At 38.9% G+C, this 144,179-nt stretch overlaps 1 protein-coding gene across 1 annotated transcript; it reads left to right on the top strand.

Annotated features, from left to right (window-relative positions):
* Positions 1–87,614: 87,614 nt before the first annotated feature.
* HTR2A (5-hydroxytryptamine receptor 2A) lies at positions 87,615–143,840 on the top strand. The gene is made up of 3 exons (XM_004433653.3): positions 87,615–88,026; positions 91,006–91,206; positions 143,041–143,840. Exons 1-3 carry the CDS (start codon positions 87,615–87,617, stop codon positions 143,838–143,840), a joined length of 1,413 nt encoding a protein of 470 aa, XP_004433710.1.
* Positions 143,841–144,179: the final 339 nt, after the last annotated feature.

The following is a 144,179-nucleotide window of genomic DNA, read 5'->3' as shown; positions in this document are numbered from 1 at the left end:
CTACAGTCATGCACTGCATAGTGACATTTCAGTCAACCGCAAGCCACATATACAACAGTGGTCCCATAGATTGTAATGGAGCTGAAAAATTCCTATCATCTAGTGATGTCATAGCCATTATAACACCATGGCAAGAGAAAACTGAAGAAAAATAAGAACCCCCAAGAAAATTCACAGTGAAGGGTTTAGCAGAAGCTTTATGCAGACCTCAACAAGCTCCTTAAAGTTTGAAAACATGGACCCCAATACTGAAAGGTTTTCATTAATAAAGAGGAATGTCCATCATGCATTTTCTGCTTACAAGCAAATCTATGATGAAAAAAACAAATCAAGCAAACCACCATGGACATATTTCTGAAAAGAGTGACACCTCCTCAAGAAGAGCCTCAGGCAGGTCCTTCGGGAGATATTCCAGAAGAAGATATTGTTATCATAGGAGAGGACAGCTCGATGGGTGTTATTGCCTCTGAAGACCTCCAGCGGGACAATATGTGGAAGTAGAAGACAGTGATATTATGATCCTGACCCAGTGTAGGCTTAGTGTGTATGTTTCTTAGTTTTTAATAAAAAAGTTTAAAAATTTTTTCTTTTTAAAAATAGAAAAAAGCTTATAGAATAAGGATATCAAGAAAAAATATTTTTATACAGGAACGCAAAATGTATTTGTATTTTAAGCCAATTGTCATTACACGAGAGTCAGAGTTAAAAAAAATTAAGTTTATAAAATAAAAAAGTTACAGCAAGCTAAGGTTAATTATTGAAAAAAAATTTTTTTTATAAATTTAGTGTAGGCTAAGTCAGCAGTGTTTATAAAGTTCACAATAGAGTTCAGTAATGTCCTAGGCCTTCACATTCACTCACTGACTCACCCAGAGCAACTTTTAGTTCTGCAAGCTCTATTCACAGTAAGTGCCCTATACAGGTGTGCCATTTTTTAATCTTTTATATTATATTTTTACTGTAGCTTTTCCATGTCTAGATACACAACTACTTGTGTTACAAATGCCTACAGTATTCAGTACAGTAACATGCTGTACAGGTTTGTAGCCTAGGAGCAATAGGCTATTCCACATAGCCTAGGGATGTAGTAGGCTATACCATCCAGGTTTGTCTAAGTATACACTATGATGTTCGCACAGTGATGAAATCACCTAATGAAGCATTTCTGACAACACATCCCCATCATTAAGCAACGCACAATTGTGTTGTCATTTTGTTAATTGTTTTGTGTCTTGTATTTCTTGTGTTCTTCTTTTCCTGTCTTGCTGTCTTCGTTTGTGCTTTGGTGAGTCTTTTTGTAGCGTCAAGCTTTGATTCCATTCTCATTTTCTTTTTTGAAACTTCTACAGGTATTTTCTTTGTGGTTACTGTAGAGCTTACATAAAACAATATTTTAAACTGATAACAACTTATCACATACAAAAATTCTACTCTTTTACTCTCCCTGCACACTTTATGTTATTGATGTCACAAACTACATCTTTTTATATCATATATTCATTAACATATGTTTTAGTTATTTTTTATACTTTTTTCTTGTAGCTTCTATACCAGAATTAAAAGTGATTTATGCACCACCATTACAGTATTACAGTATTCTGTATTTGTCTATATATTTACTTTTACTAGTGAGTTTTATACTTTCATAAGCTTTTGTGTTGCTGTCTAGCATCTTTCCATTTCAACTTGAAGGACTCTCTTTAACATTTCTTATAATGCATGTTTAGTGATGAATTCTCGCCAATTTTGTTTATCTGGGAAAGTATGTCTCCATTTTTGAAAGACAATTTTGCTCGATATAGTATTCTTGGTTTTTCTCTTTCAGTACTTTAAATATATCTTCCCACTAGCTTCCTGCCTGTAAGGTTTCTGCTAAGAAATCCATATATAGTCTTATGGGGACTCTTTTGTATGTGATAAGTCACTTTTCTCTTGCTGTTCTCAAAATTCTTTGTCTTTGTCTTTGACAATTTGATTGTGTCTTGGTTTTTACTTTTTTGGTTTCATCCTATTTGGGAGTCCAGGACTTCTTGAATTTGGATGTTCATTTCCTTCCCCAGATTTGGGCAGTTTTCAACCATATTTCTTTATATAAGCTCTCTGCCCCCTTCTCTATTCTCCTTTTGGGACTCATATAATGCATATATTGGTTTGCTCTATGGTATTCTCAAGTCCCTTGGGCTTTCCTTTTTTTCAGTTTTCTCTTTGTTCCTCTGATTGGATAATTTCAAATGATTTTTCTTGGAATTTACTGATCCTTTTTTTCTGCTTGATCATGTCTGACGTTGAACACCTCTAGTGAATTTTTAAATTCAGTTAATTTCTGCAGCTCCAAAATTTGTCTGGTTCTTTCTTGTATTTTGATCTTCTTGCTGATATTCTCATTTTGTTCATTATTTTCCTGAGCTCATTGAGCATCTTGATGATGTTCTCTTGAGCATCTATTTTGAGTCCCTTGAGTTACTTGTTAGGTAATTAACATACCTCCGTTTCTTGTGGGTTGGTTTCTGGAGGTTTATCTTCTTCCTTTGATTGGGCCATGTTTCCTTCTTTCTTTTTGTGCCTTATAATTTTGGGTTGGGATTCACACATTTGAAAAAGACAGCCACCTCTAGTCTTTATGGACTGGCTTCATACAGTGAAAGACCTTTCCCAATCAACCTAGCTAAAGATGTGGGGGCCTTTCAAACCTTTCTGTGGATGTGTCTTCTCTGGATTTATACATGTAAATTATACATTAGAGGGATTTTCCAGTTTCTTTTTTCAGGAGCTCATAATCTCTTCCTCCCTTTGGTGTCTGTCTGTGGAACTGCAGATTCTCTAGAGCTGCCACAAGCCACCTAGCTCTCATTTGTTTCTATGGCCCTCATGTTTCTAGAGTATGCCAGGTCCCATCAGTGCTCCTAGACAGATGAGACAGGAACTAGTCCCTCAGACAGTTACCTATAATGCTGAGATTTTAAACACGTGCTACAACTCTTTTCCTCAATAAAGAAAAACTAACATTTGGAGGTTTTCTCCCACTCATTCTACACTGGGTTGGGGGAGGGATTCTGGTGAGTGTTTGCCCAAACCACTGCCTTTGTTCCCAGCAGCCCTCCAACCTGGTACCCTTTCCTGTCAGCTCCCCTCAAAAGCCTGAACATTGGATGTATAGTCTCGTCTTCTCTTTCTCTCCCCCAGAGAGAAGCTAGGTACTGGGAGCTTTTTCCTGATCATACCATGCTGAGCTGGGGGGAGGTACTGTGGTGAGTGAGTGCCATAAATTTTCCTAATTTCTTTGATGTGGCCAAGTTCATGCCCACTTGGAGGGCAGGAGCCTCTTAACCGGTTTCTGGATTTCTCACAAAGGGAATTGGTCCAATCAGTGTCTCAGGGAAGTGGGGGCGAGGGCTCTGGAGCTTCCTACTCTACCGTCTTTCTAACATCACTCCTATATTATGTTCTCTTAATGGAGATGTTAATGTGACCCTACATCCTCCTCAAACTGTAATTTCTTCACCTGTGAAAGGAAAACCTATACCATATGATTGTCATGTCCTATAAAACCCCATAAACCTACAAATTTTGAGATCAATGATAAGAAATCAAGGAGCAGAGGCAAAAAGGAGGTTACAATGAAGAAAGTGGATATGCTATTGCAAAATACATTGCCAAATATATGTGTGAGATTTGTAGGTATGACAGACTCAGAAAATATCTTATAAGTGTCTTCATTCACCAGAATTAAACGTTCCTCCCCTTTTAAAGTGAATTTTCAACTTTTGTATATAAGTTAAAGTGTCTATTTTGTACTTCAGAAAGTTAAATAAAAATTGACATTAATGGTTAAATAAAATAATTCTGATTTGAAACGTAGTAATTATATGATTAGTTATAAAAATGGTGAGAGCAACAGCTACAATGTTGATTAGCAAGATCAACGCAACAATGGTATATATCTAAATTGAAAATATTCACTCACAGATGCAGATTTGTAAAATTATTATCTTTGGTCCAATTTCTACCATGCTCACCATTCCAGCAGCTTCTCAGACAGGAGAGCGTGTGACTCAAGATTTCTTTGCTGGAAGATCAGAAATATGAAACTTCAAGCAGCTACACACACTTCCTTCCTCTTTTGTCTCTCCTACTATGCTCCCAGTTTGACCTCTTTATAAATAGCTTAAATAAAGTCCAGCAGTAGACAAGTGTTTGTGGACAAATAATGCTCAGAGAACAAATTATTTTCCCTACCCTCCAACTGTTCCTAAAATGAGAAGTCACAGAAGTAATTTATCAGAAAAAAAATACATATCAAGCCAATAAAAAGTTTTTTCATGCTATTCTTTCCATTTCTTCCTGTAAAAATTAAAAAAAAATTGATATTTCATAACATTTGGCAGAATATGAAACGTCCTACATATCAAATGCCTACAAATTTTAACAAATATAGAAATAATAACTTATCTGGCTAAGACTTGAAGGACAAGGAAGAGTCTGCGGTTAAAGGTGCTGAGGGCAAAGCATCTCAGACAGAAGGAGCAAGTAGGGCACATGTCTGGAGGCAGGATGAGCTTGATGAGCTTTAGGGAAGGAAAGCAGAGAGAGTGGCTGAAGGGGCATCACATGCGAGGAGAGAATGGGAAAAGATGAGATTCCAGACCCAGAGAGGGGCCAGGTCAGGCAGGACATGTAGGTGCTGGCAAGGGGTTTGATTTTTACTCGAAGGGAAGTAGAGAGCCATTTGAGAATTTTAGCCAGGAGAGTGGCATGATCTGGTTGGCATGTCACAGCAATCACCCCAGCTGCTATTTGGAGAATAGGTTGTGGGTGCTGGAGATGAGGTGGGAGTGGAAGCTGGTAGACTGTCGTGGGCATCCAGACAGGAGGTGGTGATGGCTGAGAACAGGGTGGTAGCAGTGGAAGACAGGAGGGAGGGCAGATTCAGGATCGGTTTTGAAGGGGCTGCTGATAGGGACTTGTTAATGGAGTAGATGACGAGATGAGGGAAAGAGAGGAAGTAAGAATGAATCCTAGGCCTTATGGCTTTGGTGGCAGAATACATATGCTAATAGACTGTGGATGTCTGGAACAATGGGCCAAAACATCCAAGATTAGCTTTCATAAAGATCAACTTAAAATTCTGCACTTAAATTCTTTTAAAAAAAACCTACTGCACAAGTTTGAGAAGATTTGGTTTAACACAACTGTGTGGGAAAGAGGTTTTGGAGTCTCCACTGAGTCCATACTTAATAGAACCCCAAACAGCAAGTAACAGAAAATGCGATTGCTCCTGTGTCTGTGCGTATTTTTAAATACGTATGTGTAACACACAGGATTATAACTCAATAATGTATTACGGGCATTTAAATGTTATCACAAAGCCTTAATAACAATCATTTTATTAGCTGCATAATATTCTATTGATCAAATACATCAAAACTTAGATAGTCTCCTATGGAATACATAGGTTATTCACAGTTGTCCTATGATCTATAAATTATCACAGCAACTATCACCATGCATATAGCTTTTTTAATATTTGGGCTCATTTCTTCTGAGAAAATCCTAGAGATAGAATTTTGAAGTGAGAACCAATTAACATTCAGCCAGTATGCACTAGTATAGCCATACTGGTTTATAACATATTTAAATACGTCCATATAAATTAGTCAATAGCCACTGCTCAGCACCTCGAGTACCCCCACTTCCCCAACATCAGCCCCTCCCTTGGAACCACCCTGACATCTCCGAATCCCAAAACAAAAGGGTTAACACTTGGCTGCATAAAGGGCTCCAGCACTGGCCAGTGACCAATAGGGACTCTGGTCACACACACTACCAGTTAAATATTTTGAAACCCGAGTCAGAGGCATTTATATAAGTTATAAAATTTATGTACATTAGCTCAGTTTTAACAAGTTAAATTTAATTTGTATCAATGAACTGGTATAATGCTATAACATTCAAGGAGGAATGACTTTATTTCATCTAATTCATCCTCTTCTGATCATTCTAGCCTCTTCATGAGGCTAAAAATGCCTCATGAAGTTGCCCCAGGGACCCCCAGCCCCCTCCCTATCTGTTCTCCACACTCCATGCAGGTGCCCTTTCTTCTTCCCTGAGATGTTACAAAATGGCAGAATCTCTTTCTCCTTTCCCACTCCACTCCTCACCTCCACTTCAGTAAATCTTGATCCCTACAGATAGCCCTTCTTTCCTCTCTCCTGAGTAGGAACAGAGGGTCTATAAATATTTTTTTATTTGTTGATGGTGCACAGTCTATATTTTTTACTTCCTAAAGATATTAGGGCTTTGGAAGATCATAAAAATAGTACTTTCAGGGCTGCTAAGGGATCAGACAATTCTGAACTCAATGAATAAGCTATTTCTCTCTCTGAAATAAATACCTGAGGGTACTTGATCTTGACAAAAGAAATAATGATTCTCCTTATTTAGTGAAAAATGCCTGTAGGCAATTTATGCTAAACATGTTTTTCTAAAAATGTTGAGCTAAATTAATCTATCAGACAGGGTATTGCATAGGATGATATTCATTACTCAGGTGGCTATCACAATATATACTGTAAATTAGTACACATCCAAGTTGGTTTTGAAGTTCTTCCCACATCTCATCACCCTTCCTTTCAGCTGTACTAGTTTTGAGAGTCACTTCTAAAGCAACGTGAGTGTAACACATAATTCAATTAAATCAGTAAGAGAACTGGTGGCCCTAGTTTGGAATGATTGGGGATTTAATCCTCAGAGAAGTTATGTAGAGGAAATTTGAGATGCTATGAGAAAGCTATGATAGGAAGAATTGCCATGCTGAAATCCACTAAAACAAAGTGGCAAAAATTATCTTAAGATACTCTTAACTTAGAGCAGATGAGATAGAATTTTTAAAATGAAATTAACATCATCAAGAAACAAATATGGTCATCTCATCTTAAACGCTTCAAATATTGTTGAAAAAGAGAAAAATCCATCCATCAGCGAGTACATACTTATCACTTACTATATGTAAGCTACCCCGGTAGGTAATCTATGTGGTAAATAGAATATGCAGTCAATAGGGACTAATCTAGTTGGTGAACAGAGACAGAGTTGACGAGTTATGCTAAGTACTAGATAGAAAAATAGCTTGGAAAAGTGAGTTTTCATGTTTGTTGTCATGAAGTAAGTGGGGCATGTGCTGGACCTTAAAGGGTAGAGAACATCTAAGGAAGTGGGAAGCAGAAGAGCGTGCAATTGAGTTCTAGATAATGTCATGAATAAAGAAACTGAAATAGAAATCTTTCAGGAATAATGAGTGGTTCCCCCTTGCTACTCTTAGCAGGAGTGGCCAGAGATTTGATTAGCTCAATAGAAGATTTTGAATGTCCAGGTTGGGAGTTTAGACATTTCCCTCAAAGGCAATAGGAAGTCAACAAACAGAAGAGTTGCTGAAAGATGTACCTGAACAAGATTAAACCACAGTTCATATATGGGAGGTCTAAAAGAAAGTTAGCTGGGTGACACTGTAATAGTCCAAGTAAGTAATGGCATGGCTGTAACAATGCTTCTCAGCTCCCTACAGATCAAAAACATCCAGGTTATCTTTCTACGTTTGTCATCAGGCATGTGGGAAAGATTGTAAGAGAACAAAAGAAAGGCGAATAGATTTCCTTGTTAGACTGTCTCTAACTTATTCAGCCCTACCTGCTCATCAATACAGGTGATGCTCTTGGTACCTGAGGTTTTAGGGACAATCACATGCAGAATCACATGACCATTATAAAAGCCCTCTAAAATTTGATCTTTTTTCAATTGTAAATAATTACAGATTTTTTTTTAATATGGACGAATAAGTGTTAGGAGAAGCAATCTGCCATGGGCCCTGAGCGCCCCCACACATCCTTGCTGAGTAAGCTAAACTGCAAGGCTTGATTGTCCCCTGAGCAATTTCTATAGCTAGTCACACAGGCAATTAAGTTGGTTAAGGCGACCACAGTGTGAGTACTCTGAGTACCAGCTTCCCTGGAGACTGGCTTGTTTGCTGCTTGCTACAAAAAGTGTTCCCCTCATGTCACAGCTGACTGAGTACATAGCTCTTGTCTGGACACATCATGATGCTCTTAGGAACAGGACTTAGGAACTAGGAAACCAGCAGTACCATATTGACATCCCTGCTGTTTCATGTACAATAAGTAGTAAACTGTCTCGCTTTGATCCATTATGTCTTGTCTATTTTTTCACTTACAGAGTTATAGTATTGCTATCTTCTATGGGGTTGAGGTTCCTCTCAAACAGCAAGCTGAGTTGTCAAGATAATGACATTCTGGAAAAGGAAAGGCAAGAGCTCCATGGGCCAGGTTCAGGGATATAAGAAAACTCTCAGGGGCCAGTAGCAAATGCCCCCATCCAAGTGATGGGCCAAGGGGTGAGGGGAACAAATGATCCCCCACTATCCTATCTGCTAACAAACAGGAGATTGGGTCAATGAACAGAGGCTGAGAGGTAAGAGGTAGGATCGAAACAAGCTGCCCAGCCAGTGCCGTGGTGTTCTTGCTGTCCTGTGGAATAGTGGATGAGGAAAGCACCCAGGGCCTCTGTCAGGGAGAACAGTACAGCCACACCCTGTTTTGATATCCGCAACTAGAACCAACCCTACAGGGCACCATGTCCCTATACAGACTACCAAGATGTGGACCCACAGTGAGAAGGAGAGGAGGGAATTCTAGGACCACTTTGGTCAACAGACCGAGGATCTGTTAGAGATGTGGTTAGTGCATTTGTGCGATGAGGGAATGGGAGAGGTTACTCTCTTAGAAGGTGAATGGCAGCACCTAGGCCACCTCACTCTTGACCCCATGCTTCCAGACTATGCAGACAATTCAGTTGAGACAGAATCATGCTCCAAAATAAGGCTTCCTACTTTGTATTTCTGCTTCAATGACTGTGTTATGGCCCTCCCAGAGAGACTTCCCAAGACCGATGAAACTGAAAGGGCCTCTAAAACCCGATTCCTCCATAGAGATCAATGTTTCTCTGCTGAAGGATGTAAGAAGCTGGGTAGCTTCCTTAGAACAAACTATTCCTTCAGTACCTCTGCTGCTTGACCCTGCACCCCTGTATCCTGATTTGACAGCTTTTAAAGAGAAGGGGGACTAGGGGTGTGTCCAAGTCTCTCTGTCCCCAAGGAGACCATAAGTCTTATACTTCAGGGAGGGTACATAGGTCAAAGCCCCTGCCCATTCCTGGCAAATAGACCACATTGATTCTCTGTTGCTATCTCACTGCTACCACTAGTGTCTAAAGACTGTTGACAATTATTGCAGCTACAGCTACACCATAGTAGCATTGGAAACTAAGCTATACCATGTTTTGGGATATCTAGGCCATTTACAATAAGAGAGTGGCATCCTATTCGTGGCAAAAGACACCCAACAGTGGGCAAATGGGCACGACATTAGATAGACATTTCATACCCTTATCATTCTGAGCCTGCTGGCATAATCACAAGGCAGAATGGGCATTTAAATACTTCACTGCAAAACATTGCTGGACATATTGTCGGTATTGCTGACTAACATCTTAATCAGACAGTGAGAGCATTAAATGCAGCTGTTCCCGACACGGGAGCATGCGCTTTGGCATGATTGCTTGGGGAAACTCCAACCTGTTGCTTGAACTACACCTGGTCCAATTATTAAGTATGACAGGGCATAGACCATGAGCAAATTGAGCAGCTGGTAGAATTTGTAAACTCTAGAGCATCCCTACAGTGGCCCACTGGGGAAGTGATGGGGGCATCTTGGATCATTACAAGTTCTACCATTGTGCCCCAGCCCCTTAATGCCTGACCCATAGGGCTGTAAAGGGAAGAAATGGCTACTAGATTAGGACAAACTATGTAGCTATGCAGGGAGAAAAAGAACTCTGGCACCTAAGGAAGGAAGACCCTAGATCCTGAGAAGTGGAGGGGGGCTGGGGGCAGAACAATTATTGCTCTCTTTGTCCCCTAGATCTAGCACCACAGGTTGGCTAAATGATCATGTGGTCTGCCTGAGTCAAGCAGGCCATGGAAAACTGTCTCATTCAGATCATTGTCTACTTTTGCACTTATGTAGTTGTGGAAGGTTTACTCCTTGCTCTCCATTAGAAGCTTGGGGTTCTTCCCTGACAATAAGTAAGTCATTGAACAGAACTTATTATAATAAGCCAGTGAAGAATGCTAAAGAAAACATGAGGCTAATTAGAGAAAATATGAACTACATACTTGACAAGCGTAAAGGAATGATAGAAAATGAGTGAGGGAAAGGAAATATAATCCCAGTCTCTAAAAATGAATATATACATACGTACTTGAAGCAGAAAAAGAAAGTGGCAATGGAAATCCTGGTTGACTAATAAGTTTTAGAAAAAGTGATAGAAAAATCTATACTTAATTACAAATGATTTTTTATAAATGAATCATAACAAATGATAGTAATGAAACAGGTGGTTTAAAAAAACAAGGTTTTGGTGAATGTTTTGACGTATTCTCATGAAAAATTGGCTCATATATGAAGATACCATGTGGATTCATGCCATTTAAGTTTTCTGGAAGGGTTTTTAAGTACTGGATCAAAAAAAATTCAACTTACAAGAGAGCAAAATGAGTGGGAAAACAATAGGTCCATATATTCTATACATTAAAAAATCCAACAGTTTGGAGTAGTGGTGTATTGGCATGCATTTAACAACCAGTTTTATAGAAAACTGATTTATAGTGTTTGCCTATTTCCATGGTGTAAATACAACCACTATGTAGATTTCAAGCTACCGACATGAAGTCACTGATCAAAGTTGGAAAAAGATGTGCACAGTTGGCTCTTGTCAACTGGTAAAAGCCAGCTCTGGCACACCACTGAATTAGTGGGCAGTGGACAATATATCATATGAGTTTTGGTGATAAAAATGGCCCTATTAAGCATTTATTTCCCATGGAAACCTTGTAGCTTAGTGGTAAAGTTAGGTTTTGGTGTCAGATATATCTGCAATAAAGAACCCTTCACCATTTACTATTGTGTAGTCACGGGCAAGTTATTTCAATGGTCTTGGATTTACTGTCTAAAGACAGTAAATGCACAATGGGAATAACAAGAGAATCCACCCTGTATTTTTCTTTTAAGAATAACCTAATGCGTGTAATTACTCGACTCAGTACCTAACACAGAGTATGAAGAAAAAATCTCACGTTTTAGTTAACAATAGAATATGCTCAAACTCCTTAATATAATGCACACAGTCCTTTACAATCTAACTGGAAAACCACAACCCCCGTCTCTTTCCCCCTCATGTCGAGTGACCAACTATAGTTCCCTGAACAGGCTAAGCAGGTCCAGACTTCTTTACTTTGGTTTGTGTTTTTTCCTCTGCCACTCCACTCCCTAGGAAATATCTACTCCTCCTTTAACTTCCTGCTAAAATCTTTGACTCCTCTGTGAAGCTTTCCTTGGCCATTTCCTCAACCTTCCCTCCTGCAAAATTAGTCACTCCTTTCTCTGTGCGTCCTCATCCCTTCGAGCATACTTTTATTATAGTATCTATTATATTGTTTCTTAATTATTTGTTTACGTCTCTGTCTACCCAACAATACCTTGAGTATCATACTTATTTGTTTACATAATTGTCTACTACTTGGAGAGTAGGTTAGCATCCTAGTCTTTATACCCTAAGCCCCCAATACAGTGCTTAGTCCAGTGCCTCATATATTTTTGATGATTTAATGAATGCGCCCAAACAATAACTATGAAGGGCTGGAATAAGGGAAGATTTATCAATCAGGACTCTCTCTACTTAAAGTGACAAACCCAAATTGAGTTTTTCTTAAGCAAAAATAGTATTTCTTAGAGTAATAAACTTAGATAGTTCTCTGTATCCATTTGGGGTCTAATTAGAAGACAAAAACCACACCCTTAATTTGAACAAGGAAAATAATACAAAGAATTGCTAACTAGGTAAGAGGTAGTTAATTATTAAAAGATGTGAAAGAGAACTTTAAGGTATAATGGGATAGCAACTTCAGAAAGTGGCTGCCACTGTAGAGCTGAGAGAAAAGTGAATAAGGGACCTGGAAACTTAAAGGAGAGGTTTTCCTTCTGCAATCTTCTGAATGAAGATTCAGATGTTTGAGGAGAAACTGGATGCTGCAGAAACTTTCTGCTACTAACAGAGGTGAAGAAGAAACAAGCTCCAGGCTACTTGCCCGAACCAGGGGAGCAGGTTGCTGCTGAGGCGAAGGTTGCCAGGACCCACTGATTCTCATTCTGCATGCCATCACAAGAACAACAAAGAAAGGAAACAGGAACAAGAAAAGCTTCTTCTTTTCTTCTCCCATCTTGCTATCTCCCTCCAGCACCACCTATTGGCAGAACCGAACATCAAGACAGTTGGTAAAGGAGAAAACTAGGCTGCAAATTCCAGATCCATTATCACACAGTAAAACAAGGGTGCTTTTAGAAATGAGAATAAATAACTGGCACTTACTGAAGTAAGTGCTGTAAAAACCAGACAGCTGAGACTACAAGTGCTACAAAAAGAGACTCACTGTCAGCATCTTGCTTCTCCAACTCTTATCTTGCTTTTCTCTAAGCATCACCCTCATACCACCCTTCAACCATGGATGGGCTCTTTCCTGAGTCAGAGATCACAAACATTGTCACCATCCAGGACCACACTTTTCAAATCAAGACCGAAGTGGAGGTTGCGAGTTGGGCGGAAGTCTTCTCCTCCAGCTCCATTATAAATAATCTCCAAAGGAGTTTTGAGTCATGGGCCTCTCTTCTTCAATAAGTCTGTGACCAAGAAGATGTACAACTCTCGTGCCTTATATGACACATGCTCGTCTCTGTAGGGAGGAAATAAGGAGCTATAATTGTAGCCACCACCAGAAGCACATGGGTGAAATGGAAAAGAAGGAAGATCTCCCCCAAAAGAAGGGACAGAAGAAGACAAAACAAATATGCACTACAAATACTTCAAAAGCACCATTCTATGGCTCACTTTTCTCTCCTTCAGGACATTATCTAAGACCCTGTGAACAAAGCACAGCGGTGGAAGTCTGTAAATCTAAAACTCAAGAAGACAATTCTGCTCCTACACTACCCACTGGTTCTCTGTGCTTGATCCCTGCTTCCATCTCAGCAATGGACTGAAATGGATGACCGAGGGATGGTGGTGGACACAACGATGGATCACAACGTGGTGGGCTGTGACGCTGGTCAAGTTTCACTGCCGCAGCTTCTCCAATGCAGAGGGAAAAAGAATTTGAAAGGCAAGTTAAAGTCTCATGTATGAGAAAAGATTGGCTTTAAATTAAAAACCTCCTTTACAGGGAGCCAGTAATGATAATGACCAAGGGGTTTTTACTCAAGGAGAGCAATATATACTACTATGGTACTTTGTTTAATGCTCAATTTATTAAAGTCGTATATCTGATAAAAACCTTGAAAATCAATTTTATTGAGCACTTAGACATTGATTATAAATTTGATTAATTAAATTCCCTTACATAATTTAAACTATAATTACAAATTTAGTATGGTTGATTTCCTTGAATATCTTAAGCACCTAAAACTGCAGACAAGTCATACATAAGTCCAATGACTATAAAACTTATACCTTTACATTAATGCTGGTTATCAAAAGGCTAAACAAGGTGTTTAACTTTGCTTCTTATTCTTACCCTTATTTTGACACATTGATAGTGCTCCTATTTTTAGACACTCAGAGTTTTGTTAACCTTGCGAGACACAAAGGAAAAAGATCAGCAACACAGAAGTCAAGGTTGCAGTTTCTGAGTTCTTAGCTAGGTAACCCCGGGTTGGACCTTGGGTGTGACTGTAATGGCCACAGTGATTCAAACAAGTGACACTGAGCATAGGTTGAGTCCTTTTATATAATAAATGTTTTAAGTTTCAATTTTTTGAAACTTGGTGCCTTTTCTGAAAATGATGTATTCTTAAACTTTTGGATGTCCTGATCCCTAATCTATTGTCCTGTCACTATGATATATGAACCTAGTCTATTGACATTATCTAAAAAGTATATATTTTTATTAGATTTTTCATTTTACTTTCGGGAACCATTTAGGGTTTAATCTCTGAATAGCTCACCTCTTGAGCTATTAGGCTCAGAGATTAGAGATTAGGCTAATTTATATTACTGGAAATAAAACTTTTGAAATCTCCGTCTTCTTGATCAATAGGTCTGATTAACTTTTGCACCTAGTTTACTAGGTTATTTTATGTGACCACTAATGCTGATCATTACTTCCTGTTCTTGATAGAGTTCCTATTTTATATTGGATTTCTTTCCTGCTTACACAATAGAAGTATGTATATTTATATAGATATCAAATAGAATAAGCAAAATACCACATACAATAACACTCCGCACTGTAAAAATCATAAACATTTTTAAAATATCCAAGAACATATAAGTTTCTTTTATATAGTAGCTACTCTTTGCACACTTAATATTAACTTTTACTTGGAGTGTCATGAATTCATGGCTTTTTACAGATGTAAATTTCTAAGTATTGTATTGTTATTATCATTATTTGATGCTCATAGGAAGTCCCCTTAAGCAGATCTATTCCCTCTTTTTTACTGCCCTTTACATCTTTGAGAGCATTCATGCTTTCTAACATCAACAGGATATTCCAGACACATCCTGATTTCTCTCCTGCCTTAAAGCAGGAAATCAAATACCTCTAATGAGACCTGGTCCTTTTTACGTAGAGAATAAAATTGGAGACCAAACAAAACCTGGACACTGGGGTGTACTATAGAAAGGATGATAGGCAAAAGATATTAAATGCTGTTGGACTTTTTGGAGTGTCTGAGCTAGAAAAATTTATGCATATTTAAAATTATGACTTCAAGCTAATTTTTCCAATTTACTATATCAAGTTGTTGTTCCCTTTTTCCTCATGCTAGTTCATCAACCACTAGAATTTTCTCCTACACTGACAGTAAGATCTCAACAGTAAAAGGAAAAGAGAGTAATAGTTTAGGATTCCACATTGCTTATACATCCAAAGAATATTTACATATAGCAAACTAAAACTAGAGTTAGAAGAGTTTTTAAAAAAGCAAAAATACATCCCAGAAGTGAAGGGAATTAGGAAATAGAGTATGATACATGATTTTGGAAAGGAGAATTACTGTAATCTTGGGAAATCCATGTCTGTGGTCCTAGATAGAGAATTGCCACTCTTGTTCTTTCTTCTTTGGAAAAGCATAGGGCATTAGTGGTTGGAGGACTGACTGAAGAGAAAAACAAATATTTCATGAAACAACTCAGCCAATTTCATACACGTCCATGGATAATGATGCCAAATAAATGAGTCTTACTTAAAGGAATTGTCTACGTACTCATATCTCACAAAAATATTTATTACAAAATCATCTGTTTATTGAAACCAATTCCATGAATGACTCAATTATGTACTACTTTTATTATTTATTCTTGAACATAATTAAATTTGATTTAGGGAAGATGGTGTGGCAGCTTTGTTTTTTAATCTCCTTAAATCCCACCATACAAAGCAGACAGGCAACTAAAAAAGGAAACACATATGATGGTCTCCAACAATTTAGGTGACAAAGTATTTTCATGCACCCCATACTATGGGTAGGTGTGGACAAACTTTCAACAGCTAGAAGACATGAACAGCATCTGTGCCAGAGGAAGCATAAGGAAGCAACTAGGTATCCAACAGTCCAAAGAATCCTAAAATTGCCAACAGGAGGAAATTTCAGAGGGCCAATGTGAGAACAGCAGCTGAAACTGGGTGAATTTTGCCTACTCTAGTAGTGAGTGAGTACTGGGACTCTTGCAGTAAGTTTGAAGAGACTGGAGCCGTCTGTTCCCCACGAACTCTCAAAATCAACTGCTAAAGCTCCCTTCTAGGACGAAGCCCGACACTGAGGATAAAGTGCTAGGAATAAAATCCAAATTGAAAAGTACAAGGACAATAGAGAAAAATGAAAGAGGAAGTTCACATAAAAGTTGGGCATAAGAACAGAGCCAGGAGATCTCAGAAAGCAAACCATCAAATTTTTAAGCACTGTACAAAACAGTAGAAGAGTTAACTTTAGAGTGTAAAGTTAGAAAAGTTAATTCCTCCTTCTAGAAGTTTAAGAAAACTAATTTCATATAAAAATAAGCAACAGAAAAGGAGCGAGGTCAATCTCATAACAAGGTGCGTTAATATAATAAATATATTAATACAAGAAAAAGGAAAAAAACAACCTGATCTGTAGAACTGAGGTCAACATGATTATACATCAGGAAGCAGCTTCTGAGGACTTCCCAAGTGAGCTGGAGGGTATGTCGATTACATGGAAGACAGTGAATTAGTAGACTTTTAAAACTGTACATTTAGAAATAATAAAATGTTAAATCTGTAGAGTGCTTTGCACTTCGCATAATTTTAAAATTTGGTCCAGTATTTGGAGTTAGTCAGAAAAACATTAGGGATAGTCTCCTCATTCCATAACTGGGAAAACTGAGGCTCATAGAATAAAAGCAGGCAATAGAGGCATCCTCAAAAAATATGTGAAAACTATAATCTGATATTTCAAAATGAACTAAATACATTAGAAAAATAATAAGAGACATGAAAGATCAACATAAATCAGAATTAGAAAAACTCAGAATGAGGTGATCAAATTTAGGAGAGAATTAGAAATATAAGAGTAATTTCAGAAAAGAACACTAAACTAGAAGTAATAGAAAGTAAAACGAAGTAGCCATTAGACACATAGAAAGTAAAAGGGAGAGAATTAAAAACCATAAGGATAAGAAGTTAAAGTAACAATGACATCTCACCACACACCTATCAGAATGACAAAAATCCCAGAGACTAACATCACCAAATGCTGGTGAGGATGTGGACCAACAAGAACTCTCCTTTATTACTGGTGGAAATGCAAAATGGTACAGACACTTTGGAACTCAGTTTCTTATAAAACTAAACATACTTTTATCATACAATCCAGCAGTCGCACCTCTTAGTATTTACCCAAATGAGTTAAAATTTATGTGCACACAAAAACCTGCATACAGATGTTTACAGCAGCTTTATCCATAATTGCCAAAACTTAGAATCAACCTAGATGTCAATAGGTGAGTAGATAAATAAACTGTGGTACATCCAGACAATGGATTATTATTCAGCACTAAAAAGAAATGTGCTATCAAGCCATGAAAAGACATGAAGGAAACTTAAACACATATCACTAACTGGAAGAGCCCATCTGAAAAGGTTACATACTGTATGATTCCAACTATATAACATTCTGGAAAGGCAAAACCATGGAGACAATAAAAAGATCAGTGGTTCCCAGGGGTCAGCAGGAGGCGGGGATTGACTCAGCAGAGCACAGCATTTTTAGGGCAGTGAAACTATTCTGTGTAATATTACCATGGTGGGCACATGTCATTACACATTTGTCAAAACCTATAGAATGTGTAACACTGGAGTGAACTCTAATGTAAACTATGAACTTGGGGTCATAATGATGTGTCAATGTAGGTTCATAGATTGTAACAAATGTACAACTCTGGTGTGGTTTGTTGATGGTGGGAGAGGTTGTGTGTGGGAGGGGGCAGGGGTTATCTGGAAACTCTGCACTTTCTGAGCAGTTTTTCTGTGAACCTATAACTGTTTTAAAAAATAAAATCTATTAAAAAATGTATGAAGAAATAGATGGAAAGGATTTGAAAGAAAGTGACAGTGAAAGTAAGCAGAGAAAACCCAACATACATAAATATGAGTGTTGAAAGTGGAAAATCAAGTTGAGGAAACAGCATACAAAAAATATGTGATTTGATAAAACTTTTTCTTTAATTTAAAAAAGTTGAAACTACATATTGAAACAAATAGTGTATCTGAAAAAATAAAAATTACCAACGCCAAGAAAAATTCTAGTAAAATTAATGGAATTTAAGAAAAAGAACTTTGTATATCCAAGCAAAAAGACTACATTACTTATAAAAGAAAGCAGATTTTTATCAGACTTTTCAACAGCAATGCTTTATGCCAAAAGAAAATAAAGTAACATATTTAAGATTTCAAGGAAAGCAAATGCAAGTCAAGGATTTTATATCCACTCAAACTGACTTGCAAATATAATGAACATAAACTAATAACAGACAAGAACTCAGATAATATTTTTCCCATGATTTTCCTGAGGAATCTACTAGAGAATAAGTTTCAGATAATCAAAGCAACTAGGGAAACACTGCCTAGTTGAAAAGATGAGTGATGAGCATTAAATATAAATTTACTTGTAGAACCAGGACTAAATGATGGTTAAAAGTATGATAATATTATATTTCATGGCTATATTCTGACAATGAAGATATCATGCAACTATTTTTTTTAATGAGGAAGAATGAGAACATATGCATAAAGATATGTTAACTATTTTTATATTGGTCATGGTAATGTGAATGTGTAATTCTGATCCTGTTGTGTAAGTAATGTGGAATGAAGTAAATGAGTAATTATGTGACATTCTGATTCAATCATCCCATGTCCTTGAGAATCAAAATTCCTGATATGGAAAGAAAGAAGATTCAGATGTAAGATAGAAGCTATTAAATAGAAACTCTGTAGTCATGAATTTGATTTGGAAGATCATTTCTCAGTATAAAAATTTTTTCTATCTTTTTACTGAGATCGTATTTTTCTTCCTAACTCTGTCCATTGAAAAGGCCTAAAAGCAAGGAAAGGCCTAGAAATGACCAATCCAGTAGCAGTGAGCACCTCTAGCACCTATATAATAATCTTGAAAAACCATTTTCCACTAAAAGATACCAGAGACGCTTGGGAAAGGGCTAATTACAAGTTAGAACCTGTAATTACAGAAAATGTACAAAATGAGGCAGAACATGTTATCCTACCGGAGAGCAAAGAAACTACCAAAGACTACTAGGGGCATACGCAAAGGACTCAGGAGCCAGCCTAAGGAGGCCTCCACAGTCAAAGAGGGGCAATTTGAGTTTTAATAAGAATTATAACCACAATGGATTGAAACACAAATATATTTAAACCCGTAAGTTCATAATGGTATTTGTAAAAGGGGTAGCCTAATTGGTCAGCTTTGTAAGATGATAGTGAACCAACTCATTACTTTGAAAATTGTTAAGTACTGAGAAAGAATAAAGCACATTTATCCTGTCTTTCCAATTCCAGCTATACCTAAGAATAACCAGATGGTAGAAGAGGGTAAATTTCTTTTTATAGAAGGTTTCAACTGTTAGATGGAGAAAGAAGGGCAGAATTGGAATATCACCACTCTGCAATCGTAATGAATGCTGGATCTGAGCAGTGTGCAGCAATGGCTGCTAACATCAACAGTAAAGAACACACACCACCCATGAAACAGTCTTCGTATCTAACTAAGCTTCTATATCCAGACACCAATATATAGGAGACAAAAAGGACAGAGAAACAAGCTAAATCACATGTTGGGGATGCGGTTAGCATAATCCAGACTGGGGGTAACTCTACAGATCAAAGACCTGGGTTTAACAAATAAATTTGCAAAGGAAAAGGGCAGGATGGAAGGAAAACCTGTACGTTAAAGAGACCATAGAGGGACTAGACTACACTGTACTATACTGCACTGTACTATATTATACTATACTATATAGGCACTATTTATAAAGGAAGGAAGAAAGGGAGAGAGGGTGAGAGGGAGGGAACCAGAGTGTTCAAGGTTGCACATTTTGGTGATAAAACAAAAGAGAAAAGAAAAAGGTGAATACTTTAAAAGTCAGGATAGTGGTTACTTTTAGAAGATATGGAAGGGGTTGTGAATGGAATGCAGAATTACAAATATAAAGTTGTAAGGGGCTTTCTAAGGTGACTGACAAAGTTCTAGTTCTTCACTCGAGTGACTCTCAAAGGTGTTTGCCTTATAATAATTCACTCAGTCATACATTTGTTTTGTGCAACTCTTTATTTTATTATAAAGATTTTTTAAAAAATAAAGTGAAATATATTTTCAATACTTCACAGTTCAAGCCTGTCTTTTGTTTATTAATCTGAATTTATAAGCATGCTTTTTAAATAAGAACTCCCCTTTCTGGAGTCACTACTTCATTAGAAAAGTAACTATATTTACAGTCTTATCCATGCTTAGAACAGAATAATGCATAGAGCAAGGACTCAGGAGTGGTTACAAAACAAAGTAAAATGTGCCCCCAGTAGAGTAAGATATCCAGAAGTTTGAGAGCAAACAGGACATCCATGGAAAGATCAATAAATCACACCGATTTTGATTTTAGACAGAACTAAAGAGAATATGATCTTTTTCTCCACAGAACTGGATATAGTCATAGGACAGACATCAGGGATGGAGAGGCCATTCCAGCAATGAAGACACAACGGTCATTAGAGCCCAAGAACGAATCTTCCAAAGCAAATGCACAGTGTAATTTTTACTTCTGAAATGAAGAGTAGCTTACACTAGGCACAGAGATCTATTAGACTAGCTTTGATTACAAGGAAGCAAATCTCTGTAGATCAGAGACTTCCTTCCCAAGGAGGCAGATACCTAAGAATTGAGCATGAGTAGGTTTACAATTATTTCAAGAGGCCTGTGAACCTTCATGTTAGTAAGCAATGCTTATAGTCTGAAAGAATGTGTCGTCCACATAAAATGTTTTATGACTCTTCAAATATAAGTAGTTACTTTTATATTTTTAAAAAAATCAAATTAGTTTAAAAACATTATCAAACTCAGTTTTTCTCTCATATTTAGAAGATTTTTGTGTATGTTTTGATTCAATAAGTAGATTTTCCCCAACCTGTTATTTTGAACATTTTCAAAGCCACAGAGCACATGAATAGCATGAAGAATACCCATACGCCCTTCATCTTGATTCACCAATTTTTAACATTAGCAATATATTCTTATTCTCTCACTGGCTGTCATGTGCTCACCTGTGAGGCTTTTTTATTTTCCTGATCTATCTATAAGTAAATTGCACACTTCACCTCTTTATCTCTAAATACTTTAGCATCATCTCCTAAGATTAAAATTAAGGACATTCTCCTACACAATCACGATAGAGTCTCATACCTATTGAAACTAATGGAGGAGGAGGATGATGAGGACGAGGAAGGAAGGGGGTGGGTTGGAGGAAGACGAGGGGGAGGTGGAAGAGAGAGACATTATATTTAAATTTCACCATTTCCTAAAAATATCTTTTCAAGTTTGGGGGTTTTTTCTGACCCAGGAACTAAACAAGTTTCAAGGAATGAATTTGGTTGGTTTTTTCCTTTAGTCTCTTTTAATATAGAATTGTCCCTTCACCTTTTTTTTTTTATGGCATTGATTTTTTGCCAGAAGCCAGGCCAATGGTCTTGCAGAATATCCCACATAATGAATCTGCATGATTGATGCTTCATTAACAGATTCAGCTAATATATTTTTTTGCAAAAATGTTACAGAGGTGATATTGTGTACTTCTTAATTCATTGAATCAGAACCCACAGAATAGTCATTGTCCCTCTACCAGGGATGCTAATTTTGATCACTTGGTTAAGATGATTGCAGGCAGATGTCTCCACTGCAAAGGTTCATTTTTCCCTTTGTAAATAGTAAGTTATCTAATTCTCAAAATATTAGCAAACCTAATTCAACAGCACATTAAAAGAATCATTCACCATGAGATCAAGTAGGATTTATTCCAGGGATGCAAGAATGGTTCAATATACACAAATAAAAACAGGCACATAGCCCACTGGAAATGAATAGAGAGCCCAGACATAAACCCATACATATATGGTCAATTAATTTTTGACAAGGGTGCCGAGAACACACAATGGAGGAAAGGACAGTCTCTTTGATAAATGGTGTTCGGAAAACTAGATAGCCACAGGCAAAAGACTAAAACTGGACTCCTATCTTACAGGACTCACAAAAATTAACTCAAAATGGATCAGAGGCTTAATGTAAGCCTGAAACCATAAAACTTCTAGAAAACATAGGAGAAAAGATCCTTGACATTGGCCTTGGCAATGATTTCTTGGATAAGACAACAAAAGCATGGCAACAAAACTAAAATAAACAAGCATATTACATTAAACTAAAGAGCTTCTGTACATTAAAGTAAACAATAAATTGAAAAGGAAACCTACAGAATAGGAGAAAATATTCACAAACCATATATCTGATAAGGGGTTATTGTCCAAAATATATAGATAACTCATACAACTCAATAGGAAAGAAAGCAAATAATCCAATTAAAAAATGGGCAAAGGACATGAATAGACATTTTTCCAAAGAAGACATACAAATGTCCAATAGGCATATGAAAAGATGCTCAACATCAGTAATCATCAGGGAAATACAAATCAAAACCACAATGAGGTATCACCTCACACCTGCTAGGATGTCTATTATCAAAGACAAGAGATAACAAATGCCAGTGATGATGTGGAGAAAAGGGAACCCTTATACACTGTTGGAAGAAATGCAAAATGGTACAGCCATTATGGAAAACAGTATTGCAGTTCCTCAAAAAATGAAAAATTGAACTACCAGATGATCCAGTAATCCCACAGCTTGGTATATATCCAAAGGAATTGAAATCAGTATCTCAAAGAGATATTTGCACTCCCATATTCATAGCAGCATTATTCACAGTAGCCAAGACATGGAAACAACCTAAGCACCCATTAAGAGATGAATGGATAAAGAAGATGTAGAATGTGTATGTTCAATGGAATACTATTCAGCCATAAGAAAGAAGGAAATCCTGTCATTTGCAACAACATGGATAGAACCTTGGGGACAATTTGCTAAGTGAAATACGTCAGACAAAGAAAGACAAATACTGTCTGATCTCACTTACATGTGGAATCTAAAAAACTCATAAAAACAGAGTAGAATGGTGATTATGAGGGACTAGGGGTTTGGGGGATTGGGGAGATGTTGTTTAAGGGTACAAACTTGCAACCAACAGATAAATTTTGGAGATCTAATACACATCACAGTGAATATAGTCAACAACACTCTATTATAAACTTCAAAGTCGCTAAGAGACTAGATCTTAATTGTTCTCACCACACAAAAAAAATGATACTTATGTGATGTGATAGAAGCGAATGTGAAGTTCCTGTTCCCAACAACATTTTCCCGTTAGTTTTAACATCTATTGATGTTATTCTGCTGGATGTGCCACGATAGTGATTTTCTAACTTCATTATTCTTTCTGCATTTATTAGCTAATATAACTAACTTTTTCTGATTATGTTTTTATCAATAGATAAAAAAATTACTGTCATGTAAGAGGGCAAATCTTCAACAAAGTTAGAACCTATCTAGGCAGACACTAGACATTCGGCTAGAGATTGTGTGAATGTTACACTTCCCCCACAGAGCTTGCTGCATCCCCACACAGGACAATTAGTTCTCCTCTTAGAAGCTCTGTTGATTGACAGCACTGCTGTCTGAGTTATTTGTGTAGATTTCATTATTTAATAAGGATAAATAATTTTTTTAAAAAACTAGAACCTCATTATTCCTGACACCTAGTATTAAGATTCTAGAAAGCTGTAGGAAATAACTCAAAGCAGGCTTTATCCAGACCATGAAAACACTAAGCAAACAATCCCTACTTCCATACATGCTGAGAGCAACAGAATTTTAATATTTTCTGCTTAATTTATCTTTATTTTCTTTAATTTATGATGTGTTTAATTTAAAGACTACATGGGGTCATGTTGTTCAACTTTTGTGCAAGGCATGTTACTCTATAATTTATGATTCCCTGGGCTCTTCTTGAAAATCAGCCAGAAACTGCTACAGGCGCAGAACTCAGCAGTTTGAAAACTGCATTAAAGAAGAGAGACTAATTTCATTAAGTGAGAATATAGTACATAGATCCTTCAATAGGCTCGGATGTAAGGGCCTGACCTGCTCCTATTCTGTGCCAAACCAAGAATTTGGCTGAGAAGTTACAGTCCTGCCCTCTCTAATGTTAACAGAAGCACCAGTTGAAACAGGAGTTCCATTTCTCAGAGATGTCTCCACAAAGATGCATAACAAGATTTCTTTGTTCTTAAGATTTCAAGATTTTCTGAATTATCAAATCTGCCTGTATAATTAACGAGAGCCTCTCTTTTCTCATCTGGGGTCATTTTCTCCAAAGGAGATTGATGTTAAGTATTCAAAATACAGCAGAAATCTGAAATTATAGTCAATAGGCCATACCATTCTTCTGGATTATGCTGTAATCACTTATTTTCATTGTTGTTTTAATAAAATTTGAAGGACAGATAAATACTTCCTTATAGGAAACACAAGTTTATAGGAATTATGAAAAGAAGGTAAATGAAAATCAATAATCCGTGGATGAAATTTAGGGATTTTGAAATTCAGAAATGGAAACTGAAGAAAGGCCAACTTCTAAAACAGACAATGCTTTTTACTTTTTTCAGAAAAATCAAAATAAACACTCTATCCCAGTAATACACTATATATTTTAAAGCACATTACAGTATATTTCAAACAGAATTCTTCTACATAAAAATCTAACTGTTGACTATGTTACAACATACATAGAAGTTTGCCTTGCTAAAAGCGAAAAGCATTTGTTCTTTAAATCTGTTGCTTAAGAAGCTGTAAATATGTGTGATTCATTCAAGACTGTCTACTTAATACTCAGCTTGAATTACCAGAGTTCTTACCTAGGGCTGCATATCAGAAGCACCTGGGAACATTTAAAACAAAACAAAAACATGTACTGTAACACACCCCGAGAAACTCAGATTTACTGGAGCTGATATGTTCATATTTTAAAAGCTCCCCCAAGCGATTCTGATTTGTATGCCATTTGGAACCACTCAGTGGAACGAATAATCCTACAAGGGCTCAAGCATAACTAGTTATACAATATTGAGAAAGGTACTTAAAAAATCTCTGAATATTCCTTCATTTGTATGTAACCAGGCCACACAGGGTGAAAATATAATCAAAAGTCATTGTATTTCACTTTTTGATATTTTTCATAATTGTTTTAATTCCAAAAATCTATGCACATATTTAAAATTTCATTTTTCTCCAAAAAGCTATTACTAAAGTCATAGTGAGTCTAAAAATGAATAATGTCCTAAGATGAGAAAGTAGGGTTTGGACCCAATGTCAATGCTCCAAAGTTGATGCTGCCCCTGGCCATGTTCTATCAGCTGGACAATCCTGCCTACTATGCCTCAGTACCAGTCCAGAGAGTCAGGCCATGACTCTCTTTAGGGATGCCTGCTTTGCAGAAGAGTAACCAGACTTCCATCTGGAATATAAAACTGAAAATTACAGCAACTCTCCTGACAGATCTCCTCTTAGAATCAAGACAATACATCTCTGCCAGTTCTCCTTGGTTCTTGGGGTCTTAGAAAACTGTTTATTTGTGTTTCCATGGGGAAAAAAATAGCATCATTGGGATAACACTTAGGCCTGAGAGGCAACCATCCAGGTAGACCCTCCCACAATTTGTTTCCACACTTGCATATTGGCTGAGTTTCTTTGGTCATGATGTATCTTCTAATTGGTTTGGTGACCTGGGGACAAATGTGAAAGAGAATGCTTCTGTTTAACCAGGACTAATATCTGCAATATTTTCTATGGTAAATAAATACTGCACTGATATGTCCATATGAGTTAGTTAGAAATGTCAGCCTTGTACTATTAAAGCATTATTCCTGCTTGTCATCCTCTTGGCTGACACCTATAGGGATAGAGCCACTTTCACGTATGCTTATACATCCAGCTCAGATAACGAGTCAATTAACTATCTCACCCTCACCTTGTCAAAAATCAACATTGAGAAAAGACATAGGTATCAAATATCAGCCATGAACCAAGTAGCTCTAAAGAACAAAAGCAAAGTAATGATTGGCAGGAAGAATGTAAGACCACAACTTAGCCTATAATTTGAGAAGTAAACCCTTAGTACTTTAACACCTAGAAGGGTATGTTGCAACAAGGTGGGAGCATCACAGTGTTTAACTGAATCAGGATAAAATAACTCGTAACCTTTGAGAGTTCTCATCATCCTTGCTAGATTTGCACAGTGAGATGACAAGAGAAAATTTTTTATATTTCCTATTATCGTTTCACATCCCTACTAAATATCCTTCACTCAGTAAGTGTTGCACTTATTATCTAAAATGAGTTTAGCAAACTATGGTCTGCAGACCAGACATCTGTTTTCTAAAGTCTTATTAGAACACAGTCATATCTATTCGTTTATATATTGTCTTTGGCTGTTTTTGTGCTAAAACAGCAGAATTGAGTACTTGCAACAAAAATCATATAACCCACAAGCCTAAAATATTTACTATCTGGACTTTTCAGAGAAAAATTGCCAACCTTTCATCTAAATTCTAGAGAAAAGTTTCTGGCTCTGGGTAAGATGGAGTAAACATACTCCATACTGTCTTTCCCATTTGATTCGGTTATAAAACCTGGACAGAATGCATGGGGAAACCATTGGAGGATGCTGAAAAGTAGCAGCAGGTAGATTGGGGATAAAGAACACAATTCAAAGTACCAACGAACCAGTGGTAAGTTTGCCATTCTCCTCTCCTCCAGTCAGAAGTCCCACCATTTGTCCCCATAAGTGGGTACAGCTGCAGAAGTCCATGGCAGACCAGGATAAATAACACCTCATATTTCTGGCCAAAAGACTGAAAAGAAAATTCCCCAGAAAGCTGGAAAGTACTTAAGAGATTGTAGTGGTAGAAAGCTTGTGAAAGTAACCTCATAAAGTTGTTTATTAATTCCTGGGCTCACACCTGAGCTGTGCATGTGTGGTTAAGATATTAATCAGGATATAAAATATTTTTGAGAACTGAACTAAAAGACAGACCACCACCCAGACTGGCCACTGGCTGATGCACACATGGAGCAGATCCGAACAACACTGCAAAGGCTCTGAAAACTGAGCTGACATTAGAACCAAAGCACACTGAAGGCAGTTTTGAATTTGCAGCCTGAACCTAATTAGGCTGCTAAAACAAAAATATCAATATTCACCATAGGATATAACGAGACCCAGAATTGCACAACTTAATATCCAAAATGGGTCAGATTTCAAATGAAAATGAAAATACATCCTATCAACTCATATGGAATGCAGCAAAAGCAGTCCTAAGAGGGAAATTCATAGCAGTACAGGTCCACCTTAACAAACAGGAAAAATCTCAAATAAGTAATCTTAAACTACACCTAACAGAATTAGAATAGAACAAACAAGGCCCAAAGTCAACAGAAGGAGGGAAGTAAAAATTAGAGCAGAAATAAATGAAATAGAAACAACAACAAAAACAGAAAAACAATAGAAAGGATCAATGAAACTAACAGCTGGTTCTTTGAGAAGATAAACAAAAGTGGCAAACTCTTAGCTAGACTAAGAAAAAAAGAGAGAAGTCTCAAATACATAAAATTAGAAATGAACGAGGAGAAATTACAACAGATACCACAGAAATACAAAGGATTATAAGAGAATACTATGAAGTCTACATGCCAACAAATTGGACAATCTAGAAGAAATGGATAAATTTTTAGACTCATATGACCTCCCAAAACTGAATCAAGAAGGGAGAATCTGAATAGATGAATCACAAGTGAAGAGATTGAAACAGAAATCAAAAACCTCCAAAAAATAAAAGTTCAGGACCAGATGGCTTCTCTGGAGAATTCTACCAAACATTCAAGGAAGATTTAGTACCTATCCTCCTCAAATTATTCCGAAAAATTGAAGAAGATGGAATACTTCCGAACACATTTTACGAGGCCAACATCACCCTGATCCCAAAGCCAGACGAAGACATCACAAAGAAGGAAAACTACAGGCCAATATCGCTGATGAACATAGATGCAAAAACTCAACAAAATATTGGCAAACTGAATACAACAATACATCAAAGGATCATACACCATGATCAAGTGGGATTTATACAAGGGACATGGGGATGGTTCAACATGCACAAGTCAATCAATGTGATACACCACATTAACTAAATGAGGAATAAAAACCACATGATCATCTCAGTTGACACAGAGAAAGCATTTGACAAGATCCAACATCCATTTATGATAAAAACTCTCAATGAAATGGGTATAGAAAGAAAGTACCTTAACATAATAAAAGCCATATATAACAAACCCATAGCCAACATCAAACTCAATGGTGAAAAACTGAAAGCCATCCCTCTGAGAACAGGAACAAGACAAGGGTGCCCACTCTCACCACTCTTACTCGACATAGTACTGGAGGTTTTGGCCAGAGAAACTAGGCAAGAAATAAAAGGAATCCAAATTGGTAAAGAAGAAGTAAAACTCTTGCTATTTGCAGACGACAAGATTTTATCTATAGAAAAACCTAAAGAGTCCATCAGAAAACTATTAGAAATAATCAACAACTATGGAAAAATTGCAGGGTACAAAATCAACTTACAAAATATCAGTTGCATTTCTTTACTCTAATAATGAAATAACAGAAAGAGAACTCTATAATACAATCCCATTTACAACTCAACAAAAAAAATAAAATATCTCAGAAAAAATTTAACCAGGGAGGTGAAAGATCTATACAATGAAAACTATAAGACATTGAAAGAAATTGATGATGACATAAAGAAATGGAAGGATAGTCCATGCACATGGATTGGAAAAATAAACATAATTAAAATGTCCATATTACCTAAAGCAATCTACAGATTTAATGCAATCGCATTCAGAATCCCAATGACCTTCTTCATGAAAATAGAGCAAAGAATCCTAAAATTTATATGGAACATCAAAAGACTTCGAATAGCTAAAGCAATCCTGAGAAAAAAGAACAAACCTGGAGGCATCACAATCCCTGATTTAAAAATATACTACAAAGCTATAGTGATCAAAATAGCATGGTACTGGTACAAAAACAGATACACACATCAATGGAATAGAATTGAAATCCCAGAAATAAAACCACACGTCTATGGACAACTAATCTTCAACAAAGGAGCCTAGAACATGCAATGGAGAAAGGAAAGTCTCTTCAATAAACGGCGTTGGGAAAACTGGACAGCCACATGCCAAAGAATGAAAGTAGACCATTATCTTATGCCATACACAGAAATTAACTCACAATGGATTAAAGACTTGAAGGTAAGACCTGAAACTATAAAACTCCTAGAAGAAAATATAGACAGTACACTGTTTGACATCAGTCTTAGGGGCACCTTTTTGAATACCATGTCTACTCAGGCAAGGGAAATAAAAGAAAAAATAAGCAAATGAGTCTTCATCAGACTGAAGAGATTCTGCAAGGCAAATGAAACCAGGATCAAAATGAAAAGACAAGCCACCAGCTAGGAGAAAATATTTGTAAATCATATATCCAACAAGGGGTTAATCTCCAAAATATGTAAAGAGCTCATACAACTCAACAACAACAAAAAAACAACTCAATCACAAAATGGGCAGAGGATATGAACGAAATTTTTCCAAATAAGATATACAGATGGCCAACAGGCACATGAAAAGATGTTCAACATCACTAATTGTTAGGGAAATGCAAATCAAAACTACAATGAGATATCACCTTATACCTGTCAGAATGGCTATAATTACCAAAACAAAAAATAACAAGTGTTGGAGAGGATGTGAAGAAAAAGGAACTCTCACACACTGCTGGTGGGAATGAAAACTGGTGCAGCCACTATGGAAAACAGTGTGGAGATTTCTCAAGAAATTAAAAATAGCAATGCCATATGACCCAGCTATCCCACTATGGGGTATTTATCCAAAGAACTTGAAATCAACAATTCAAAGAGACTTATGCACCCCTATGTTCATTGCAGCATTATTCACAATAGCCACGACATGGAAGCAACCCAAGTGCCCATAGACTGATGAACGGATAAAGAAGATGTGGTATATATATACAATGGAATACTACTCAGCCATAAAAAAGACAAAATCATCCCATTTGCAACAACATGGATGGACCTTGAGGGTATCATGTTAAGAAAAATAAGCCAGACAGAGAAAGATAAACACCACATGATTTCACACATATTTGGAAGATAACCAAACACATGGATGAAGAGAACAGAATAGTGGTTACCAGAGGGGAAGGGGTTTGGGGGGGTGGGCAAAAGGAGTAAAGGGGCACATATATATGGTGACTGATAAATAATAATGTACAGCTGAAATTTCACAATGTTATAAACTATTATGACCTCAATAAAATAAAATAAAAAAGATTACTAGGTACTACTTTTTTCTTAAATCAGTTAATAATATTTTCTTTTAAATTTTTTATAATGTTTTAATTGTTCTGTGTTAAGGGGTCATTTAAAAATGACAGCGTATTTTTTGGGATTTTCTTACTGGCCTCGTATTGCAGTTCCTGGATATACCTAATCCGTTGTATACATTGTTCTTTTCTGGGAGAAGGCTCCTTTTTTGTGGTGGTGGGTTTAGGAGGCTGTTTTTAATTTCCAAACTATTAAACAGTTGAAAAAAATTTTTATGTGTGACAAGTTGAAAAAAAAAATAGATCAGATTTAATCCAAAATTATTGGGCATACAAGAACCAGGAAATTCTCCATTCCCATGTCACATGGGAAAGACAAGCCACAGACATCAAAACTGAGATAAAATGGATATAAGAACTATCTGACAAAGACTTCTAAGTGGCTATTATAAAAATGCTCCAGCAAGCAATTGTAAACACTCTTGAAACAAATGGAAAAACAGAAAGATTCAGCAAATAAATAAAAGGATAAGGAGCAAAATAGAAATTTTAGAACGTAAAAATATAATGAAAAATTCAAGGCAAAGGAGCGACAGTTGAAACTCTCCTACCAGAAGCACAAGGATTTTTTTTTTTTTACACAACCCATACAGACATGCATTCACCAAAATAGTATAATTAAAAATTTTGGGTCTCAAACTGTACAAATATTTTCTACAAATCTATTGTTACCCTTTTGATCTACCTCTAAGACTAGTTTACTAACCACAAAAACTTGATTATCTTTACTTTACGGTCACATATTGGTTTTGTTTGTTTGCTTGCTTACTTTAAACAAAACTGGTATCATCAAGTTCAATTTCCCATCAAATGCAACAAAGTTTTCTAGCAAACACTTGTCAAATATTTGTCACATTTACTGGGACGTTTTGTGCCAGTTAGCAAGGAATATATCAGACAACTGGGTTGTGTCAAGAGGTCACAAAAGCTAATCAGAAAGGGCTCCTATAGAGAAGAATGAATGCAATTGACTGAAACATAATGAGTATTTTAAAATCCATGAATTTATAATGATAATTTTAAAAGAGATTAAAGGAAAGACCAAAAAAAAAAAAAACTCATTGAACATCTTTGGAAGTAACAAGGTTACCTTGTTACTCCTTATTCTGGAATTTGGCAATTGGAAATTAAAAGGAAAGAATTAAACAGTCCTCTTGCCTTCCCTACATGGACTATATTTCAGTAGTTGATGATGGAAACTTTTTTTAAAAAGTATTCCAGTTAAACCACATGAGAAGGATAACAAATTTAGAAAATCAACACTTTACAGTCCCTAAGTGAAATAATTGATTCAGGTAACAAACATTAATAAGATGAAAATACTAGATAATGGGTTGATGGGGAGGTTTAAAATGGAGGGATCAGGCATTCAGCAATTGAATCTTAGTATCTCAAGGATTAGAACAAGCAGACATTATTGCCTTCTGATGTGATGTAATAGGAAGCACATAGCATCCATCCTATGAAGTATTCTTGCCAAAAATGTTGAGCTCGAATCAAATCAAGTATCTAAAGCCAATGTTAATTTACAGGAAACACAGGAGATAAAAAATAAATTAAGTGACACAAGTAAGCAAACTATTCTAAAATTAGGACATTCTGCAAGTTTCTGTTGACAAGTCAATGAAGAAGTGCTGCAACAAGTCAAAATGTCATGAAAAAGAAATACAGAGATGAGCCAATATAGATGACAAGAGTGTTAGGAAACATAATTATAGAATCCATTGTATAGCTCTTGTTTGGATTCTGGCTTGAAAGAAAATAAAAGACATCTTTGCATCTTTGAAACAATGGTATTGGGTGATACTAAGAAAGTACCTATCATTTTACTAGGTATAATAATGGCATTGTGGTTACATTAAAAATGTCCTTTTTTTTTCAGAAGCATACACAGAAGAATGAAGGTACAAAATGACCTGATGTCTGATATTTGTCTTCTAACACTTCAGAAAGGAAAAAATAAAGAAAAAGGTATAGATAAAGCAAATATGGGAAAAAACTCTGATAACTCTTAAATCTTGATGTTGAGCATATAGAAATACTAGTCTATTTTGTGTATGTTTAAAGTTTTTATATATTAAAAACATTTTTAATAAGAGTTGCCACTGATGATATCATAAAGGTATTTCAAAGTCTATCAGCTAAGTTCCAAAAGCATCTTTGAAAAAGAAAGTAACAGAAGATTTCGGTGTATTTGCATCCTCATTCAAATATGTGGTTGTTTTCCCAAGGTGAATATTTTGAAGGAGCAAAACTCTTTTGAGTTATAAATTCTAATGAATTGCTTTAAAATGCAGCCACTTTTATTTGTAGTCTTACATGTCTTACTGTTTACTATAAGGTAAAATCATATCTCTTAAAAAAATCAAACTCCAGCTCTTCCATTGATAACGAAAAAGAATGTCAGGTAGAAGAGAAAGGGTTACTGGATCTCATAACCGTCCTTCTCATCCAGAGATTTACCTTCATACCAGAGATTTACCTTCTTATTGATTACAGCTGTCTCATGGGGGAACACTACTCCATTTTAATATTCTGGCATAGGTCAGAACATAAGACCCTTCCTTATATCCTGAAGCAAAATTGAAGTAGGACTGAAACATTTACACAAGATTTTAGTTAAAATTTGGGATAATGAGAAAATAAGCACTAAGAGTGACATATAACTAAATCAGGGCTATTTTGAGCAGCCCTTGAACCAGCAGCATCAGTATCATTTGGGAGTCTATTACAAATGCAAATTCATAGGCCCCACCCCAGACTTACTGAGTCAGAACATCTGGGGATAGGGCCCAGGAATCCATGCTCTAAAGAGCTTTCAGATGATTCTTTCGTGGGCAAAAGTTTAAGAACCACTGAACTTGATAACCTCCAGAGATTCTGATTCAATTGGTTTATGATAATCATTCTCAAACTTGGCAGCACATTAGAATCATCTGGGGAGCTCTTAAAAGTCCTAACACGCAAGCCTTACAACAAACCAATTAAATCAGAAACTCTGGGAGTAGATGCCAAGAATCAGTAGCTTTTAAAACTTCCCAGAGGATTCCAATGTGTAGCCAAACTTAAGAACCATTGGTCTAGAATATGACATGACCTAGCCATCAGCATTTAAGAGCTCCCTGGATGATGCTAATGCACAGCCTGAGTTGAGAACCAATGAATGACATGGCTTACATGCAAGATATATCAAATTCATCTTCAATGAGAGGTCTTCTAAGCTGTATCACTGTTTGCCTCCACACAACATGGATCATTTTTTTCCCTGCTTACCAGAAATGCCCACAAGCATGCCTTGATGCTGCAAAATCCAAGAGAACAAGAATGAAATTCCCTCTTCTACCCTTTAGTGTATGCCTTCCAATTTCTCATGATTAGCCTCTTCCACAAATGGATGATATCAGGAATGTCACCCTCATCATGAGAGACACCACTTCCTACCCATAGAGAAGTGATGTTATCCCAAAGACCTCTATAATAATCATAGCAATATCTAAAACACAGTAACTTCAACATTTGAACATGGGATACAAACTTAGAATATTAAGAAAAATATTTCATGTTATCTATATACATCAAAAATAATGCAGAGAGGAGTCAAGATGGCGACGTAAGCAGACTCTGAACTCACTTCCTCCCTTGGACACAGCCAATTTACAACTACTTGTGGAAAAATTACCCCTGAGACAGAACTGAAAACTGGGTAAGAGGAACTCCTGCAACAAAGGACAAACCTAATTGAGGTGGAAGAGGCAGAAACTCCCTTCTGGAGAGAAAAAATGCCGCCTTCCCAAGCCGCAGCGCCTCACGGCTGCCAGGGAGCAGCTCACAGGTACGAAGCCCTCTCTGGAGGCACTGGGCCATGAGCCAGGGAGCGCCCCCGCTGTGGGCATTTTGTGGACCCAGCACAATTCAGACAAGCGGCATAATATCTGCCTTTGCCTGCTACTAAAACATTGGGGAGTACCCCCAGAAAAGCTGGGTCACAAAGACATTAAAACCGGCTCTTAAAGGGCCCACGCGCAAACTCATCCGTCTCAGAAAGCAACCTAAAATCACCAGAAAGAAAGGTGCACAGTGCTTTGGTGAAAAGAGACTCACCTGATAGGCCCTGAGTGCATCTCAGTGAGAGGTGAGACCTCTCCAGGGACTGGGACATTGGCGGCGGCCATTGTTGTGGCCTGGTGTGGGCGTGCTGACACAGACGCCATTGGAGTTCTCCCTGGGGCCTGCTAGCCCAGGGTCTGCCCCACCCACTAGAGCACCGATTTAATCCAGCTCAGCCAGGGCAGGCAGCCCACCCTAGAGACTGGCCCCACCCAACAACAAGCCCTCAGGCAACTTGTGGGCCTCCATAGATTGGTGACTGGATTCTCTGCAGCCTGGCAACTGTGCCCACTTCAGAGGGGCAGAGCATGCACAAGGAGCAGGTGCAGAGTGTGGGGCAGTGGTGGAGTGTGTGGGGCTCCCGCCGCGGAGAGACTGGGTCCGCTTTGGGAGGTCGGGGCACGCACAAGGGGCAGGACTTTGTTGACTCTGTGTGTGGACCTGTGGGTGGCAGGGCTTGTCAGCTGCAGAAGACTTGTGCTTCTCAAAGACCCACATAGGGAGTTTGCCCCACCTTCCAAAGCCTGAAACAATTGGGTGCTCCTGTGCCTGAGGCCAGCCCCACCCAGCTGCAATCCTCAGACAGCTGACAAGAGACCTAAAGGCTGGAGGCTTATAGCAATTGTAAGCCCCTGAGCCTAACAACCTGCCACGCTGGGGGCCTACTCACTTAAAAGAAATACTGCAACACAAATGTGGTATTAGAACTTGCAACCAACAGTGTTGGGGCTCCCCACACCTGGTAAAGAGACTGAAAGGCCCACAACAACTACAAGCAGCTGAGCATTATAACAGCTGGCCAGGAGCATAACTCGGCCTCCCTGGGCACCTACAGGAAGAGCAAACAGGCCACAACAGAAGGACACACATAGCCCACATAGGGGTCACCCCTGGAACATTGATAACTGAGGGAAACAGACTGCAGGCCTCCTAAGGCATGACTTATATAAGGTCACCTATCCAAGAGCAGGAGACGTAGCTGACCTACCTAATATGTAGACACAAGCACAGGAAAAGAGGCAAAATGAGGAGGCAAAGGAATACATTCCAATAAGGGAACAGGACAAAACCCCAGAAAAGGAACTAAGTGAAACAGAAATGAGCAACCTACCTGACAGAGAGTTCAAACAAAGAGTGTTAAGGATGCTCACTGATCTGGGGAGAAGAATAGATGAACTCAGTGAGAATGTCAACAAAGAAATGGAAGACATTAAAAAGAACCAATCAGAAATGAAGAATACAATACTGGAAATGAAAAATTCACTAGAAGGACTCAAAAGCAGAGTAGAGGATACAGAAGAACGGATCTGCGAGCTGGAAAAAAGACTAGAAGAAATTACCCAAACTGAACAGGTAAAAGAGAAAAGAATGAAAAAGAGTGAGGACAGTCTAAGGGACCTCTGGGACAACATCAAGCGCACTAACATCCGTGTTATAGGTGTCCCAGAAGGAGAAGAGCGAGACAAAGGGGCAGAGAATCTATTTCAAGAAATAATAGATGAAAACTTCCCTAACCTAAGGAAGGAAACAGACATCCAGGTACAGGAAGCACAGAGGGCCCCAAACAAGATAAACCCAAAGAGGCCCACACGAAGACACATCATAATCAAAATGTCCAGAATTAAAGAGAGAATCCTAAAAGCCGCAAGAGAAAGTCAAGTTACATACAAAGGAAACCTCATAAGGCCATCAGCTGACTTCTCAGCAGAAACCTTACAGGCTAGAAGAGAATGGCACGATATATTTAAAGTGCTAAAAGGAAAAAACTTACAGCCAAGAATACTCTACCCAGCAAGGTTATCATTCAAAATGGAAGGAGAGATCAAAAATTTCCCAGAGAAGCAAAAGTTAAAGGAGTTGGTCGCCAAGAAACCAGTCCTACAAGAAATGGTAAAGGGACTGATTTAAGGGGAAAAGAGAAGACCACAAATAGGAAAAGTTATCTATTTCCATGATAAGAAGGTAATGAATACAAATGCACAAAAAAGAGGTTAGATATGATATCAAAAACATAAAAAGAGGGAGGAGGGGAGTTGAAGAGTAGAGCTTTCAGACAGAGGTCAAACTAAAGAGACCATCAATTCTGTATAGAAGAAGAAAGGAACAGAGAAGGACTACTAAAACACTGAGAAAAAAGTTAAAAAATGGCAGTAAGTGCATACTTATCAATAGCTACTTTAAACGTCAATGGACTAAATGCTCCAATTAAAAGACATAGAGTGGCTGATTGGATGGAACAACAATACCCATATATATGCTGCATACAAGAGACACACTTCAGACCTAAAGACACTCACAAACTGAAAGTGAAGGTATGGAAAAAGATACTCCACGCAAATGGCAATGAAAAGAAAGCTGAGTAGCAGTACTCATATCAGACAAAATAGATTTTAAAACAAAAACTGTAAAAAGAGACAAAGAAGGGCATTACATAAAGATCAAGGGAACAATCCAACAAGAGGATATAACACTTGGAAATATCTACGCACCCAATGTAGGTGCACCTAAATATATAAAGCAATTATTAACAGACATAAAAACAGAAATAGACAGTAACACAATAATAGTAGGGGACTTGAACACTCCACTTACACCAACGGATAGATCATCCAAACAGAAGATCAATAAGGAAACATTGGCCTTAAATGACACACTAGAACAGATGGACCTAGTAGATATATACAGAGCATTCCATCCAAAAACCGAAGAATACACGTTCTTTTCAAATGCACATGGAACATTCTCCAGGATTGATCACACGTTAGGCCACAAAACAAGTCTCCATAAATTTAAGAAGATTGAAATAATACCAAGCATCTTTTCTGACCACAACGGTATGAAACTAGAAATCAACTATAGGAAGAAAATCAGAAAAGCCACAAATACGTGGAGAGTAAACAAAATGCTACTGAACAATGACTGGGTCAATGAAGAAATCAAAGAAGAAATCAAAAAATATCTGGAGACAAATGAAAATTAAAATACAACATGCCAGAATTTATGGGATACAGCAAAAGCGGTTCTAAGGGGGAAGTATATAGCAATACAGGCCTATCTCAACAAACAAGAAAAATCTCAAATAAACAATCTAACAATGCACCTAAAGGAACTGGAAAAAGAAGAACAAACAAAGCCCAAAATCAGTAGAAGAAGGGAAATAATAAAAATCAGAGCAGAAATAAATGAAATAGAGACTAAAAAAAATAGAAAAAATTAAGAAAACCAAGAGCTGGTTCTTTGAAAAGATAAACAAAATTGACAAACCTTTAGCTAGACTCACCAAGAAAAAAAGAGAGAAGGCACAAATTAAGTAAAATCAGAACTGAAAGAGGAGAAATTACAACAGACACCTCAGAAATACAAAAGATTATAAGAGAATACTATGAAAAGCTATATGCCAACCAATTCAACAATCTGGAAGAAATGGATAAATTCTTAGAATCATCCAACCTTCCAGAACTGGATCAAGAAGAAGTAGAGAATTTGAATAGACCAATCACCAGTAAGGAGATCAAAACAGTAATCAAAAACCTCCCCAAAAATAAAAGTCCAGGACCAGACAGCTTCCCTGGTGAATTCTACCAAACATTCAAAGAAAACTTAATACCTATCCTTCTCAAACTCTTCCAAAAAATTGAGGAGTGGGGGAAGCTCCCTAACTCATTCTATGAAGCCGACATTACCCTGATACCAAAACCAGACAAGGACCACACAAAGAAAGAAAATTACAGGCCAATATCACTGAGGAACATCGATGCAAAGATCGTCAACAAAATACTAGCAAATCGCATACAACAATACATTAAAAAGATTATACACCATGATCAAGTGGGATTTATTCCAGGTATGCAGGGATGCTTCAACATTCGCAAATCAATCAATGTAATACACCACATTAATAAAATGAAGAATAAAAATCACATGATCATCTCAATAGATGCAGAGACAGCATTTGACAAGATACAGCATCCATTTATGATAAAAACTCTGAATAAAATGGGGATAGAAAGAAAGTACCTCAACATACTAAAGGCCATACATGACAAACCCACAGCTAATATTATCCTCAATGGTGAAAAACTGAAACCTATCCCTCTAAGAACAGGAACCAGACAAGGATGCCCACTGTCACCAATCCTATTTAACATAGTACTGGAAGTCCTAGCCAGAGCAATCAGGCAAGAAAAAGAAATAAAAGGGATCAAAATGGGAAAGGAAGAAGTGAAACTGTCACTATTTGCAGATGACATGATTTTATATATAGAAAACCCTAAAGAATCCACCAGAAAACCTTTAGAAGTAATAAACGAATACGGTAAAGTTGCAGGTTACAGAATCAACATATAAAAATCAGTTGCATTTCTATACACTAACAATGAAGTAGCAGAAAAAGAAATTAAGACTACAATCCCATTTACAATTGCAACAAAAAGAATAAAATACCTAGGAATAAACTTAACCAAAGAGGTGAAAGAGCTGTACACCAAAAACTATAAAACATTGCTGAAAGAAATTGAAGAAGATTTTCCGTGCTCTTGGATTGGAAGAATTAACATAGTTAAGATGTCCATACTTCCTAAAGCCATCTATAGATTCAATGCAATCCCTATCAAAGTACCAACAATATTTTTCACAGAAATAGAACAAAGAATCCTAAAATTTATATGGAACAACAAAAGACCCCGAATAGCTAAAGCAATCCTGAGAAAAAGGAACAAAGCTGGAGGTATCACACTCCCTGATTTCAAAATATACTACAAAGCTATAGTAACCAAAACAGCATGGTACTGGCACAAAAACACACAGATCAATGGAATAGACTCGAAAGCCCAGAAATAAACCCACACATCTATGGACAGCTAATCTTTGACAAAGGCGTCAAGAACATACAGTGGAGAAAAGAAAGTCTCTTCAACAAGTGGTGTTGGGAAAACTGGATAGCTACATGCAAAAAAAATGAAAGTAGACCCTTACCTTATACCATACACAAAAATTAACTCCAAATGGATTAAAGACTTGAATGTAAGACCTGAAACTATGAAACTTCTAGAAGAAAACATAGCCAGTATGCTCTTCGACATCGGTCTTAGCAACGTATTTTCAAGCACCATGTCTGACCGGGCAAGAGAAACAATAGAAAAAATAAACAAATGGGACTACATCAAACTAAAAACCTTCTGCACAGCAAAGGATACCATCAACAAAACAAAAAGACAACCTAACAATTGGGAGAAGATATTTGCAAACCATACATCTGATAAGGGGTTAATCTCCAAAATATATAAAGAACTCATGCATCTCAACAACAAAAAAACTAACAACCCAATTAAAAAATGGGCAAAAGACCTGAACAGACATTTCTCCAAAGAAGATATACAGATAGCCAACAGACACAAGAAAAGATGTTCAAAATCATTAACTATTAGGGAAATGCAAATCAAAACTATAATGAGATATCACCTCACGCCCATCAGAATGGCTATAAACAACAAGACAGGAAACAACATGTGTTGGAGAGGATGTGGAGAGAAGGGAACTCTCATACACTGCTGGTGGGAGTGCAAACTGGTGCAGCCACTATGGAAAACAGTATGGAGATTCCTCAAAAAAATCAAGGATAGAACTACCATACAATCCAGCTATTCCACTGCTGGGTATTTATCCAAAGAACTTGAAAACACCAATGAGTAAAGATACATGCACCCCTGTGTTCATTGCAGCATTATTCACAATAGCCAAGACTTGGAAGCAACCTAAGTGCCCATCAAGGGACGAATTGATAAAGAAGATGTGGTTTATATACACAGTGGAATACTACTCAGCCATAAGAAACGATGAAATCCAGCCATTTGTGACAACATGGATGGACATTGAGGGTATCATGCAAAGTGAAATAAGTCAGAGGGAGAAGGTCAAATACTGTATGATTTCCTTCATTAAGTAGTAGATAATAACAACAATAAACAAACACATAGAGACAGAGATTGGATTGGTGGTTACCAGAGGGCAAGGGGGTAGGGAGGAGGGCAAAAGGGATAATTCGGCACATGTGTGTGGTGATGGGTTGTAATTAGTATTTGGGTGGTGAACATGATGTAATCTATGCAGAAATAGAAGTATAATGATGTATACCTGAAATTTAGACAATGTTATAAACCAATGTTACTGCAATAAACAAAAAATTTAAAAAAAATAACACAAGTAAGTATTTGAATGTCCAGGAATAGAGAAATAATTAAAGATACACATATATTATATACATCTGTAAACTACTCTGGTTAATAATTTAACTGATTATAGCCCCTATGGTTATTAAAGACTTTAGATATTGATTTCCAAGTTTTCTGAGGGCTTTAGGTTCTAAAAAACAAATCCCTCTGACTGAAGCCGTCCTCAACTACCACCACATTATGAGCTTTTGTTCAGTAGACAGACCTGCATTTGAACACAGATTCACCACTTACTAGCTCTGTGACCTTGAACATGTTATTTAGTCTATTTGAACTTTGATTTCCTCATTTATAAAAGGTAATTATAATAATACCTACCTGACCTGAAGGTTTTTTGTGAGAATTAATGTATGTGTTATACCGACAAATTTCTTAGCATATGGGTTGTGCTCAACAGAGGATAGCTGTTATTTCCAGAACACCCTGTGTCATTTCATGTCTCCATGATTTTGCCATACCATTTCCTCTGCCTGGAATGCCTTTCCCTTTTGTCAACCTGGCTCATTCATTCACCTGGTACTTATATACCTACTATGTGCTGGACCTTTATTAGGCACTGAGGATAAAATAATAAGCAAAACAGTCCACCCCTCATGTGAAGACAACTCAAATTGATAAATGTTATAAAGGAAGAGTATAGAACGAAATGAAATTGTATACATGGGGGCCTCTAGTCTAGGATATCATCATCAGAGCAGTAGATTGTAGGGGTTAAAACCACGGACTATGGAGTTACTCCCAATTCTGCCATTCACTAGTTGTGTGACCTTGGGTAAGTCATTTCAGCCTCTGTGCTTCTGTTTCCTTAGTACCTACCACATAGTGTTGTTGGGACAATTAAATGCTGTGCAATCAACATAATACCTGGCATATAGCAATTATTTAATAATGCCTTAATCTAGTGAAAGCCATCTTGACTTAAGAATTACCTTTTCTATGAAACTTTTCCTATTACTAGTGTAAAGCACATAGTAAAAACACAATAAATGTTGGTTGAATGAATAAAATGCACCCGTGCTGCAAATAAGTAAGATGGTTGCATCAAGTTATAGTAAATTCTACTTCAGTTTATCATGGCAGCATTTATTTTGCCATCAAGCTTAACATCTTCATTTTAACCCCCATATAATAACTGCTGATATTTTTTCTTTTTTTTTTTTTTTTTTGGTGAGGAAGATCAGCCCTGAGCTAACATCCATGCCAAGCCTCCTTTTTTTGCTGAGGAAGACTGGCCCTGAGCTAACATCTATTGCCAATCCTCTTCCTTTTTCTCCCCTTTTTCTCCCCAAAGCCCCAGCAGATAGTTGTATGTCATAGTTGCACATGCTTCTAGTTGCCGTATGTGGGACGTGGCCTCAGCATGGCCGGACAAGTGGTGTGTCGGTGTGCGCCTGGGATCCGAACCCGGGCCATCAGTAGCCGAGCCCGCGCACTTAACTGCTAAGCCGCGGGGCAGGACCCAACTGCTGATATTTTCTAATGGCATTCTCTCTATAAGAGCTTCAAGTGGAAGCTGTGTTTTAATAGAAAATGGATTATCTTTTTCAGGGATAGCCTTTCTAAGTACATCTATCTTGCTAATTCGTTTTGCACCTGTCCATAATAACTAATATTATCTTTTAACATGTAAAACTATATTTATCAATGTTTACTTAATTTGATTTTCTATATATGGGTATTATTATAATTTCCATTTTACAGAGGAAGAAATTATAGCTCAGAGACTAAGTCTTCCGTCCATGTTTGTGGCTACTACTAAATGGCACAGCCACAACTCCCTCAAACATAGGTTTCCATGCTCTGTGGTCTTTCACCTTCTTCCATTGCAGCTAGAAACCAAAAGACCCTTGTCATATTCAAACCCATCAGTTTTTTAGGAAATTATTACCAATATCCCCTAAAAACTCCAAAGCCAACTCTGAGTCTGTGTCTATATGTAAACAGATGCAAATATTCTGCTGCAGCCAAGCCCCACAAAATTAGATTATTTCTTACAAATCAGCCGTGATAGCACTCTCTTCCTAACAATTATAACAATAAATCATACTTAACATTTATATTGACTATGTGCCAGGCACCATGCAGAGCACTTTACAGGCATTACCCCGTTTAATTCTCTCAACATCTCTGCGAGGTAGCCGCTACAATTACCCTATTTCACAGATGAGTAATTTGAAGCCTAGAAAAGTTAATCTAAGTGATAGGGCTCAGTTTCCACCCTACATCTATATAATTTCAAAGCTCTAATTTTTAGTCATTTTTCTTTTCAGTATTTTCAGCCTATGTTCTTGGTTATGGATATAATAGCATCTTCCAGTTCCCCATTCCTGTCTTCCCTATTGCTTGTAATTGTAGTTCCCTGCTTTGATGTTATTGTTCTTGCTTATCATTAAGTTCCCTGCAGAATTCAGAAACTCCCTTGTGAATTTGCAGGGAGGCAATTGTGTGTCACTCAACCTCAACAGGCGCAGAGATTCCTAAGAAATAGAGAATTTTTTAAGGAAAGAGAGCGGAGGTATATGGCAGATATGTCTTGGCTAATTCAAGACTCCTACCCTTTTTCACCTGCTGGAACAGGATTTCTTAAACACCAAACTACTGCTCTGGGGCTAGTTAGCAAGCGGACATAGGAACCACTGGCAAGCCTATACGCTATCAAAAACCTTCTCAGGAAGGACATCGCCGAGGATAATTAAGGAAGATCTGAGTTGTGTGTGTGTCACTGAATTGTTATTGGAGTGTTAAGTCTTGGAGGCAGCACAAATCCTTGGAGATCAGGTAAAATTTTTAGAGTAGGACAGTAGAAGCTATATGTGCTCCCAAATTCACAAAAGCTATTTCTCAGGCAAGATGCCAACAACATTTGTAAGAGTACATGGTATTAATGTCGAGTCCTCTTTCAAGCAACATGAAAGAGAGGTACCATGTAGAAAGATTAAACTGGATCCCTATCTTACACCACTCACAAAAATTAGCTTGAAATGGATTAGACTTAAACATAAGACTTGAAACCATAAAACTCCTAGAAGAAAATATAGAGAAAAAGCTCCTTGACATTGGTGTTGAAATGACTTTTTGGATGATATCAAAAATCACAAGGAACAAAAGCAAAAATCAACAAGTGAGCCTACATCAAACTAAAAAGCTTTTGGATAGCAAAAAAAAAAAAAAATGCAAAATGCAAAGGCAACCTACAGAATGGGAGAAAATACTTGCAAACCATATACCTGATAAGGAGTTGATATCCAAAATATAAAAAAGTCATGCAACTCAATAAGAACAAAAAAAAAAAAACATGGTTTCAAAATGGGTAGAGGAACTGAATAGACATTTCCCCAAAGATGACATCCAAATAGCCAACAGGTATATGAAAAGATGATCAACATCATCAACCATCAATGGAAATGCAAATCAAAACCAAAATGAGATATCACCTCACACCTCTTAGAATAGCTATCATCAAAGAGATAAAACATAACAAATGTTGGCAAGAATGTGGGAAGAAGGGAACCCTTGTGCCCTATTGGTAGAAATGTAAATTGGTTCAGCCAATATGGAAAACAGTATAGAGGTTCCTCGGAAAATTAAAACTAGAACTATCATATGATCCAGCAATCCCACTTCTGGGTATAAATTAAAAGAAATGAAAAAAGGATATCAAAATGATATCTGCACTCCCATGTTTACTGCAGCTTTACAATAGCCAAGATACGGAAACAACCTGATTGTCCATCAACGGACTAAACGGCTAAAGAAGATGGGGATTTGCAACAATATGGATGAAACTGGAGGACATTATGTTAAGTGAAAAAAGTCAGACAGAGACAAATACTGTATTGATCTCACTTATATGTGGAATCTAAAAAAGCCTAACTTGTAGAAACAGAGTAGATTGGTAGTTACCGGGGGCTGGGGAATGGGAGAATTGTGGAGAAGTTGGTCAAAGCGTACAAACTTGCAGTTATAAGATGGATAAATTCTGGAGATCTAACGCACACTATTGTGATTATAGTCAATAATACTATATTATGTACTTCAAATTGGTAAGAGACTAGATCTGTTCTCACCACAAAAAAGAAATGATAATTATATGACATGATGGAGGCGTTAGCTAACACTGTGATGGTAATCAATCATATTGCAATACGTAAATGTACCAAATCAACACATTATACACCTTAAACTTACACAATGTTATATGTCAATTATCTCTCAATAAAAAAAAAGAGAGGTACTCCATATATGGGTTCAAAATCCAAAGAACTCTGCAGGAGACCACAAGCAGCACACCGTGTAGAGTTGAGCACAGCTGAGGCACTCAGAGAAGGTGCTATCCCTAGGGAAGCTCGTGTGGAAAAACTCAGATTTCAGAGATTAAATTCTTGCTATTAGTGAACAAATGTGAGGAAAAAGGTGGGGCAGGATTGGCTCCCTCAGGGAATAAGAAGCATAAGCACAGCCTTGAACTAGAGATGAGAAATGGCCTAGCCTCTTAAGGGTCAAGTCCTTTGCATGTAAGGCCCCTGCTTGGGGTCAGAGAGGATTCTAAGCCCCCTAGTCTGCTGCCACTGTGACAGGGTTGATAGCAAACAGCAAAGCTGTGACCAACAAAGTAGGTACCATCTTCCAGCTCCTTTCAGATGCAACTCATGTGGGGCAAATTCTAGATCAATCCTGGGACTGTCCGGGACATTGGGAGGTGGCAATGCCCACTTATTTCTTTCAGTTGTGATGAGAAGGAACACATTGGGACAGATAGCCACCACAAAGAAATATATTCAGTGAATTAGCCATCAGTCTTCCTTGTAGGAGATCCTGGAAGAAGATACTGAAGTGGGGAGGGGACCTACCCAACGCTCCTTTTCCTTCACAGAGTGGCAGGGTCAGCCATTCCAGGTTGGTTGGGGTCGGAGTTGGAAGAAAAAAACAAGCCAAAATATAATGATGTACACCTGAAAATTATACAATGTTATAAACCACTGTGAACTCAATAAAATAATAAAAATTAGAAGAGAAGGTGGGACGGGGAGGAAAAAAAAGCAGCCCAGATGGGGACTCTGCCCACTCACTGCTGTGATTCGGTTTGACTTAAAAATACTTACAAATTGGGGCTAGCCGAGCGGCACAGTCGTTAAGTTCACACTCTCCGCTGCAGCGGCCCGGGGTTTGCAGGTTCAGATCCCAGGCGCTGACTGACACACCACTTGTCAAGCCATGCTGTGGTGGCATCCCATTTAAGTAGAGGAAGATGGGCACGGACATTAGCCCAGGGCCGATCTTCCTCAGCAAAAAGAAGAGGATTGGCAACAGATGTTAGCTCAGGGCTAGTCTTCCTCGCAAAAAAAAAAAAAAAACACCTCACAAATCCGCAGTCTCTCAAGTTCCCCAAGGCTTTGGCTTACCCATAGGGTCACTCACCTGCCTGGGCTATGGCAGGAGAGCTGTACCCAGAGGTGAGAGCACAAACCTTCCCAGCATTTTAACATCCAGTCTGAAGAGAGTCACCTAAGAGAGCTCCTCAGATTAGCCATGCTCAGCCCTGAAGGAGGAGGGTCGATGTGGGTGGCAGGGCATTCAAGACGAAGCTGAACTATGAATCTCAGTCAAAAGGGAAATTAAAAAAAAAAAACAGTGACTATCACGTAGGCCCCTCTTTAAATGAATACGTCTCCCTTCTCCCCTTTTCTGTTGTATGTTGAACAGCAAGAGTTATTCTGCTTTGGAGCTCAGAGGTATGCAAACTAAGGCGAACAGCTTCACTCCTCTGGATAATACAGGGGGACTTTAGAGAGATGGGGGGCACATATATAGATGAGAAAAAAAAAAAAAAAGATTCGTTCAACGGGGAATTTTTATTAATTTTTGCTGCATGGTGTATGATGTAGTTTCTCCTCCAATCTCCTCCCTGAAAAAATACCTTCAGAAAAACTACCCAAGTCTGGGGTACTGGGGTTATTTTGGGGGGAAGAGAATGATGTGAGGAAGTGCTAAGTCTGGCTGTAAGGTAGGAAGCAGTGAAGGTAGAACACATGGAGCCAGCCACATCCAAGCTGTGTGAGTTCCTCCCCTGGACCAATAATGAAATATCAGGCAGGTCACAGAGGGAGAGCTCACATCAGACACCACTGTAAGATCAGGCATGTGCACAGAGCTGGCAAGGGGGCAATGGCAAAGAGACCTACTGAAAATCTGCTTGCATTGAAAAGCAAGGGGTCTAAGAATGCACGCATCCTGAGAGAAGTTAGAAGCCATTCCAGTTATCTTCTTATTGCTGCATCACAAACTATGCCCAAAACTCAGTGGCTTAAAAACCACTGTTTGATTTTATCTCACGATGTTGTAGATCAGGGTGTTTGGACAAGGCTTGGTCAGGCAATTCTTCTGCACCAGAGTGTCTATAGTATCATCTTGGATCACTCAGCTGTAATCAGCTAGTGGCTGGACTGAATAAAAGATCCAAAATGTCTGCATTCACATACCTGGGGCCTTCAGGTGAGGGAGGCTAGAAGGCTGGGCTCACCTGGGTTCCTCAACTTGTCCATGTAGGCTCAGAGACTCTCCAGGGTCCCTCCAGCAGGACGGTTTTACTGTGTACATGTGTCCCAGGGCTCCAAAAGTGAGCATTCCAAAAGGCAATAAGCAGGAACTGCCATCGCCTTAGTAGCCAGGCCCAGAACTGGCATAGTGTTGCTTCTCCACAATCTATTGGTAAAGCCATCGCAGGCCAGCCCAGATTCAAGAGAAGTAGACCCATCAACCAATGGAGCCATGTTTACTCTGCCACCAAAGCAAACAAGTTTAATCCAAGGACAGTTAGGCGCTTTCCAAGGAGAAGGATGACTCGGAATATGTATAGTGCATACCACTCAGACTGCCCTACCACCCAGCCATACACACTGACTTTTATGGAGAGGAGCTGCAGTGCAGAATGGGCATAAAAGAATGTCATCAGAGCGTCTATAGAAAACTGAGGAGATGGACAGCTCTGCTTCAAGGTAAAACATAACCCAAGTTAGGGTAGACGGTCTTGTCAATGTCAGATGTGGAAGATGCTGGGAGCCACCTGGGTCCTGAGGCTCCCCTCTATATCACAGCCTCAGAGAAGCTCCCTACCACAGCCTGGGGAGAGGCAGGGGACAGTCACCTGACACGGCCACCACATTCCCTCACACATGTAGGAGTCTGCCAATCCCAGGGCCTCAAAGAGAAGGGGCTGTAGCCCCATGATTTTGTAGGTGGAGAATAGGTCAGAGAACACATTACTGGTTCCTACCCTTGAGATTCCCTTTTTCCTCCTGGGGAAACACAGTTGCCATCGCTTAGATCCCAGTGACCTGGTGATCTTCTCTAGCTGAGAAGACAGAGGGAAAGTTGGCCCTTATGTAGACTTTACACATTGCATGAAGAGAAATAAACAATTCCTAGTGAATAATGAATTTCTTCCATTTTTTGGCATTATTGCCAGTCCATCTATTCAAGTACTGCAGTAAAATGTTGTTAGGGACGTAGAGTTTCTTGTTCCAGTCAGCGGATTTTCCTTTATTTTCATGATAATGTACACGTGGTGGGCTCCCAAGACAAATGTGGGCACACTTACTAAGCAGACATGACTTGTTTCTGTAGTCCTACAAACTCAATTACTTTACATACATCTCAGCAGCGTGACCAAAGTTTGAGCACATGCTGGCAGCCAGCATGACAACATGGTTTGTTAGAGATGGGCAGAAATAGTATGAAGGAAGAAGCTCAAGAATAAAATGTAGTCAACATACTTCTCCACTAATTTCCTTTCCCAAAATATCCACCCCCATTCCACACAGAAATGGAAATCCTATTTGACAAGCAAAAAGTTTTTCTTTTTTGATTAGCATTCTTATCATCCAATAACCTTGGCACTCCTTTAAATATGTAATTTTGTTAATTGTGTGATGTAATATGAAGTATTGTTAGGACTATTTCAGATGCAATCTGTAGAAACTCTAATCAAACTACCTTAAGCAAACAGAGAAAATTATTGGTTCGGACAACTGGAAGTTTTAAGAGAGGATACACTTCCAGCACAGATAGATCTAGAGGCTTAAATGTTGTCATTCACACTCTCTTTCTGTCTCTCCACCTCCAGGCTTTACTTATTTCTGCTTTTCTTTGTATATTTACCTCATTCTTTCCTACCTGAAGCTCACAGATTATTCTCCAAAAGTAAAAGACATTCTGTCTCCTAGAATCTATATTTAAAGTCTCACAAGAGTCCAATTTGACCTTCTTGGATCCTTTGTCCACTCCTAGAGCAAACACTGTGGTGAGGGAGATGGGGTCCCACAATCAGCCTGGCTGGGTCCTGTGCTCACCCTAGAGGTCAGCAGGCAGTAAAAGCAGGTCCATCAGCACCCGGGGACTTAAAAGAAAAAAGCAGTTCCACTACTGAAAGAGAGATGTTGGGCAGAGGAAAGCAACATATGTCCGTCTCACACGATCGATTCTGTTTGGTTAAACTGGAAAGCGTGTGTTGAAAGAAATTATTCTAAATTGTTCTTTTCACCATCTAACAGTTTAAAATGCAAGTATTTTATTCTATTCTATGCCATTCTAATCTCCCTTTATTCTGTTGTATTTTATTCCATTCTATCCTATTTTTATCCCCCTCTTATTCCTCTTTAAATTGAATGCAGTTACAGTTCTCTCTTAGCACTTCCAGCCCCCTTGTTATGGAATCTTTCCCGCCAGCATAAAAACATACTCCAACATTTTCCATCAGAAACAAGCCCCCCTAAACCCCACATCCTCCTCCAGATCCTGCACAATTTCTCTCCTCTTTATGGCAAAACTCAAAAACTGTCTCTATTTACCCTTTTTTCTTTCTTCTTTTTCATCTCTCATTCTGTTCTGAATCTATCCCAACCACACCTTCATCCCACTCCCATCCCCAAAACCCCTCTTGTCAACAAGGTCATGAAATGATAATCTCTTTTGTTATTCTCACAATCAATTATCAATCTTCTCTTTGTTCATTGCTCAGCAACATTTGACACCCTCTGGCCATCTTGGAAGACTTTCTTCTCTTGGATTTCACAATACTTTTTTGAGTTTCCTCCTACCTCAGTGTCTGCTCCCCATCTCAGTTTCCTTTGTCATCTAGCCTTCCTTCTCTTCTTGACTTCTACACTCTGGAGCACCTGAGAGCTCAGTCCTCAGTCATCTTCTCTTCCTCATCTTCATTTACTCCTTAGGCAATTTTTTCCAACCCCATGGCTTTGAAGAACATGTAAACGCTGAAGATTTTCAAATTTATACTCCAGTCCTAATCTCAATTCCAGGCCCATATATCCAGCTGCTTACTTAATATCTCCATTTGAGTGTCTAAGGATCACCTCAAATTTAACAAATTTACTATTTGCCCTCCACTCCAAAATGTTTCTCCTGTAATCATTCACATCTCAGTAAATGGCAACGCCATCCTAATTGCTGGGGTCAAAAACTTCCGAGTTGTCCTTGACTCCTTTCTTTCTCCCACACCCCACACTTAGGCCAACAGCAAGTCCAGTTGGGTCTACCTTCATAATATATCCCCAATCCAATGATATCTTATCACTTTCACCAATATCAGCTAGTTCAAGCCTAGATTATTGTAACAACCTTCTTGTGGACTTCCTTCTACTACTCCTTCTTCCTACAGTCATATTCTACCCAACTGCCAAAGCACTTTTGTGTTCTCAAGTCTCAAGCTTCTTACCATGACCAGCATGGCCCTCCATAATCTGATAGTTTCCTATTTCCCCAACTTCGTTACCCACCACTCTCTCCTTCGCTCCCTCCTCCCTAGCTATACTGGATGTTTTGTTGTTCCTCAAATATCCCAAATCAATCTCACGTCAAGGGTCTTCACACTTGCTTCTCGCTCTGCCTGGAAAGATCTTGTCCCAGATCTCATCAGAGCTGGATTCTCCTTGTTATTCAGATCTTAGCTCTAATATAACCTCTCAGAAAGATCTTTCCTAACAACTCTATCTAAAATACTCCCACCTCTTGCCCTTTATTCTCTTACACTGCATCATTCTTCTTGGCATTCACCATCACCTGGCTGAATATTATATATTGTTTTATATATTGTGATCTATATTCCCAAATAGAATGGAAGCTCTGTAAGGGAGAAACATAATCTCACTCTACTCGCTTCTGTATGCCCAGCCTCTAACCACTGTGTGGAAAATGGTAGGCCTGTAATAAATAGTTAGTGAATGAAAAAAATTCCAGAGGCTGTTTAAGAGAAACTGGGGGAAAATTGAGGAACTGTCAGAGTAACTGGAACCGGAAAGAAGTTACAGAAAACATCCCTCAGTTCAATTAGGGAGTTTTTATTAGAGACGTAACATCTCTAACCTAATTACGTTTGCAGGAATCTAACTGATTTTTAAATACTGTTAAAATGGCACAGCAAACACTGTAGAGAATGTCAAACTTTTGACAGGAGAATGACAGTTGAAATTTGTCAGGAATATGTAATGAATATCTTCTGACTGAATAGGCTATGATTAACAGACTGCATCTTAGAACTAGTATGTTTAAGCAATATATATGGAATTTGCTAGTTTCCAGTTATCTTTGTAAATTCATATTACATGGTATTTCTTTCTCATTTATTAGTAAAGATTATTAGTTAATATTCATGATTTATTTATAATTTAAATTTTATCTCTAATAATCTAAAACATCTATTTTCTCATATCCCTTCATATTTAATTTGTTCATTTATACAGTTTTCAGAAAGCCCAAGTATTGCTAAACTAAGTAACTGGCATCTTTTCCCACAAATGGAATACAATTGAGAAATAAGGTAATAATTCTTAAAAACCTTATGAGTCTACACAGTAACCATCTCCCAGAACATCAGCCTATTCAAATTCCCTTTCCGAAGTCTCTGCTTCCACCATCCCAACTGAGTAGGTAATAAGCCATGGTGCTGCTGCTCTCCCTATAGATAAATAGAACAGAAGTGGACAACTGATCCCAATGGGCCATTCAATGGGTCTTTGCTTTAATTCTGAGATGGTCGTCAAAAATTATAGCAAGAGAACTACTACTTCCAGAAATAAAAAAGAGATGTACTTTTCCTTATTCCTTTCACTAAACACGACTAAACACTCTAGATGTTGTATATAAAATGAACATAAGACAATTCCAAAAGGTGGAAGGAAGGTAAAAGATCAGCTAGGGTCCTCAGGACCCAAGGAACACAACAGTGGTGAGTTCTCTGGGTTTTCTTTTGGTCTCATATATCCCAGACCGGGTGCTGGAAAAGACAGCAACTTGGAAACACCAACAAGATTAGACAAGAAAAGTCTCAACAAAAGCCTCTCTCTAGCTAAATGATCAGGAAAGAAGCAGCCTAGGAAGACATGATTTTTAGATAACAAGCACTCTACTCCAACCAAACACCACAAAATAAACTGTGGCCCCATCCAAAGACTGAGTAGACTGTCTAGACCTCTACCCTTGCCAGGCTGTACTGAGGCACCCAAAGGCCCCACTAAGGTAGTATTAGAGAAGGCTGAGTATGTTGCCAGGACACTTATCTCTGCTGGGTGATAATAAGCCACCCCACCTCAGTGTAAGCAGAAACCACATGGGGATCATGGACTTCTATCCCCACTTGGCAGGAAAAAGGTACCTTTCTTTCTCCCAATGGCGTGGTATTAGGGGAGACCTAGTGGAGAGTCAGGATGCCCACCAATGCCTGTAACAAGGCCACCTCTCTCCATGGTGTCAGTGGAGGCCAGGTGAGGAGCAGTAATGACACACTGCTACTCCTCACATTCGAGGAGAAATCAGTGGAGGCCTAGAGGAGAGTCAGAAATCCTATCTTCACCCAGCAGAAATAAGGTGCTACCCCCTCTTAGATGTCAGTGATGGCTGAGTGTGGAACATGGACTTCTATGCCCACATGGCAGTAACAAAGAGGCATTCCCCTCTTCCCTGCAAGAGCAGCATCAAAGGAAGGTAACTAAAACAGAAGGTTTAAGTAAGATCCAGAATCTCATAACAAAATACTCAAATGTCAGATTTCAATTAAAAAATCATAAGAAACAGGAAGATTTAAAATTGAATGAAAAGAGACAATAGATATTGACACTCAGATAGCAGATATGTTAAAATTTTCTGACAATGATTTTAAAGCAGCCATCATAAAAATGTTCCAAGAGTGGAGATGGCAACAGGTGACCCGGCTCACACAATTGTGAGTAGATGTGGTGGGAGCAGAAAAAACAGCCCCTGCCAACACCCTAGTGGGACCAGAGGCATCAGGAACCACAGCAGAACCAGTGACCCAACCCCCAGTGGTTGCACCCCAGACACCAGCTCCACCAGAATCAGGGGCTACATAAAAGTCCCCTGGTCTCTGGCAGTGACAGCAACACCCATGAACCCACCACCCCTGGCAGCAGTGCAACCAGCACCCCCAGACAACCTGGGAGCAGCAGCATCTGAGCTTGTGGAGAGCCCATGGAGAGCCAGTGGAGGCAGACAAGACACAGGTGACCTTGGAAGCAACAGAAGTGCTCACAGCCTGGTGACCCCAGTGGCAACACTTGAGACTGCAACAAGGCACCAACAACCTCAGAGGCACAAGAAGGACACTGATGATACCTCTAGCAGAGGTAGCAGACAGTGGAAAGTACAGGCTCTCCAATACAACCAGAAGCAGCCCAGAACCAAAGTAACCAAAGCCATACTCAAATAAGAAAAGGTGGTTACTACCACATATGTGCCAGCAGAGGATCAATTCATCAAAAAACATGAAGCACTACACCAACACTGCAAAAGAGAAAAATAACAACTCTCCATAAACTAAACTTGAAGTCATAAAAGATTACAATCTTACTGACAGAGAATTCAAAGTAGCTGTCACCAAGAAATTCAATGAGTTACAAGAAAACTCAGAATGACAGTTCAATGAGCTCAGGAATAAAAATTAGTGAATAGAACGAGTAATTCACCAAAGAGACTGAAACTCTAAAAAAAAAAAAACAAACAAATTATGGAGATTAAGAACACGAGATGAAAAATAATGTAGAAAACATTAAAAATAGAACAGACCATACAGAGGAGAGAATTTGTGAGTTTGGAGATAGAAACCTAGAAATGATTCATGTGCAAGAGGAGAGAGAATTAAGATTTTTTAAAAATGAAGAAATTCTTCAAGAAATATCTGACAATTAGGAAAAGCAACATATAGATTAGAGGTATACCAGAAGGAGAAGAGAGGAAGAAAGGAACAGAGAACTTATTCAAAGAAATCATAGCAGGGGGCTGGCCCAGTGGCAAAGCAGTTAAGTGCATGCACTCCACTTCAGCGGCCTGGGGCTTGCAGGTTCGGATGCCAGGCATGCACTGATGCACGGCTTGTGAAGCCATGCTGTGGCAGCGTCCCATATAAAGTAGAGGAAGATGAGCATGGATGTTAGCTCATGGCCAATCTTCCTCAGCAAAAAAAGAGGAGGAGTGACATTGGATGTTAGCTCAGGGCTGATCTTCCTGAGAGAGCGAGCGAGAGAGAGACATGCAAGTGCATGAAGCTAATAGAACTCCTAATTACCTCAATGCAAGAAGACTTTCTACAAGGCATATAATATTAAAACTGTCAAAAGTTAATGACAAAGAAAAAATGTTAAGGGAAGCAAGACAGAAGAAAATAACCTACAAAGGAACCCCACCAGGCTTTCAGTGGATTTCTCAGCAGAAACCCTACAGGCTAGGAGAGAGTGGAATGATATATTCAAAATTCTGAAAGACAAAAATTATCAGCCAAGAATACTCTATCCAGTGAAATAAGCCTTCAGTCATGACATAAAAATAAAAGCTTTCCCAGACAAACAAAAGCTGAGAAAGTTCATCACCACTAGACCTGCCTTACAATAAATGTTGAAAGGATCTCTCCTACCTGAAACAAAAAGGCAAAGGTTTACAAAGCTTTGAGCAAAGAGATAGACAGACAATTAGAAATTGCAGCTCCAAGTCAGAACAGGTTAGTAAACACTTAACTATAACATAAAGGAGAAAGGGAAAGAAAGCATCAAAAATAACTATAACCACTTCAATTTGGTCAAACTCACAACACAAAAAAGAATAATTTGTGAGAACAATAACATAGAAGAGGAAGAGGAAAAGGATGGAAGCTGCATAGGATAATGGAGATAAAAGGCTATCAAAAAGAGGACTATCAATGAGATTTTTTATACAAATATCACGGTATCTACAAAACAAAAAATCACAGCAGAGTGACAAATCATAAATAAATAAAAAACTGAGAAAACCACCAAACTGAAATGGCAGACAGAAATACAAGGAAAAAGAAATAAAGGAAATACAGAGCATCCAGAAAAAAAAAGATAAAAAGGCACTATTAAGCCCACATATCATAATTACTCTGAATGTAAATGGGTTGAGTTCACCAATCAAAAGACACAGAGTGGCTCGATGGATTAAAAAAGCAAGACTCAACAGTATGCTGCCTCCAGGAAACATATCTCAGCTCTAAAGACAAACATAGGCTCAGAGTGGTAAGCAAAAGAAAGCAGGTATAGTCATACTTAGATCAGATAAAACAGACTTCAAGACAAAAAATGATAAGAGACCAAGATGGGCATTATATAATAATAAAAGGGACATTTCACCAAGAAGACATAACACTTAATATACATGCACCTAACATAGGACCACCAAAGTACATAAAGCAACTATTAATAGACCTAAGGGAGAAATTGACAGAAACACAGTAATAGTAGGGGACCTTAACAACCCACTTACATCAATGGATAGATCATCCAGACAGAAAGTCAATAAAGAAACAGTGGCCTTAAATGAAACATTAGATCAAAAAAACAAAAATACCATATGATCCAGCAATCCCACTACTGGGTATTTATCCAAAGAACATGAAATCAACAATTCAAAGAGATTTATACATCCCTATGTTCATCACAGCATTATTCACAATAGCCAAGACATGGAAGCAACCCAAGTGCCCATCAATGGATGAATGGATAAAGATGTGGTGTATATATATATATATACACCACATCTTTATGTATATACTATATACAGTATATAATAGAATACTACTCAGCCATAAAAAGGACAAAATCATGCCATTTGCAACAACATAGATGAATCTTGAGGGAATTATGCTAAGCAAAATAAGCCAGATAGAGAAAGACTGATTTCACTCATGTGTGGAAGATAAACAAACACATGGATAAGGAGAACATATTAGTGATTACCAGAAGGGAAGGGGGTGGGGAGTAGGGAGAGGGTGAAAGGAAAAGTGACACATAGGTATGGTGACAATAAAAACTAGACTATTTGTGGTGAACACAATGCAGTCTATACAGAAACTGATATATAATAATGAAACTTACAAAATGTTATAAGCCAGTATGACCTCAATAAAATAATTTTTAAAAAATGAAACATTAGATCAGATGGACTTCATATATATAGAACATTCCATCCAAAAATAGCAGAATACACATTCTTCTGTGCACATGGAACATTCTCAAAGATACACCATAAGTTGGGAAATAAAGCAAGCCTCAAAAAATTTAAGAAGATTGATATCATATCAAGCATCTTACTGATCACAATGGTATGAAACAAGAAATCAACTACAAGAAAAAAGCTGGGAACAACACAAATATGTGGAGACTAAACAACAAGCTACTAAACAATCATTGAATCAATGAAGAAATCAAAGGAGAAATCAAAAAAATACCTGGATACAAATGATATTGACAACACAACAAAACTTATAGGATGCAGCAAAAGCAGTACTAAGAGGGAAGTTTATAGCAATACAGGCCTACCTTAAAGAACAAGAAAAATCTCAAACAAGCAATCTTACACTATCCCTAAAAGAACTAGAAAAAGAAGAACAAAGCCCAAAGACAGTAGAAGGAGGGAAATAATAAAAATCAGAACAGAAATAAATGAAATAGAGACTAAAAAACAATAGAAATGATCAATGAAACTAAGAGCTGGTTCTTTGAGAAGATAAATAAAATTGACAAATCATTAGCCAGACTCACTAAGAAAAAAAGAGAGAAGACTCAAAATCAGAAACGAAAGAGGAGAAATTACAACAGACACCACAGAAATACAAAGGATTATAAGAGAATACTATGAAAAGGTATATGCCAACAAATTGGATAACCTAAAAGAAATGGGTAAATTCTTAGATTCATACGATCTCCCAAGACTGAATCATGAAGAAATAGAGAATCTGAATAGACCAATTGCAAGGAAAGAGATTGAAACTGTAATCAAAAACCTCCCAAAAAACAAGAGTCCAGGACCAGACAGCTTCTCTGGTGAATTCTACCAAACACTCAAAGAAGATTTAATATCTATCCTTCTCAAAAATAATTGAAGAGGACAGGATGCTTCCTAACACATTCTATGAGGCCAAAATTACCCTGATACCAAAACCAGACAAGAACACAAAAAAGGAAAATTATAGGCCAATATTGCTGATGAACATACATGCAAAATTCCTCAACAAAATATTAGCAAATTGAATGCAACAATAAACGATCATGCACTATGACCAAGTGGGATTTATTCCAAGGATGAATGGATAGATCAACATCCACAAATCAATGTGATACACCACAGTAACAAAATGAAGAATAAAAATCACATGATCATCTCAATAAATGAAGAAAGAGCATTTGACAAGATCTAACATCCATTTATGATAAAAACTCTCAATAAAAAGGATATAGAAAGTACCTCAACATAATAAAGGCCATATATTACAAACCCACAGCTAACATCATATTCAATGGTGAAAAACTGAAAGCTATTCTTCTGAGAACAGGAACAAGACAAGGATGCCCACTGTCACCACTCTTATTCAACATAGTACTGGAAGTTTTAGCCAGAGCAATTAGCCAAGAAAAAGAAATAAAAGAGATCCAAATTGGAAAGAAAGAAGTAAAACTGTCACTATTTGCAGATAACATGATTCTCTCTATAGAAAACCCTAAAGAATCCACCAGAAAACTATTAGCAATAATCAATGAATACAGTAAATTTTCAGGGTACAAAATCAATGTACAAAAATCAGTTGCATTTCTATACACTAATAACAAACAAGCAGAAAGAAATCAAGAATACAATCCCATTTACAATCACAACAAAAAGAATACAATACTTAGGAATAAATTTAACCAAGGAGGTGAAAAACCTATACACTGAAAACTATAAAGCATTATTAAAAGAAATTGAAGATATAAAGAAATGGAAAGACATTCCATGCACATGAATTGGAAGAATAAACATAGTTAAAATGTACATATTACCTAAAGCAATCTACAGATTCAATGCAATCCCGATCAGAATCCCAATGACATTCTTCACAGAAATAGAACAAAGAATTCTGAAATTTATATGGAACAGCAAAAGACCCCAAATAGCCAAAACAATCCTGAGAAAAAAGACAAAGCTGGAAGTATCACACTCCCTGATTTCAAAATATACTACAAAGTGATAGTAATCAAAACAGCATGGTACTAGCACAAAAACAGACGCACAGATCAATGGAACAGAACTGAAAGACCAGAAATAAAACAACATATCTATGGACAGCTAATCTTCAACAAAGGAGCCAAGAATATAAAACGGAGAAAGGAAAGTATCTTCAACAAATGGTGCTGGGAACACTGGGCAACCATATGCAAAAGAATGAAAGTAGACCATTATCTCACACCACACACAAAAATTGACTCAAAATGGATCATACTTGAATGTGAGACCTGAAACCATAAAACTCATAGAAGAAAATACAGGCAGTACAATCTTTGACATCAGTCTTAGCAGCATCTTTTTGAATACCATGTCTGTTCAGGTGAGGGAAACAATAGAAAAAATTAACAAATGGGACTACATCAGATTAAAAAGCTTCTGCAAAGCAAAGGAAAACAGGAACAAAATGAAAAGACAACCCACCAACTGAGAGAAAATATTTGCAAATCATATATCCAACAAGGGATTAATTTCCAAAATATATAAAGAATTCATACATCTCAACAAAAAAATGAACAACCCCATCAAAAAATGAGCAGAGGCTATGAACAGACATTTTTCCAAAGAAGATATATAGGTGGCCAACAGGCACATGAAAAGATGTTCAACATCACTAATTAGGGAAATGCAAATCAAAACTACATCGAGATATCACCTCACACCTGTCAGATGGCTATAAGTAATAAGACAAGAAATAACAAGGGTTGAAGAGGATATGGAGAAAGGTAACCCTAATACACTACTGATGGGAATGCAAACTGGTGCAGCCACTGTGGAAAACAGTATGGAGTTTCTCAAAAAATTAAAAATAGAAATACCATATAATCCAGCTATTCCACTACTGGGTATTTATCCAAAGAGCATGAAATCAATAATTCAAAAAGATACATGCACCTGTATGTTCATCGCAGCATTATTCACAGTAGGCAAGACTTGGAAACAACCTAAGTGCTCATCAACAGAGGAATGGATTGGGCCGGCCCCGTGGCTTAGCGGTTAAGTGCGCGCGCTCCGCTGGTGGCGGCCCGGGTTCGGACTCCAGGCGCGCACCGACGCACCACTTCTCCAGCCATACTGAGGCCGCTTCCCACATACAGCAACTAGAAGGATGTGCAGCTATGACATACAACTATCTACTGGGGCTTTGGGGGGAAAAATAAATAAATAAAATCTTTAAAAAATAAAAAAAAAAGAAGAAGAAGATATGTAAAAAAAAAAAACAGAGGAATGGATAAAGAAGATGTGGTATATGTATGTATGTGTGTGTGTGTATATATATACACAAAGGAATACCACTCAGCCACAAAAAAAAAGACAAAATTGTGTCATTTGGGACAACATGGATGGAACTTGAGGATATTATGCTAAGCGAAATAAGTCAGACAGAAAAAGACAAACACCTTATGATTTCAGTCATATATGGAAGATAAACACAGGGATAAAAAGAACAGATTAATGGTTACCAGAAGGGAAGAGGGTGGGGGGAGGGCAAAAGGGGTAAAGGAGCACGTATGTATGGTGATAGATAAAAACTAGGCTATTGGTGGGAACACAATGCAGTCTATTCAGAAACTGATGTATAACAACATACACTTGAAATTTACTCAATTTTATAAACCAATATGACCTTAATAAAATCCTTTTTTGAAAAACATTCTCCAAGGGCCCGGCCTGGTGGCATAGTGTTTAAGTTCCCACACTCCTCTTCAATGGCTCAAGGTTCGCAGGTTCAGATCCTGGGCGTGGACCTATACACCGCTTCTCAAGCCATGCTATGGCAGGCGTCCCACATATAAAGTAGAGGATGATGGGCATGATGTTAGCCCAGGGCCAGCCTTCCTCAGCAAAAAGAGGAGGATTGGCATGGATGTTAGCTCAGAGCTGCTCTTCCTCACAAAAAAAAAGATTTAAGAAGCTGAGTGGGCTACTAACAGGATAAACACAAAGATATCTACACCAAGACACATCAGAGCCTAAGTTCTAAAAAAGCAGGCAGACAGAAAAACTACCTTATCTGGAGGGAAAAAGCAATTCAAATGACGATTATTTCTTATCAGAAATCACGGATGCCAGAAGGAAGTAACAACGTTTTTTGAGTGCTAAAATAAAGCAAGCATCAACCTACAATTTTATGTCCAATGAAAATATTCTTCAGATCTGAAGGGAAACAAGACATTCTCAGAAAAGGGAAAACTAAGAATTTGTTGCCAAAAGACCTACATTAAAAAAATAGCTAAAGGACATTCTCTAAACAAATGGAAATGATAAAAGAAGGCACTCTAGAACATCAGGAAGGATGAAAGAGCATGGGAAGCAAAAATATGGGTAAATACAATGGATTTTTCCTTCTCTTGAGTTGCTTAAATTATGTGTGATAGTGGAAGCAAAAATCATAACACTGTATGATGTAGTTCTAGATATATGTAGAGGAAATATTTATATTATAAATTGGGAGAATGAAGAGACATAAAGGGAAATAATGTTTCCACACTTCACTGGAACTGGTAAAGCGATGGCATCAGTAGACTGCAATAAATTATGTGTATGTAATGTAATGCCTACAGTAACTTCTAAAAGCTCTTCTAAGAGAAACACTCGAAAACACCATAGACAAATCAAAAGGAAATTATAAAAATGTTCAAGTAACCCTCAGGAAGACAGAAAAAAGAAAAACAGAAAACAAAATAAAATGGCAGACTTAGCCATACACATCAATAAATACATTAAATGTACATTGTCTAAATATTAGATTAAAATGCAGATATTGACAGAGTAAATTTGAAAACATGACCCAACTATACACCATCTGCAAGAAATTCACTTCAAATACAATGATATAGGCAGGTTAAAAGTAAAAAGATGGAAAAAGATATGTCAAGCAGGCATAAATCAAAGGAAAGCAGCAGTGGTTCCATTTTTATCATATAAAATAGACTTCAGAGCAAAGAAAGAAAATTTCCAGATAGAGGGAGGAACACTAAATAATGATAAAAGTGTAATCAACCAAGAAGATATAGTAATCCTACATGTGTTTGCACCAAACAGATATGCAAAATATGTAAAACAGAACAGACAGAACTGAAAGAAGATATAAATCCACAAGTGTGGGTGGAGACTTCAACACTCCTTTCTTAACAATTGATAGAAAAATTAGAGAGACAAATCAACAAAGATATAGAAGAATTCACCACCACCACCAATGAAAAGATCTAATAGACCTTTATAGAACACACCACCAAACAGAACACACACTATTTTCAAGCACCCATGGAAAGTATACGGAGACAGAGCATATCCTGGCCCATAAAACAAACCTCAACAAATTTTTAAAAATTGAAATCATACAGAATATGTTCTCTGACCACAGTGGAATCAAACTAGAAATAACAGAAAAATAACATGGAAATCTCCAGACACTTAGAAACTAAACCGCATACTTCTAAATAATTCGAGTCAACGAAGAAGTTTCATGGGATATAAAAAAGATACATTCAACTGAATTAAAATGAAAATACAATATATCAAAAGTCGTGAAATGGAGTGAAAGCAGTGCTGAGAGGGAAATTTATAGCTTTAAAGGCTTATGTTAGAAATGAGGAAAAGTCTCAAGTCAATAATCAAAGCTTCCACATCAAAGACCTAGAAAAAGAGAAAATAAACCCCAAGAAAGTAACAAGGAATGAAATAAAGTGCATAAATCAAGGAAAACGAGCAGAAAATATGATACCATAAAATCCCTGAAATAAAGAGCTGGTTCTTTGAAAAGATCAAAAAAATTGACAAACCTCTAGCAAGACTGAAAAAAGAGAGACAAGACAAATTACCAACATCAGGAATAAAATCCAGGATTATCACTAAAACCTTGTAGACATCAAAAGAATAAGTGACTATAAACAATCTACACATATAAATTTAACAATTTAGAGGAAATGGACCAATCCTTGAAAAACACAAAATACCATAACTCACCCAATATGAAATAGATATTAGTGGTAGGGCTGTAGAAATTAAGTTGAACTCTCAATTTTAAAACTCCCGAAAAAAGAAATTTTTAGCCCCAGGAGTTTTCACTGTAAAACTCTACCAAACATTTAAAGAATTAACATCAATATTATATAATCTCTTCCAGAAAATAGAAGAGGAGAAAAACACTTACCAATTTATTTTATAAAACTAGTATTACCCTGACGTAAAAACAGTACCAAAAATAACTACATATCAATATCCCTCATGAATATTGACACAAACATTCTTAAGCAAACATTAGCAAATAGAATTCAGCCATAAAAGAAGAATCACACAAGATGACCAAGTGGAGATTATTCCAGGCATGAAAAGCTGATTTAAAACTAGAAAAATCAATGTAATGCACCTTATTAACAGGATAAAGAAGGAAAATCATGAGATCATTCAATTGATGCAGAAAAGGCACTTCGCAAGCTTCAACATTCATTCATGCTAAAAACTCTCAAAAAAATGCGAATAGAGGGAACTTCCTCAACTAATAAAGAGTATCTATAAAACACCCACAGCCACCATTATACTTCATGGTGAAAGATGGGAATAATGCAAAGATGTTCACTTCCATCATTCTAATTCAACATAGTGCTAGAAGTTCTACCCAGTGCAATAAGGCAAAAGTGGAAATAAGTGGCATACAGATTGGAAAGGAAGAAATAAAACTGTTCCTGTTTGCAAATGACATGATTGTCTATGCAGAAACTCCCGATCTCCAAAAAACACTCTTAGACATAAGAAGTGAATTTAGCAAGGTCACAGGACATAAAGTAAAGACACAAAAATTAATTGTATTTCTATAAACTAGCAATGAATACAAGAACACCACAATTTAAAATGAAATGTCATTTACAATCACTCAAAGAAAACACAAAATACTTAGTTATGAATCTAACAAAACATACACAAGACTTGTATGCTGAAAACTACAAAACACTGATGAAAGAAATAAAAAATCTAAATAACAGGAGAGATATACCATGTTCATAGATTGGAAGAATCTACATATTAAAGATGTCAATTCTCTCCAAATTGATGCAAATTGAAGTGTGTAATGCAATTCCTAGCAAAACTCCAGCAAGAATTTTACAGATACAGGGAAAATTAGAAAATTTATATGGAAAGGCAAAGGATCTAGAAGAGCTATAAATTTTTTGAGAAAGAATAAAGTGAGAGGAATCAGTTTATTCAATTTCAAGAATTATTGTATATCTACAGTAATCATGACTGTGATATTGGCAGAGGGACAGGCACACAGCTAATGGAATAAAGAACTCAGAAGTAGTCACACACAAATATGCCCTACTAAGCCTTTGCAACATATGCACAGCATACTAGAGCAATTGGCCATCTACACACAAAAAATGAACCTCTACGTAAGTCCCAAACCTTATACAAAAATTACTCAAAATGAATCACAGACAAATGTAAAACTATAAAACTTTTAGGAAAAAAACGTAGAAAATCTTTAGAGTTTAGGGCTAGGTAAAGAGTTTTTAAACTTGACACCAAAATCACAATCCATGGAAGGAAAGCTCTATAAATTGGATTTCATCAAAATTAAAAATTTTGCTTTGTGAAAGATCCTATTAAGAGGATGAAAAGATAGCCTATAGAGTGGGAGAAAATATTTGCAACCACATATCTGACAAAGTACCAGTATCTAGAACACATAAAGAACTCTCAGAACTCAAATGTAAAAAACAAAAACAAACAATTCAATCTGAAAATGGACAAAAGATATGAACAGACATTTCACTGAAGAGGATATACAGGTGGTAAATAAGCACTAGAAAAGATGTTCAATATCACAAAAATTAGGGAGATAAAAGTTAAAACCACAATGGTATGTCACTACACACTCATCATAAGAGCTAAATAAAAAGTAGCAACAGCACCAAATGCTGGCAAGGTTAGGGAGAAACCAAACCGCTCACACATTTCTACAGTCATGCATTACTTAATGATGGGGATACATTCTGAGAAATGCGTTGTTAGGCGACTGCATCGTTGTGCGAACATCGTGGAGTATACTCACACAAACCTACACACCTAGGCTATATGATACTAATCTTACAGGACCACCATTGTGTATGTGGTCCATTGTTAACAGAAATGCCGTTATGCAGTGCATAACTGTAGTGTGAATGTAAAGTGTCATAGCTACTGTGGACAATAGTTTGGCAGTTTTTTAAAAAGCTGCCTTACAACCCAGCAATTGTGTTATTGGACATTTACCCCCAGAGAAATGAAAACTTAGTTTCACACAAATACCTGTACCCGAATATTTATAACAGCTTTATTTGTAATAGCAAAGACATGGAAACAACCTACATGTTCTTCAACAGGTAAATTGGTAAACAAACTGCGATACACCCATATCACAGAGCACTACCCTGCAATAAAAAGGAACAAAGTGTTGATGCACACAAAATCCTGGATGTATCTCCAGAGAATTATATTGAGTGGAAAAAGCCAATTCCAGAAGGTTACATTCTGCATGATTCTATTTGCACACCATTCTTGAAATGACCAAATTATAATGCAGAACAGACTAGTGGTGGCCAGGGGATAAGGAGAGTAGAGATAGGAAGAAGTGGGTGTGGCTATAAAAGTGCAACACAAGGGATATTTGTGGTGATGGAAATATTCTGTATCTTGACATATCAACATCTATATCCTGATTATAATATTGTGCTATTGTTTTGCAAGATGTTACCATTGGAGGAAACTGAGTAAAGGGTACATAGGATCTCTGTATTATTTCTTACAACTGCATATGAATCTACAATTATCTCAAAATAAAAGTTTAATTTAAATTTTAAAAAAACAAGTCTTTGTTGGAAGCTTGAGCTGAGATGATTTAAGGTGGAGGCTGGGAGGCAATGGTGGACCAGGTAAAGCAAAGAAAGCCGTCTGCAGCGAGTCATGGGAGAATGCAGCAGGTAAGCAAATATGGCAGGTAAGCAAATATGGCAAGTAAGCAAATGGAACAGGCAAGCAAATGAAACAAGTAAGCAAATGGGGCAGGTAAGCAAAAGGAGCCATCTGAAGGGAGGGCTGCTTTGATTCCTCCTGACAGTTGAGTTTTTGGTTCACACCTTTGGAAGGCATAGTAGCACTACCACCTTTGGGATCTGTGAGATACATGCCCCTGTGTCCTTCCAGTTAAAGTTCCTTTGGGTTTAAGCTAGTATAGACGGGTCTATTTCTTGCTGCCAAACAATTCCTAAACAAGACAGCCATGTTCACAATTTCCTCAACTCTCAGACAAAAATGGAATGTAAAAAAACTTACAGGGTACATCACAGGTAGATTACCTTTTGTTTTGGGTCTACTGGGCACTAATTTTTTAAGGCTAGTATAGTATGAGGTATTAAGTTTATGGAAATATTCACGCCATTACCAGTATTGATTATAATTGTAAACAGGCACCTGCAATATTGATTAACCCTATATAACTATGTAATGGCATTGAGATGTCCCATTTCTCTGAGAAAATATCTTGAATTGTTTTTATAGTAGTTGAATCAAGATGTTTTAATCCTACCTCACTTTTTCTCCTTAAATTAGTTAACATTCAATAATTAGAAAAACAAAAGGAGAATGTTTAAGGGAGACACGATTGTTTAGAGGACATCTATTTTTCAAGCTGGAAAGCATGACTGTTAATCTATATTACTGGGCTGTGTGGATGGTGGGGAAAACCTAATTCTCCTGCTCTAATCTTGTGCTCATCCTTATGGTCTTAATCGGGCCCACAATTAAATGCAAAAAGGTAATTCTGATCCATTCCTATAAAGCAGAGGAATGGTTGAATTAAAAACAAAAAATCCTCTCAGAAGCATTTGTCTCCATTTCTTTAAAATAGCAATTACCCTCCTCGTTCATAAAATTCAAATTTACAAAAATTAGCCACAGCTGTTTCAGAAAACATTTGTTACAGTGAGGAGCTCACCTACCTATTTATCCGTTTATTCATCTATTCAACAGTTATGGTACTCACACTGCGTTATACATGGAGCTAGATCTATAAATATAGACCCAGTCCTTAAGACCCTCACAGACAATGGGGGACCACACCAACAGTGGGTCTGTGAACAGCATGATATCTCACAATTCTCAACGAATCTGATATTCTCAATGATTGCATATTCTGGAATCTGCAAAGGAAATCAGCAAAAATTAGTCCACTCAAAGTAAAACTAGTGAGGTTGTATTTATAATTGTATATGTAAATCTAATCACATTATGAAATTGAACATGGTGACTCAGAGGACCTATCTCAGCTTGTTGTGTGGCAGCTAAAGGTAAGCTGGAGCCTTTAGGAAAGTGTCAGGAACTAGTTCTAAGAAAAATGAAAGCTCAAACCAAAAAGCAACACAATATTTTAGAACTTAGAGACTTACTATGACACTAAAAAGTGCTTTTGAATAGGCACATACAAAGTAAAATGCATTATGCCTGCACAGCTATGAATATAAGGATGGAACTTTGTTATGTCTCTGACAATCAGAGTGGTCTAGACCCCTGAAAATTTACTTTCAGGCAGATGGCATATTATGTAACTCAGCAAATTACAAAACCATTATCCCTGACATTTTCTGTGAATGGGACAAGCTTCCAACTTGCTTCTGCTTATGTGGAAATAGGGTTAAAATGGATAGACATTTTAATAACATGAGTGATCCTGCCCAATAGTATCATACAAATCACCTTCTTTCCTTATTAAAGTGTTTTGTCATGAAAGCAATTATTAACAACTGTCATAATAACGATGCTAGTTGTTCCATTTATTGTCTATCACTTGCCAGGTACTATACTTGGTACTCTCCAGATGCCATCACATTTAATCCTCCCAATAATCCTATAAGGTATTACCACCCCATTTTATAGAAGAGGAAATTGAAGCTCAGAATGATTTGATTAACCTAAGGTCACAAACCAGTCTACCATACTGCCACTAACAAAAGTGAAACACCTCGTGTATGCTTAGAAAAATGAAGAAAGGTGGTAGTTGCTTCTGGGAACTGAGCTGAGAGGTGGTGAGTAAACAAGCAGAACTTTTATTTTTATTTTATATATCTACTGCTTTTTTTTTTACAAGAAGAATGGATTACTTTTATAATAAAAAGTATTGAATTCCTTGACCTGGTAAAACACCTGCTGTATGAAAACATCAAATCCTTTGAGTGCTGAACACACAGCAGGCACTGAGTAAATACCAGATAGAACTGAATTGGGTTAAAATATTTTATTCTTTTAAAAAATGAAAGATAAAAACAAAATAATTACCTAAATTAAGTAGAAATAATGTGTTTGTATCATTTTATAAAGTACCATTGGATTATATATGATACACACATACCCTTATATAAGACATAGAAAAGATACCTAAGGCATATTTAACACTGTTCTATCATAAAAAATATCAGTGATTCTCAACTTCTCCTGCACAAGCGTATTTCTGCAGAGTTCGTATTAATGAAGAAAACTCGCCCCCACTCCAGATGACCTGAATCTAAATCTCTAAGGTAGAACTCAGGCATATACATCTTGAAAAAATTTCCAGATATTTGTTGAACGGACCAGTGACTGAGAATCTCTACTAAAATTGTTCTTTAAAAAAGGAACTCAACAATTCTCTTCCTAGGCATATGCCCAACAGAAAAGAATACTTTTATTTACCAAAAGACAGGTACTAGACTAATAACAGCACAATTCATAACAGCCCCAAACTAGAAACTAGCCAAAAGCCTAGTGACAATACAATGAATGAATTGTGATCTATTCACCCAATGGAATGCTGTAAAGCAATCAACAGCTTTATGCAACAACAAGGATGAATCTCATTAACAAAATGTTGAACAAGATAGCTAGACACAGAAGAGTACATACTGTGTAATTCCATTGACATAAAATTTAAGTACTGAAAAAACTCATTTTTGCTGTTAGAAGTCTACCAGTGGTTATCCCTGGAGTAGGAGAGTGACTGAAAGGAAGAATAAAGACCATTTCTTGTATGCTGGTATTTTTCTGTTTCTCACTCTGAGTGCTGGTCTCATGGGTATGTTTAGTTTAGGAAAATTAATCAAGTTGTACACTTACAATCTGTGCACTTTGCTGCAATATATTATGCAGCATTATAATAAAGGTAAATCTAAAATGCCCATAACAAAACAAATAGCAATTGTTTGGCAGTTTAAAATTTTAAAACCAAGACATAAAATTTAAAATATATACTCAAAGAAAATGTGATGTAATAGAAAGAGAAAGAATAATGGAGATGGGGTCAAGATCCCAGCACAAGCACTATGAGATTTAAGTCAGGCTCATCTCTTGACTTCTGAGGGGCATCTGTGTCACAGACTCTCTCTTCATCTCTTGCAGAGTTGTTGCCAGGATTATATAACATATGTACATAAAGCATAATATTTGGCACATGGTTCAATAAGCATTCATTCTCCTCCCTTCCTTCTTTGATTTTACAACAAGATATGAATATAAGTTTCATACAAAAGCAACTGCTATTATTCTTAAATGTAGTAAGTGTGCATAATCAGTAGAATAATTCAGTATCAACGTGGGCAATCATACTACAAAAGAATGTTTACATCAGTTCAGAATTAGATAATTCCAGAGGACTTCTGGATATTTCCAATTTCCATCCTTTTGTGGGGTGGGGAAGCAAATGGTAGGTGATGACTAAGCTACCAGGGAGACATCTTCTCCAGCAACTGTATCCATGGGGTGTATGATGTCTGAAAGAACACTGGCTGTGACACACTGTTTTTAACAACCAGGAGCTGTGATCCTGACTCAGTGGGATGTCACTAAAATAAGTATCATTGAAAGAAGAAGTGATGATCAAATTTCAGCAGCCAAATTCAAATGCAGCATAAAAAACTATATCTGGGTTTTGAAGGATTTCGAGCTGAATGGCAGTCATCCCTTGCATGTTTCCATTTAAAAGGCAGATTAGCATCAGATGCGGTGAGAGCTGGCATATTCTTAGTCATAGCACATTGACAACACCTACTGTGCAGTATGGAGCCTCTGGCTTCACCACCCAGTTCTCATCTGGGCTCCAGAGCAGATGAGATTTGGAAAAGACTGATGAGCAAAGATTGAAAACTAAGACAAATAAGCAAAACTTAAAATTAACTAGCGTTATTTAACCAGCATTATTCACACAAAGGGAAAAGTAGGGGACAATTCGACAACAATCATTGTGTTTGAATCAAAAGATCAAGGATTTAGGAGAAAAATAACAGAAGTACATTGTCAACAAAATCAAACGCAGTGATCCAACTTACTGCACGTTTTTAGCGCCCTGCCTATTGGATCCCTTATTGCTTTCCCAGGCAAAAGTGATGCCTCCCCCACTGGCTTTATTTTGTTTTTAGAACAGCACATACAGTCAGCATATAATCACTAACTTCTGACTACACTAATGAAAAATACGCCTGAAATGGAAGGAAAAAGTACAATGAAAGAGAAAGGAGCGGTTGGGTAAATGAAATTGTTTCGTATTTCACAATCTTCCTTTATGTTCCTTGGGCACTAGGGTTAATTGCAAATGGCCCTAAAAGTCATGGATCATGACCACCCCCAAAACAGATACTAGCAAAATTGGGGGGCAGTTATAGAGCCATGAAAGACTGATCTATTTTGTGACAGACTTCTGAATATCAAAAAGGATGGCTGAAGATAACAGTAAAATATCATAACTTTGCTCTTTACTTTTTTTTTTTTTTTTAGGAATATTGGCCCTGAGCTAACATTTGTTGCCAATCTTTCTCCTTTTTTCCTTTTTTCTCCCCAAAGCCCCAGTAGATAGTTGTATGTCATAGTTTTACATCCTTCTAGTTGCTCTACGTGGGACATTGCCTCAGCATGGTCTGATGAGCCTTGCACAGGTCCGCGCCCAGGATCCGAATCGGCGAACCCAGGACCACCAAAGCAGAGCACACGAACCTAACCGCTATGCCACTGGGCCGGCCCCTGCTCTTTACTTTTAAATCTTTAAAAATTTAATTTTCTGGCATCTCCCAAAAAGTGAATTGATGGCTTACAAAAATGGGATTAGGTCTATGGCTAAGAAATAGTTTAAAAGGTCTGTTTACATGCCAAACTTTCACCTGCTATCTACTGGAGATGAGAAATGGGAGTGTGATTTATTCTTAGATCGAGTATAATGGAAAAAATAGAAATAGAGAATTATAAGGTGATAGAGAATTAGTTCTTCTAAAAGGGAGGTCGGCATATTTTTTTTCTTTGAAGGGCCAGATAAATATATTAGAATATGTCTGCCAAATGATTTCTGTCACAACTACTCAACTCTGCCATTGTAGCATGAAAGAAGCCGTGGACAATATATAACTGAATGAGCATGGCGGTGTTCTAAAAAATAGGCAGTGAGCAGTATTTAGCCTGAAGGCCACAGTTTGACACTCCTGCTCTAGAGATTATCACTAAGACCACCCTCCTATTGAGTGGAATACACTGAACAATCTTTTCACTGAATCTGGACTTGAGAAGACATCAGCCATCAATGCTGCGCCAAAAGCTTGAGCACTCATACCTCAGAAGAGACGGAGTTCTTCTTCAAGTCTCCTTACACTTAGAAAAGCCAGAAGACCTTCACTTCTTGATGTGTAAACACATGTTTCACCAGTTTTCACAAGCTTAGAAAGCATACCATCAAAACCTTAACATAAATGAAAGATAAAGCCTTGACACAAAACAGAATTGGTAGGGGAAGAAAATCCAGCCTGTGACTGACTCAAACATGATTCATCCCAATGCAACAAAAAGACGTCCAACTCTAAAATACGCAGTTAAGACAATTTTGCCCTTTTGTCCTTTCAATGGAACCATAAAAAACTGTAATAGTTAGAAACAAATGCAGGTTCTATCTTCAATAGAACTAGTAGCCCGTTGCAACCTTGGACTATCATATATGAGAAAGGGCTGCCAAATGCAGGGGAGGTCAAGTGGTGTGGAAAAATGCCAAGAGAGGATGCCTGTGGCTACAGATCTCAGACAAAGCTGGCAGCATCCATTTTTGCAAAAGATAGGAAACTATGAGAGGGAAGACCAACAATCCCTTTTTTGTAACAAACAGAATGGAGTAGGCACGTTGATGGCAGGAGCTTTCCTAATCCCACTAGGCATAGAGAAAGCAGGGCTGAATGAGAAATCACGAAGCAGCCTCTCGGTGAGGCAGGGTGACTATGGGAGGAAATTTGCATCAATTGCTGTCCTGCAGTTTCAATGTTGGCTGGCTAAGGAGAAGTCAAGTTCAAAATCACTCACATACACACATACACACAAAATGTATGATCAGGAACTTGACGAAACCAGATGTAAATCCCACTAGACCTATGGAGAAATTCTCTAAGAAAAAGGAAAGACTAGAACAGAAATAAAAAGAAAAACTAGCAGACCAAGAATATTTCCACCTCTCAAATCTCCATGGAGAAGATTAAAATTTTGACCAAATACATGATATGAATGCAAAGGTCTTAATAAAGTAATCTCCTATATAAACAAGAGCTGAGGCAGTGATTTGCATTCTCAAGCAATCTCAAGTAACATGAGCCGGGACATAGAAGGAAATACAGCAAGAGCTGGCTCATGAAAACAAAGAGTAGTCACAGAAACGTAGACCACACTGGAAACAGCAAAAAGAACAAACACCGCTAAAACACACAGTAAGAGACAAGAAAGACAGGATTGAGAAAAGCAAATATAATGAAATTACAAATAGACAAGCATTAGAAACAAGATGGTAGCCACGAAGAGAAATTAAGGCAATATGACATTCATAATAGGTATCCCTGAGGAAGACAAAATAATAAAGAAAAATTTAAAAGTATTCTTCCCAAGAGCTTTTGGAGAGAGTGTGGCCCTGCCAACATCTTTGTTTTGGACTTCCAGAACTGTGAGAGAAAAAACTTGTTCTTTTAAGCTATATATGCACACACAAACAAAAAAATTAAAGATACAATTCAAGAAAATTTTAGAGACATTAAAGAAGAATTTAACCTACATGCTAAAAGAGCACACTATCTTCCAGGAAAAACTAACACAGACCAACCAACAGTAACACATTTCCCAGTAACCTTACTAGACATCAAAAGCTTAAAACAAATGAATTAAAAAAAAAAAAAAAGGGTCCTTTGAGCATCAAAACAAAGCTTAAGACACTTAAAAGGGGAAAAACCTCACTGAACTCATTCTTCACAGCCATATTCAACCCCAGAAGATGTAAGACAGTATGTGCAGTGTCCTCTTATTCACAACAGCCAAGACATGGAAGCAACCTAAATGTCCATTGATGGACAAACAGATAAAGAAGATGTGATATATTCGTACAGCGGAATATTATTCAGCCTTAAAAGAGAAGGAAATCTTGCCATTTGTGACAACATGAATGGACCTGGAGGACATAATGCTAAATTAAATAAGCCCGATACAGAAGAACAAATATGAGACAATACCACTTATATGAGGAATCTAAAATAGTCAATCATAGAAGCAGAGAGTAGAATGGTATTTCCCAGGAGGTGGGGGGCAGGGGAAAGAGGGAGGTAATAGTCAAAGGGTACAAAGTTTCAGTTATGCAAGATAAGTCCTAGAAATCTACTGTACAGCATAGTGCCTATGGTTAACAATATTGTATTGTACACTTAAATAATTGCTTAAAGGGTAAATATTATGTTAAATGTTCTTAACACAAAAAAGTGATAAGGACGGTAGGAGGAAACTTTTGAAGGTGACAGATATGTTTATGACAGATTGTGGTGAGGGTTTTACAGATATGTACTTATCTCCATGCTCATCAAGCTGTATACGTTAAGTATGTACAGCTTTTGATATGTCAATCATACCTGAGTAAAGTAGTTAAAAAGTATATGTACAGTGTTCTCAAAGAAAATGTGACAAGAATTTTAGGCTAAATGTTGTTCAAGTATGAAGATAGAGAAATGCTTTTGAACTTTTAAGCACTTGGGGAATATAGTTCCGTGAGTCATTTTTGAAGAAACCACTAGAGACCAATCCTAATCAACCAGGAGATAACTAGACAACTATGGCAAAATAGATGCTGGCAGGCATTCATCCCAGAACTGTGGGACTAAGCCTACAACAGACATGGGGTTTATGATTACAAAATAGGATTTAACGTTATAAGCCCCAGAAATGTTTAGAAATGATATAATTAACATAATTGGATGGAAAAGTAGGAAAGAAGGTAAGAAGTAATGTGAGCATGCTGATTTTCCTTTCCTTTATGGACATTATTTAAAACTGATAAATCAGGTATTAAAGGTGTATACTTAAAACTCAGAAGGGCTGGAAAGACCTTGATCGCAGGTACAGCTCTGCACAAGTCCTGGGTGTTAAATTTTCACGGTGCATTAGTAGGTGAAGTATTTTCTCCAAGCACAGTATAGCCTTTGATTTTTCTATATGGCAAATGATCTAGAGAAAGGCACTTGATCTTTGTGGAGAAATTATCTGGAACCAAGTTACTAAAACGCAGGTAAAATGAACATTGATGGAAATGGTAAATGCAGAAAATCTCAAACCATGGGATGAAGATTTCAAGTGGAAATCAGGGTTTTTATTAGTTACTAAGATTGTGGATTCTCCAAATATTGCTACATTTTTAGGCCTTGAAAGTTTATACATAAAAGAAAATTTTATAAATATATCAATATTTCATGAGTAGTTTCATAAATATCTTCATTAGAAAAAATAAGAATTTCATTTTATAGTGAGATGCAAGTTTTATTAGAATAACCATCTGGTGGTTCATAAGATGTAAAGGTGCTAGAGCTGCCAATTTAAAGAACCCTGTGTTAGGTGTGGGGAAAATAGTAATAAGTTGTTGGTGGGAATATAAATTAGCATATTATTTTAGATAGATATTTGGTGATATATTTGAAACTTAGCACTTTCAATCCTAATATGCTATTTAACCTGTTTATCAAGAGACTGGTTAAATGAATTGTGGTATATTCATCAGCAGAATCCTATTGCCTATCTATTTTTTTGAATTCATATATAATTATAACTTTAAAAAATATATATTTAAAATATATATCATCTATATATCACATGTATGCATACATATATGCAAACACTTGCATATGCAAAGAACATATCTGGGAGGACATAAAATATGGAAAGTATTATTGGAAGGGAGATCCTTTTCTACATGGTTTGATTTTTTTACAATATGCATTTATTACTTTATAGGTAAAATTTTTTAAAACCAATTTTAAGACATAGTATCAACTTTGATTTATTTTTATTTGTTTTTGTGGATTCACAGAATCAAGCAATATCAAAATTGGAAAGGACCTAAAAAGACATCAAAGCTAATTCATTCTACAAATGAGTCTCCCCTCTAAAAATTCTTGAAATGCAGTTGTTCAATCTTTCCTTCAACCCCTCTAGTCTGAGAATTCACAAACTCTGGGGCCTAAGTCTTTGTGGTTCTGGTAGGAAGTTCCCTAGAACTAAGTCACTCTGACACAGTCGGAGGAATGAATTCAGGGGCAATGGCCACCACACAAGTATGAATGAACAACTATATCGACTACTGCAGAACACCAAGGAGCAAGGGTACTTCCACGGCAGAAGAAAACTTTTTCTTGGAAGGGGAAGGAAGACACTTCAATACAGACACTGTGTAGCAGCAAGTAGCAAGGGCAGTATTGGACAGACCAACTTCAATTCTCTCTCCACATGAGATTTGACTGACCTCTTTGGTCTAAGACTCCAGAGTCCTTTGTAAATTTGAAGGGATGTGAGGATAGTTATGGGCTTCAAAAGGGAGATATTGGACCTCCTGGTTTGAGGGCAAATAGGAGCTCAACTGATTATTGTTACAAATAAAATATGTGACCATCTTTTTTACTTCAAAATTGTGGATGTCTTAATGGTTATATTAGTATACAACATACAACCTTACCTTGGGCAACAGGGTTGAGCATAATCTGAGGTGCAATATAGAAGAGGAAGAGTAATTTTATCTCTAAGTATAGTATGGCCTTAGGAGAAATTAAATTGAAGTAATATTCTTATCCATTTCAGTAGTTTCTTGGGCCCCACCGGAGGTATTTATAAAAGGCCCTTAGGCGCTTAACGGCCTGAATCATCAGTATCAGTTGGACAGAAGGAATAATAATTTGAATTTTAAAAATGGCCTCATAAAGGTGAAAACTTGACTTTTCTGATATACTGGTATATTCCTGAGGAAGTCAACACTTCATATTCATACGACTGATCTGTAGCTATTGAACTCACTGGAATACATAGAAACCACGTATATAGTCTACCCATTTTATCCTGTAAAAATCCAAGACTTCCTTTCTCCCACACAACCACTCACCACAAAGAAGGGAGAGCTCCTATATGGGTCAAGAGAAAGATCACAACAAGGCTGTAGCGCTAAAAGCTACAGCCTTCATTGAAAGGAGCAAAAAAGTTAAAAATCTATCCTCTGAGAAGTAAGCTGTCATTATTTGCTTTTCAGATGTGTGTATTTCCTCTCACAGGCTGCTTTTCTCATAGTGCTAGTTTGGTAAAATTGGCCCAAAGTGTTTCTTTCCCTTGGAAAGTACGAGACCATCAGTCTCCCCATCCCCCACTGCCACCACACAGAGAAGATGCCCAAGAGGCTGTTAGGCATGCATGTCTCTGACCAGACAAACAGAACCCCCACAACCCATATAGACCAGACTGGTTCACTACATGTCCTAGTTAGGAAGAAGTAAGTTTGCCTAGTGTATTCCTTCAGCACATACCAGACACCTAATAGGGTAGCCGTGCCCACAGTTGGTGCCAGAACAAAATTTGGGATCCTGACCAAATATCTTTGGGATTCAACCAACAGGCAACTGCAAAATTTAAGGATAATTCTTTGGGACTAGCAAAAATATTTTGCCTCAAATAGTTCTGTGCTTTTCTTATAAGAAAGAGGTTATCATCTTGCTCTATAATGAGAATCTAAGTGAGAATATATTCATTTCTCCCAAACCTAGGTCATGCCTGGTAGTAAATTAGGCATTTCAGGAAATACACTAACGTTTTTAGGTCACTGACTGATTGGAGTGCTATTTACCTCCAACGTAAGAATGGAGCAAATGGCCTACTCGTGATCTGAAATAAATGCGATGCCTCTTGAAGCACCAAAGTATGACTCAAGCACCAGAGTAAATCTGACTGAATAAAAACACTTATAGCAAAAAATAGATAAGCCAAATACTACCTCCACTAATAGAGTGGATAGTAATCATTTTACTAGTCTGGGCAGAAATATAGTCCCCATGAAAGCAGTCAGTCATGTTGCCCTGATCTCTCCCCACAGGGATGGGCAAGTGGCAGGACCTAGACTGGCCAATTTGAGTAATCCATTCCCCTAGCTACCACAATTGGTTCAGAGATGGGCATGTGACCCACGTAGGTCCAACCAGGGTCTTCCCTACATGTGATAAAGGAATATCAAAGTTAAATCTTGTTTCACAAGCTGCTATTATGTAAAATCAAAACTGCCAACGGCCATCTTTCCTAGCTACATGAAGGAAGCCATCTGAAGTAGAAGAGAATCAGGTCAACCAAGAGGAAAACAGATTCCAGAAATAAAAATCTCCAGAGATATAGCCAGCATCATTTTAGCCACTAGATCCAGCCATGCCTGAAGTAACTGTTCCATTCCTGGGCTTGTCGATTACATGAAAATTTCCTTTGATGTTTCTTTGACTTGGAATTCTGCCATTAGCCAATAATAATCCTGAATAATACAACTGCTATTCCTAAAAAGAACAAGCTATTTTTTAAAATCTCACCTTGAAGCCAGTGTATCCCAGTCATGGTTAGAATATAAGATCATCCCTGGCTCTCTTTCTATGGCCTTTAATTATTTTTAATGTTTTCAAAATATTTAACATTTAGTTATTTAACTTTAACTTTTAATTTCCCACACAATGAAATACTCTTTGAGCATATGATTCTTAAAAGCTTCATGGTATTTCATTTGGTCTCTCTCCTCCTTGAAATATTTTCTTCTCCTGGCTTCCAGGACACCAGAATCTCTGCTTTACTCCTTCTTCACCACCTCCACTCCAGTCTCCTTTGCTAGTTCTTACTCATTTCCCTCACCTCTAAATCTTGATGTTTCTCCAGATTCAGTCCTTTAACTGCTTCTTTCTCTCCTTAGATACTTGGGAAATCTCATCCTATCTCATGGCGTTCCATACTGTCTATATACGACAATTTCCTAATTTGTATCTGCAGCCTAAACCTCTCCACTCTACTCGAGACCCCTACACTCAACTGTCTTATAGACATAGTTATTTGTTTGTCATAAGACACCTCACGTTTAACATGTCCAAAACTGAGCTGGTATTCACCCAAAACTTACTCCCCCTGAAGCTTTTCCCACTTCAGTTAAGGGCAACTCCATCCTTCCAGTTGCTCAAATCTAAAACCTCAAAGTCATTCTGTCACCTCTTTTTCTCACACGCCATATTCTGTCCCTATCCATCAGCAAGTTCTGTTGGCTTTACCTTCAAAATGTACACAGCATCTGACCATTTCTCACAAACCTGTTACCACTACCCTAGTCCCAGCCACTATCATCTCTCACCCGAAACTAGTGTCCTGCTTCCACTCTACCCCCTACCCACCCCTCATCCCATTCTGTTCTCAATAAAGCAGCCAGAGAGATCAATTTAAATGCACAGCAGAGCATGACATATTATGCCCAAATTAATGGCTTCCCATGTCACTAAGAATAAATGACAAATCCTCTCTATGGCCTATGTAAGGCTAGCCACAGTCTTGACTCCCCCCGACTCACCTCCTTGCTGTTCCACAAACACCTCACTCAGGCCCCTACCTCAAGGCCTTTGTGCAGAGAGAAACTTACTATCTTCTCTATCTAGAACAGTCCTCTCCCACCCTCTATATATCTGCATGGATCATTCCCTCTCCTACTTCAAGTCATTGATCAACTGAAGCTGTCACTGACCACTTAATATTATGAATCCTCTCCAATCCCTATCCCCTTCCCATGCTTCATTTTTCTCCATAACTCTTATCACTTATATCTACTATATAACTAATTTATATCTCCCCCCTCACCACCACATGTTGCTCTTGTACATTTTAACATTTTCAGTGAAACTGCTCTTACCCAGGTCACCAATAAATCCATGTTGCCAAATCCAACGGACTCTTCCGTGCCTTCATGTTAATAGACATCCTACTATTAGACATCTCAGTTGGCCTCTTTCTTGAAACGCTTTTCTCTGTTGGGTTCTATGACATCAGACTCTCCTGGTTGTCTTACCACTTCTCAAAGAGATTTTTTTGCTGAATCCTCTACTTCTTTCAAACCTTTAGAATTTAGAGTATAAATGTCGGCATGCTTGGACCGGGTCTTCTGTTCTTCTCTATTACACTCTTTGCTTTTTAAAGTACTATGATGTGGTAGTAATGGCCCCCAAAGATGCCCATGCCTTAATTCTCCAAACGTGTAAACATGTTACCTTAAATGGAAAGCACAACTTTGCAGATGTGATTAAGGTTAAGGGTCTTGAGATGGAGAGATTAGCCAGGATTTTCCAAGGGGGCCCAATCTAATCACATGAAGTCTTAAAAGTGGAAAATCTTTCTCAGCTGCAGAGAACTAGAGAGATGACAGCATGAGAAGGACTCAACTTCTAGTTTCTGACTTTGAAGATGGAGGAGGGAGCCACAAGCCAAGGAATGCAAATAGCTTCTAGAAGGTAGAAAATAAAGTTAGGTCTAAGCTCCCCTAGACCCTGCAACAAGAATGCAGCCCTGCCAACACCTTGATCTTAGCCCAGTAAGACCCATGTTAGACTTCTAGCAAACTGTGAGATAATAAATTTGTGTTGTTTTAAACCACTAAGTTTATGGTAACTTGTTATGGCAGGAATAGAAAACTAATGCATACAACTTTAAATACAACCTATGTAGGCTGATGGCTCCAAAATGTATACCTCCTGCCCTAACTGCTTCTCTATCTCCTGATTCACATATTCAGCTGCCTTCATACAACTCCTCTTAGATGTCTGTGTTAGAGCCTGCTAATTATCTCCCAATTTCCATTCTTCCTTTCTTACTTAGCAATAGAATCCCTGATCTATAGCTGGACACACAGGCAGCTGGAATAAAGACTACATTTTGTAGACTCTTCTCTCCCTTTGCAGCTAAAGTGACGATGTTTCAACATTCTGGCCAATGGGAATAAGTAGAAGTGTCATGTGTGACACTGCAGGAAGGGGGAAACTTCATCTCTGGCTGAGAATCTAGACAAGGTGTCTGGAGCTCAAGCATCCATCTTGTACCACAAAGCTTCACAATAAGGATGGCACAGTAGCTAGACAGAAGGAGCCTAAGTCCCTGATAAATCAAGTCCTTGTGTCAGCCCTGGACTGACCATCTGCACACTGCATTTATGTAAGAAAAGAAAAACCCTCACTGTCGCTTAATATCTTGTTATCCTGGGATTTTTGTCACATGTAGATAAATTTAATCCTAACTAGGATAATAAAATTAGGATGTTCATGACAGAATTCTTGATTCTGTCCCCAAGACTCAGTCTTTCCAATTTCCATAAATGACACTGTGATCTACCCAGTTGTTCAATCCAAAAACCTATCAGTGATCCTTGATCTTAGATTCCTGTCCTTACTCTCACCCACCAACCTTCCATTCCCACCGCCCCACTCCCAATAAGTCACCAAGTCCTAGTGCTTCTATTTCTAAAATATATCTGTCAATTTCTCTCCATCTCCATTATCACAGCCCTAGTCTGAGCTACTACCATCTCTCACTTCAGTAACTGCAATAACTATTAACTGATTTCCCTGCTTTCATTCCTGTCACCCTCCACCCATTCTCCACATAGCAGCCACAATCATCTTTTTATAACTTAAAGAAATTATGGTATTTAACTCCTTAAAACTCTAAGTCGCTTCCCATTGTACTTGGAATAAAGTCCAGACTGTTTGTCATGGCCCAGAAAGCCTTACATGATGGCTGACTCAGGCTTCGTCTCCCACCAATACCCCCCAACCCCAACTCATTCTTAACAACTCCTCCCCTAAGCTTGGTCCAGCCTCAGGGCCTCCCCACATGCTACTCCTTCTGGGAATCTTCTCTAATTATCTCATCTCAGCTCTGATGCTACCCCCACAAGAGACCCTCCCTGACAATCCTATAAAAAGCTACCCCCCAACCTTAGTCCTCTATATCACAACACCACTTCCCTTCACAGAACTTAAATGATATGTAAATAATTTTATGTACTGTCTCCCCAAACTAAAATTCAAACCTCATAAAGGACTCTGAGCACCATCTGACAACAACACATCTACCAGCTGCCTGCATCTGAACCCATGGATTCTGTCTTCTCTCTCATTATGATGGAGGAACCCCTCCACTCATGTCCTTTGATCCATCCACCCCTTCTCGCCAAATCAAGGACATCATTCCAGCACTTATCTCCTGCCTCTATTGCATTGTCAATTTCTCCCTTTCTACTGGATTATTCCCATCAGTGTAAAAACATGTTACAATTTATCCTATCTTGGAAAAAAGAAAAATCTCTTTGCTTCTTACCTTCTATTACCTCTCCATTACTCTACTGTGTTTTCCAAAAAATATCCTCAAAGTAGTTTATATTCATTATCACTTCTTCTCTTCCCATTTTTTTCTTTAACTCACTGAGTTGGACTTTTATTGCAACCACTCCACTGGAAGAGTTCCAATCAAGGCCACCAAAGGGCTCCATTTTGACAAATTTGATGGTCATTTCTTAGTTCTCATTATACTCAGCCTATTAGGAGCATCTGGCCCAGTTGAGCACTCTGCTCTTTGACAGCCTTTCTTCACCTGACTCCCAGGACACCACTCTCTCTTTGTGTCCCTCCTCACTCACTGGGTGCTCCTTCTCAATCTGCTTGACTGTTTCCTCTACACCTCCCTGACCAGAGTAATCCAGGACTCAGTCCTCGTACCTCCTCCCTTCCATGTCTCCATTCACTCTCTAGATGATCTCACCCCGTTTCAAACTTTACATACCATCAATACGGCACTGACAACCAAGTTTATTCATTGTCTCTAAACCCCATACTCGTGCTTGCTACCACCAACTATTTAAGTGAATGAATTAAAGCAGGAACATTGTCCATCTTCAATGGTTATAGTCAGCACCTAAACAGTGCTTGACACAGCACTCAATTATCTGTTAAATTTATGAATATTGTTAAACACCAATGTGAGAAGATTGAAAAGACAGGTGACAGTCATTAGCTTTTCAAGTAGTTGTTTCTTTTCCCATAAACCAATGGCATACTAGAAGGCAATTCAAGACATTATCTTCCAAGCATGCGGTGGTCAGGAGGTCTGACTCGTTCCAAAAACTGAGAACTGGAGCATCCAAAGGAAGTGATGGATTATATCATTCAGGAAATGATCTGTGGAAATTTGTTCTCATTCTCAGACCATTAGTAAGATGTGGACAGCAGAAATCTCAGGGACATATTCTTAAAGAAGAACATTGAGTAAAAGAACTCAATGCTGTCAATTCAGAACAAAACCAGATACAACCAATTGAGTGGAGGTTAAGCTTGGCACTATCTTGAAAAGTTAAGAAGCCTAAAAAGGACAGACAGAACAAGGATCTAGTCTATGTTCCTTTGAACAAGAAAAAAAATAAATGATTGATTCCCCAAACATCCAGGCCATTTAACAGTGTCTCAGATTCTCAAACTACAATCCATAAAAACACATTTTACTCACAGCAACACGGATGAATGTCACAGACACGGTTGAGCAAAAGAGGCCAGATACAAAATGAGTGTCTACTGCATGTTTTTATTTAAGTGAAGGTCAAAAAAGGGCATGAGGGAACTTTCAGAAGTGATGGAAATGGCAGATATCTTCATTTGAGTGATGATTATACGGGTGTATATATTTGTCAAAACTCATTGAACTATACACTTAAAATCTTAACATTTTAATGAATGCAAAATATAACTTAATTTAAATAAATATAAGTGTCCTGCAATGAGTGTTCTGGGGACTGGAGGGGAGTGTGAAAGATAAACAAATTTCTTCAGTGAAGGATCTCTCATAGCCTCTAATATGCTAATGTGCAATGTAGATCTCTAAAAGGAGGCTATATGATGCAGTATATTCCAGATTTAATTGCTCAAGGAAATTTTTTTTTCCTTCATATATATTAACATCTACAAGGCACTAATGTTTCAGAAGCCCAATAACTTTAGCCTGGACAACATTCAAACAAGGGCTATAAATACTACTCCAGCCATTTAAAAAAAAAAAAATCAACATCTAATTTTAGGCAATCATTTTTTGGTGAATCCCCCAGAATACACTAGTTACAAAATATATCCCTATAGACAGTCCAAGCATTGGAACAATTCTGCCCAAAATAATAAATTTCATTTTGGCGGTGTTGACCTCAAATTCCTTCTGGCCATTATCAGATAGTAAAACCAGTTGTCTATTGAAGAACTCCAAGTTTATGACAAGGAAGCTTTCATTAACACAGACAACATTTATCTTTCTGTTCTAGGACATGCAACTCATCCAGAGGTGGCATCAAGGTATTAAAACACAAGTTAAAAAACAGAAGTCTTATGTTGAGCTCCCCAGGAGCTTGACTCGGAGACAGACGTGTGTGTAGATTTCTGGGGGAAGCTCCGGAACACCTAGGTCACACCTAGGAGAGGAGTGAGGGAAGCAGGACTAGGCAGCAGGAGGAGTTTTAGTTGTGATGTAATCACAACAAAGGCCTCAGCCGGTCCCGTGGGGAGCTCTGAAAACAGGGTGGCTCTCAGGCTTGTCCAGCGTTGAGACAAGGGGGACAGATTTTTACATCCTCACAACAGACCAGTCACAGTATGCTGGCTGCCCTAGGTAAGGGGCATGGCACTGGGCAAGGTGGCCTCTGGCCGAGGGTAATTTTCACAGGAAGGATCAGCTGAGACCCATCAACTACTAACACTTCCAACAGCAGGGGGACTGAGGGCCTCAGTCCTGAAGGGGCAGTTGAGCCACACGCACCAGCGTCCACAACAGTGGCCAATAAACACCCCTTTCACCAAACTCAAAAGGGGTATCTGACCTGCAAGAAACCATTCCTACCAAATCTAACTCTCATGCTATTAAGAGATAAGCTTTAGGGGCTAGCCTGGTGGTGTAGAGGTTAAGTTTGCGCACTCCGATTCGGCAACCTGGGGTTTGCAGGTTCGAATCCCAGGCATGGAACAAGGCACCACTCATCAGACCATGTTGTGGTGGCATCCCACATACAAAATGGAGGAAGATGGGCACAGATGTTAGCTTAGGGACAATCTCCTCAGCAAAAATAGATAAGCTTTAAGTATCAGGAGCCAAGGGCCTAAATTTTGCCCATATTGCTTTGTCCATAACACGTATTCATAAAACTACAATAAAAACTGCAAATAATCTTAGAGGGTTACAGAAAGAATTATTTCACAATATAAACCATACACCAAGAAACTCACTGAGTAGCTTTGCCATGACCGGAAGCCTAGCTTCCAGTTCTTCGAGAAGAATAGCCTGAAAATGTCAGATTTCTCTAAGAACTGTAACATGGCAATCCATAGAACAAAATTTACATCAAAAGCCTTTAGAATAACTTTCCAACACTGGAGTCTTTTTTTAAGTCACATTTCCTCTTGCCTTCTTTAATAAAATTAAATTAGTACCCAATTGGACAAAGTAATGAAAAAAGAGACATTCTAAATTTCTCCCTGATTCTGTTTTTCGATATATGCTAACAATCATATATTTCCTTCAAAATGCATCTACTGAGGATGCCCCACTAGGAGACACCATGCTTGGTATTGAAGGTAGAGGGATTGAATAAGAAGTTCACCATCTAATAAAGACGACAGACATGTGAACAAGTAATTATAAATCGGTCATACATTCATTCGACAAACATATCTAAGCACCAACTATGTGCCCCACTGTGAATAAGATAAACATAATCTTTGCCTTTATGGGGCTCACATGTGATGTGAGAAGCATTAAAAAAGAAGACTGTGGCAGGTGCTATAGTCTTTGCCTTCACAGGGGGAGGAGAGACACAGAACACTTAGTAACAGGAAGCTTAACAACAATAATAACAGCAACTAATCTCTATTGAGTGCTTAAAATGTGCCAGGCACATCTGTAAATTTATTTAACTCTCAAGTCAATCTTTTGAGGTAGGTATTATTATTCCCCATCTACAGATGAGGAAATTAAAGCACAGAGAGATTAAGTAGCTTGATCGAGGTCACACAGGTGGTAAGCGATGGACCTGGGATTCATGGAGGACATACCTTTGGAACTAAGCCTTGAAAACTAAGTAGGAATTTGCCAGATGGACACAGAAAGGGGGGTGGTGAGAGCATTCCAGACACAGGGAGCTGGAAGTACCAACACATAGAAATCGTCAGCAACCAGCAAGATGTCGGCTGCTTGTGAGAGAGTAACAGAGTCCAGGCCTGAGATGTGGGAGAAGTAGGGGGCGGGCAAGGACAGGATTGTGGGCCCCACAAGGGAGAGACTGCAGGAATGTAGGTACAAACTGATGGAAGTGACGTTTGTTTTTTAATAATATCAATGAGAATATTAATAAGAACTAAAATGGCTAACACTCATTAAGAGCATCCTATAAGCCAGACATGGGCTACACGTTTACACACATTACACCTTCTAGCTTCACTAGAGTCCTATAAGGGAGGTATACTATTATCCCATTTTATAAGTGAGAATATGGAGCCTTAAAGGGGGCAACTTCATTGTCCAGGATGCTACTGTTTATTCATTACAGAGCCGGGGTTCAAAACACAGGAGCTGTGACCCCAAAGCCTGTGCTCTCAGCTCCTGCTCCACGGTGCACAGCAATCACCACCCTCCTCTCCACGTGGGGATGCAGAGGGGCAGGAGGATGACAGAAGGGCAGTGAGGACTAAACTCATGCTCCAGCCCAGGAGACACAAGATGCGGCCCTTAACCAAAGAAGTGTGAGCTGTGGGCTGGATCAGAGATTCCAGAAATATGCATACAGAGGTGGCACTGGAGACCAAGTAAGATCTGATGATGAGAACTCAGGAAGAGACATGGATAACAGAGTCCAGGCCTGAGATGTGGGAGCAGCTGTCTGCAGAGATGGCGAGTCCATCCACCAAGAGAATGGGTGGAGACAAGCACTAAGCAGTGGACAGGGGAATAAGAGACAGATGATGCTGAGGTCAAGGTCTCCTAGGCTACAGATGGAAGGGCCCACTGGGCAGGTGGATATTTAGGTCGGGAGCTGAGGAAAATAATCTGCTATGAAGGTACAAGATTTGGCCAACAACATGTTGAAGGCATGAGAGTATTTGAATTTGTCTACGGAGAACGTAAAGAGTAAGAAGATGTAAGGAAACCTAGAAAACCCCAACTATTCAGGAAATAATCCATTTCCTCATCTGTAAAAATAAAGAGATCTGTCTGTGTACAAACATATCTACTTATACCTGCCATATATCTGCCTTCTTTAGAAACCTGAGAATAGGCTTTCTTACAAATAAAGCAGGCTGTCTTTAGTGTTATCTCTGGAAAAACCAACTTATTCTCTTTCACACATGAGGTTTTGAATTACTTCTAGGTGGTATATTTCTGCTAAAGAAAATAAGCTAGTTGAACAGTGTGTGTATTTAATAACAAAGAAAAATAGTACGAATAGTTTAGAGTCATCACCAAAAATCCGCTTGGCCACTCTGAGCCCAAGTCGCCGATGTCAGTAATTCCACTGTAGCCTTTGGATGGAAATACCACATGCTTATAGTGCTCCAAGGATACACCATTTTTTAGCTTTATTTACATGATCTCTTCACCCTTCACCCTAAAAAATATCACGGTGTGGCTCACCTGCCTTAAGAATCTGTACAAAAGGCGATTTCCCCAGTTCCTCTCTTTTTAAAACCAAGGAAAACTTCCCAATGTTAACATGTAGCAAAAAGAGGAAAAAAAAGCCCATTTGGTCCGCCCTCCCTGGCTGCTGCTACCTTGCAGTTTATGACATACAGATAGAGGGAGGTCTGATGAAGTGAACGAGGCAGCCGGCGAGCCGGTCCATTCCCGTGGAAACCACGAGTCCCCTGGTGCCGGCAGCTCTTCCTACTTTCCTGTGCGATCTCTTCTGTGTGACTTTGAGAGGGGCTCATGAATGATTTCTAAATGTGTGCCTCGCTGAGGCGAGCCGCACAGGGAGGGAGTCACCCAGCTGAGTGGGGGCAGAGGAAGCCAGCACGAACCTCGCAGCGCTGGAACTGGCTCGACTCTTAACATGCAGTTTTTGAAGTCAGCAAAACAGAAATCAAATTACTATCCTATTATGCTGGTGGAAGCTCAAGGAGAAAGGACTCTACACCGGCTTTGTTATTCTGCGAGACGCAGCCAGTCACAGAACAGCAAAGTGTGTTTAATGTGTGGACCCTGAAGACAGATGTAAGTTCTTGTGTTCTCATGCGGCTCTATTTTATTGCCATGTAATTTTCTTTCTGGCTTGAAATCATGCTTGGCCAAAATGTAATCATTTCTATGAGAATTTCTAGTGTGGAAAGTTGTCTCTAATCGTTAAGACTTTTTTTTCTTTGATTAACTAAGCAACGTAATACAAGCTGAAATTCCTGACAGCAGCTGTGGCAATTCAGCCTAAGACTGACAGAGCACTATAACCCAAAGTGCATCCACTTACTGTGGCATTAACACTGGATGTATTTTTAATTGACTTTCTTAATGTAGAATGCATACAGCCCCGCTGTTTTGGATTGCATGCTATTTTAATACTGCTGTGGTTCAACTAGTGGGGTGAACATAACCAACAGAAGGAGATAGAGCTCAACAAGATTCCTGGTAGTTAACGGAACTTTTCTTTTTTGGCCAGGATCACATTTTTCTCCCCCGAATGCTCAAAACTCTGCAAGCTCTATGTTAAAAGTTCAGTCTGCTTTTTGGACTTTGCTTTGGAGAAAAAAATGAAACCAAACAGAGAACTCGACTAAAATTGTGAAGGAAGAAAACATAAAGAGCCATTACAGTTCTTTATCTACTACTGCAATAATGGGAGGAAAAAAGCCGACCAGAGGAGCCCAGCATGTCCGCCAGCTTCAGTGTGACAGAGTGTGGGGACACAAAGATGGATGGTGAGCAGAGCCTATAACTTGTCAGTTTTTCTACACTTCATCTGCTACAAGTGCCGGCTGAGAAATGGATATTCTTTGCGAAGAAAACACTTCTTTGAGCTCAACTATGAAATCCTTAATGCAGTTAAATGATGACACAAGGCTCTACAACAATGACTTTAACTCCGGAGACACTAACACTTCGGATGCATTCAACTGGACAGTGGACGCGGAAAATCGAACCAACCTTTCCTGTGAAGGTTGTCTCTCCCCACCGTGCCTCTCCTCACTTCATCTCCAGGAAAAAAACTGGTCTGCTTTGTTGACAGCTGTAGTGATTATTCTAACCATTGCTGGAAACATACTCGTCATCATGGCAGTGTCCCTAGAGAAAAAGCTGCAGAACGCCACCAACTATTTCCTGATGTCACTTGCCATAGCTGATATGCTGCTGGGTTTCCTTGTCATGCCTGTGTCCATGTTAAACATCCTATATGGTGAGTGGCATTAGTTCCCCAGCTGTACCCACAGGGGTAATAAAGAGCATGTCCATGTCATTAGCCAATGAGCTGGGGCTCAGGGGACAAACTAAACACAAGGCTTTGTTTATATATGGGGGTCTACCATGTTATGCTAGTTACTTAAATTTTACTCTTAAGATGGGGCTTCACATATTAAAAAATCAGACAACTGATTATTATCTGTGATCGTTGGAGAGTTTTGTACTTTGAAACACGTACATTTTATGGAGAGCTGATTATGAAGTGTTGTGCTTTAAAACATGTACATCTTACGTAGAAATGATTATAAATGCCCCAGTCCAGTCATAAAGCAATAATTTAGGTGTCATTTTGAATCCACTTGATTTTCACTCCTTTATATTCCCAAATATTCCAGCCTTCAGGTCAGAACAGTTTTATCCTTGTCACACAGTTTTCAGCACTTCTGATGGAGTGGCAAAACCTTCCCAATTACTTTGAAACATTTGCAGAGAGAATATTAGCGATGCAGTGGGTTTAGTGTTAAAATATGCAGAGTCTCCATTAGAATAAATGAATTACACCAATTTTATTTGTTCTCTGCCCAGAGAAGCTAATTTGGAAGTGTGCCTCTGAATTATACCCTCAACTCTTTAAAAATGCATGTGCATAAAATCCTCCAGTCTGGTTTGGAGGAGGGTGGAAAATAAATGGGAAGAGATTAATTTTGCTTTCTTCTCAGAGTTTGAAAGAGTCAAACCTCTCAGCAAGTCAGCAAACACTGGGACGGCTTCAGCGGGAATTAGAATGTGATATTCTTTCCAAGTTATGAGTAATACAGGCAGATTTCTCCTTTTAAAAAGAGAGAATATTGAGACCGCTGACACAGGCACATCAGCAGTCACCCAGAGCTGGAAACAGGTTGTGAGCGCTGTCTTTTAACAGGGATTTTCTGGCCAAGTCTTAGGGGCTAAAAAAAAGATCAACTCAGCCCTGAGGAGCGTGATGGAGGTGAGCAATGGAGAGCAGGTGTGGGTTTGCAGGGGGTCGATAATGCTTATTGCCAGGCTTGCCCCCGCTTGACCAAAGGTCACAGCCGGACGATTTTGTTAAACTCGCCTGTCATTTCCCAGACATGCTGGAGAGGTTCTCACTTCCTACAACCCCGCCCCCCTCGAAGGTAAACTCCAGGAGTGGGGGATGACTCCCAGAGGCCGCTTCCGGAAACCAAAACCACGGTGGGAGGGTGGGGGACCCCGAGGTGCGGGTGGGGGGCAGGCACACGCCAGCGGCTTAAGAAGCTGGGATCTTCCCGGCGCCTCACGCTCCGGGTGCAACGGCGCCCCCTGGCGGCGGCCACTCTGCACGCAGCCTGTTCCTGCCCAGAGCTGCGCCCCTTGGGAGACTGGTCCTCCCAGACACCGCAGGGCGGGGATGTGCCCCCCGCCTTATCCCCGCCAGAAACCCAGACTAAGGCCTGTGGCTGCCTCCTTGCAGAGAAAACTCCTCCAAGGGCCAGCATCAGTTCCGACCAGGCAGAGCGCGGCTTCCCCCCAGGCGCTGCTAAGGAAAAGGCTCTCGTTTTAGCTCAAGCTCTTTGCAAATAATCAGAGTGAAAGGCACTAAGTTAGGCTCATATCCTGCACACTTTACTTTGCTAAATATCTGAGGTGGCATTTTGGTAGAGAAAATACGTTTGCGAATGGAAAATTCATTCAGCTTTGTAGGTCTGGAATATTATGAAGATAGGGAGGTCTTTATAATTTTTCTTCTCACATGCACACAGATCTAATGCCATTGCTAATACTGTCATCAAAACTAGTTAAGGGTTATATAACCATTTGACACCCCCACACACACACACACACACACCCCACCCCACCCCCCGCCCTTCAGAACAAACAAAAACAGGACACTTTGGTTTTGTCCACAGGCATATCCTATCTTCCAAATATAGCAGGTGACCTTCTGCAATGCTGGTCACAGTGGAATCATCTGGAGAGCTTTAAAACACTGGAATGTTGGGGGCCCACCTCTGCCTACCCTCCTGGGCATCAGGACCTTCTCTCAAGCTCTCCTACTGATGCTAATGTGTAGCCAGGGGTGAGAACCACTGCCCTAAACAGCTGTTGCCAAAGTGTGGTCCCTGGACCAGCGCACCAGCACCCCCTGGGAACTTGTTAGAAAGGCAGATTCTCCTGCCCCACTGCAGATGTACAGAATCAACCCCCAGAGGCGGGAGCCAGCAGTCCCATTTTAAGAAGCCACCTGGGAGATTCTGAAGCTCACTCAAGTTTGAGAACCACTGCCCTGAAACAGTTCTCAGGACAATACAATGCTTTTCTTCACCATTGTCTCTATTTTTTTCCCCCACACACCCCAAATTTGAGTTTAATCCCCAAAGCATTATTAGATAGTTGTTTTCATTTTTACAAATTGGGAATGTGTCAATCTGGATTTTTAATCATGTGCTCATTCGCACCAGTAGCATTTATTGAGAAACTGTTAAATGCCACCACAGTGTGAGACTAAGCAGTTATAATAACGACTGCGATGGACCTAACCTCAGGGAACCTACAATATGTGAAAGATACGTGAATAAATAACAACAGTATACTGTAAGAGGTGCTTCAATAGAGGAGCCCAAAATACATCATAACTTATGACCTAAGTCATTAAAAAAAAAAAAAAGCTAGATTGTTAGGCAGAAGAGATAGAGCGAGAGAAACCCTAAAGAGGGACAACCTGAGTTTACCACAACACACCGGCGTAATTCCAGCCACAAGAAATATCAAACCTTGTGTTCATCAGCCAGTGCCATCTTATTGTGGTTAAGTACAGTCGCTATTAGGCTTTTTTGAAATATTGAAAATATCTTGTGTTGCCCTTTGCGTCCACCTGTGCCTTTCCCCAGCATGGAAACTGTTGTAGCAGGGTCAATTCCACACACCAGAGGGGGACAAGGCCACTGAATGACGCTAACCTTCTGCATTGCAGGTTACCAGTGGCCTCTGCCTAGCAAGCTCTGCGCCATCTGGATTTACCTGGATGTGCTCTTCTCCACGGCCTCCATCATGCATCTGTGCGCCATCTCGCTGGACCGCTACGTCGCCATCCAGAACCCCATCCATCACAGCCGCTTCAACTCCAGAACTAAGGCATTTCTGAAAATAATTGCTGTTTGGACCATATCAGTAGGTAAGTGGATCTCATTTGAAATGACAGTTAGTGCCTTCCAAGGAGACTTGTTCTGTTTTGTTGCATTGAAACCTGACATCCTGAATCTATTATTTGTTACAAGATATTTTACAACATAGTTATTATCAAATTTGCTTTAGGAAAGAAAAGTCCATTAATGTCATTGGCTGAGAACATAAATTTGCATTGCTTTGCACAGGTAAGAATGTATACAGCAATCGAGCCAAAACCAGGAATAAGTGTGCCTTAGCCACCTCTCAAATCTTTTTCCCCATCTTACATGCTCAAATTCACTACCCTAAATCTTGAGTTTCCCAGACACCTCAACGTTTATAATCACTGGACTTGTGGTCGGTACAGAATACAGAGCCCCATACGGGAGAATACAAACTTCTAGGGGCTAGAGAAGGTAGCAGGTGAGGACAGAGGAAGGTGGCAGGACTTGTTCAGGGGGGACAAGGCGTTTCAGCCTGCCCGGCACCTCTGTAACCCTTCCTCCTGTTGTGACACCACACGCACAAGAGGATTTCAACCTGAGTTGCTGAGGTTGATACACACATTCACCTGTCCCCAGTATTGATCCCCTGTCACACACCTAACAATCAGGTAATGGAAGCTAAAGGGACAGCTCCCAGGCAGCTAAGGCAATTGCACCTGTCACCTCAGCAGGCTTGGTTTGTACCCAAAGATTCCCTGAGATTTGTTTTCAAGTTGCAGAGCTTTCCAGGAGGAAATGCTGCACCTGCTTACAGCCACCTGGGTGCCCGTATCTACTAACATGAGAGACTATGGGATTTGATGACAGGCTTAAAATCAAGGACTTGTGTGAGTCTACCCACAGCTTTGTAATAATAAAAATGCAGATTAATAAGAGCAAGCCTTATAATATCTTGTGGTTTTTGTTCCTATTGTTTGCCTTGCTGCTTAACGTGTAATCTGCGGGGTAGGCAGCTCCATGTTATAGGTGAGAAAACTGAGGTTCAAAAAGTGAAATGGCCTGTGCAAAGCCCACCTTAGCACACGGAAGATTTTGTTTGATGATGATGGGAACACTAACAAATTACACTTGCATGACTTTCAAACTTTTGAAAAGTCTTTTTTTCCCATTTTAAACTTCACATGACAGTCTGAGGTAGACAAAACAGGAGATCTTACTGTACTTATTTGACGGACCATGGAACCGGGGCAGAGAGGGTTTCATAGCTTGCTGGGTTGCCTCTCCAACTAGCGGCAGGGCCAGGACTCTAACCCTCCCACTCCAAGCCCTGCTCTTACAGCTGAATGGACCTCCTTCCTTAGGAAACAGTTTTTTTCTCCCAAGAAGTACCTGTGGTTTCTGGGCCTGTGCAATCTCAACTCATTCTACTAGGAGCAAGAGAATGAAGGACTAGTGGTCTCAACCCCAGCTGCACATAGGAACCCCTGAGAGCATGCTGATTTCACTGGCCCACAGTAAGGCCAGGTGATTCTAAGGTGCAGCCAGCGTTAAGGACCACTGAGACAGACTGTGGAAGAGGGGGTTGCAATTAGCAAGAGAGGGCAAGAATAATGCAAATGAAGCGAGCAAAACTATTGTCAGATTTACTCTAGTTTTACCCTGTACACTGTCCCATTGGTGAGACAGAGGCTGGGAGGATAACCCATCTTTTACCTTTAGCCATACCAACTCCCCCATCTTCGTCAACCTTAATACTACTACTAGTAGTAAGGGCCGATTTCTGAGCAACAACCACAGACCTAATGATGTACAAAGCACCTTACAAAACATAAGCTGCAGAGAAGCAAGTTGGACGGGATGACATAGCTCATAATCAGGAGTCAACTTGGGTCAGTCTAACTCCAAGCCTATGCCCTTTCTACTGCCCAATGAGAATCTGCTTCTCGATCCTTCCAAATACCACCCCAGGAAGCAGGCAGGCTGGAACAGTTGTAGGGGTGCTGCTCAGGGTTCACCATTCATCCACTTGGTCAACAAACTTTTATTGCATAAATACTATGTGCTTGGCACTGAGTATACTACAATAAATTAAATATGCACTTAGAAATATCTCACAATGCAGTAGGGGAAGGCAGATAAGGAAACATAAGAAAGGCAAACGTTATGTAGGCTCTATACTCCAAGTCTTGGGGATGTATGGCCTAGGAGGGGAGCAGTTGAGAAAGGTAAAGAAAAAAAAAAGAAAGAGAAAAAGTCAGTTTTACTGAAGAGCCTGAAGGGGTTTAGCGTAGATATTCTCCTGAATTTTCTTCTAGTGTTTCCGTTTCTATTGTTCTTGTTGTTGTTCATTGTTGCTTTACATTTAGATCCTTAGTCCAGCTGGAATTTATTTTTGTTTACGGTGTAACATGTTTTCTTCTACCAATGATTAGAGCCTTTGCAGCATCTATTGCTATGATCACAGTTTTCCCCTGTAATTTATTAATATATTTAGTTTTGATAGATTTCCAAATATTGAACTACGCTTGTATTCCTGGAATAAATTTATAAGTAAAATTGGATTTGGATATCTTTGTTAGGATGATTCGGGTTTATCATTCTTACAAGGTTTCTTTTTCTAGCTTCAGGAAATGAATTGGGATGTTTCTGTTTTTTCCCTATGGTCTTAAAATATTTAGGTAGAAATGTTCTTTAAAGGTTATATGAAACTGAGTTCTAAATCACTCTTATCCTGGTGCCTTTTCAAATCGTATCGTTAATTACATCTCTAAGCTTTTCAAAATATTTTCTGTCTCATCTTGGGTTATTAGCTGCATACAAAGTTTAAGTTGTTCTCTTTTATATTGATTATTTTATCATTATTAAATGTAATGCTTCTTGCCTTAAAGTCTACTTCATTTGATATTAGTATAGCTATGCCAGTTTTCTTTTGGTTATCATTTTCTGGATATATCTTATTCCATCCTATTACCATCAAACTTCTGACTTTATACTTAGAATATATTGTTTGTACACAGCATATAAAGTTTTGTTTTGTTTTTATCCTATCTCTTTTAATTGGAATATTTAGTCCATGAGTCCTAACTCATATTTGGGTTTAAATTTACTCTCTTACAATTTCCTTCCTATTGTCCCATTTATTTTATATTCCAGTTTCTCTCCATTCTTACCTTCTTTTGGACTAATCAAGAATTGTTAATTCATTATTCTCCTTTGTAAGCTTGTTAGTTATAGTCATTCTTTTAAATCCTTAGTGATTAAAACATTCATTTTTGACCTAATAGAGCCTGCAAATCATTACTTGTATCACTTCTCAGATAATGCAAAAACTTGAGAATATTTTAACTCCATTTACCCCTCTTTTGTCTTTTGTATTATTTTTCCTATCTTCTAGTTCTGTGTATATTTTTAGAACTCATAAGATATCATGTGTTTTATTCACTCAGTATTTATTTCCCATATATTGACCCCTTCTTTTGCTGTTTACTGCTTTTGTTATTTCCATGATTCTGCCTGGGTTTATAGTCCTAACTCCTCAAGGATTTTTTTTTAGAGTATCATAAGTTATCTTTCAGCTTTTGTTATTCTAGACATCTTTATTTTGCCTTCATTTTTAAACATATTTGTGCTCAGTATATAATTCAAGGTTGGCAATTATTTTTTTAAGCAATTTGTAGGTGACATTCCAAAGTTTCTAGCTTATATATTTTTTTTGTTTGTTTCTTTGATTGTTTGTGAGAACTCAGCTGTCAGACCTGTTGTTGTTCCTTAGAAACCACTGTCTCTTACCAACCTTTGCTGCTTTAGGACTTTTTTGTCTCTGTGTTTTAGCAGTTTTACTGTGATGTGCCTATATGTGCATTAGTTTTGATTTTATCCTGCATGGAGTTTGTATTGATTCTTAAATTTGTGGTTCAATGCTTTTTGTCAGTTTGGGAAAAGTCTTGGTCATTATCTTTTCCAATATTGCTTCTGCCCCCTTCTCCTCCCCTCACCCCCCCGTTCTGGGACTCCAATTTCATGTATGGTAGAATTTTTACCCGTGTTTATGACTCAAACACTTCTACACATTTCACTTTTTCCTCTTCTTATTTTAGTCTGGATAGTTTTACTGACTTTTCTTCTTCTGGATTATTAAGCTTCTCACCAGCAACTTCTGATTTGCTGCTACATCCATGTATTGTATTCTTAATTTGCTACTGTATTTTTAGAATTCCCACTTGATTCTTTTTGTAGATTCCAGTTCTCTGGAATAATTCTCCATGTTTTCATCTATTTTCTTAAATATTAATCAGAGGTATCTGGATATCTGTGTTACCTGGGGATTTCTACTTTTTGGGGTCTTTTCCCTCTTGGCTTTCTCAATTGATATGCCTGGTAAATTTTTTATTGAATACTGGACACTGTAAAAGAATTTGTGGATGCTCTAATTTTTCTTCAGAGAGGAGTTCTTTAGCTTTAGCAGACAGTCAGAATAGGCCCCCTTACACCAGTCAGGGATTGGGTTTATTGTAGGCTAGGTTTTTGTATTCACTGGTCTGTTTTTAGTTTACTCTTACACCTAGGGTATATTCTTTCCCTCAGATAAAAGCCTGAGATGTTCTCCATTTTGATGAGCTCTGAACAATTTTTGTCTCCTCAGCACCGTAAGACTGCTGCTAACTTTAGTTACGCAGCCTCTCAGTCTGTCCTTCTAACAGACTGGTAAATGCCTTGAAGGAAAAGGCAGCTTGCACTATTACCCCACTTTTTTGCTCTTCCTGTCACTCTACAATCCTAACTCCTGCTGTGGTAGCCCTAACTCCAATTACTGATCTCCCTAGCCCCCAAGACAAGGTTTTGGGCCTTGAATTCTGCTTTGATAATCTTACCGTATCTCCTCTTCCTTGTTTGAATCTCTCCAGTGTAATTTTTCTTATCTCTTCATTTTTAGTATCTTTGTTCCTTTGTTTTATGAGTATTTCCACAAGTAACTTACAGATGGATTTTAAACCAAATCTGGGCCCAGCCCCGTGGCTTAGCGGTTAAGTGCACGTTCTCTGCTACTGGCAGCCTGGGTTCGGATCCTGGGCACACAGCGACGCACCACTTCTCCAGCCATGCTGAGGCCGCATCCCACATACAGCAACTAGAAGGATGTGCAGCTATGACATACAACTATCTACTGGGGATTTGGGGAGAAAAAGGGGGAAAAAAAAACAGGAGGAGGATTGGCATTAGATGTTAGCACAGGGCCGGTCTTCCTCAGCAAAAAAAGAGGAAGATTGGCATGGATGTTAGTTCAGGGCTGATCTTCCTCACAAAAAAAAAAAAAAAAACAAATCTGACAGTCTCTGCCTTTTGATAATGAAATTCAGCCTGTCTACATTTACTGTGACAGTTGACATAATTGACTTTATTCCTCCTATCTTATATTTGTCATATATTTTTCTTTGTAATAGTTCATCATTTTCCCCCATTTCAAATGTTTGCCAACTTGCACAATATCTTCTTCATTTCCTTCACCCTATCCCAATTAGTTTGAATTTCTACTTGACTTTTCCATCCTTCTCATGATTACAATCCCATCCCAAGTCCTCATCATTACACTGATATTTCTATGAATTTATCTAAAATAATCATCCCACTAAATTTTTGTTTCCTCATTCACCCTGAGTCAAAATTCATAGGTTTTTCTATAATTTTAAAATAACCCAGTGATGCAATAGATTTTTTTAAGCAAAACAAAACATACAGAAATCATAAAGAAATATATAGACATAGCTGCCTACATGAGAAATAGTAAGTTTTATATGGCTAAAATATAAGCACAGCCAAAAGAAAAATACTTCAATATATATGGTAACAGACCCTGGGTTAATGTCCTTAACACACAAAGAGCATGTACATTTTGATAGAAAACAAAAAGACAAACAATCTCATAGAGAAAGAAATAACTATATGAACAGGCAATTCACAATAACATAACTTGAAATGGACAATAACGCTCATGAAAAAATGCTCAGCCTCTGTAACAATCTTGGAAATGTAATTTAAAACAATATAATACCACTTTTTACCCATCTGATTGGCAAAATTAATATAAGTGAAAACATCTAGGGCAGTTTTGGATACGGTGTCCCACGTACTCTCATATCCTGTTTGTGTGAATATGAGCTGTTTGTTCTTGGACAATCTAGTGTAAATTACTAAAGTTTGGCCTACTAATCCCACTTGAAAGAATCTGTTGTACAGAAAAACAAAAGTACATGTAGGAATCTTTAAATCAGCAATTTGGGAGAATAGCAGAAAAGTGGAAAGGTTGGGTTACTATTGAATGTATTATTTTTATCTAACTTACGGAATATTTTGCAGCTCCAAAATATTGAGTTGGGGTTGATATTCAACTGGAGGAATGTCCATGACGTTAAGTGCAAAGAGCAAGTTTCAGGGTGGTATACATGGTCTGAGCCCATTCTGGTAAAATAATAAGAATAGTAATAATATATGGAGATATGTATAGTAACACTGAGAAACTGTTGAAAGACTTCGTGCTTGTCAAGAAGGTGAAATTAGAGAGAATGGCTGTATTGTTATATTTTCCTTATATACTTCCGTATAGTTTTGTCACAAATATTATGATGATGTAAAGTGTTTTGGATGATCAAGAATATGCCTGCGTCATGGTAGCAAAGGCTTGATGGAGGTGGTGGCCGACCTTCCAAGGTGGCTAGAATCTAACAAATGGCAACCTTGGTAACCACGTCATAGATTACTCAAGTTTTCTTGCTCTAGGTATTTCTGAGGTTTGCTGTTTCTTTCCCTCTGCTTACTGCTACCAGCTCGGTCATTTTACTTTTACCAAGGCTGCCATCTAATTCTGAGGAAAATGAACATAATTACAAATCAATTGCACTTTCTATTTGTGAGCTTCTCTGAGTAAAGTGATGACAGCAGAGATTGAAGCATTAGATTAATACTGACGCTGTGATTCTCCGTGGATTTCATTTTCCCTTTATAAACCGAATTCCCTCGATCAGAGGTAACCATGACTTCACTACAATATATAAAATAAGGAAACCTTTTCCTCATGATGATTGCCTTGCTAATGTCATCTGAGAAAAGAAAATAGATGCTGTTTTATTCTCTGGCCATTTTTATAAGGTAAAGGTATATTTCAGAAAAAGTGAAAATGACTATTTTCACATTGTCATACTGTGATGGGCAAGCAAAGACAAATTTTTTTTCTTGCACTATTTCAGAAATATATTTGCAGCTCATGGAGTAATTTTGAAGTATTGTGGGTCTAAATAGAAAGATTTTTTTTCTCAAGGCTAAACATGACCATGTATTTTCTGCATTACTTTTGTGATAGGAGAAAAGGCCTTTGCCTTCACAAACTGTGACACCGTGCATAAAATCCAAAACCAAATGCTTAGGTCACTCGGGTCCAACCTCCTGCCTTCAGGTAGAGCAAAAAACTTATCTTCCTGGACAGTACAGCTGTATAAAGAAGCTTTGAGTGAAAGTGAAAATGATATATCTCACTGTCGTTTTAATTTGCATTTATTTTATTATGTAGGATTTTGAGCATCTTTTCACGTTTATAAGCAAGTTTATATTTTGTTTTCTATGGTTGGCTGCTTATAGTTTTTGCTGTAGAACTTTGTGGTTATAAGCAGAAAGTCTAGAGCCAGACTACCTGACTGTCCCTTATAGGCTGGGTAGCCTTGGGCAAGCTACTTAACCTCTCTGCACCTCAGGTTCCCGATGAATGATAGTAACAGTACCTATATTATGAGGTTGTTTTAATGATTGAGTACATATGTTTGTGTCATAAGTGTTATAAGTTCACAACATTATTTGAACTCTTTTAAGGTTCTTGGTTTTTCCTAATATAAATTAAGGGGATTAGCTCTTATCTGTGTTTTTAACAATTTATCTATGTATTCCCAATATGTTAACTTGTCACTTGACATTGTTTCTGGTGGTTTTTTCACATGAATTTTTATTTTCATATATTCTTATTTATAAATGTTCTTTTCTCTGTAATGTCTTCTGAATTTTGAATCTTTACTAAAATTGCCTTTCCCACTACAAAGTTATAAAGGAATTCTTCCATATTTTCTTCCATTACTTTTATAGCTTTGCTTTATACATTTAAGTCTTTGTACCATTTAGGATTTAGCCTGTGATTTCATTTTTTGTCCTACACAGCCGCTTACTATGCCATTTATTCCCCCCTGGGTTTGACATGCCACCTTCATCATATGCTGACTTCCCACATATATTTGCATTTATTTCTAGACTTCTGTTTTATTGATCAGTCTGTTCATTCAACTATGTCACACTTTCAAGTGAGGTTATATAGTATGGCTTTTATTATCTCTCAGATCTAGTATTCCCTCATTGCTCTTTAGACTTTTCTTGACCATTTGCTTCTTTATATGAGTTTTAGAAATCAGCTTCCATGTAGTTCCAGAAAAAAAAAATTGTTGTATTAGAATTGCATGTAACTTTATAAATAAACTTTCTAGACCTTTTGGCTGGCATACCTGTGTACTTTCTTTGGTCCTGTTTTTTTATTTTTTGCATAGTTGTGTGCAGCCTCGAATTCTACGTGGAATGAAATGAATGTTTATAAACAAATATAACTACCTAAAATTTTAGCATTTAGGCTTTAAAAAATTGCATGCACATTTATGTCCAAGAGGAATGACAGTGAAATACATATGTCTAATTTTCCTATTATATCGTATCTTCTGAAAAAATGCTTGGAAAAATACAAAATAAGTCAGCTGAATAAAATGGGCTCAAACCCAGATGGCGTTCTGTTGGCCTTTTCGCTGGGGCACATTCCAAGCTCCACTGCCTGAAACAAAGTCTCTGAGGAGCCCTCTTGGGATTCTCTCCTCTGGGACCCAATGGGTTTATGCCCAACTCCCTTGTTGCCAGGAGTCAGCCTAAGAAGTGGGTTTCAGAGACTCATCACCAAGCAACCAGGACAGGAAGGGAGTTGGGTTACCTGTTCTCTCTCCCACACTTGGAGATCACATTGTAGGTTAGCACTTACCATGGTACAAAAGGGAACTTGTGAAGAATTAGTCTAATTAGCCTATCCCTCAGTTTCTCTATCTTCTCAGTTTCTCTCCTGGTGAAGTGAAATTGCCTCTCCTTTTTTCTCTTTTTGCCCTGCCACACCACCCCAGCCTGCAGGTGAGTAGGCCAGTGCAGGAGCAGGGATGCTCAGGGCCACATGGAGAGAGGCTGCTGTCCTTCTCTCAAGTGTTGCAGCACCAGAGAGATGCCAAGTGGCCAGCCATGCTGTCACTGCCCTGAAACAAAGGCTCTGCAGGGCCACCAGTTGGCCCACTTCCTTCTCTTGTCCCTTGAGTGCAGCAATCCTTTCCCTTTCTGCCCACAGGTGCAGGAGAATTTAGGGGCATCTCTCCCACCTGACCAACTCTTCTAATACTTAGGAGCATAACATCACAGAAGGGCTGTGCTCTGGGAGGACATGTCTTTGGTTGTCCTGCAGGATGCTCGCCCATGGGTAAGAGGCTGCTTAATGGCCAGAGAAGCTCAGAGCCTGCCAGAATGACAGCTGACTTCTCTCTGCATGGCAGACTCTATCCATAGCTGGGGGACAACATGCCCAATAAAACAGCGCTTAGTAACATACACTCTCCACGGCCACTGGAAACTGGTGAGAAAAATTAAATGATCCAGTGATAAAGAAGAAATGCTTTATCCTTTGTCAGTCTGCTGATTTGGCCTGCCTCATGGATTATGAGTTTCTTTGCTCTTTGGCTCATCATCCTTTCAAGGAAGAGAAGGAAGAGGAGGAGGGACAAGACTGGGACTTTTGTTGCTTCTGGCCATTTAAAGCAGAGGACTAGCACTCATATACTGTCCCCTCCTGTCCCTGGACTGTGTCAGGAACCTGCAGGCTATGGAGGCTTCCACTTTCTCCAAATCTGTCTGTCTCTTCCAGGCCAGAGGGTAGGAATCTGTGCCAAGCCAGGAGCTATGGCGGATCATCTGATCAATTTACCATCACCAGCATCCTTCATATCCTAGTACCTGCTCCTTCACTGATACTAACAAAACCCCAACCTTGGATCACTGTGACAGCCAGCCTTACTGTTGCTGCACTTGTGTAACCGAGAGCTGCTGGAGAAAGTCGCACACTGTGAATTGGGTGGCACCACATATCTGTGGTTTCCAACCTCGCCTGGACTCTCATCATTACTGTCGATCCTTTGGTTTGTCCTTAGTGGACTTTTTCAAGTCTTTTTCCTACTTAAGTCATCTTCTCAACCTCTGATTTCCATTCTCTGAGCAGATGACCGTACCCCCTTTCTTCTCTAAGAAAAGGCTGTCAAGCACAACTCCCTTTCTATTTTTACTTCCACTTTTCAATTCCACTTTCAATTTCCAACGTTCCAAATGAGAATTTCAAGAATATTCATGTTCTGGGCCAGCCCCATGGCTTAGCAGTTAAGTGCGCGCGCTCTGCTGCTGGCCGCCCTGGTTCGGATCCCGGGCGTGCACCAACGCACCGCTTCTCCGGCCATGCTGAGGCCGCGTCCCACATACAGCAACTAGAAGGATGTGCAACTATGACATACAACTGTCTGCTGGGGCTTTGGGGGAAAAAATAAAATTTAAAAAAAAATTTAAAAAAAAAAAAGAATACTCATGTTCTTCTGTACTTTGTTTCTACCTCCCATCCTTCCCAAAGGAAGCTTCCTTGACTCCTCCATCCCTCTCCAATTTATGTTAATTCCCTGTAAACATTCTACTCCTGGTTGATCCATTTTGTCACCTCTCTTGCATGCCTCCCTCCTTTTCCTGTGACTTCCCTCCTTTTTACTATTCTTCTCAAGGTTACCAAAGCCTTCCTGATTTCTAATTAAATCCAAAAGACTTCATTTCTATTTGAATACTGTACTCAATACATGAATACATTCTCAATGGGAGAGAGTTAAAGAGCTCAGACAATAGAGAATACAAAGTGAAGTTGCCCTTCACCCCTCCCTGCCTCTCCAGACCAGCACCCAGGCACCATGCTGACCTTGAACTCCACCATCACTGTTCAGTACAGAGCATAAGCAGGAAACGAGGGAGTGAAAATTGCCAAGCAAAGCTCCCTCAAGACTCCAGCCCTTCAAGATGCCCCTCAGTCCCCCTCTGCTTATATATCCTTTGACTCTATTTGCATGTCAAGCTGTTCCCTCCAAACCCTGCCAACCACTGCTGCAGTTTTTTTATTTGTTTGGCTCTTTCTTCAAGTTCTGTTTCTCTCTAAACCAGAGCCCATCTGCTGTCTGTCTTCCAGAGACTCCTCCATCATTTGTGAAATACTGAGATGACACTCTTTCCTTTCATAGCTTGTAATAATTTATTCTGATCAATGAGTTTTATTTTTTAATCATTAAATGGAATTTTAGGAGGTAGACACGCGTGCTTGGATACTATCTTGATCCACCGAATAAATATATACATACACATCTCGCTCCTTATCTACTATCCTTTTATGCATTTAATTCTATGGATTGATCTCTCCTTCAAAACTGTCCCCTTGCTCAGTTCCTTCCCCTCCCTCTCTGATCTTCTTTGTCTGTTGCTTTGATAGACTCCTTTTTCTCTTATTCCTTAAATGGTAGTATTCTCTAGAGATCCATTCTCCACCTTCTCACTTTTTATTCTCATTGCTTTTGCCGATTCTTTCCATTTCCATGGATTTTGTTATTAGCAGAACACCGATGAACGTACCTCTCTATATACTAGTCCACAGTGCACCCCAGGGCTTCAGACTCCTGCATCCAACTATCTGATGGACACTTCCAGCCAGAAGTTCCACAGGAACTTCAGTCTTCTCAGATGAAAAGCTGTACTCCTTGTCTGCCGTTCCTCTTCCTGAAGTCTATCTTAGACTATGGCATTGATATCTATTCAGTTACTAGATGCCCAGGATTCTTTCCCTTCCTCACCTCCACATACAAGCCATTGACTATTCCTTTGGTTTTTACTTGCCAGCTGTTTTGTAAATCAGTCTTCTCCTTCCATTCAGTCCTTGCCTCTCCTGCCCACAGGTTTTTGCTGTCGTTCTCCCCATCACTGAAGTCAACCATGTGAAATACAAGTTTAACTAAATCATTCTCCTGTTGGAAACCGTTGAATGACTTTGCTATCAGTAGATTACAGATTCTTAAATGAGAGACACGAGGCCTCCATAAATATGGTTTCTGCCCATACGTCTATCTCCTGCCATATTTTGCCTCACATTTTATTCTCCAGCTAAAATAAGTTTCCCATAATTCCCATGTCATTTCACCTTCATTTTTGCATTTTCTGCTTCAAATGCCTCCTCATCTCCTTGTCTAACTTATGCTTTCCTTTTCTTTTGGCATCACTTCCTCCAGGAAGCCTTCTTCATTCACTCCTCCTTCTCTCCAAGGACTAGGTACTTGCCCTGCTTTGATTCTTCCATAAGCCTTCTATATATTATCTTTTAACATATTATAATAACCTATTTATTCCCCCACTAGATCATGAATTCCCAGAGAGCAAGAAATGAGAAGCAAAACAAATATACTTTATCTTGAGCCCAAATTATGTAACAGGTAATGCCTGTCTAATTTTTGTATGCATGCATGCTTAGTTTCTAAAGTCTGACACTGAAAGCACCTTTAAGAAATTTTTATTTCCTTGTGCATTTGGTTTCAAAAAGCTATTTTTAGATTTCTTTTCCTCATACTTTGAGAACCTAATATTTATATAAAAATATACTTTTATTTTTCTACTTAATATCAACCATGTTGTAGTTGTTATAAATGCATAATTAGAGTCTGTAAGAAAGATGTTGAAGTGTCCCCTCACCCCAACCCCGCCAGCTGGTGAGCTTTGGTTTGAAAGTTTAAGACTTATTTGAAAAGTGTGTGAGAATCGTCCTCCTCTAAACCAAGTTCTCTCATGTCAGAATCTATGTAGCATCTCAGGGTCATTTTCCATTAAATTGGCTGTGGTTTTGTTTTGTTTGTTTTGTAGTTATGAGAAGGGGTGTGTAATGTATCTTCTAGAGTCCTCATGAGTCTCCCAGACAGGATCTCACCATCACAGCTCACCATTAGTGGGGTTTTCCGCATTCTACAGTCCAGGCATCAACTTGGGTAGTTCAGGTCTCCATCTTTTCCCTTTATCCAGGGATAATCACACTCTGGGAAGTTGACTTACAAATTTCAATAAACTGACTTATTTAATACATAGGTAATATATACCCATTTTCCTGAATCAATTGACCTGCACACATAGGGCAATCCTCTCAGGAGGCCATATAAAATAGCAACATGAAGTTAGTGAGGGTCCACAATGGGCCAGGGGTGGTACAAGCTTGTGAGGGACACAGTGAGGATTGACTGAATATATAAGCACCTAGCAAAGAGTTTGACGCTTATGTGTTCAAACTTTAACATGAATCAAAATATAAATACAGAGCAAAGGACTTACAGTCAAATGAAGAAAGAGCTAGCTATAGGAGAAGATGGAATTGGCCATTATAACAAAAATGCAAAGAACTCAGCAGAGTAGGGGATCGGGGAAGGTTGTATGAAGACGGAGATGTTTGAGTTGAGCTTTGAAGGATGGGCAGTAGTTGGAAAGATGGAGAATGACACAGAACTTTCCAAGAAGAGAGAATGTGGGGAAAGACATTATGATATAGCTTGATAAACAAGGGACTTAGATATATGAACTTAAATATCCTTTAAAGGATATTTTTATAACTCTAACCCTGATGAATTGCCCTTTTCCACTCTAGGGATATTTGTCTCCAAATAAGCAAGACCAGTTGCCTAGAATCAGAATATCTTTCCCCTAGATAGTACTAAAAGAATGCTGAAAATTTCTCAGCTAGACTTTTTCAATATTTCATCTTAGTCATCAAAATACTCCATTATATATTAATATTGCAGTTCTAAGATTAGCACTTGCTTACATTAATCATGTTATAGGTGCTGGCTGATTTTTGGAGAGACACCTTGGGATCTTCGGTGAACAAGGAGATGTGTTTTTATCAGAAAAATTTTCAAACATTTCTTCTAGATAGTCACTTCCAGGAAGATTTATGCAGATGAACAGTTTCTTCCATTTTATTATAATCCTTCTTGGTTTTAATTCCAGAAGGTGCATTTTCTGATTTTCTCCTGCATTCTGGCCCTTGCTTAGTTGGGGAAAACAGCCTTTGTTTTAGCCACAGGGAGTTAAGAACCAAGATATATGCCAGTTCTTAAGAAAGTCTTCCTAAATTTAGTTTCTAATCTGTCATCATAGTTCATTTTTTAAATTAAGGCTTGATTTCAGGAGTTAGGACTGTTGGCTGTGGTGAGGTATGGAGGTGGATAGAACCTTCTTGCTCAATTCCTATTAGAATGTGCCCATAAGAACCTTCATGATAAGTTAATGCTTGCCATTATCTTAGTTTTTTTAAATGTTTTCAAAAACGTGAATTAGTCTTCTCCATTTCCCTATTTTCTATGGAATGGATTCATCGTGATTCCTTTTCATATTCCTATTCCCTTTTAACTCCCAAATGAACCATTTTAAAGTTTATATGAATGACCATGTTTATAGGCTATACTCAAATGGTTAAAACATGACCAAGTTAATTCCCACTGTGCGTTTTATTCAAGGAAACCACCCAGTTTATATATTTGATATAGGAACTTTGGAAACCACCCAGTTGACGTAGAAACCAGAGGTCTATCTACTCAGAAGTGTTCTCTACTTCTTTAATACAGCCATTAACCCATCTGTTTGGCAAGCGCTGTTGCTTATTAAAACTGTTTCATCTGATGAAAGATACCGAGGCCTGTCTGGAACAAAATTGGTCCTCATTTATTGTCCATTTGGTGCACTGGTTATTGTGTCCCATTCCATTTTAGGCACTGGTTTCTGAAACCCTGGTAAATGCCCATGATATACCATATACCCATAAGTACCTGTGGTTTCTCTATTGAAAGGAAAAGAGAGGTTCTTTTTATGTTTCCCTAACTCCCCAACAACTTCCTAAACAAGTCTACCAGCATTCTACTGTGGCTCCAACCATTCTGTTTAGGCATCATCAACCTTAGGTGTATATTGAGCCATTATATGTTGGATGCTCATGATGCAAAGACACCAAGCCTGCCCTTCTTTCATTCCGTTTTAACAGAATCCCCAGATATACTTGAAGACAGTATCATTGTTGATTTGTTTGTCTCCTAAAGCCATCTATCAAAGAGTCTGACCCATCTAGGAAAAAAAAAAATGCGTGTTTAACCATATTTAGGAGTTCAGTTATGTAGTTGACTGAATGAATGAACGAGAAAAGAAAGAAGGGAGGAAGAAAAGGGAGGAGGGGATAGGGAAATAAAATGAGGGAGAGACATGGTTTCCTGAGAGGCCCTTGTAGTTTATCCCTGATAGCAAGTCACCTTGAAAGTAATATGTCCACCTGTGCCTGCTTTTTTTTTTTTTTTTTTTGCATATGGGACCTCACCTGGCAAAGCACAGCAAATGAAACTTTGGATGAACATCTCTATGGTAGCTTTTCCAGTATTGTCACAGATTTAATGTCTGTTTGCATAGAAACAGGTCTGGCAAGGCTGGTCACAGAAGCTAAGAATGAGAGACATATACCATAAGAATCTCACATTCTAACTTCAGGCAAAAGCTAAAAGTCACACTTTTGTCTTTTCAATAACTTGGTGCTTTAAACTCAGGAGAGCCTTATTAATTCAAGCAAGAAATATTTTCATTATATTAATGAGGCTTCCTTTTTTGACTGTTGACATTTCTCATAAAAGTGAAAGCAATTACAGGAATGGTGTTAGAGTATGTTCCTCAGGGGAGTGGAGAACTTTTAGATTCTGGTTATGGCCTTCAGAACTCCCACCACCAGCCCGTTCCTCACTCAACTGTCTTAGCCAGCACTTGCTCACTTGCCTGTTTTGAAGTATTTTCTTCACATTTGGCTGAACCATTTATGAGTGTTAAAGAAAAATGAATGAAAGACTCAAAGAATAAGACTGAGCTGTGAAACTGAAATCTCTAAGTGTCCGTAATAACCATTCTCAGACCATTCTCTGAAACATCATGAAATAGACACAAGATCAATGGCCCATAACTGAAGACCATTTCACTCTTGGATGAGAACCTACTTTTCTTCTGTGAAGGATGACTTTTCTGTAAGGAAACAATGGAAGTACATTAGAATTACTGGGAAATGCACATCCTTATGGCCCATTCCCAGATAATCTGATTCAGTCAGACCTGAGGGAAAACCCAGGAATTGGTATGCTCTGAGAAGCACTGCCTGAACTATCAGTTTAGAATTTGCATAGATTTCTTAATGTATATTCCTATGGATTGCATCATGTATATACTTTAAGATTTCAGATTTGTACACTGCATATACTTATTTGTAAGGAACCATGAAAGCATTTCTACTAGTAGTGCACAGAGCTGTCAAGCCACACTAAAGAGCATACTAGGTTTTTAACCTCTCAAGGGCAAGTAGAGGCCAGTCTTGTCTTTGAGTTTCTCACCATTAGCACAGTAGGCACTCAATAAATGCTTGCAAAACTGATCATTAATGAGCAAATCTTGGTTTCCTCAAGCAGGTACAGTGGCTTTGATTCTTTATAATCTCTTCTCATGTTATCTTTGATTTAAAAGACTAAATTTAAGAGTAGTTTTCATTCCAAATTAGTCAAGATAATAAGATACCTTCTCACATCTCAAAGAGCAGCATGATATTTTAAAGATATCATTGCCCATCAATAATGTTACCAGAATTTAAGAGGAAAAATAAAAGATACAACTAAAGTAATTTCCCTGGAGCTCTTTTGAAATAGTTTAGAAAATCTTAAGTCTTATGTGGGATTTGTCTAGAATTAAATTACATTTTGCTAATCCTTTCCAGCTCTATAATTCCATTTTCTACCAGTTAGGTCTCAATATCTAAAATTCTCAGCAAGCCTCTGGACAAAGATGCTTTTGTTCTGATAGCAAGGGATTCTATTTCTGTGTCTCCATTCGACCTTCAGAGTCATTATCAGAACAAGTTGGGTGTCAAAATACAGAGAAGGCACTGAAACCTCTTACTGGCCTGACCAAAACATGCAGCATTATCTGAAACTCCTGTCTGTTTGCCTACCTGGAGAGTTTACTAACACTTTATAATTATCTTGAAATAGGGTTGGTTCTTGGGTGAATAAACTAAATAATAGACCCTATCAAGAGAATAATGCTAAATAGTCTATTTTCAGGATGATTTGCTTGTTTTTCTTTTTCCGTTACGGTTGAATGCAGAGCAGACAATTGATTATTTAGCAACCCAATCAGTGGCTCAGCAGCCTGAAACAAACGACAATAGAATTAGACCAGGAGAGGACCCATGGACCAGAAGGGGTTCTCTCATAATCCAGCCCCATTTCAAGTAGAATTGAGTAGATAGCAATCATAAGAGGCAGCAGGGTTTTGTGACTGATTTTCCTTTGTTTTCCAGGTCAAAATTGATCTGTTAGTTTGTGGGCTTTTAACAGATTTTTCACAAGGGAAGAATAAGAAATCTAAACCAGGTTGCATCATAGTTTTTCAGGAAGCTTTTTCCATGTTACATTTCTAGTATGTGCTAAAGTCCAATTGCTGATAAATTGAAGTAATGCTCACATTGTAAGAGATCCTAAAAGTTAAGAGAGAGGAGAAGGGGTGATGGGTTTGGTTAATTTAGTATAAATTAACAGCAATAAACCAGCTATGTTTTGAAGTTGTGTCTTCCAGCACCAAGCGCCTCTGGCTATGCCGCATGGTCATGCAGAGCACTGCACCAGGCAAGCTGCTGCGCTGGCACGATGAGCAGAGCATGAGACCCAGAAACTGGGGCTGCTGTCCGCTTGTCAGCACGCGGACTGTGTGTGTCAGTTTCCTCGCTCGGAAAATGAGCTCAGACTACCAAATTCTTAAACTAATTATACAACTATAGGACCACAGAGTTGACAAATTGAACTCGGAAGTCTTGGTATTAAATGAGAATATATTAGTATAAATACTTAATTTATAATATCTTTAAAACACTGTTTTAGCTCTATTATCATTAATTTTAGCCCAATTTAGACATAAATCTTCAGATTCAAATTGAATATAATTCATCAGCTCCAGGATAAAGGGAATCTAGCTTAAAGTTCCAATGTTACTTTGTGCAATAGATAATTACTAAGAGAGATGCAAGGTATTGAGCCAAGCAATATTGTTCATTTTTCCTTTTAAAAAAAATATTGAATAGTGGCCGGCCCGGTGGCGCAAGCCGTTAGGTGCGCGCACTCCGCTGCGGCAGCCCGGGGTTCACCGGTTCGGATCCTGGGCGCACACCGACGCACTACTTGGCAAGCCATGCCCTGGCGGCGTCCCATATAAAGTGGAGGAAGATGGGCACAGATGTTAGCCCAGGGCCAGTCTTCCTCAGCAAAAAAAGAGGAGGATTGGCAGATGTTAGCACAGGGCTGATCTTCCTCACAAAAAAAAAAAGAAAGAAAATACAAAAAAAAAACAAAACAAAAAAAAACATTGACTAAAACAATAGCATTAGACATATTTTAATCCTACAACCATTTTTATGTTTTGTCTCCCACATATGATGTATTTTAACAGATAATATCATACATGCTATTCTATATTCTAATACTTTCATATCATGTATTAACAGGTTTCCATTTTTCCGTATAGGCTTCATCATTATGATTTTAATGGCTGCAAGTTATTCCCTCATGTTGGTATGCCATAATCTATTAGCCTTTTTCCCAATTCTGTTTCTGGTTTTCACTAATGAAGTAGTATATTCAAAACACTAGCTTGGCATTTGATATGATTTATTTTATTGTATCCATACTGTAGTCTATATTTGTCCTGTTAGTTTCACTTGCCTGTGATTAACTTGGGTATATTTACTTTGGTCCCAGTAATTTCTTCTTTGTTCTGTTTAAAAAAAGCCTTTTTGACCAATTTAGAAGTTGCATTTATTTTTAAAAGTCACAAATAAAGGCATATACATTTTTAAAGAGTTTTTGTTGTGGTAAAATAAATTTGCTATTTTAACTATTTAAGTATACAATTCAGTATTATATTCACAATCTTGTGCAACCACCACCACTATCTGTTTCCAAACTTACCACCCCGAACAGAAACTCTGACCATTAAGCAGTGACTCCCATTCTCTCCTACCCCTACCCCTGTGAAACTGTCCATTCTAGATATTTCATATAAGTAGAATTATATTTGTCTTTTTGTGTCTGGCTTACTCCACTTAGCATGTTTTCAAGGTTCATCTATATTATAGCATGTTTTGATGCAGCTACAAAATTCATTCCTTTTTACAGCTGAATAGTCCACTGTATGTACATTTAGTTTATTGATTTATCTGTTGGACACTTGGGCTGTTACCACCTTTTGGCTATTGTGAATAATGCTGCAATGAACATTGGCATATAAGGATCAGTTTGAGTCCTGCTTTCAATTCTTTGGGGTATTTACTGAGAAGTGGAATTGCTGGGTCATATGGCAATTCTATGTCTACCTGTTTAGGAACTGCCAAACTCTCTTCCACAGTAACTGCACCCTTTTACATTCCCATCAGCCAATGTACAAGAGTTCAGGTTTCTCCACATCATCAGAAAAGCTTATTATTTTCTGAGTTTTGTTACAGCCATCCTAGTAAATATGAAGTGGTATCCCATTGTGGCTTTGATTTCCATTTCCCTAATGACTAATTTGTTTCATGTGCCTATTGACCTTTGTACATCTTCTTTGAAGAAATGTCTATTCAAGTCCTTTGCCCATTTAATTGGAATGTTTATCTTTTGCTGTGTTTAGGAGTTCTTTATATATTCTGGATATTAAACTTTTATCAGATATGACTTGCAAATATTTTCTCCCATTCTATAGGTTGTCATTTTACTTTCTTGATAATGTTCTTTGATGCACAAAAGTTTAGTTTTGGTGAGTCCAATTCATCTATTTTTTCTTCTGTTGCTTGTGCTTTTGATGTCACATCTACTTCAGTCACTTTGTTCCTTTAATCTAGTTTCCCTTTTTAGTTCCTTTAGAGTCCTTAAAGTTATGTTATCACAAGCTATATTATTGTTGAATAGTAATTGATCAATGAGTTATCTGGGAACAAAAAAAGTAAAGGTTTGCAAAAAGTTATTTTCCATGATTTATTTATATATTTTAATAAGTATTGAAACTTTTCTGTGTGGCAGTGTTAGTAGCAGTGAATAACTTTTTCCATCTTTAGAAATGGCAATATTTCATTAGCTGGTGAATGTAGATGTAGTTTCGTTTATAAAGCACTTTTGGATGCTTCAAGGATGAGTAGCTGCCCTAGACTTCCTTAGGGAAGTGCCTAAAGATAAAAGAAAATGCTGCATAAAAGATATAATAGGAACTCAGTTAAGTGTAGGGAATTTATGATATGTTCCCTGTGAATAGGTTTTCTCAAAGAATTAGATATAATTCCCCAATTCCCTCAATTAAGGGGAAAAAATTCCAGCGATGATATTTTAGCAAAGTGTTGGGTAGGTCACCTGTAATTCCTTGAGTTGGAGTTTTCTTTTGGTCATATGGTTGATTCCTCCAAATACATGATCTTCTGAATAGACTTATTTGTTCTTGGCAATGCTTTTCACCCTCAAATGCCTTATACAAATGTTAAATCTCAATGCCAAGCTGTCTGAGCTTTGCCTTCCATTTCATCTTCAGATTGCATTTCCAGCCACACCGCAGCCTTCAGTAATTCCGTCCAGCTTGACTCTCTGACCCAGCTCTGGCAGCTTTGCATATCCAAGAAGGCTGAGTCTTCAGATTATTCAAATGTTGTGTTTCCTGAGGTCTGACCTCTCTAGGGAGAAGACATTCCCACAGCTTTAAAGAGATGGAAAGAAAAAATGTTTGAAAATGGAAATAGACTTTCCATTGATAATATAAATAAATTTGTGAATTTAACAGACTATCTAGGTTTCCAATTGCCTAAGAAAACCAGCTGATTAAGAATTGACTCTTTGCAACAGTGTTGGGACAACTGATGAACTAGTTTTATTTTCTACTTCATATTCTGCGTATTTTGTACTTCAGTCAGGATAAAGCAAGTTAAAATTTAAACTTCAGGAAATTCTTCAATAACTTGTTTATAAAGTTTATCATTTCTTTTACTATTCTCCTGTACTAGCAAAATCTCTAATTAATTTGAATAGTAGATGTGAAGACTGAAGGGTAGATCTCAGATTTCACTTTACCTGCAAAGCTAACAAGTCAGCTTGCCACAGTTTCATGGGTGCTGGCAGACGACATGAGACTCTTGGATCAGAGATTCTCTGCAACAGCAGTAGCCAGAGTATCATCATTCTCTTGCACTGGTTGCCTGAGCCCGAGTTCCCACAGGCTGATGCCAAGAGAGCCATGTAACAACTACACACACAGTGGATTTCACTACAGGAAAGGAATCTGAGCTTAACCCCAATCCTTTATGATGAGCAGTAAGCAACCTGCCCTTTGCTCCAGGTGGAGACACTATCTCTGTCATCCAAGGCTGTTTACTATTCAAGCATTCTTGAAAAGATACTCGGGAGGAACAGCAACCCAGAGGTCCATGGAGAATCGACTCCTCATAGTCTTATACTATGTTGCACACACATATGTACCAGGTTGTCACAATGTTGATATAAATTCATAAATGGTAAATTGTGTAACAAGACAGATTCAAATTGAAAATGGCCCCCTTCCCCGAGACTGCTAATTTGTCAAGATAGTGGGGTTATCCTTTACTTTCCAGGATGAAGAAGGTCAGGTGGCACCAGCTTGTAGCTCTAAGGTATTTTAGATATAAGATGTGCCTGATAGTTTGTATCTACTATATGCCTAGCATATAGTAAGCATTTTAAGAGTAGCTGTTGTCATTGTTATTAGTGCCAGGCAAGGGTCAACAACTAGATTTTCCTGTTTCTCTGTTTCTGGACTCAAACCTGCACTACTTGGAAAGCTCTTCCCCAGATAGGTTTGTGTCTTGTTGCCTCGTTTCCTTCAAGACTTGGCTCAAAGGCTTTTTTCATAGTGAGGCCCACCCTAATTCACCCAAAGAAGTTGTCACATCCTCTCCCATCTGTTCTCCATCCATTTTACCCAACTTTTGCTCCCTAGCTTATTTTCTTTATTAACTTCTATTATTTACTTATGTTTTTATCTTCAGCTTCCCCCACTGGAATGTAAGTTTCATGAAGGTAGTGGTTTGTAGTCTAGTCCACTGATGAATCTCCAGCCCCAAACACAATCCTAGCCCATAATCAGTGCTCTAAGAGAACTAAGGCTCAAAGAGAGGAAGTATTTAGTCAGGATTTCATAACTAACAAGGCAGGATTGGGACTCAAATGCAGTTCTTCTGACTTCAAGTCCATTACTATTTCCACTGTGCAACACTTACTTTCCTCAGCCTCTCCCTACCTAGATGCCTCTAGGCAAGTCTAGGCTAGCTCTGCCTAGGAGCTGATAGGCCCCAGGAAAAGAAGGGAGGCAGGGAAGGGAGGAACTGTGAGGCCAGGCTGAGGCTGAAGGACAGGTCAGCTTTACAGGTGAGTCTATCAGGAAGCAGATCACCTGATCACACTATATCTGTGTGAGCTGGCCGTCTGGGTTAATCACACAGATCCATTTCTCTGAACCCTGTAAAAGTGAACTGTCAGAAGTCTAATCTCTCCAAGTCAGGACTGCCCATAGTAATAAACACTTTATATAGAACTTTAATCTACAAAGTAATTTATAAAACTCTCACAAATGAATCCTCTTAGGATTCCCAGGATGTGGGCAAGATAAAGATAGCAGGACTTGAAAATAATGAAATGTGTGAGAGAAAGAAAGCAAAAGTCCTCATGAGATGGCTGGACAGAGCCCAGAAAAGCTTACCTCGTTCTGAGCATCCACATGTTCCCATCACTGCTAACAACTTTTAGGAGCTCTTAAACACCAGGGTCTACATATCTTCCAGTCAGTGATAAATGCTGATCATCATCTCACACATCAGATCCGCCCCCCACCAATAGCACAGGGGTACATATATGTAGATATATATATAGATATGTGTGTGTATATATATATATATAGATATGTGTGTATATCTATATATACACACACACACACACACACACACCCATATACACACTCTAAGTAAATGACCCAAAAAATTTTCCCTTGAATCAGATAGTTCTGAGCTATCCATAAAGTAGCCACTAGACATGTGTATTGATTAAAAAATAAAGTTAAATGCAATTCCTCAGTCATGTTGCCGTATCTTTAGTGTTCAATAGACACATGTGACTGGTGGCTACCACATAGGACAGTGCAGATACAGGACACTTCCATCATTGCAGAAAGTTCCATTGGACAGTATCTCTCTAAGTGTGATCCGTGTGATACAGGACTGGTTTCAGTCTGCATCTCAACCTGGTGGAGCCAGAATTGTTTGATATGGCAGTCTGTTGGCAGCATGGTGCTAGAACTTAAGCCTAATATCTCTCTACACTTCTCTTCTGTTGGTGAACTTTGAGCCATTGCTTCATCTTGTCCTGTCTTTTGTGGCCATGGAGTGTCTTGTCAGGTCATACACTCACTGACCTTGAGTTCCCAACAGCTGAGCCTCTCCCCTTCCTGCTCCCCCCACTTGCAGTTGTTTTTCTTATCTGACAGTTCCTGGCCACATGAAGCTTAAGACAATCCACCTTGCTGTTATCTCACTCTGAGATATCATAAAGTTAATCCTCTATATCTGTTACCAATTTTCCTTCCCCTGGTGGGACTTGAACCCACAATCAGAGGCAACCCAAGGAAGAGCCCAGGGCTGGTGGGCCCCAAACCCACAATCAGCCCTTTCTTCCTCACAGGGTCCTTTTCTGTTCAGTGTCACGGATTTGAAACAAAACCGAAGCTGAGCATTCAACAGCACAAGCTTTTATTCAATGGCCAAAGAATGGAGAAATGGGAACTATGTTCACAAGTCAACTTCTCAGCTCTTGGAGAAATTAAGCTGCTGTTATAAAGGGTCAAAGTAATGAAGGGGAGGAATATTCATAGTTATTCGGGGGAACTGAGCAGGCTTTTTGGGGGAACAAGGGTGCCACCTCTTTTCTTTCCTTATTTGGTTATATTCTGCCATTGCCATGGCAGTTGTAAACTGTCATGGCGCCAGTGAGTGTGTTATGTAGCATGGTAATGTATTACAATGAGCGTATAATGAGCTGCAGGGTCTATGTCAGGTCAAGTCAGACTGCCCTGTTGCCTTCAACCCGTTTTAACTGGTTTTGACTATAGGTCTCAGCCATCTCCTGCTTCCTCTCATTGTGGTTTGCTGTACATTAAAGACAACACATTAGGCTTGTTCTGAGCAAGGTTTGTGGTTGATGTCTTATGGAGCCTGGGGCCAGGGTACATATCCAAATTAAAGTTACAGAGCATTATTAGCTATAATGTCAAAAGAGGAGTGACAACCTATGTTCTAGTAGAAATCGGCCAGATTTGGAGGAGGGAGAACTAGGGTTTGACACTGATGGTTTACTTCTAGGCCAGTCACCTAACTTTTCTAAAAGTCTCCTTTGTTGTCATTTGTAGAAGTATTTACATCTGCTGGATATTCAGGGGAATATTTTAAGACTATGAAATATACCTATATAATCAATTTTATATTGGGGAAATTTAATTAAGAACAAGTTCTCCCAACCCAGAAAACCTTTCCACAAAGGTAGTAGACAAAGAAAAGTTTTATTAATAAGCACTAAATCAGAATGTGATATGCATCGCAGGCAGTCTGCTAAAAGACTGCAAAGATAGAAAGGAATCTCACCCTTTTATAAAGCCAAGCAGATACAATCTGTTATCTATATGGTCTCAAGATAAACAATAATCAGTCCTCAAGTCAGAGAACTTGAAAGCACCATTTGTCACACTCAAAGTTCATCCTAGACTCACCTGGTAATTGGGGTGACCATCTGTGGTAGCTAATTGGCTATATACAAAGGAGAAACAACCTTCTCATATCTTTGTGACAGGAGGTAGTTTTGCAACTTGGAGGAAGGCACCCGCCAAAGTTAGGTTCTTACCTTCTCACAGAACCTGGGATATGGGGGCCCTATCTCCCTTGATGATTACATTTCAAAGGGATTTTGACTTCAGTTGGGGAATTAGCGGTCTGGGAAGTTTTGTCAATAGAGATCAATTTGACCAAAGAAGGAACCTCCTCTTCAGAATTGTAGAACAGGCAAAAAATGGGTTCTTCCATCTCTGAGTGCCCTTTTTCCCTCTTCCAAATGCTAATTTCTCCAAAATAACCCATTCCACCTGCTTCAGTCCCCACAGGACTTCTACTTGGGATAAAGTTTTAGTTGATAAGAGCTGATGGATTCTAAGTTAATATTTTTTCCAGGAATGTGTGCATTTTAAGCAGAGTGCCAGAAAGATCAAGATGCTTGATAGATACAAAGAAATGAATCTGTGATGGGAAAATTTCAGGAAGGTGGGAGAGAGAACTTGAGCACAGGCCTCTTCAGTGTCCCCCTAAACTATATCACAGAAGCAAGTTACTCCTTTGCCCATAGCTGATTCTGTGGTGGGTGGAGGCTTGCGGGGGCAGGAGGTGCTGTTGGCATTTCTTGTTGCTGGGTCATGTGTCTGGAGATACTGGAAACTTAATAATGGTTTTGAGGATAACGAAAGGAAAATTTTTAAAGTCTAAAAGTGTGTCAGTGAGAAGGAGGCCGCTTAGGAGAAAAAAAATCACATCCTTTGTACATCAGCCCAAGCTTCCAAATTTCAGAAATGCTAAACACTCAATAGGATTTCATCTTATTTATTCTCCTTTTCTTGCTAAGCTTTTCTCCTCCATTTCCCTCTGAACCTGGTTGCTTTCTTCACTTTATCATTTCGGTTCAGTTTCCTACCAGCTGTTATGAAACAAATAACTAGGGCCTTTTAAAAGGATAAATTCATATTTTGCCTCTCAGTTTCCTATTCTTGCCTACATCAAAAACATCTGGTGAGTCTAATTTTAAATAATCAACCTTTTCAGCATGGTGATTAGAAGATATGTATATAAGTTTGCATTCATTTGTAGAAATTCTTCCTAGGAGCCATTCATTTTTCATCAAGCTCCCCCTGCTTTTCATTAATCTCTTCCTCACCTTCTCCCTGTGGTCAACCTGCCTGAGGAAGCAGCTCTATTTCACTCCGTCTCATGATCTAGTAAGCCATCAGACTTCATTATTTCAGTAATGGAATCTGTCAGGGTCAGCCACTGATGGCTATTAATGACCACTTTGTTGATAAATAGGGGGTAACTGTAACGATATTCCTTTTAAGCAAATAAAATATGTTCTGATGAAGAATTCTTTCTGCCCAGTTGGAATCCAATTAAGCCAGCTTCTGGAGAAAGGCTCATTCAGGATCTCTCCTCTTACGAATATAGTCACAGAATCAACATAGTTTAAGTTTGACTTCTTTCAATAAAGCTCTTATCTCTTTGGAAGCAATTTATCTTTCATCAAAACAGACATAAAAGTGATTGCTCTGCAATCTTCCCTGGCTACAGACCTCCCCATCTCAGACCCTAACACAAACTTGTACACACAGACCCACCACCCGTTTACCATATCTAACACTATGGTTTTGCTTCAACTTGTTCATGTTACCATTGGGGATCTCTTCTTAGATTGATGTAATTATTATGGAGGTTTCCATGTATTACATAGCAACATGAAGTAGATTCTGACCTGGGATTAGAAGTCTACCTAGGGGTGACAGTCAAAATATTTACCAACCTGGGCTAGCCCAGCAACATAGTGGTTAAGTTCACGGACCCTGCTTCAGTGGCCTGGGGTTCGCAGGTTTGGATCCAGCTGTGGACCTACACACCACTCTTCAAGCCATGCTGTGGCAGTGTCCTATATACAAAATAGAGGAAGATTGGCACAGATGTTAGCTCAGGGCCAATCTTCCTCGCACACACACACAAAAATTTACCTATCTGTACAACACAGACACCAACCAAGAACCTTACAGCACAATGAGAGAGAAAGACACATGTAAACAAAAATATATTTAAAGCTTATGGAAGTGCTATGAATGAACAGGACATTATACCATGATAGGAGTAACTATTTAGAGAAAGTGTACAGGGAAGGCTTTTCTAACCATTTTTATTTTCAAGCTGAAACTTGAAAACATAAGAAATCAGCTGTATAACAACATCTTGAGAATTTGGACAAATTATTAAGAAAACTTTTGTTGCAGAGATGTGTATCTGATTCTTTGGGGAAGAAATGTGCCCTGCAAATATTAAGTTATAGTAGTTGTTTGTCTTTTTTCCCACATGTTGAGTATTGCTGTCTCTTTAGAAAAATAGAAAAGTAGTTTTGCAGAGTAAAATAATTCCTGAGGCTTAATATTGATAGAAAAGGATAAAGTGACATCACTGCAAATTGTTTACTACAGATGAAAATAAAATTTCTGTTTCTTGTAGCAAACACAAATTCTAGTCTTTTAGTAACTTAGGACTTTTAGTAAAATGAAAACCAAGGTTTATGGCCCATCTACCCTGCTTTTTCTTATAGCTCCTCCTTGCCATCACCCATGTAGTGTTGCCCATCTTATCAAGTGGCCCATCAGCCAAGCCAGAACCCTGAGCGTCATTCCTGCCATCTTCCTTGCCTCTCAGAGTCTATGGCTATGTCTCTCATTTCTGCCTCCTCAATATCACCTGAGTTCATTCCTTCTTCTCCATCCCTTCTGCCTCAGCCTTAATTTGGGACTTTATCTCTTGACAGGAATAGTGCTATATTCTCTTAACTGATCTTTTTTCCATTTCCAGTTCATACTCATGCTAGTGCCCAGTCTAATTTCTAAAGCACAAATATGAGCAGGTCTCTCCTCTTCCTAGAAACCTGTTGGCTCATTCCTAGTTCCTTATGCATAAAACATGATATGCAAGGCCCAACAAGAATTGTTCCCTGCCTTCCTACTCCATCTCATCCCCTCTATACTACCTACAGATCCTGATTACATTCTCTATCACAAGCATGCTCCCTCTTTCTGGAGCATCTTTCCCCTCCTTGTCACCTGCACACTACTGTTCATCCTTCAAGACTCAGCTCAGTACACTTCTTCTTGGAGCCCTCCCCCGACAGCTGTCGAGGGGCTCATCCTGGAGGAATCCCTCCCACCTTCCTTCTCCAGATCCAGGTTTCTTCATCTGGAGCTCCACTTATATATACTCTAAGTATCTCCAAGTCAATATGTCTCAAGCTGACTCACTGCCTTCTCCCTAAAACTTGGTCATCTCACCAAATTCTCAATTTTGGTGAGGGGTACCATTCTACAAAGCTAAAAACCTTCAGTTTTCATTTTCCCCCTTGCAACCACTCCCAATCACTGAGTTCTTCCAATTCTCTCTCTTGGTAATCCCCACTTCTCTGTCCCACTGCCACTGCTGTCTGTCACTTCTCACCTTGTTTACTGCAGCAGCCTCTTTACTGGTCCATTTTCTAGTCCATTTGCCACACAGCCAGGCCATTCGTCTGATCATTTCTGTTCTCTTGCCTAAAATCATTTAATGGCCACCCATTGCCCTCAGGATAAAGTTAAAACTTCTCCAGATGGCTCCTGAGGCCCTTCAAGATGTGGCTCTTGTGTACCTCTTCAGGCTCATCTCTCTTGAGGATCCTTACCTCACGTTGAATTACTTTCAGTTCTTATTATGTGCTGTGCTTTCTTGCCTCTAGGGAATTGATCCAATTTGTCTCGATAAACCCTTCTTATTTTTGAGGCCTCAGCTTAGGATCAATTTCTACAGCAAGCTTTCTTCATCAGTCCCCAAATCCAAGTCAAGTGTCCCTCCCTAATGTTCCACATAGCATCCTGAACTGAGCCCATCCTCGAGTTTATCACCCTGAATTAGAAATGTCTCCTACTGAACTGTGAAATTCATGATGCCAGGAACTCTGGCTGTTTTGGCCAAGGTTGTATCATAGGTGCTTAGCATCATGCCTGATACTTAATAGATATTCAAAAAAATATTTGCTGGATGAATGCATAAGTAATTAGACAATGATATCCCTTTAACCTAAGTTACAAGTCTTTTAATAAGCTGATCCCAGGATGAAAGTACTTTGAGAATGTATACATAAGAATCACCATACTAGAGTATCCTAGGGGCCCATTCATCCTAGTATTGTGTTACTAAGAGTTGAAGAAGCGTGCTGGGGAACGACAAGCTGATCTTCCCTTTTATAAACTTTAAGGTATATCCAAGACTCGTGTCCATTTGATAAACCTATATCCCATAAGGTGGGGGGGATAACCAAGCCTCACATCCATTTAGAAGACTTATATTCCTATTCAAAACCCTGTTACCTTTTCTTCCTCTTAAGGTTCATAAACTCATTCATAGTGAATGAAGTTACATTTCCTTACATTGTTACTTCCTGTCTTTGTTGGGGAAAATAGAGGTTAAGTAGTTAGGTTTATTGAAATTTTACTAGAAAGATAGAAAGTTGTACCTAGGCATTTGCATTTATTTCAAGTCTTTTCTAAATTGCGTGGTAGTTTGATTATAAAGCCACGAGGGATTAGTGTTTTGCTTTAAGAATTTTTATAGAGAAAAGCTAGTCAGATGAATAGGGTACTCTTGCAAGTGAGGTAAAATAGTATTGGCAGAGACACAGAAATGCCTGAATCTCGTTCTTGACCCACTGTCTAGAATGCTGGCAGTTTTCCAAAAGAAACATGTAACCAGAGATGAAGCTGCACAAAGGATTGCTTTATTCTACCCTTTTGGTCCTAAATCCACACTGAGTCTCTAATCTTATCATCTTGGATGTCAAGAAATACACCAGCAAGGAAGATGGTGTAAGTACAAGACAGTGGTAGCCAGACGAAAGACCATTTGCCCCCAGGGCTATTTAAGACCTTTGGTCACTCTTACTTTGAGACCCCACTCACATACCTTAGATATGTAAATTATATTTAATGTGTCATTAATATATAACTGTCAGAACTGATCCAGCTAGTTGACAATGTTGCATTTTATATTTACGTTAAATGCTTGAGGTTGCGTGTTTGTATTTTGGATCATTTTATCCAGGTCTTAAAATTTTCATAGGCCCTTCAGAACACCTGCAGGTTCCCACCTGCCCACCCCAACTCTGGCGTTATTAGGGAGGGAAAGCTTTGGGGTTCTGCCCCTGGTTATATTTTACGTAGCTACACGGAATAAAGAAGAGCATCACGAAAGACAAAAGCATAAGGGAAAGCCAAAGAAAAAGGTGGCCATGATGTCTCCTACTTGGGACCACCTTCCCACTCAGACCAGGGAGGAAGTGGAAATCAAGAGACAGCCCCCCACCCACCCTAGGGAGATTTGTGTACAGGTCTCACACAAGGGTCCACACGCTAGAAAAATGTTAGATTGGATCACGTGAAACTGCCCTTTCTAAAGGTCAAAATGGTTAAATATCAGTCTTTTCACATGTTTCAGCCTGGTAATTCAATGAGTGTCCTTGAATTTGACCAATCCATAAAATCACTTATGGGAGACAGTGTGAGAGAAAGGGGGTATATTTGTTTCCCAGGCTGCCATAACTACCTACCACAAACTGGGTGACTCAAACAACAGAAATGTATTGTCTCCCAATTCTGGAGGCTAGAAGTCCAAAATAATGGCGTCAGCAGGGTCGGTTCCTTTTGAAGGCTGTGAGGGAGAATCTGTTCCATGCTCCTCTCCTTGATTCTGGTGGTTTGCTGACAATCTCTTGCATTCTTTGGCTTGGTAAATGCATCACCCAATTTCTTAATCTTCACATACTGTTATGCCTGTATGCTTGTCTGTGTCCTAATTTCCCCTTTTTATAATGTCATTAGTCATACTGGATTAGGGCTCACCCTAATGACCTTATTTTAACTTGATCATCTACCAAGACCCTATTTTCAAATAACATCACATTCACAGGTACTGGGAATTAGGACTTCAACACTTTTTTGAGGGGGTGGGGGGAGCAGACACTCTTTAACGTGTAACAGGGGGAGGGAGCATATCTATGATCTCCTGGCCAAAGGCACTGATCTGCTTCTGCCTCCAGTGTTATCAAATGTTAATTATATTGTCACATCCCTGTGTCTAGAAATCTCTGCTGACTTCTATTATTAGTCATATAGATCTTAAAATCCCAGGGCAAATTTCAGCCTGGAAAGAGTTGAAGTCAGATAGGGACAGACCTGGAATAGTGATATTTTATTGTAATACAGGCTAAAAAAATCACTATTGGAAGTCCTTACACTACAAGTCAGTTCCAGCAGCTTCTACCTTGAGCCAGTCCAAGCCTGAAAAGAGCTAAATTGCATGAGCTGTTATGTGCCCCTCTTGTAGCATAACAGAGAAGACATCGAATAAACTCAATTCTAATGAAGTCTAATAAGCAATGCTAACAGAAGGGAGCCCTGAAGTATGGCTCACAGCCGCTGAGGAACCTCTAAACCTGTGATATTTGTAACACCACCTACTAGGTGGTTCTTTTATTCTCATATAGCTGATCCTCCTGTCACCCATCAGTTAATGTTTGTCTGTTCTCACCACAAGAGTTCAAATTCAGCTAACGTCTATGGGCATCTGCTGAAAGCCCTTTGCTGCTGCGTGTTTTTCCATTTTATCTCATTTAATCTTTACAACCATGCTAAGGGATAAACTTGTGTTGTTAGCTGAGAATCGAATCCCAGACTTGGTGCGATGTCCAGTGTCCTCTCCAATACCCCCACAATTTGATAATGTTCTGAAGCAAAATACACATGGTGCTGATGACCAGAATCCTTCTAGCAGAGTCCCTCAGGCTAGTTTCCCTTTAGTCTTCCAGGTTTAAAAAGTAAAGAGGGGCCTCCAGGTGCTGTTACAAAGGCAAGGTAACTGAGACTGCAAACTGCCTCTTCAAACCCAGCAGAAGAAAGTGGGAAATTGGTGGATCTGAGAACTAGCATAAAAGCCATGAAAAACCCCTAGGAAAACAGAAGGTGATCAAGTCCACACGTGGGGGACACATAACCCATGGGGAAAAGCGCTGAGAGCCACCCACAGGGTACTTGGTTCCCTGTGAGGGTCTCCACACTGCCCTGGGCAGGGGCCGCCTGCCTGCTGACCAAGCAAAGCAGAGAAACAGCAGCCTCAGCCCAGCACCTTCTCCAGCCACTGGAGTAACTTCAGGACAGGGCCAGGGCTGCCGATCTCAGCCTTAGCAGCACATTAGAACCACTCACAGCGTTTTAAAACACCCTTATGCTCAAAGCCTTACCTGGAGCCCATAGAAATAAAACAGACTATGAGTTCAGTCCAGGTGTCAGTATTTTTAAAGCTCCCAGGTGGTTCCAACGTGCTCCAAGGTCAAGAACCACCGAGTTATAGCGTGCGGCGAGGGAAGGGAGCAGCCGGCTGGCTCGGAGCTTTCCCTCCTCCTGCTCCTTCCAGCCCAAGCGTTAGGGAGTGTGAGCTAGAGCAGCGGCCCAGGCAGGCGTCCATGGAGGCTTCCAGGCAGGATGTGGGCAGATGGCAGATCTTGGAACCCTCATTTTAATGCTAGAGGTCCTCTACCCTAAGGTCCATCCTTCTCCCCAACCAGAATCACCAGGAGGGGCCCAAGCCAGAGCGTGAGTCGTCACGGCATCTCCTGGTGTATGGAACCAGTCATGGTAGCTTACATCCCCAGGGGAACACAAACTCATAAGAAAAAATACCTAGGCATATGAGAAGCAATCTCTGCAAAAGAAATACAAGTGCACCAATCTTTGCCCGACAATTCAGAAGTAATGCAGCATACAAAGGAACAAAAAAATCAAATTGACACAGACAGCAATACTGGATGCAAAAACGATAAAGGTCTTGGGAATTTTTATGTTAACTTATGGGGAAAAAAACCCTTAAAACTATTATAGGACATAAAAGAACTAGTTAAAAATATACAACATGTTCATATTGCGATCATTTAACATTATAAATTGCAGAAGATGTTAGTTTTCCCCCGAATTAATCCACAGATTCAACAGTTTCAATTCAAATGTCAAAAAGATTTGAGGAACTTGACAAAGTTGTTGTGAAATGTTTATGGAAGAATAAAAGTTCATCACATCCACAATTTGTGTGAGGAAGAGGAAGGACCAAGGAAAGACGCCAAGGCCTCCATCTCTCAGTCTAGTGCTGATTTCACCCCACTGGGCTACAGTTGCATTTAAATAGCATATGTAAAGGTAAAAAACGATGCTGCTTGTCATATTATGGGACAATTTTCTTGCTCACAGAAAGGTTTAAAATTAACGTGAGTCGGAATGGCACCAAAACTCATTCGGTTTATCCCTTTGAAGAATTCTCATGGTGAATGCCACTCCAAATGCACAGGGACAAAGGCAATGCCATTGAATGAGTGGGAGCAGGGGAGGGCTCCATACAAGTGAACGCCGTCCTCACAGCCTGGAGAGTCCCCTCTCTCTCTCCACGAGTGTGCACACCTACAGCAACACCCAAGTATCAGGGCAAGAACGGGCCCAGGCAATGTGTGTTTGTTTCCTGTGGCTGCCACAAACTTAAAATAACACTTCTGTCGGCTTAAAAAAAAACACCAACTGGGGCCAGCCCGGGGACGTAGCAGTTAAGTTCACGTGCTCCACTTCCACGACCCAGGGTTTGCCAGTTCGAAACTCCAGGCGCGGACCTACGCACTGCTTATCAAAGCCATGCTGTGGTGGCGTCCCATATAAATTAGAGGAAGATGGGCACGGATGTTAGCTCAGGGCTAATCTTCCTCAAAAAAAAGAAAAAGAAAACACAAACTTGTTACTTACACTTTAGAAGTCCAAAATGGGTCTCACTGGGCCAAGTCAAAGTGTCGGCAGGGCTGCATTCCTTCCGGACGTTCTAGGAGAGAAAGCCTTACCTTGCACTTTCCAGCTTCTAGAGGCCGTCTTCTGCCATCTTCAAAGACTGAATCACTGACCTAAAGCTCCTGCCTCCCTCTTCCGCTTTTAAGGAGCCTTGTGATCACACGGAGCCCGCTTGGATAATCCAGGCTCCTCACCCTATTTGAAGCTCAGCTGATTAGCAGCCTTAATTCCCATCTGCAACTTTAATTCCCTTTTGCTGTGTAACACACCATATACAGATTCCAGGAGCTAGATGTGGACATTTCGGGGGGATCATTATTCTGCCTACCACCAAATGCATCAGGTTCAAATGTTTAGTTGGCTGGAGTTAAACAGTGTCCTTGTTACTGTCACAAAATTTAGAAAAGTGGTGAGTATATCATCGGGAAATTCACAGTTTATTTACCCAGATCCACAACCACCCACGTGCCCAGAATATTGCTAAAAGGAGGGCCTCTCTCCCAGTAACTATAAAACCATCGTACCCTTGTAGAGTGAGATGGAGAACCGAATCAATTTTTCAGAAGTTCCTGTTTCCATTATATAGATATTCTATGTAAAAGTGTTCTTTTGATGTGACTTACTCTAATAAGTGCTTCAATTTTAACATGTATGTAACCTAGCAAATTAATTTCTTCCCAAGACACTAAAGTTAATGTGTTTTGTGGTGTGTCTGTGTGTGTGTGTGTTAATCTGAGTACACAATGCATCAAGGGGCTCATCTTCTATCATTTTCTTGCATTTCTTTAAAACTATCTGGCTTATTAGATTTTTCCTGTAACTTTTGTCCCTTAATGTCTTTTAAAAGTATAAATTGCATACTCTCATAGAACTACTATCTAGAAGAAATGGAACTATGAGGCTGTGAAGCTGTGATTTTTCTAGGACACACACACACATACACACACAACATAGCCGTCGTACATCCAGGTTCAGAGGTCCGGAATCATTTTTGTGTTACAGAGTATTAGGGGATTACCTCCTTCCTGAAAAACTTGCCTAGTCAAAAGAACATAAATTTTGCATCTATTTTCAGAGGGTTTCTGCCCCAGCCCCGTCCCGAAATCACCTAAAGATTAAGTTAGAAGAAAAATGTTTACATCAGCACAGGCGCAGGACACGAATCAGCTGGAATCCAGGGAAAGAGAATAAGCATTGTAAGAAATAGTGGAAGAAATTGTAATTTAAAAAAAAATGTTAAAACTGTTGTTAATGTAATGTTAATGTAAAAATGTTAAATTAAAAAAGAACTGGGAGATGTGCATTAAAGACTTACATTAGATAATTGCTCTTTAACTGTAAGCTCCTGAACGACAGGGCCCACACAATACCCCATCCATTTTTGTGTCTCTCTGTGGGAAGCACTGACTGGGCTTCCATGGATAGCATCTAAGTGGCTCTGAATGTGAAATTTATCCACAAACACAGCAAGAAGGAGGCTTGTGCTCCTAATGTATTTCACAGGTAAGGCACAGTGTGAATTTCAGGATCCAGACCCGATGATGCAGGATCCAGGAACGAGCAGTACAATTTGTTAAGCAGCAGATTTTCTGAAGTGAGGTCGTTTGACCCCTCGAGGCTGCGTGCCTGACGGCTAAACTGTGCTGAAGCCACAGAGCAAAGAAGCACACAGACTGCAGAGCCAGACTGACTGTGTCTCAAAATCCTAGTTCCGCCACTCACTGTGTGACCTTAGACAAGTTACTTAACCTCGCTGTGCCTCAAGTTTGTCATCAGCAAATGGAGATAACAATAGTACCTACCTCACAGGGTTGTCGTGAGGCTTAAGTGAGCTAATTTGTGTAAAGCATTTAGGACAGTGCTTGGAACATAGGAAATATTATACAAGTATTTGCTGCTATTATTATTTGTATTGTTGTTATTATCACTACCACCACTTCTCAGTGTCCCTGAAGAAGTATTAGCTTGTAAAGATAAAGGATCATTATTAGTTGCAGGAGAGAGGAAGGGTAATGTCTATGGAAAGTCCTCAAATTTAATAGCTTTATCTTCGTCTTCTACAAAGTCCTGATTTGTCAGAATATTTAGTCTCCCAAATGATCTATATTTGGGCATATTATTGCCCTTGCCTCTATAACCAAGGTAATGAGGAAGTCTAGTATTTAATCGTAACTGTTTTCTTCTCTACCTTTTATGTGTCATGCGCTCCCAAAGGCCTCTGAATTTGCTTGTTCACTTATTCCACAAATTTTTATTTAGTATTTAATATTTAAATGCTATGTGCCAGGCCCTATCCTAGGAAAAATCCCTCCTTTTATGGAGCTCACATTGATGGAAAAAAACAAACAAACTAGCCAATAAATAGACCAACAAAAAAATGTCATATAGTAACAAATGCTGTAGAGAAAACAAACCAGGGAAATGTGCCATAGAGTGACTCAGGCGGGGTAAGGACAGGCTGATTTAGGGTAAATTGTCAGGAATGGCCTCACTGAGGAGGTGGCATTAAAATTGATTTCGAATAAGAAGGAGCCAGCCATGGGAATATCAGTGGAGAGCATGTTCCCGGCCGTGGGAACAGCCAGTCCTAAGGCCTAATGTGGAAACCAGCTTCTGGGGCTGAAGGATCAGAAAGAAGCCAATGAGGCTCAAGCAATTCATGTAGAAGGGATGGGTCATAGGAGATGAAGAAGGAGGGAGAGGCAGGGCCAGATCATGGAAGGCCTTGTAACCAAAGTAAGGAGTTTGGACATTATTCTAAGTGCAATGGGGGATCTCTGAGGGATTCAAGCAAGGGGGTACACAGGCGAGGCTGGAAACAGTGAGAGCAGGGGAAGCTCTTGCAGTAATTCAGACGTGAGCCCTAATGTCTCGCAGTATAGAGATGGCAGTGGAGATAGAGAGAGGTCGACAGGTTTGGACAGAAAATACATTTTGGAGATAGAATTAATAGGATATTGGTGAGTTTTTTGCAAGGGGAGAATGATGGAAAGAATGACTCAAGTTTTTGAGCTGTGCTTCTGGATGGATGGTATTGCCATCAACTAGGATGGGGAAAGTGGGGAAAATTGGGGATGGGCGTGTGCAATCTGGAGTTCTATCGTGGCCGTATGAGGTCAGGGATGCCAATTAGACATATCCAAGTACAGAGACCAAGTAGGTAGCTAGATATTGTTTATGCCTTATTAACGAGTTGTTGGTGAGCTTGAATAGGAAGGATACTTTTATTGAAGAGTTCCGTGAATGAAGTCTAGTTATATCAACAGCAATGCACAGCCGTTGGGGTAGAGGTTTTGTTTTCCATTTCCTATCTCCTGTTGCTATCCCTACATCCCTTGTATAAGATCTCACGTAATGTTCATGTGCATCTCAAGGCTTTTACAAGTAAACACTCTTAATCCTTAAAACCCAAAAAAGTATTGGTTATAAAATGAAAGCAATGAAAAAGCTAACTGAACACTCTGATGTAGTTAAAGGACCACTAGTCAGGGATCATGAGGCCAGTTCCTAACAAAAAGTGAGATATAGAAGAAAACAAATGAGTCCCAGGTTTGAATCCTAGCTCATTCCTTTACTAATTGAAAGACCTAGAACAAATTATGGAATATTTTAGAACCTCAGTTTTCTTCACCTATAAAATGGGGATAATAATTGCTGCCTTATGGGCGCCTCATGAGGATGAAATTTGCTGACATCTGTGAAGACCTACCCAGTTTCTGACACATGGTGGACACCTGTAAATATAAGGGTTTTTTTCCCCACTCTTTTTACCTATCAATGTAAACTTGCACAAAGCATTTAATATTTCTCTATCTTGTTTCATCAACTGTAAAAGGAATATGCTTCACTAGATGATCAGTAAGCTTTATTTTAGCTCTTAAAAAAAATAAATAAATTATCCTCTTGATAACCAGATAAACTTCTTGGTTAAAGCTGCTTTTTACATGATACCAGTGCGTCTTTCTGCAAACTAAAGTCACACTTAGATCAGGGAAGACAGAACCTTCAGAAGCAGAAATTAGACAGAGAAATGCCCCTCCAATGATGCAGAAATTTTCTCCTCTCAAATCACCAAAATTTCAGAACAAGCAACTTTGTAGAAGATGGAGTAAGTGAAATCTCACTGTGGCAACTTTAGTATCATTCACTGCGAATACAGTCTGAGAGAACTCAAAACCCAAAGCTCTTCATCTCAGGCTTTTCTAAACTGGATAGGAAGTTTGGAGGTCTGAGCCAGCCAGATTGACAAGTGATGAAAGGGATGAAATGTGGAACTAAAAAGAAGTTTCTAGAATCCTAGCAGCTCAAAGAGAAAGTGACTAAGACAAGAGGGAGATACAGAAGTTTAGCTCAAGTTAGAAGAAGGAGTCACTAGTTAGGGAATTTCTGTGTCCCCCTCCTCCAGGGCACTGTCAGAATAAGTCCAAAGCACTTGTCCGTCTGTGACAACAGCATTGGTCTGAGTCCAAGAAGAGTGCATCTGAAACTCACGCTGAGAAAGACTCTCTTGATCATAGGACTTAGGAACCAAAACAAAAATGTATGTGAGCCTTGTGGTAGAAATAATATCAGTTTATCAGTACAGAGATAGTGACTCCAAGAGCAAGGCCACAATGAGAAGCCCATAAGAGGTATGAACAAAGAGAACCCCAAGGAAACTTTATTTAAGGCTCCAAACCTGTGCCAAGCTAATTAAATAATGAAAAAATCTGTCTATCCCACAGATATGTTTTGTTTGGCTTGTACCCTCTGTATTTTTTTAATTGTACTTGCTTGTCCTTAGACACTGTCCAGTTTTGCAAGCACTAGTCTCTCTATCATCTTATACCCACCACATAACTCAGTTATATTACTATGCTAGCCCCTTAAGCATTTGAGTTCACAGCTATTGGTAATTGCCAGACTGACTCATTTTTAAGTATTAAATACTTGAACGTAAGCTGACTGCAGAGATGACAGAAAAAGAGGACAATCACAGGAAAAAGAGGAAAATGGGAAAAGGCTAGAAATTCTAGCATCACCATCTTTGGAATAGGCATCTCCCTGGCCCAGCCCAGTTACAACAGCTACAAATCATGCCGTGCATAGGTCAAGTGAAAGGGGTGCCTGCCATGTTCATGGCTGCCGGTCTCTTTCAACGAGCCTTTCTCTATCTGGGGAAATTCCCAAAAGCCAGAACTCAAATTCCCAGACTTATTAATTGCTGGGACATTGGCTCATAGCCTAGGTTGCACCAAATAGCAGCACCCTGGCAAAACTGTGACGTGGAAAAGAGCAAAGTGAACGAAAAGGATGAGCGAGCCCCCTCCTTTTTTGCCAGCATGGAGGTGGCTGAGGCGTCAGGCTTCCAGTGGTTGCATAATTGAGCCCCTGGTATAGCGAGGCAGGAGCTTCTGTTGCTGTTCCCTATGGTGCTCAGTGGACAAAGAAAACAGCAGAAGTTTCCTCATCGGACCAGGTCTGCAATGCAATTTAACATGGGAATTTTAGCCCAGAACCCAGCCCTCTCTAGAATTCTTTGAACTATTCAATATCATTTTATTAAACTCATTTTCTGCTAACTCAGCCCAAATTAGCTTCATTTGCTTAAAACCAAAGAACCCTGAGTGATAAAACAAGCAATAGCAGACCCATCTTTGAGAATCTTTCACTGGGGCTGTCTTGGGAGAAAGCCATTCACAATAATTTCCATGCACCCTAACACCTATGAAAGAAGCCCCAGATTTCATAAGGCCACCCTTGTTCCCAAAGAGGAAGTGCACAGTAGAAATATTTCTTTGATCCTTGCTCTGTGAATCCTAATGTGTACTTTCTGTAGCAATATCACATTGCACACCCATTACTCAGTACTCCTGGCAGCTGACTTAATTGTTACCATCCACAGAAGAGGTCATTAAATTTTCACCATTTGCTACTTAGTCAGTTAGGGAAAATGACAGAGTTGAGAAGTGCATTATCAGCCATTCTGGGAGATGGTCTTACTCTGCAAGGCCCCTGTGTTAAGTGATGAACTAGTTCCACATTGACAGACCTCTGTGCCAAGGAGGCAAGCAAGGCACAGATTTTAAGCTAAGCTATAAGTATGACAGCAAGCTGGTTTTCATTTCTCTTAGAGCCAAACAAGGGGCATAGGAGGTTTTGGCTACAGAAGGGATTTTTAGACAGAATGAAGAACTCAGCACATTAAGGAAGGCTGTGAAACATTCTTCTCTATGATTTCCATCTGCTAGACAATATAATATTTACTACCAATGGTATAGCAATTCTCATTTATATTCCTCATGATTATCCTTTGAAGGGGATACTATTAAATAATCCCCATTTTATAGGAGAAAAATCTTAGAGGGATTAAGTAGCTTGTTTAAGGTCATAGGGGATCCAAACTTGGGTTTTCTGATTCCAAGCTGATGGCTTTTTCTCCTACATCAGTGGCTTTCAAACTGTGTTCTTGGGATCTCTGGGGATACCTGAGACACTTTAAGAAGTCCAAGAGGTCAATACTATTTTCATAATAATAGTAATACCCAAAGAAATGAAATAACTATCTCGAAGACATAGCTGCACCCCCATGTTCATTGCAGCATTATTCACAACAGCCAAGACATGGAAACAACCTAAGTGTCCACTGATGAATGGATAAAGAAAATATGATATATATATATATATATATATATATAATGTAATATTATTCAGCCATAAAAAAGAAGGAAATCCTGCCATTTGTGACAACATGGATGGACCTTGAGGGCATTATGCTAAGTGAAATAAGTCAGACAAAGAAAGACAAATACTGTATGATCTCACTTATATGTGAAATCTGAAAACATCGAACTCACAGAAACAGATTAGAATGGTGTTTACCAGGGACTAAGGGGTGGGGGAAATTGGGAGATGTTGGTCATAGGGTACATAACTTTCAGTTATAAGATGAATAAGTTCTGGGGACTTAAGGTACAGCTTAAGTGACATGAGTTAACAATACTGTATTGTATACTTGAGCATTGCTATGAGAGTAGAGCTTTAATATTCTCACCAAAACAGCAACAACAAAATGGTAATTATGTGAGGTGAAGGATGTGTTAACTAACCTTATTGTGGTAAACATTTCTCAATGTATATGTGCATCAAATCATCACATTGTACCTCTTAAACTTACACAATGTTTCTGTTAACTATTTCTCAATAAAGCTGGGAAAAAATAAGGTGTGATTTTCCCTTTTCCCTTCCATCCTTTTGTTGGGTGATAGTGGAGTTTTCCAGAGGATATATGGTGTGTGATATAATAAGAGACTGAAGCACAAGCATGTATGGGAATCCAACTGTCTTCTATTAAGCCAGACATAAAAGAGATTTTCAGAACTGTAAAACGGTGCCATTCTTCTCACTATTTGATTTGTTCTGAAAAATATAATTATTTTTCATAAAAATGTTATTTATGTTAACATGTAATGGGTTTATTAGTTTATTTTTAAATGAATTGATAAACTATTGTTTTTCCGTGTTCTCAGTTTTCATTTCTAATACGACAAATATTTATACAGATGGTCCCTGACTTAACGGTGGTTCAACTTAACAATTTTTCGACTTTACGATGGCTCAAAAGCGATATGCATTCAGTAGAAACCTTGAATTTTGATCTTTTCCTGGGCTAGCGATATGCAGTATGATACTCTCTCGTGATGCCCAGCAGAGGCAGCGAGCTGCAGCTCCCAGTCAGCCCCGTGATCACGAAGATAAACAACCGATACACTTACAACCGTGCTGTACCCATCCAACCATTCTGGTTTTCACTTTCAGTATAGTATTCAACAAATTACATGAGATATTCAACACTTTATTATGAAATAGGCTCTGTGTTAGGTGTTTTTGCCCAACTGTAAGCTAATGTAAATGTTCTGAGTACATTTAAGGTAGGCGAGGCTAAGCTAGGATGTTTGGTAGGTTAAGCGTATTAACTGCATTTTCAACTTATGATATTTTCAGTTTAGGATGGGTTTATCTGGACATAATCCCATTGTAAATCAAGGGAGATCTGTAGATCTCTGCAGATCTGTAGATATTTGTTTCTGTGTAACCCACAGAAACAAAAAGTCTTTGGAATCCTCAATAGTCTTTAAGTGTGTAAAGGAGTCTTGAGACCAAAACGTTTGAGAACTGCTATCCTGCCTTATAGCTGCCTTAAAAAAAATCCAGGGTAACTACAGATTTACCTTGATTGTATTATTTTTAACAATTTGGTGTCAGCGCTCAACCTACTTTTTCTGCTTACATTTCTGCATCCTCTTCCTCCCTAGTCTTGTTTTGGATTGATGAGTTCATGAAAGACAGCAAAAAGTCTTGGATTATAAAGTAGTGATTATAGACTCAAGCACCTTCTTCCTCTCGGATTCCTAAAGTACCTAGTTCACTGTATGTTCAACTAATATTTGGTTAGTGGATGAATGACTAAAACTGATTGCTGTCACGCAGAGGACCTGATAAGCAGTTGCCTCTGATAAGCAACATGTGTGCTTGCTCCTGAGTTCAGAGTTGCGTGCCAAACGCAGCAGAACTCAGCCCCAGCAGGGCCAGGTGCACTACGGCCCAGGATGTACAGTGATCATATACCTGTCTCCTTGCCTTTGGTCCTGACCCCCGTCCAGATTCTATTCACCCAGAAGGCCCAACTCAGCCACGCTGTCTCCTACACAGCGCTTCCCAGGAGACACTAACCCACAATGAGCATCACATTCTGACGTCATGTAGGAGTGCTTATCCACATCACCTATTTTGCTTCTTGATCTCATTCTATCCTGCACTGCTGTCTTACTAGGTCATGTGTGTATGTTTTGTTTTCCATACAAAGTCTTAGGCTTCATGAAGGTTCTCAAAGGTCTTTTGTGGTACCCATAGAGTCTAGTGCTAAGTAAATTATAATCACTTTCATCTTAAAAGTTTACAAAACAATTCAGACACATTACCTCACTGTTTCCTCACCAAAGTCCTATATGTAAATTAGAGAAGTCTTCTTTTTATTATCTCCACCTTACAGAGGGAGGCTTTAAAATTAAGCAGCCTGAGGTCACCCAGCTAGTAACTGACAGAGTCAGAATGAAGCCTGTGCCTTATGACCCCTATTCTGTGCCTTCCCCACTGTATCCCACTCCAGTTTCCTCATCCGTACTTGTTTAATTTACCTGAAAAAGAGCTCTGAGAAAAATAACAGCCCTAGATCCAGGTTATGAGTCAGAACAGACAGAAATAAACCCAGGTCTCCTGATTCCCATGCAGGCACTGCCTTTTACAGCGATCTTTTCCCCCGTGACTTTCGCAGTTAAGGTGGTCAGCTCATGTGCTGGTTAATCCTATATGTAGCTCTCTCAGAAGAGTATACAATTAAGTATCACGTAAATATCCATTTTCCCTCTCTCTGTCATATGTGGCTAATTGGAAGCCTCATTTACTGTGTTTTCCCAGCAAAAATGAAGGGAAACATTATTAAATAATTTGGTAAATTCAAGCCATGTCTATAAAATGTATGATAATTCACATTTATTACAATTCTCTTTTTTTCTCCCTTTCATTCATTTACTCATCAGTCCCACAAGCATGTGCCAAGTCCCTAGTATAAGCAGAGCTGCATTAGATGCTGGTGTGGCTGCAATAAGTATAAGAAGAGATGTCCCTGCCATTAGTGAGATTATCATCTCATGGGTGAACTGAGATTTCTAGAGAAAAATTCTAAGGTATTAGAATTGTGAATTAGCACAGTATAAATTATTTATGGAAGTGATGAAGGAATATAGAGTAAGGAAAGGAGATCTTGTTACAGAGAGAAATAATTTGGGGAAGACTTCATACAGGGGATGTCTTGAAAGAAAGATGTCATGAGACATGTCTTAAAAGAAATGTAGGCTATGGTTTGGAAACATCATCTCCACTTGCAGCCTCCAAACCACCCCCAAATAATCACACAAAGTAAAAACAGTGTGCTTCCTGTGCAAAAGTAGCCACAAGACAGGTCGCCTCTCTCCCCCATGTCCAATCAGCTGCTACCCCTAGGCCCCTGCCGCAGAGAAATTCTGGAGCCCCCCTGGTTGGCAGAGCATTTCAGGGAAGGGGATGGCTTCAGAACTAGCCCAGGGCAAAATGGAGAAGAGAGTCTGTACCTCCCAGTTACTATTTACAGTGCACCTTCCCCCATGGAGCTCGGGGCTTTTAGGAACAACCCAATGTGCCACAGACACCACATCCCTCTCTGACCTGCATCCCTGAGCTGTTCTCTGTCTTCTCTCCTATGAGGGCCTTCCTTTCGAAGGCCCATGCCCTCAGGAGTCTCCCCTGCTGGGCATTTCTGCGCCACTGCAACTTGAGCCTGGATTAATAGTTAACCCTCTGAGGTATCATAGACGCGCAAAATGGGACTTCTCATTCTAACAGCGGAACATTGCAGTGTACCAAGCAAGTCACTGGGAAAAGATGCAGATGGGAACAGGCAGATCTTGGGAGCTCCTCCAATCACGCTATGTGATTAGCTGAAAAATCAAGCTATATGTAATACCCTTCTGAATAGTTCCAGACATAACAGAAAGAAGAGAGAGAACACCTCGTGACTATGTCAAAAATTGAAAAAGTTGAATAATCCCATTAAGACCAGATCACAAAGACCTTGTAGCGTGGGCTCAGTGGTTGAAAATGGCTCTAGCATTGGGACATTGTAGTTCTTCACAATGTGATATGAAAATGTGGTGCTTTAGGAAGCCATGTATTAGAGAGGCTGGAGGAAGAAAAACTGACTACCTGTAGGCCTGCATTATGTGGCCACCTTCTGCAAGCTAACTTCCCAGACAACATAACTGTTTCTACACACACCTTCTACACCAGAGTCTCTGAAATAAGATGTCACATGTAAGACTCATTCTCCAAGCTTTCAGAAAGAATCACTCCAAAATCTGACCCCTTTAAAACAAATGGAAGTAAGGATGTAATACTGTAAGATGAGGTTCAATAATGTGGGACAGAAATGAATTTTTTTATAAATAAACCTTTGCTAATGAGCATGTCGCTGAATATGCAGTCTAGAAAAGAACACTTATCCATTGTTGGTGGATGGTGTAATTCTGCTTATTAAAAAAGAAAGGGGCAGTGGATGATGACAAGTTGAATTGAAGAATTTGAAAAGTTGCTCTATTACTTGTGATTCCAACAGCAAAATGAGACTCTAATAATTTATCCATATTCCATCATATTGTTCAGATTCTGTATGGGTTTCATAATGCATTGACAGGGGAAGAAGGTGGTGGATGGAAGTCAATCTGCCCTGGGATGAAAGACATGGATGGGCTTCCAGGTGTCGCAGTGATGGCTGACAATCCATGTTCAACAAGTCAGAATTCAGTCTCTTTACCTTTCAGTGCAAGATTGTCATGATAAAAGCACAACTTCTGGGCTGTGAAACAGAAAGGAAAAGGAGTGAGGGTCAGAAGAGCAAGAGACCACCTTTCTAGGAAGCAATGACGGGGACAATTAGGCCACCAGCTTAGGCAGTGCACAACTGCCTATCCTTCAGGGAGACTTCGAGCATTTCTTCCAAATATCGTATATTTACTGGGGCAGCACACCAGGTTTGAAACATTTTTGGAGATTTAGTCATCCCAGTCAAAGAACTGAAACAAGGATTTGTGGCTTAACACAAAAACCTCACTTAACACTTCTCTTTTTTTCCAAATAACTCATGCCCGAGATGGGGGAGTGGTGGGGGGCAGGTTTCTTCCCCTCTCCATCAATTCTCCACTTTGCTTTGCTGTGGGAAGTTAGCCTGAGCCTATGGGAAAATTAATAAATTAATTAAATGAAGGCAAAGGGTGGAGCTGTAAAACTTCACTTGATTTAGTTTTATTTCAGAATAAACACATTTTTACTACACTCTTAATTCTATACATCCCGGGTTCGCAACATCAGCTGTATCAGGATCACCAGGTGTTCTTTTGTGGGGTCTGAGCATTAGTATTTTTTAAAAGTATAATATCAGAATCTCTGGGAATGGAGCTCAGGCAATGTAATTTTTAAAAGCTCCCCAGTAATTCTAATATGCAAAGTAGAGAATAACTGCTATATAAAAAAGAAGCTAGGTGGAGATTATAAGGATTTTAGTTTTAAAATATCTGTCTGGCCTCAAAAAATAATGTCTCACTAAAGGAAATTTTTACTTTGAGATTAAAGAATGAAAAAAGAAAGTATCAAGACATAAAGAACCATCGGGGCGTGTGTGAACCTGTGTGTATATGTGTGTGTGCATGTGTGTAAGCATGCATATGTGTGTGTGTTCTGTATCTAGGGCATTGATATAATTCAGTGTTTATTAACCACCTTGAGAACAGAAACTTTTCTGATAATCTGATGAAAGCTTTATCTTTCTCCAAAATAATGTATATATAGGCAGACTGCAGGTTTTAGGATTTATCATAGTCTTCCTAAAACCAATGTTAAGGACCTCTGATATAGTCATAGATTTTTTTTTTTTTTTTTTTTTTTTTTTTTGTGAGGAGATCAGCCCTGTGCTAACATCCGCCAATCCTCCTCTTTTTTTTGCCGAGGAAGACGGCCCTGGGCTAACATCCGTGCCCATCCTCCTCCACTTTACATGGGACGCCGCCACAGCATGGCTTGCCAAAGCAGTGCGTCGGTGCGTGCCCGGGATCCGAACCAGCAAACCCCGGGCCGCCGCAGCGGAGCACGCGCACCCAACCGCTTGCGCCACCGGGCCGGCCCCGGTCATAGATTTTTATAACTACCATAAAAGAAACAAATAAGCAGGTAAAAAAAAATCAGCCATAAGAATTGAGAAACTTAAGACTAAGTCTTGATTTTGCCCCTAAAATGTTGTGTGATTCTACATAAATCACTTAAACTTGCTAGGCCTGTTTTTCTATAAAGTAAAATTTTTAAATGCCCATAGGAGTGTGTGGGTGTTATTTTTACAATATGGCACAAAAAATTTAATTGAGGGTAAATGAATATATGTGAAAGTATTTGAAAAGTTATGACATTGTTAGAGATATTCAGAATTAATCTAAGAGGAAACATCCAATTTCTTGGGTAACTGACACGCTTATCCAGCTCTCACTTTTATGTACATCTGCCTTGTCAGAGACCATGGATTATAAGAAATTTAGCAACTCTTAAGCTTTACACTCTATATTAGAAGGACGGTGAGTCCCTGGCCCGGCTGCCCTCTATATTCAACCCCTCTCTCCCTGTGGTCCAGTATCTGTCCTTCAGCATTCACTTGTGGTGCTTTCTGTCAACTGGTAGCAAATCCATTCTTATAACTTGAAAAAATTCACCATGTGTGAAAATACAAAGGAAAAGTAGTGTTTCCAGGAGAAATGAAATCTATGAACCAAAATTCAGTCTTTTTCACAAGAGTCCTGAAGTATTTGTTTCTTTCCCCTGTACCTCCTACCTGACCCGAGGCCCTAGGGACTCCCACTGTTGTGTTCCCCACCAGAGAATCACTACCTAATAAGGCAACCTTCTTATTTCCCAAGGAGACAGTCTCAGAAGTACCTTCAGTCCCAAGACAGTAAAGTGTAAATATCTGGAATTAAGAATAAAGCTTGTCTCTCACAGCCAGTGCTCAGAATTAAGGCCATTTACCGAGACTGTGGTAAGATGTTAACCAGAGGTGCAAACTTTACGTGCAAAGAGTAGGCAGGGCAACCCTAAAAGAAAGACACCAGCCAAAACCTTCATGTTCCTGGGCATCCATGTTTCCCATTCATTTCATTGTCTGAGTTTTAATGAAAAGAAATCAAAATGCACATGGAGGATCCAATACTGATACTGAATTTTGATTGCTGTTTTCCACTCCTCAGAAAAATATATTAAACAAAATGCAAAGTCACGGAGTTCAAGCTGCTGTCTGTTTGTTCATAAAGGAAAATGCTTTATATGCAGAAATTTCAAATGAGTGGAGATGCCAGATCTCCAAAAGCAGCTATTATCAAACAAAGCAGCCAGAAAATTAATGCACTGGAGATGGCTGTGGCTGCAATCTTGGTTATCAGCCAGCATCTTTATCTCTCTTGGTCAGAGCGTGTTTTTGAACTGCTTATTGTAACCACAAAGTCTATCTCAGTGTTCTAGTTCTTTGACGTAAAATTCCTTCCCCTCTTTTAGAAAGTATTGTAAATTTATCTGGTGATTCTTTCCACAAACCTTTGCTGACCCGTTACCAAGAGGGAGGCACTGAAATATCTGATAGTATTCAGGGTATTTTTGTTGTATGTAAAGAGGAATGGGCCATTTAAAGATCTAATCAGTTTGATTCTCCTCCTCCAAATCAAGGTCCCCCTTCCAGACAGCCTGCCTGTGCCCTCTTGCCATATCCACTTTAAAGTGGTTCTTTATCCCAGGCAGCTAAGAGGGGCAATCTCGACTTCAGTGAGATGACTCCATCATCTCTTTCCTCTCTGGCCACAGAAATTGAGCCATTCTGGAGAGGGGTGTGTGTGTGTGTGTGTGTGTGTGCGTGTGTGTGTGTATGTTCTCCCCAAACAAGGACACACATCTGAATTCCAAATGATTGAAGAATTTGGTGTCTTAGGTAATCTTATATTCTGGTTAATTGAGAATTGCCACTTGTATAAATTACTAGGTCACAAACAAAGACAGCAAAAGGCTCTCAAGGTGGTGACTTTCTTTGTGTGAATCAGGAAAATGCACACCCAAGAGCTTAATAACAAAATAATATACTTTTTTTGGACGGTCGATATTTTGTTTATGTGTATCATGACTAATAGTAATGGCTGTAATTCATCACACTAGAAAACCCATCAATAGTCCTCACTGTACTAAATTAAAATTGATTGAGACCCTCTGTCACCCTAGCAGAAGATGATAATTACATTATTATTAACTACATAGACAATAGCCAAAATTCTTTTTTTTTTTGTGATGAAGATCGGCCCTGAGATAATATCTGCCAATCCTCCTCTTTTTGCTGAGGAAGACTGGCCGTGGGCTAACATCCGTGCCCATCTTCCTCCACTTTATGTGGGACGCCGCCACAGCATGGCTTGCCAAGCGATGCGTCGGTGCGCGCCCGGGATCCGAACCGGCAAACCCCAGGCCACTGCAGCGGAGAGCGCGCACTTAACCGTTTATGCCACCGGGCCGGCCCCAGCCAAAACTCTTTTTAACTTCTCTTAGTCTAAGAAGATCTATTATATATTTTAAAGTCTAGTATATACAACCAAAGCAAAATAGAACAAAGTCAAATTAATGTATTTAATGTGAATTATTTTGCAGAGAAAGCTATTTTCATGTTTATTGACCATTAATAGGGCGTTCACTCTGGACTAAGCACTGTCCTAGGTGCTCTGCCTATTTGGGACATTTTATCATCGTCACATCCATGGAGGCATTTAGGTGCCAGCCTCATATTATAGATGAGGAATTTAGGCCTACAGCAATGAAGTAACCAGCTCAGGAGCACAGAACCAGAGCCAAGACTCAAATCCAGGTCTGTCTCACTCCAAAGCATTTGTTCTAATCAATGAGCAACTACACTAACAAGGACTTGTAGATAAGTACAGGAAACACCTTTCACAGATATATGTTCAAACACTTAGAACACTCTTCTTAGACACCATATCTTAAATTTTGCAATCAAGAGTTTTCTAAAGGATAAGCAAAACTGGCATGTATCCAGAGTCTCAGAAGATATTCCTCTTGGAGCCACAGTTCTTCCATCTCTTCTTGGCCCACAGAATGTTCCCAGAAACAAGCCAGGGACAGAGAGGAGTAAAGGAAATGAAGAATCATTAACCACACTACATGTCCTTAAGAACAGCTCTGATGTCATATATCTCCACCTTCCAAGAATACTGGGATGGCCTTGCATAGACAAGTGACAAATACTGTCAATTAAGTCTGTGAAGATAATGGCAAATGTCACTGAGAAAGATGTGTGTTAAGCATTACATTAACTCAAGCTAATGTCCCCTCCTTGCAAGGATGGCCAGTGTGAGATGACTTGAGGTTAGGACAGTCAGATCCATGGTTGGATGGAGCTGAACTCTGTTCTGAGTATGCAGAAGTTAGATTATAGATCCTCAAAGGAAGTTTTTCCAGATGGATGGCAAGAGTCAAGCAAGCAGAAGCCCTGGACTCTGGAACAAATCTGTGTTCTTGGCTGGATTGTGACCACTTATTAGACTCTCAAGGGTGGTCGGAAGCAGTGACCAGGACACTCCCTGTTATACAGTTCTGAGGGAGCTGAAAACATGGGCAAGAGTTATCAAGAATCTTTTTGCTGACTTTCTCCAGGGTGGCCTTGTGGTATCTACCCTTTCGCAAACGAGCAACTCTAAACTAAGTTATACAGAGTATTTGATTCATGGTCCCTGTCCTTTCCCATCACTCTGACTGTTCCTCTATGGCAATCACAGGCAGTAGAGCAAGATACTCCCACTCCCCCCAAAATGCATAATGGTGGTGGTGGCCAGTTGAATCTCCATTTAATAAGGTCCTATCACCACGGGGAGAAGTTAGCATGATTAGAGACCACATGTTGCCTTTACTCACTCTGCTCCCTCCTCTGCCTAAGCCCTGTGCCTTTATAGGTTCCCCAGATTTAAGTGACAGAGCAAATGACCATGGGCGCGTGTTCCCATGTATCGTCTCATCCTATACCTAACTCTTGTAATTGTCAATAAAAGAAAAGTCTGTGGCTGCTTATTTTTTTTGTAATCCAGCCTTATGAATGCTCTACTACTAAAAATACATAATGACTTTTATGAGACGATTGGAAATTTGAACACCCACTCTATTTTTAATGATATTAAGGAAATACTAAATTCCTATTTAGGAGTGGGAATGGTATTGTGATAATATTATGTTTTTTAAAGAGGGAATAGCTTTCAGATATACACAAAATATTTAGAGAGTGAATGATATGATGTCTGGGATTTGTTTCAAAATAACGTGGGAAGCATTGCAGCAGGTCGGGGTATGGATGAAACAATATCGGCCTTGAGTCGCTCATTGTCAAAGCTGGGTAATGGGTTCATTGTGCCGGATGTTTTCCTTTGTTTTGTTTGTATATATTAGAATTTTTCCATAATAAAAAGCTCTTTTAAAAAGCATCAAAATTGGTTAAAGTTACTTTAAATTCACATTAGATAATCATATTTTTTCAAAATAAAATATGTGCAATTTTCATGATTTAATGTTAAATGGGATGGGGGGATCTAAAACTGCATATTTACATATACAAGTAAATGGAAAGAGAAACTACACAAAGTGGAAATTGTGGTCGCCCCAGCTGGTAAGAATACGTATTCTTTTTCTTTATTTGTTGTTATTTTTTTATTTTCTAGAAAGAAAATATACTATGTTTGTAATTTTATAAAGTTACTTTCATAAACTATGCTTATGACATGTTAGGTAAAAACAAGGGATACAGAGCTGCATATGAAATAGAACTCCAATTCTGTTTTAAAATGTGTGTATATGGTGTGTATGTGTCTGTGTGTGTGTTTATCTAAAATATGACAGCGTCATAATGTTAACGGTGGTTATCTCTGGGTGGTGACATCATTGGTCATTTCCATTTTTATTTCTTTGTCTCTGTGTGTATTTTCTTCAATTAATAAGGATGTTATAATCAAAAAAATATAGCATGAAAAATTAGAGATTTATTGTAGTCCTCTGTATGTAAATAATTATTTATATAAACAATATAACATATAAGTATAAGGAACTATATAATATATATTTATAAAAGAGATAAGTCCAAGGGAATTTTAAATTCTCATTGAAAGTATATGTTAAGCTTTTAAACAATGTTGATATAAAATCCTTTGAACAGCCACTATTATGTGGCAATGCTCTTGTCTTCATGTACTCAATTTCTTAATAATCATGTTTCATTCTCTGTCAAACTCCAGGTATATCCATGCCAATACCAGTCTTTGGGCTACAGGATGATTCCAAGGTCTTCAAAAAAGGGAGCTGCTTACTTGCTGATGAAAACTTTGTCTTGATCGGCTCTTTCGTGTCATTTTTCATTCCCTTAACCATCATGGTGATCACCTACTTTCTAACTATCAAGTCACTCCAGAAAGAAGCTACTTTGTGTGTGAATGATCTCAGCACTCGGGCCAAATTAGCTTCTTTCAGCTTCCTCCCTCAGAGTTCCCTGTCTTCAGAAAAGCTCTTCCAGCGGTCGATCCACAGGGAGCCTGGGTCCTATGGCAGGAGGACTATGCAGTCCATCAGCAATGAGCAAAAAGCTTGCAAGGTGCTGGGCATCGTCTTCTTTCTGTTTGTGGTGATGTGGTGCCCCTTCTTCATCACGAACATCATGGACGTCATCTGCAAAGAATCCTGCAATGAGGATGTCATCGGAGTCCTGCTCAATGTGTTCGTTTGGATCGGTTACCTCTCCTCAGCAGTCAACCCGCTAGTGTACACACTGTTCAATAAGACCTATAGGTCGGCCTTTTCGCGGTATATACACTGTCAGTACAAGGAAAACAAAAAACCATTGCAATTAATTTTAGTGAACACTATACCAACCTTGGCCTACAAGTCTAGTCAACTCCAAATGGGACAAAAAAAAAACTCAAAGAAAGATGCCAAGATGACAGATAATGACTGCACTATGGTTGCTCTAGGAAAACAACATTCAGAAGATGCTCCTACAGACAATATCAACACAGTGAATGAAAAGGTTAGCTGTGTGTGATAGACTAGTTGCCATGGCAACCGTGGAGGGCACACTGAGCAAGTTTTCACCTATCTGGGAAAAAAAAGAAAGAAAAAGAAAATAGGGAGACTGGAAAAAATTAGGCTAGTCTAGTGGAACCAACAATAATACTTACATGCCTCATTTTATTCCATCAATGAAAAGCAGGGTTAAATGCCACAAAATGTGCACTTCAAAAATGTTCTGACAGCATTTCAGCTGTGAGCTTTATGATACTTATTTTTAACATTGTAAATGATATGTCTTTAAAATAATTAGCTTTTATTGTATAATTACAATGAGGCCATAAATAAATCTAAATTAGCTTCTATTTTCCAG

The sequence above is a fragment of the Ceratotherium simum genome, chromosome 10 (genome assembly GCF_057802395.1).
Source record: "Ceratotherium simum simum isolate JZ-2026a chromosome 10, ASM5780239v1, whole genome shotgun sequence".
Classification (NCBI taxonomy): domain Eukaryota; kingdom Metazoa; phylum Chordata; class Mammalia; order Perissodactyla; family Rhinocerotidae; genus Ceratotherium; species Ceratotherium simum.
Note: the sequence above shows the minus strand (reverse complement) of the source record. Positions and strands in the feature narration are given on the sequence as shown.

Excerpts from the sequence above, each read along its gene's own strand:
- HTR2A (XM_004433653.3), top strand. The coding sequence starts at position 87,615 with ATGGATATTCTTTGCGAAGAAAACACTTCTTTGAGCTCAACTATGAAA. Across the intron at positions 88,027-91,005 it reads CATGTTAAACATCCTATATG|GTTACCAGTGGCCTCTGCCT; the intron begins GTGAGTGGCATT and ends TCTGCATTGCAG. Across the intron at positions 91,207-143,040 it reads TGTTTGGACCATATCAGTAG|GTATATCCATGCCAATACCA; the intron begins GTAAGTGGATCT and ends GTCAAACTCCAG.